The sequence below is a fragment of the Orbicella faveolata genome, unplaced genomic scaffold (assembly GCF_042242905.1).
Source record: "Orbicella faveolata isolate gen_17 unplaced genomic scaffold, um_ofav_v1 contig_14, whole genome shotgun sequence".
NCBI classification, from domain to species: Eukaryota; Metazoa; Cnidaria; class Anthozoa; order Scleractinia; family Merulinidae; genus Orbicella; species Orbicella faveolata.
In genome coordinates this window covers 3,318,204-3,458,869 of record NW_028301541.1, presented here as the reverse complement: position 1 = coordinate 3,458,869, position 140,666 = coordinate 3,318,204, and the positions used below count along the sequence as shown (strand labels likewise).

Genomic DNA, 140,666 nt, shown 5'->3' with positions numbered 1-140,666 from the left:
CCGGCGGTTGATTATGTTCATTTTTCCTCAAATAAAGCCACAAACCCAACCAAAAATTGGAATAATTTACACGCTAACGCTATTAGCAAGTACAAAAACTACATGGCAAAAGACTAGGTTGCGTCTGAAGTCATTCCCAGGAAAAACAATGTATAGTGTTAAATCTCACTAATAATTTTCTGTAACTAGTTCGACATACCTGGTTTTCTGCTCTGAAACATCCTTTTCACCAGCAAAAAGATCAAAGACCTCTTGTGAAGGAAGCCATTCTCCCAGTGCCTCTTCCACAAGTTCTGAATTTTTAAATAATAGAAATATTAACACTGATCTACCAACTATATAAGCAAAATACGACCACGGATTCACCTGTAGTGTTTTACGTGAGGTCTTACAGAGTTGATCTTAAAGCTAAATGCATTTGATCAATTTTAATTTAAAATAAATGTATGGAATCACATTGATTTCATTAAAAAAAGTCTTCCTACGAGTCTTCAAAGCTAACTAATTACAAAATTTTCGTAAGAACTATTACATTACGTAGATTGCATGTTTAAATTGTCCTGTTATCACAATCACAATTTCAAACAAGAAGTTAGAACCTAGTCTCCTTCGCAGCCGATGTTGTGCAACAATCCCAGTCCCCACGCAGCTGCTTCAAACCGACACACATTCCTTTCACATTGGTTACCATTTGCCATGGCCATTTGCCATTTGGACCAATCACCGCCTAGTTATTGCACACGCTGCATCAGTCACAGAGTATAGCAGCTTGCTGTCTTGATGTTTCCTTTCCCGTGAAAACCCTGAGCTGCCACTTGATTGGCAGATATTTTTGGCGCGAAAATCTTATAGGAAAGAAAGTGGGACTCATTGAAGAAAGAGATGTTTGCCGGTTTGAAGCAGCTGAGTGGGGGCGAGGGGCTTTGAGTGACATCGGCCCTAGAGGCTGCGAAGGAAACTATTAAAAACCCAGAGGTTATGACCTTCTGTCAAAACCTGTCCCCCATGAAAAGAAGAAAGTGGATTCCCAATTCCCTCTTTGAGACCTGTCTGCAGGGAATCATGGTACAGTGGAACCCCGCCTGACAGTCACCTCGTTAATACGGTCACCTGGTTATCATGGCCGCTTCTTTTGTCACGGCGAAACATCCATACATTTTCTTATAAAAAAATCCCTTTAATGTGGCCAGCCCATAGCCTGCGAACGCAGACGTATTTCCGGCTGTCACTTGGTACCGCGGAACAAAGTAACAGCCGGAAATACGTCTGGGTTCGCAGGCTAGCCACCCCGGTAACACGGCCAACGGCCACATTCTGAAACCCCAATCTGTATAATTCTATATAGTTATACCCCGTTCATACGGCTACTCAAACCAGTCATGTTCATCTTTCCATTGCTAATATTGTATGTAGTGGCTGAAGTTTCGATTTTTGAAAACTATATCTGTATTCCGGATGCTTATTAAAAAACAGTTGTTTAGAAGTGCAATTGTGATATATCTGTTAGCTTCTTTTAAGACGTTACCAAAGTTGGACCAGTCATGAAATTTGACCCTACCCCATTAAGACGGCCACCCCTTGGTACAGCCAAATATTATGGGCCCATTGGTGACTGTATTGACAGGGTTACACTGTAGTTGTATTCATCATCTTAGACTGGAAATTTGTTTGATGAATACAACTACCATGATTCCCTGCAGACACATCTCATAGAGGGAATGAGAAATTTATATAAAATAGTTTCAATGGATATGCACCTCTGAGACGGGACTTGCTACTGTAATTATGATCTTTCTCTTTAAGCAAAGTCTCCACTTCTGCTCTGTCAACTGTCGTCTTCTCATTATCCACCAGAAGGCTTCTAGTCTGCTCATCTGAAGCTTCCTTGTCGACAAAATTGAATCAAAAGTTAGACATTCAACCCGAGATGAACAAGGACTTTACATTGCTGTTTATAAAATTAGTAGTTTAAGAGAAGATCAAGGTAAGAGAGTAACGTCTACGGAAGAACTGTATAACATGTCTAAAAAGAACTTAAAAGGGATTACCAATATCAACAACAACCACAACAAAATAATGTTCTGAAACGCTTGAATAACTACTTAACTCTAGACCCGTGTTATCTATTTATCAATCAGGCAGTATCCAGCTGGAATCGCACTTTATTTGTCCGCAAGCACAAGCAATTGAAATGATGACACAATTTGGAAACATCGCAGTGTGAATTGGATACTTAGATATTACATATACGTATCCTTTTTACTAAAAAAATGAATTTCCCATCAGGCGCGTGCTTTGAAGGAATATGCGTAGGTCAGTGGGAGGTTCAAATAAAGAATTTTAAACACGATATATGTTGAGATGGATATATGCAATTCTTCATACTTCCAAGAACATATCTGCATTGAAAATGCTGGAAAATGTAAGCTTCTCGAACGCTCTCCTGACTTCAGATTGCATGCCCCAAAGTCTTCCTAGCAGCTTTCTCTTTTGCCTGAATTGTTCAGGCCTGGAACGTCCCACCTTTAAAAAGAAAAAAACACAACTATTAACAGTTAGAGTACATATATAAATACACAGTTAATCAAGTTTGCAAGGGTGCCTTGGCAGGCTTTCCTTTATAGGTTCATTCAGAGGTGCCACTATGGACAGGAAAAGTTCACCCAAGTAAACCAGTAGTGGTACTGCAAACACCGTCTGTTTACAAGTGTTCTAAAATGGATTGTGAGGTATGTTTGCAGGACATTTTGTAAATGCAGAATGTATTTTATGTTTATATTTATGATTTATCAGCCAACAGACCTCTCTCAACAAGCATTGCTTCAACCTTCCATCAGCATCTTCAGCCACAGTGCCAACACGAACAATCTTCACATTAGGGGATGAGACTTTCTTTATACAATCCAATAAGAAATTGTCTAAGGCAAAATTCTTATAAGTCACAACCTGTAAACAATCAATTGGCAAACCAAAACAAAAGTGAGCGGAAACTATTCAGAAATAATATTACACATATATACCTACTGTGATGTTTAGTGTTCTCTCTACTAATTTTGGTACACATCTAATCACCATAGCGACAAAACGTTAAACTCTTGAGAGTATAATATCCCTTCAGTGATTTGACTCTATATTCACCACTTATACCATACCATAAAAAATATAGCCAATCAAAAGACAGGAAAGCCATTGTATACTCGAAGATATTACACCCAAACTTCCTATCTTGCACTGCATTGATCATGCTAGCCACTTTACTTTCTATGACATGAAAGGCTAAAGGCCTGTGTGTACACCGAGAAATTAATACAAGTGACAAGGGGTCCACGGGAAAAGAGATTTACGGCTGTTCATTAATGTTAAAACAATAGGCCCTTTGCACAATCCGGTCACATGGCATGGAATTAATTATGCTGGGACGCAAGTTACACAGTGGGACTTCCAAAACAAAGGAACTCGTACCAGTCAAGCCCGACTTTCCTTTGTTTTGAAAATCCCACTGTGTAACTCACGTCCCAGCATAATTAATTCCGTACCATGTGACTGGATCATGCAAAGGGCCTATTTGGTTATTTTGAGCATCTACAAAGCACATTTTTTGTACACCCAACAAGTCAATATCTTACCAGAATGGGTCCATAATTCTGTGGTACATTCATGGACAAAAGAAGGTGAACTAAGGCCACACTCACAAACGATTTTCCAGTTCCTGGAGGGCCCTGAACAAAATAAAACCGCCAAACATAGCAAACCACTGTAAAAATCCATAAAGTACATTGCTAAAATACCATACAAGCCTCTGAATCAGTTCACTGACTTTGTTTCGACTGTACCTCACTGGCAGTCTTCCCATGGAATTTACAAGATCAACTGTTGAGAGACAGGCCAAGGAACACCTGGCAACAGGATCTTAGAAGTGACATAAAGACGATTGTGTACACCTGGATGCAACCGGAGAGGCTGGCTCAGGACAGGGGAGGTGGAGAGACATCGTTAGTGGCCTCAGTGTGCCGCCAGGAAGAGCAATGGGCACTCAGGAAAAAATACCTCAAAAGGAACTTAGTCTGTTCACTGGACAATATACAGCTTAAAACTACAACCTTTCAGAGAGGAAGCTACATCAGCCTTAGCTGGTTTTCATTCGGGTCCTCAGATATCCTGGTCGAATTGGAATTTGGAGCTGTTGGTTTTTGTGGAGGGAGGAAAAGCAGAGAACCTAGAAAAAAGCTCTCAGAGTAAAGCGAGAACCAACAACAAACTCAACCCACATATGGCACTGGGTTGGAATCGAACCTGGTCCACATTGGTGGGAGCCAAGAGCTCTCATCACCACTGTGGCATCCTTGCTCCCCTATGCTTGTATTGTATTGCACAATACTGAATGTAAACTTTTGGGATTTTACCTGAATCAACACAAGCTTGTTCTTTAATGCCAGCTCCACTGCAGCAAGCTGAGTCTCATCAAGCTTGGATTTACAACTGCTGTTTAGCCGTATTCTTTCGAAGTCCTTCAGGAGTGAGTAGTTAGAAGGCTCTCCTTTGTAACAAAGCAAAGAGTCTCTGTCAAAAATGATACCCCAATCAGGAGGGCTCTTGATTTCATTGATGTATTCTGCTGGCTCCATGTAATCTGGGTTTGGATAAACCAAGAATTCCTTGAATGGAACATGATCTGAAAACAAAACAAAACAAGGTGTAAAAAAAAAGTCTGCATACGAGCCAAGTCAGGCCCATCAGGCAGAGCTTATCCCGGTTTCCATAGCATGGAGTAACTAAGAGTATTTCTACTCCCCCTGGATGGGATACTGGTCCATCACAGGGTTGCCCCCAGCATTACATTTGCCAGTACCCATTTATACACCTGCTGTCTTTTGGTGGAGTTCATAAACAATTTTCTTTTCGACAGTTTATAGTATGGTGGAGTTGTATATTTAATACTTTATTGTCAGTAACTGTAAAGGTGTTCCTATGACTTACGCTGATCTAGAACTACACATACATGAATAAGAACCTCCCTGCGATCAAATGATCTTCCTTTGTTAGTAGTACCTTGAACAAAGTTTAAGACCTTTGGTGATCATGCATTTGCCTATGCTGGGCCAGTGGAACAAGCTTCCAAATCATATTCAGATGGTGCCAAACTTAAACTCTTTCAAAAGACGGCTTAAGACATTAATTTTTTTTTATTTTAAAAAGCGTATGACATTTAATGATAATTTAAAAATCTGATGTTAAATATCTGATGAAAATTCAGAGAGGAACAATGTTGGTTTATTCAAAATGCAACTTTTCATTTCTCCAATAAACAAGACCTAATCTAATTTAAAATAGTCACATCGAGTCACTGAATAGTGCATTCTTATTCACATCAATCCAATACACAATGTAATTGATTACTACAACGGAAAAGCGTTTCAACGCTAAGTATTGAAGGTAGAGATTGTTACTCGGCTGAAATTTATATCCTTCATTGGTGACCGAGTCATCTCAAAGACTGATGAAATTTACTGGTGGTTTCAGTAAGTGCTACAGAGACTGAGGCAGTAATTGCAAAGTTTCTTCTCCCACAAATTTATTAGTTTTACATGTAACTAATGCAGGAAAGTTTCGGCTGAATATGAACTTTTTGTTCTCCTCATAGAAGAGGAAATAAGCAAGCTGGTAAGGAGAAGCAATATGTTTCACTTCTTTATTTGAATCCTGGCAAACACACAATTATAGTTATAAAACAGCAGACAAAATTTCTCGAATCAAGCTAGGGGTGATTCCAGAAGATACCAAGTCACAGTGTAGCATTCTTTCCACTAAAAAAGGAATCACTGACGTTACCTGAAATTTATTATAGTTGCTATCCCCGGTCAAAACCAGAGTGTCATATCACTCAAAAAAAAAAGTGCAGATCTGAACTCGAGAATGGGGTTTATCACACTACCAATACTAGAACACACGAGTCTTACATGTTGTGTTCTACCACAAGAAAAACCACTCTACATTTGTGTGTGATCCTGTATGAAAAGTACCTCTCACCTAACATATAGTTGACGCTGATGCTAACTAATCTGTGCATGCGTTTCAAGCAAATTGCTTTCAATCTTACGATAATAGCACCACAAGAATAGCACGAGATTTGCGATAAAAAATATAGTTTTGCCACATTTTCTAATAAGCAACAGAAGTATAATTAACAATTACTCACCAAAGTGGAGGTAAATATCCACCACTTTCACTGACACTGAGGTGAATAATTATTGTTTTAGTATACACCACACAAGCTGAATAACTACCGCACCAAAGAGTAACTTAATTTGTTTAAGAGTAACTTTATTTGAAACAGGAAGCCATTTTGTTTTTCTTTGGGTGCTTGGAGGTGAATAGTATTTGGTTAATCACCTCCGAGCTAGCCAATCAGCGTGTGCGTAAAGTATCATTCACTTGTGTGGTATATACTAACACATTTTGCATAATGCACTCTGGTACCTACCCAACCATGCCCCCCTTTCTGCAAGGCTCAATGATTAATTATACAAACATTAAAGTTTACACCTTATGGCATTAGTACCTTAATGAACAGCAGCCTCCTAAACCATCCCAATAGTGCACTCTGCATTAAAAACTGTTAAAGTAATGATCTATATCCATTCATAAATTTAATATACAAGGGATAATTGAACCTTTGTGCTGTAAAACTTCCATGGCTGGAGCAAAGGCACGGTAGAAGGTTTGGCTCTCCACCATGAATGCTCTTTTATCTAGTAGAGATCACACAGTATAATGTTACAAAATTCATGTGACAATTTTGTACTGAAGATATATGCATTGTTCTGTTTGGAGTAAGAATTAAGTCTTAAGAATTAAGTTTTATCTTTGCAGTGTGAGATTCGCAAGGCAAATAGTGTAAGTGGTAGATTAAAATGTTTTATTGTATTGCATTGTATTGTATTGTATTGTACTGTATTGTGTTGTATTGTATTGTATTGTATTGTATTGTATTGTATCGTATTGTATCGTATCGTAAGTAGAGTAAGGATTACAGTGTAAGTGTCATATTGTAAGTAGAGTAAGTACAATGTAAGTAACTATGTGTTTTGCAATAAAATAATAAAATAAATAATAAAAAAAAAAGAATTAAGTGTTACTGGAAGCCTGAGTAGCTTACTAGACTGGCACGTAATGATTCCAACTTCCATAGCATGCCGGCAGAATCTAAGAATCTTACTACTCTGCCCTTCCCCTGGGGGAATCATGGTGGCCAGTGAGCTAAGGGTTAATGGCTGGACTCTGGATGAAGTGCTTTCAGCTGGTACCCTAGTTATTACGGCAGTATTTGTTTCTTACAGACAACAGAGCATGATACACTTCAGATAGGATCTACTAACATGCTAACACCATTAATTTATTACTAGACAGTGCTAAAATGCCCACAATGTATCTATTCCTGTCAGTAGCTACATTGCTAAAGAATAGGTGACTATACTTACTTCTGTGTGTAATCTCCTGCATCTTTGCAATAAACTCTGCTTCAGATATCTTATTTGCTTTGTCACAAAGACTGATCCTTACAATGCTAAAGTTCAAACATTAATGTGAGGTGAAGATGAAGTGTCTGATCAAGTTGTCATGAATCCAAATGAAAAATAATAATAATACATTTAACCTCACCAATTCAAACTCAGTCATTTCAAATCCCTGGTTATTTCAAACTCAGACCCTGTTTGCTGTTGTTTTCTCAGTCATTTACTCTCAGCTATTTCTTACTCAGTTATTTAAACTCTTTGCTATTTTGAAATGAACTGATTTTGTTTCCCTTGGCCTAAGTAAAACCAGCCTCAGTTATTTTGAACTCCACTGGCTGAGTGATGCAATGTAATTATAATTATATTAAAAAGAAAAACTATATATCAACATAGTGGCCCATAAAAAAACTCTAAGGCTAGGCTATACATAGGGGCCTACATGATTGTATGCAAATGAAACCTACCGCATTTATTTACATTTAACAATTCAAGAGGATAAATAGAAAACTATACAGAGCAAATTACTCTAAAAATTATTGCAAGAAAAGACGTTACTAAGATTGTAAGATAATAGTTTGACACTGACTATTTTTTGATGTTTTGTTCAAGACGTTTCAGCTGGTGCTTGAGCCTTCATCAGTTACTAAAGTTAGTACGTGTGATTCAAAAAACAGCACATCAAATGTGCGCTGAGGAAAATTCCGCGTGAAATTTCAAGAAAACGTGGCGGGAGATTTATGCACATGCCAAAGACTTGCAGACTTCTGGGATGGCAATGTGGTCATTTCCAGATTGTGGATCCTTTATTGACATCCAGGCTTCCAAGAAGAGTCGCTTGTGAAAGTTGGCCTTGTGTTCAACAACTCTGACACTTCCAAAATCCATTTTGTGGTTATTTTCGTGGACACAAGCGACTCTTCTTGGAAGCCTGGATGTCAATAAAGGACCTGCAATCTGGAAATGACCACATTGCCATCCCAGAAGTCTACAAGTCTTTGGCACATGTATACTGTAAGTCTCGTGCTACGTTTTCTTGGAACTTCACATGGAATTTTCCTCAGCGCGCGTTCAATGTGCCGTTTTTTGAATCAGATGTACTAACATAAGTATTTCAACTGATGAATGCTCATGCACCAGCTGAAACGTCTTGAACAAAACATAAAAAAAATAGTCAGTGTCAAACCATTATCTTACAATGTTAGCTCCTGACTACCGGTACCAATACTCTATTTCTAAATGTTACTAAGAGTTGAAAGATAAACATTATAATGGCATCAGACCAGGTGTGAACACTGGACTCTCTTCTAATCTTCCGATAAAAATGCCTTGCTATTAAGGCATAGTTAATCAAAAGGAATGGTTATGACGTCTGCCAAACATCAAAGGAGCCAACAACGATAGCCTGATTTATGTTGGAAGGTCCACGACTGTGCACAATCTTTTAATTAACAAAACTGACAAAAGTTCAAAGTAGCTGGCCTGAAACTACTGTAAAAAGATTTTAACACAATAAAAAGATTTTAATGCCGCAAAAAGATTTTAACATATCAATTTTACAGTAGTTTCAGGCCTCATTTGAACTTTTGCTACTGTTTTGCTACTTGAGATGCTACTGAAGGACAATATTCAACAATTATCTATAGTCCATTCTTTAATGTTTTGTGCTCATACCCTGGGCTCATACATGTACACTATGCATGAATTGATACATAGTTCTACCGAAACGCAGTCCAAAGTAAACTACTATAATAATTATTATGTTTTGTGGATAGCCAAAAAATGAACAAAAACATACTTGTAACAAAGAACTTTGTCGGGTTTCATGACCATTTCTCTCTGATACATGTAACTATGCTACGGGATTGTCCAAAAGACTTCTCATCTACAGCATACAGTTTTCAACTGACTTTTAAACACCCCCCTCCTCCTCCTCCCCCCTCCCTCCCCCCCAAAAAAGAAACACAATTTTAAAATTTTAAAAAACTAACTGAAAAATTATACTAAGAGAGAAAGGGGGCAAACAATAATAACCAACCATTGTTTAGCAATGTGCTTTTCCACCACAGCCCAAACAGGTTCTTGAAAAGATCCATCAATTGAGATACACAGGAGATCTCCAAAGAGTAGCCAATTGTCCAGCCTGGATGAGTTAAATTTCATTTAAGTAATAATCAAACTAAAGGATAAGCTTTAACATACTTTAAATCTGTAAATACTGTGTAACCAACAATCTTTTAACGCCTTAAAATGTTTTTGTTTTTAAGGTTCAAATACTGTACTAAGCAAGTTGAACATACAGTACATGTATTTTAAGGTCTGGTGACTGCAGCTTGAAAGTGACAATAACCATTGATGGAAGGGTTATCTCAAAATGTCTTCATGACTGTTTTCAGTACAGTATCTAAGCACACAGAACATTGAAAGCATTCAAGATTATATAGACAAAAAATAATGTCCATTTTGGACACCGTAGTTAAAATTCTGAAAATATGCATTGTGTAATATAATCTGTGAAGCAAAAATGTCTGATAATTCAAACACATATACATTGTATACCATCATGTGATGTGCACAAAAAGGACTCACTCCCAACATTGTCATACATAACTAAACAATGTATGTGCTTAAAGGTAAGGTACATGTAAAGTCTGCATACAAGCCACGACTGGCCCATCAGGCTGGATCTTATCACGGTTTCTGTAGCATGAAGCGACAAGAGGTATTTCTACTCCCCCCCTAGATGGGATGCAAGTCCATCACAGGGTTATCCCCAGCATTGAGATTGCCAGTACCCATCTATACACCTGGGTGGAGAGAGGCACTTTGAGTGTACGGTGTCTTGCCCAAGAACACAACACAAGGTCCCCAGCTAGGGCTCAAACTCAGATCGCACAATCCAGAGTCAAGCGCACTAAGCATGAGGCCACCACACCTCCACGAAATCTCTTATTGGTAGCCTAATGTATGCACAATTTAAGAATGACATACATGTAAGATACAGTGTAATTGAAGGGCCTGGGCTAACACTATAATTATACAATGTATGTCACATTTTTTTTTCATACTCAAAATTTTGGTCAAATTTGACATGTGTCCTTCAGTTTAGTTTGAAATTAACAAATTGCCTCAAGTTGCCTCTACCTTTTATTAGACAGCTGAAACAATGGAAAAAAAAAAAAAAAAAATATATATATATATATATATATATATATATATATATATATATATATATATATATATATATATATTAATATAACTAACTAGTATATATTTTATATTCTGTATAATATATATTCATACAAAAAAGTCATGTTACTATATAACTATATAACTATATATTAATAAACATAAATTTAATTATTTTTTTACTGGAAAGTTTCATTAACTACTTACTCCCACTCAATATTATTATCAGGCACTTCATATTTCAGTGAAAGCAACATCGTAGTTGGAGACTTTTCATGGCAAGTGGACACTCCTCCCAAAGAAATCCTGTTAATAAAAAATCATTAATACAAGATGGTTTGATGAAATAACATTTAAACTTCAAAACAAAAAGGAAACAAGTAGGGTACTACAATGGTCAAGCTCCCATAGGTACACTGTAGATGACAGAAAAACAGTTGCCAAGGATGGAAAAAGTGTCTGCTCCTAGGAGAAGCATCTGAACAGTTATATCTCATGAAACATGCGATAACTAATAAAGAGTTTAATACACTAGATGTATAAATGTCAGCAATAATATAATTACCATTTAATATTAACCTATAAAATCAAATTATAACCTGTACATCATCATCTCTCTAAAATCGCACTTGTTTCCAGGAGTAACAAAATCATGGATTCCCTTCCGTAGCTTGTAAAAGCACTCCTCTCTAAGAAGTCTGAAGTTAGTATTGAAGTATTCGTCTTCTGTTAAATACTTTCCCTGTTCTCTAATCACTGGCAAGTCATCTGTGGTCACCCCTAAAGAGAGTAAATAATACCCACATGGAACACTTCAGAACTCCTGTAAAAATGGTTATATTAAACAAAAATTATTGTAATGATCTTCTAGGGCTTTTCCAGAACTCTGTTGTCCTTGGATCTGATATCATTGACTGGCTAAATCCTAGGCAGAGATCTATAAGAAAGTACACTGTAACTGTCATTCACATCATTCTAAAGAACACAAAGACCAGAAGGGCTCACCCCACTCACATATGAACAACTTAGAAATAAGGTCTTCAAGACTAGAGGCTCATGTGATTCATGAAGTGACCAAAAGCATGACGCCACTCAGAACAATAATCCTCAGTACACCACACACAGTACTCCTAATCAGAGCTATAGCCCATTGCACATGAGTCCCTAGTATTCTGTGAGAATTGCTCCAACATTTCACCAGACAGAGTACAGTATACCCATTAACACAATGCTGGGGCACATCTAGACAGGTACTGCAAGAGTAGTGTCTTGCCCAAGAACACAAAAGAGTAACCAAGGTAGGGTTCAAACCCTGCCTAGCACTGCCCAACCCAAGGCTCTTACTAGCTTCATTGTTCTGTTCAAACTTACTTGGCTTGTGAATCTCATCTACAACTGGTATCAAGGGAAGATCCTTCCATTGCAGGGACTGAAGATCTTCTAAAGCTTCAGGCACGTTTAATGCAATGATTGATGACAACTTTGATAAAAAGCCAATGACTGACTGTCCATTTCTTTTTGCTGTTTGCAAATCATGCGATCCATTCACCAAGTTCAAAGAAACAACTTTTGCCAATGGTAACACTTTTGGACCAGAAGCAGGAACAGCACTAACCACATGTTCCAGAATACTCTGAACTACACTAAAAAGTAAGGTTTGATAGTTATAGTCTGTATACGAGCCAAGTGGCCCTGATCAGACCAGTGCTTATCTCCGGTTTCAGTAGCATGAAGCGACTGGGAATATTTCTACTCTGCCATGGATGGGATGATAGTCCATCAAAGGGTTACCCCCCTGCATTAAAGTGCAACTAACCCCCCAAATTTTTTTCACTTCTATAAATCTCCTTGTTTTTCTGATCACCGCTGTGAAAAAATTATCGTTGCAGCTATTTTTGTTAATTTTCTATGATTTTTGAAAGTTCCTAAAGTTGGCCATTTCTGCGCCCCATGGCTGAGCAATAGCGAAGAATGGGGTGAGTTGGCCTGTGACATCATTGAAGGACTAACAATGTTTTGCTTATGAGGAGAATGCGATAGTGTGATTCAAAATCGTTGCAGAATGCAAGGTAGATGTGTTGTTGGAGGGAGTAGCAGTGCAGCAAGCTCTGGAGAGAGCTATCCTCTTTCGTCAATGCCTCTGCATCGATGGCACTCGTCCAGAAACAAGAAAAAGATGAAAGAAGTGTATGCGTGCTGACTTGTGCAAAGTTGGACTGAAACAGGGAGCCATCGAGCAGTTCTTCAATCTTGGGTTTGCCGCTACTGTAAAAACCTAGATATTTTCATGGCCTGTGTATTATACATGTACTCTAGCTTCTCGTGCAAAGCTCAAATATATTGTCAGGGTAGATAAGATAGGAATTTGGGATAAGCTGAGAGCCATCTGACTACTCTATCAAAACGAGCCCCAGAGTCGCAGACCAAAACAATGGAAACTAGGTGAGATAAGTATACGGCAAATCAACTACATCGCATTTTTTGCCCTCGAAATAGAGAGTATTGTAATCAAATAGTCAACGACACGTACGTCCTACAATGAAGTGATTAAGATTAGTGAGGCTTCAAACTGCTGAACTAGCTATGTATTTTTGGATTTTATATACAACCACACGCAAGCTACACGCACGAGGTCAACAATGTGACTGAGTTTCTCAAAGGTCCTTTCGCATACACAATTGTTTTGTTCTTTGAGCAAAGAGATATATCTGTTTCAGTTAAAAACTTCAGACGAATCAAGCATTGGTAAGTATATATAAGGAAAGTAAAACAAACCATAAAGATTCGACTTTACGGACGGAGATTGTAGCGCTGAAAGGAGAATGTGCTTGTTTTCGACTGAAATGCAACACCCAGGTTATTAGCATACTAAAAAAGACTCTTAAAACAAAAGAACAGTGAAGAAGAAATGCATTCATTTATACCATACTAAACCTTTTGTCAAGATCTTGTCGAACGATTTTTGATTACTAGAACGAAATATGCAAATTTGTGTAACTCGCAATGTTTATGTGCGTACACAACTAATTCAGTAATTGACTTTGTATAAATACGGCCAGTCAGCAATAACGAAGCGAAAAAAGACGAATTTTTCCGCGAATATATTTGTGTTCATTGTCATTTTCATAACTTCTCAATAGTTGTAAGATAACTCTTCATCTATGGTTTTAACCTTTATAAGCCAAAAGGGCCGGCAAATTGTCAATCATGACTGGCAGTGTGGTGGGCTCGACTTGCAACCCGCACTTCGAAATCAAAAAAATACATATACATTGTAGCCGTGCTAATCATGACTAGACTGCGAATTGTATTGCTAGATGATATAGTTCTTTCATTTAAAAGTCTTGACCAAATATGTTTTCACAGCGCTCAAAACCCAGTCAAACATCTCTTGAGTGTTTTGAGCCATGTCCTCCAATGACGTCAGAAGACGCCTGTCCCAGATCCCACCATGCTCGGTCATGGGGCAAGAAATTACAACTTTAAATGCCTGTAGAATCGCAGGGATTTTATCAATCGAGATATTTTTTCACTGAAGTAATGTAGAAAACTAGTAGTTTTCATTAAAGGAAAAAAAAAATTGGGGGTTAGTTGCACTTTAAATTTGCAGGTACCCATTTATACACCTGGGTAGAGAGAGACACTGTGAGAGTATAGTGTCATGCCCAGGAACACAACACAGCATCCCCAGCTATGGCTCAAACCCAGATCACTCAATCCAGAGGTGAGTGCACTTACCGTGGGACCACCACACCTCCATAGTAAATATTATCAATTAATATAATTAATTATTTAATTTCTAATAATTATGAGCTTTTATTACCAGCTAAAATGGATATCTGACAAGTCATATGTCCTGCTACATAATAAAAATTAAAATTATTATTTCTAGCATTGTGATAAGTGTTAATTACCTGATATTACTTTCCTCAGTCATGTTCTCAACAAAGCCAGGAAGGAACAATGTGAAGAACACACTCTGTTGAAAACTTCTCACTATTTTACTGACTGTGTGAGACATTTGTTTCTGCTCACTAGAACAAATCTTGTCAAGGATTGAAAGAATCTGTAAGGCCATCTCTGGAGTGTATTTTTCTACTGAAAGTTCCAGGATGTAATCCCATACAGCATGGCACCTGGAAACACATTTATTAACAATATAAGTTAATTCATGGTCTACCATGTATGATTGTGTTGGGATGAACAAATAGGAAGTTTGGAAAAGTGTAAGAGTTCCTCGAGGCACACTCAGCCATCAGGGCATCTCTAGCTTCTAAAACATTTTCCAAACTTCCCAATTTAAGTGTTAACTCAATGATACACAGCTAAAAACCTGAATCAAATATAATATTGCCAATAGCAAACAGAAAAGCAACACTGACTGGTGGATGGTAACAGTTTCCGTCACTTTACCGCAGCTTTATACTTTACCATGTGACACTCGCACAAATGTTTTCTTAATTTAATCTGTCGTTACCAAAATTACCTTGACAGTTCAGTCACAGCAGCAGTTGAGCCCTCAGTCTCTACAGAGTTTAATAAAAGTTCCAAAAAAGAGTCCATTTCATTCTGATCAAGAGAGTAACACCTTATGACCAAAAAGACAAAAATTGTTAACTTAAACAAACTGATGACGATATTTATAGTACGTATATCATGTAACAGTTAACTATGCACTGAAAATTCTTAATTTTTTGAAAATTATGCCATTATCTGTCCAAAGGAAATACCTGTTTTGATAAGAATATAATTCCAGCATGGACAATCAGTGAATTGATCAATATACAATCAATAAAGTCAACCTTTGACATTGGGAATCAATGACCAATACAGGGACATACAGTGCAGCTACTGACGGGCGAATCGAGGCACTCGATAATTTATTTGTTTATTTCAAGTTCCTGTGGGAGGCTATTCATTTACTGTACAAAATCAACATAAAATCTTGGTAAGAATTTTATTCTTGCTATAGCCATGCAATCAGTAGAATAAAATTTTGCAACTTTAAGACAATGAATTTTCATCAAATTTCACCGATACTTTTGAAACTGTTTAGATTCATCTACATCTCTAATATCCTGTCCTTACTTGGACTATGGTACAATGACCTGACTTCCATAAAAACTAACGTTACATGTAGCTACACGAATCACTTACTTTATAACTTCTGGTTCAAATGCAACTGCCTCATTCCTCCTACACTTGGTAACTTCAACAATGTCTCCCACTTTCATGCAATAACCATCCTCAAATTCATTTTGGAGATCAACGACGTGTTCAGTGAGAGACAAATTGTCATCTTGTCTATTGCGACCTCTTGTTTTTATCAAGACTGACACCTTGAGCTCTGTGTTAGATTTCCGCACCACTGGGCCACAAAGCTTAATGTTTTGTTCAAATAAATCAATTAATGCTGGGCGTTCAGAACTCCAAAACTCAGAAAAACTGTCATCTGACTCTGATGACTCTGAGAATTCTTGGAGTTCATCAAAAAATTGATTTGTTGTACTGGCACCACTCTTCAGTGTAAAACCCTCCAATACCCTCTTGTGAATAAAATCTGACAAACATTTTTTACGGTATCTGTATGTAGGGTTTCCCTTGTGAAGTCTGTACGCATTGCCTTCCCAACCAGCTGGGACTGACACCTTTGTTAAGAATTCCTCACATTTACTCTTGAAATTACGACGTTCCAGCACATCCTTGCAAATAATTGACACTAAAGAATCAATGTTTCCATCCTCTTCGGTAGCCATCGTTAAAAAACGTTCGATACCATCAATATTTCAAGAATATAAATATGCATGCCCTCTATCTTGTCATCAGGGGAGGGGTACTATACTTTCTGCATTTTACAAGTTTCATCTCTTTCTCTGGTGAGAATTCTGAATGAATATAGCGTTATATTTAACGAATAGTTGAGCTAGCGCTCCTTTCCCTTGACAGAAACGAGAGGTTTGTCGTTTGCAAAGAGCAAAAAAATGCCTGTTGTCCAACTCCATCCATCCCCCTACCGGTCAGGAAAACTATCGTCTTTATGAGTTCATCTTTCCGGGAATCTGTAAAGCCAAAGGTCAGTTTCTTGGAATCACGTATCCAGCAGTCATTCGCTGGTTGGTTTCACGGAAAACGTATTTCGTTTCCTCGAACAATGCTGTCAAAACAAGCTGAACCGCAGCCTCAAGTCGTGATAACTTGTGCAGCCGCACAAACAGCCACATCGCCGCCATTTTGCAAGGTATATCTCCTTTACACTGGTGGTGAGCGGAAAAAAAAGCTTGCCTCGTCCTGAAACAGAGGTAAGTCTGTATGCTTCCGGGTGCAATCTGCAGTGCTGCTAATTTTGTGGTTTCTAAGGTAAATACAAGAGCTGAGGTAAACTCTGTTGATGGCTTAACGAATATACAGAACACTCACAGATGGCCATCTGTGTCATTCGTGTCCTTGCTCACAAGGAAGTCAGCTTAGCTACTGTTGTAAAGACCGTCTGCGTCGCCGGTAACGGGACGTGAACGGGCTTTCGTCCCGAAAATTCCGAGCTACGAGCCATTTTGGTCCGGATAATGTTTGTAATGCACTTGTTATTATCTAAAATCTTTCGAGTTGGCTGATGCCCTGTAATTTGTCCTTCTTCCGAGTCAATACCATCTGACAGCTCGACAATACCTTCAGTTGTTTGGTATAAAATACACATAACAGATAAATAAGACAGAAAAAAGATTGATTAAAAGTGTAGATCGTTTTCACTGTCACGCAATACAAAAAATAAAAAAAGAAAAAGCTAAGAAACTGTGATATTATAGAAGATAGCTTAATAAGACACTTCTCCAAGTTTTAGTCCTGTGAGTTTCCCCAAACTTTAGATATTCGTCGAAATGTTTCGCAGAAATTTACAGAACCCAGTATGAAAACGCCATCCGTGGTACACCAATATGGCGGCCGGAACATAGTGTAAATATCTGGAACTTACTTTGGTTATCTAGGCGATTGTTTATCAGTACTGAATAAACAAGCATTTACATAAGCACTTTTCCTAATACTCTAATTTCTGAAAAGGTGCAAAATCATGAGATAAGTATATACTTTTTCAACAAACTCGATCGTAGCCTTGTGCCACGCACCTTCATAACCCTGAAATTCAAAATGCTCTGGTTTCCAAACGAAGCACGCTATTTAGCTGTAAAATTATGAACAGATATAAATATACCGCCTCTTATGCCTGATGACGATAAAAACTTTGGTGGCTCTTAAGTTTTGGATTTTAAGAAGTGATGACGTCACGTGAAAACGGTCTATATAGATAAAGGTAACCAACCAAGGCTCCATACCGCGGTCGGGCGAGCCACCATAAATGAAGTTATGTCCTGATTTAGGACAGGTTAGGATGAACTCAATTGAAATGATAATACAATGAAATTCAAATGCGTACATTCAGCGAGTCGGAACAGTGTTCGTATTCTGATTCCATACAGAGGACGGTAGAGGGATATGGAAGGGGTTGTTATAAATGTGACAATACAATACAATGCAATGCAATACAAGTTTATTGTGTAAAACACTTAGCTATATGTGAGGTGTGACATGTGACATGCTGGCGATAAAATGATACACCAGCTAATTTGCAGATATTCCACTAAAATTAAAATTAAATGTAAATAATATAATATATGAGCAGAACTTTCAAAAAATATGTAAATAAGGATCATGAAATACGATCTCAAATAATTACACGTTTATGCTAAAAAGTAAAAACAATAATCATACGTACAATCAATGAGATAATGTGTTGTTCCATATTCATACCCAGCCCAACAGAAGAGATTGGAGTTTCCTGGGGGGTGGGAGGTTCTTTAAGATCAAAAATTTCAAAAAGAAATGTATAAAGCACAATAGGAATTTCCCGAGGGGTGGGGAGTCTTAGGAAAAATCCCTTCCGTGGGGGAGGTATGGATATTTTATGGAACTACACTATTATAATAATGTGACCTGTCTGGGTGGGTTTGGAAGGTAGATAGGAAGTAAGTTAGGTTAAGGCCTGGTTTCCTATAGCTGTCTGCGTGTGAACAGAAGGTAGTAAGTTGGTATGTAAGCATGAGAAGGCAGGTAGGTAGTTGGACAAGAAATTCTCTCACATAAATATTCTTTTAAAAAAAAAACTAATAATTCCACTGGTTAATTTTGCGGTAATTCATTTCTCGTTCTTTTACAGAGATGTCATATTCACGAAACGCCAGAAGAGGCAATAAATCTCGTTCTTTCAGCGGTGAAGAAGAGCGCATACCAATCCCCAAAGACAAAGTGGGACTTGTTATAGGAAGAAAAGGAAGCACCCTGCAGGAGATAAGGGATAGAACTGGTGTCCAGATATCCATAAAAAATAATCACGCCCACTTGAGAGGGACAACGAAACAATGCAACAACGCTAGAGAGCTAATTGAAGAAATCCTGAGTGTAAGTAAAAGAGTTCATAACTAGGAGTGTCCGTTTTCGACTCTGGGGACGTGACCAGGTTATTTACAGAACAGCAATTTGCACCTAAGATTATCAATCATCGATTGTAAAGTAAGAGACTGAAAAGATGATACGATACACAAAACATATTGTGATGGATCGAAGGCACTAGAAAACAAACTTGTTTTTATGTCCGTCTTACGATCTACTCACTTACGATTTATTTATTTATTTACTCGGAGAAGTCTACTCGACTCTATCAAATTGAAATGCGTTTCCTTGAGTACTTCTTAGGGCGCAGTAGAGTGCCATGCAAACAGACTTCCCTTTTAATAAACTGTTTATTGTAATATGCTAGGCTGAACGATAGCTTTTGTTGTCATTGTCGTTGTTTTACGTTATTCTTTTTGTTCATATTTTAATCGCATCCATTGGCGCTGATTCGATGAAGCAATTAATTGACCAGAGATGAGACCGGCCGAGCACACTCTGTAAGAATTTGGGTTTCATTTCTGCTAGGATCATAAGCATTTTTTTAGTGTGTGTTACTTTACAGAGTGCCCGTGAAGAAGGCAACTCAAGTCAAGGAAGGTTTAGGAAGCTGGACATGGTAATACCTGAAAGATTTATGGGTCAAGTTATTGGAAAAGGGCGTGAAAAACTGAGCAATATCGAAACTAATACTGGGGTGGCTCTGAAAGTCATCGATAACAACCTGTACATCAAAGGATCAGCTGAGAAAGAAAAGAAAGTCATACGAGAAATAAAGGCCATTGTGGTAAGGAGATGACTGAATAACTAGCTTAAGAGTTCGGAAATGTCCATTGCACTCCTAAGTGAGGAGAGCGTAATAGCCTTAAAAGAAGCAGTCCTAGTTAATTCTTCATAAGGTAAAATCCAAACCAAAAAAGAGTGTTACTTCGAAGTCAGTCTCACACAGTTTTGATTTTTATCTCGGAACATTAATTCGTTGATCGTTCTCGGTTTGGTAGACGTATTGTAGAGGAGTCAACATGTACGGCGACAGAAAGGTTTGCGGCACTAGTCTCGTAACTGCGGAGTCCCTGTTTTAGTCCTGTATCTCGATCCGGATCCCATTTGTTGAAGCATATTTTTCTCGCTAGTCTTCAGCTCTGCTCAATCACCGGTCATTTTGGATTTGTGTTTGAGCAAAACTCGTACAGGGAAATGACGTAATTACGGTGACATCATCGTTTTCGAAATGTTCCGTTTTCAGGATATTTTCCGCCAAGCCGGCGTTTTCAAATTCCTCCGGTTTGAAGAGCGTTTTCGAAAAGCTCCGTTTTCGTGACGGATTAGTGTGGACGGTAGGCCTAACCGTAGAAATAAAGCTGCGTTTTCCAATTTCTTCGGCGTAGTGTGGACCGGGCCTAAGTGGCATTCCTGGCTGATTTCGCCATTATCCCGATCTATATTTAACCAGATAGGTAGAGGCATTATGAATCTGGGAGTAACTGAGTTTCTAGCCTGAGAGCAGAAAACGAGGACAATGCATACCAAGCACTGTGTATACTATAATTAGCCTTATAATATAGATAGGACCCTGTGCACGCTTAGAAAAAGCGTGTTTTATTGTTTTTGGTCACATTACCTCTATATCATAGAGAAATGTAGAAATGTAGAAAACACTAGCCTGCGGCTCGTGTTTTCTACATTTCCCTCGTGTTCTCAAATGCCCGTCGTGTTTTATCACAGTCTAATAGACGGCTTAGACTTCTTTATTTGTTGAATAATTTCATCATCATTTTCTCTTGAAGAATGTTGCAATAAAACGTTCCCAGTTGGCTGTACCTGTTGCACGATTTGTTCATGTTGACGCGACTCAGTTAGAAGAGAACCACGAGTTTGAGCTGTCCGCAGCGCCCCAACTCAAAGCCGTCTCAGGAGAGAAGTGCTTCAAACTTAAACTATTAGAGCATCCCTTAAAAGAGGTGTGTCATTTAACTTGAATTTAGATTAACCAAAAAAAGCTCCGGATATGGTTTAGCTGTATTTAATAACCAGATTATGAGCTCGAGATTTCTATCGCGTGGTAGTTGATGAGGGCGCACCTCAAGTCAACTATCACGCATAGAAATCGAATAATCTAATTGTTTCAGTATAAATCGACTAGTCGTTTTAAACTTTATCTAAATCCTCTTGACAGACACGTAGGAACCACAAAGAAGCGGCCGCCGTACTATTCGCAAAAGAATAGATAGTGAATAGCTTAGCCAATCGGAGAACGGCATTCGTGATAGCTGATAGACTTCAATAAATATATATAGTATTCCAGTACTGCACTTTGATTCTGTATAACAGTTACTCACTTTGATTGAGCACTTCATCAACTGTATGTTTATAAGCACCGCTACTCAGTTTTCAGTACTGTCGCTCTCTCAGGTGTTTCTCTTTTCGTACACGCCCTGCGAGCTCTCTAATATAAATGTAACTTCGATCTTACTCGAATTTATTTTTCCATTGACTAAACATGGGTAGGTAAGAAGAGGCATGTCAAAGGTCCTTATAGAACCACAAAACGTTAATGATTGTATGATCAAAACCGCATCTCATACTTCAACAGGAAACACCTTTTACTTCAGTTGAGATAAAAAGCTTGGAAGAAAAGGTCCTTGAGGTTTTAAAACAAATCCGTAAAGAGAAGGACGAAGAGATGGTCAAAGTGGATATGTGGTGTCATTTCGGTCACGCCTACGTAACTAAGGTTGATGAAGGTGAGATGTTGTCTCACTTGTTTGCTTTTGAGAAAAGAAATAAGTTAATTCCCTCAAGGTGCCTTTCATACTAAACTTGGCTGAAGGCTTTGATAAGACCCCTAGCTATCAACTCACTTACAATGCTGCAAATTAACTGCGTTTTATTTCAGTTTTGAGAACAGGAGACGTTTTTTAATTCAGTATTCATGTCAGTAAATTTTGCAATCTCATATCTAAGCTATCAGTCAAAAAACGCAGTACTTTACAGCTGATAGTTAAAGTTTTGCAGAAATTTATACTTGCTCATCTCAGTCCAGACCCGCTTTTGGAAAGGGGAAGAGGCACCGCGCTCATTCGCCAGCTTCCTTCTCTTAATGTTAAGTAAACAGCTTTTATTGTGCTTTTTTCTTCTATTGTAGACGAAGAGAGGGAAACATTTACTCTGAACGATATCAAAGAGAAAATTGAGTTTGGGGATGGCAAAAGCTGGAATCCATTCTTCAAGGCAGGCGTTGAGAGAATAAAAGTTGAACAAATCGAAAAGTATCTTACATCTTGTGCAGCTAAGGAAGACATAAGATACGACTTCACATTCTTCACTCCTTCGTTTAGAGACGCCCGTGTTAAGGTATTTTACAATTGTTGTCGTTTGTTTTAATATTATTATCTTGATTATTGTTACAATAACCAACCTATTTACAATATTTTCATTACATAAAACAGCAACATTACTTTCAATACTACATACAATATGAACCTTACTTACGAGTTGACAATATCACGTGTTATTTAGCATTCCATAACATGACTAATGCTGTAGCACTAATTCAACTTACAATTCTAACGTAACTTAGAATAGTAACGTTAATCACTGATTACGCATTTCTTTGCAATATCGTAAGTTTAGTTACAATGATACTAACATAACTTACGAAACTAACACGACTATGTTATAGTTACATGTACAGTGGACAGCGTTATCCACCTTTCGAACAACCCAGGCCAGCTGCACACTACCTATGGCGCGTGCGTCTTTAATACTCTAAAATATTTTCGCTTTGGTGCTGAGCATCTGAAATTTTGGTTTTCTCTTTGCAAAATGATACGTTGCTCTGTTGTTACCTCATAGGCATGGCTAACCGAGGAACATTCTCAAGACGAAGGCGCTAAGGCATCCTCCTTGGCATTTTCTCGCAACGCGCCTATTCCTGTTAAGAACATTTTGACCCGAGTGGTGTCTGATGAGCATGCGCAGACCGAAAATACGTTGAACACGCCGTGCTTCCATATCTGCTCTCAGTTTCATCACAGAATGAAAGTCGACATTTTGATACCCTCCAAAGAACTTGATTGCCGTTTATCAATACGAACAGGTAAGTGACACTACCGGGAGAAAACTTGAGCAAAGTCATTGCTAATTAAGTCCATTGTTCTTTGCCATGTTCTTTCATTACTGTAAATCCTCGAATTAGCACCGCCCCTCGCCCTCTTATCGGCCAAAATTTGAAATAAGCGCCCTTCCTCGATTAAGGGCCCCCCTCTTCTCCTGTTTGACATGACAGATTATGCCAGTTTAATCCTTAATTTTCAACTCTAAACTGGCCAATGATAAGCTTGAATAGGTTGAAAGTTCTAATCGTAGTTGCCTATTAGTGCCACAGTTAATGTTTTTTTTTTCTTTAGGTCCAAATGTTCTCAAGACACCAGAAGCTGAAGAAGAAAGCAAAATTCTAGAAACTTACCTGATGGGAATGAAGATTGAAGAAGGTCAGCTGGTGTTGCCACCAGTCTCCGAGCGTCCTGAAGGGTTTGACCTGTTTTATCAGCGCCGCAGTCTGAGAAAAACTTACCAGTATGAAATAGATGGAGAACAGTTCAGTCTTACTGTCTGTAAAGATCAAGCAAACAACGTGGATATCGACGAGACTGATGTGAAAAGTTTCGATGAAACACCTTTAATGGTATAATTTATAATAAGGCCAAATTAGGAGGTAGCGTAGCCGAGTGGCTAGGAAGCTGGACTTGAAATACGGAGTCGTGAGTGCAAGTCTCTCTCGAGCTCTGAGGTCAAGCTTTGGTTGTTTTATGGTAGACCCGTGTCAACTAGCTTCAACTCCTCGCCCCTCGCTTGCAAATAGCCATCTGGTTGGCCTTCTCTGTGCCAGTTAGGATATTAACCCCGTTTTGTTTAATTTGTAATACTCGTTCAAATTTCTGATGTTTGAATGTCAGTCAGCCAGCCAGCCAGCTGGTCAGTGCGTCACTCAGTCAGTCAGTCAGTCAGTCAGTCAGTCAGCCTGCCAGTCAATCAGTAAGATTTCTTTCAGTCAATCAATCAGGCAGTTAATCAACTGTCAAGTCAATATGACCTCAGCGTCCGCCTGACCAATGACCGTCTGTCCCTTCGTCCGTCAGTCGTACAGTTAGTCAGTCATGTCGTTCTCGATGTGTCCGAATTAATTATATCTATTTTTTCTTTGTCATTCCTTGTAACAGACGGATGTACACCTCCACTGTGAGGAATGGGACCGGCTGCTTGAAGAAGGAGACTGGGAACCACAGCAGATCACGGCCAAGCTACCTACGTTCTTACAGTTTCTACGACAAGTTCAGAGAAATGTGGCCCCACAAGCAATGGCGGGTGGCGAGTGATTCAAGCAAAGAACAAGTTCTCCAGTTATGAACACAGAAAAGAGGCAGATGTGATTGCATCTGTATGATAGAAACCAGATATGAACCCCAGCACCTTTTTAGATTATTGCAGAATTACAAAAGACCTGAACTTTGACAATAAAAATTGTGTAGAAAGAGTATCGGAGCTATAAAGACATAACCCGTCTAGATTAGTTCAGACTATCTGTGAGTTAATGCTACTACTGTATTAAGTTCTTTTTAACGTTATTATTTAAATAAAGTGTGTAAATGAATAAAAGTGTGTGTATGAAGAGCTTTGTTTATGTATACCTCAATATACCGTGTTTATGAATATATTGAGATCCCTCTCACATTTAAATTAGTAGGGCGAGACATCACAGGAACTTACAGGCTTGCATTTACATGCCTGCAGGAGCATACTGTGCAAGAGGTTCTTCCAGGGTAGGGTGGGGAGAAACGAACGCCTAAAAAGTGCGCCTTCATAACATAACAGTTTAAGAGGCGTTTATTTTATTTTATTTTATTTTTTTTTGCCAGGAATTGTTTTTCTTCCAGCACGCGAACGATGCGAACGCGCGAGAGAGAGTGCGGAGCCCAGGCGCCACCCCTTTGTGTTTGGGCTTTTTCAAATCCCTGCGGTTAATACTTTTGCCAGCGATCCCAAACGAATTCAAAACTAAATAGAGGGTCCGTGGAAAGACTACGCATCCTATTAATCTACCGGAATCGATACGCTATACATTTTCCTATTCATCTGAGTTGCAAGAGGTATCAGAGTTCTCTTTCAAACTGGCAAGAAACACTGTTCATTTTACAAAATTAATTGTCAATAACAGGACAGACACATTAAAAACTCACATCAGTTTGTTTTTTTTACGATAACAAGTCAGATTGTCCGCCCTCGCTCGTTGACGCATCGCATAAATTATCAATTCATTTGTCTGTCCGCTTATTGGAAATAAAAATTAGCCAATGAGCGCGCGAGAATTTCTGCAGTTACTGTAAGGGTACGAGAGAAAATCGCGGAAGACTGGTAACGATGTTGTTGTGTGATGGTCATAGATAGACCGGAAGTGGTTCCGCTTTGAGAGCGTATTTTTATAAAAGCGTTTGAACTTTAAACAGCTGATATTCCATGATGGCTGTTGCTGATACATAAAAGATTTCTGAAAGTAAATATCAAGTTAAGTCATGGAAGGAAGGGACCACAATCGAAAGAAGCCGGCGAATGGCGCTAAACCAAGGTAAATATTGAGCTGCATAGTTAAAATTTAGCTGCGGTTCAATTAAGCTAAGTTATGTTCGTCAAAAGATTCGAAATCAGATGAATTTCGTTTATAATTTCATTATATTAGTAGATAAACAACTTGCTTCCTCTTTATATATCGAGTTAACTGTTCCTGCTTCAGTACTTTAACTTAAATCAGTTGTATTCGTTATATTTCCGTATTACATAGGCATTTAAATATTGTTGATATTCAGAAAGAAAGAAAGTTGAATAAATTAAAGTGAAAATCAGCCGCTGACAGAAATGCAATAGTGTCTCATACTAATGAAACTAGTTTTAATTTTCTGGAACATTTTGATCAACACTTTGCTTGATATAAATCTGAGGAAAAAAAATGCACAGGTCATGAGATCGGTAAAGACTGCAATGTATACCAATCGGTCACGCAACTCTTGCTATTGATGTCACGAAGTTAAGTTGAAATAATTATTTCACAAGATTAGCGTATAATAATTTCTTATACGTATATGCCAACTGTTCGGAATTCTGGCAAGAATCTCTTGCTGTGTCCTGTGTGGTATAAACCAGCAGTGAAATACATACGGCAATAAGTGAGAACCAAACAGGATGAGAATTAAGAAATACAAGTAAAATTTAGAGTTTTACCGAGAGCGTAGGAATTAAAAGAAAAAGAAATAATCTCAAGGAAGTCACTCTCAAGTTATTTTTAGATGTGGCATTCAATTCTCCCGCGGATAATGTTACCAAGCGCGTTGCTTGGGCTCACCACAAGTGTAATATTCGCGTCACAGGATTGGCTAATTCTAGATCTGAAGCGGGGAGCGATCTAAAAGTAAGTTGAGAAGGATAACCTCCCGGACGAAGAGAGTATAAAGGCCTTAATGCTAAGGCTATCTCCGGCGGACTCCCATATAAGAAGGACGACGGTGCTCGTCGTTCCTTTTAGGGGCTAAAAAAGCAGTTTTGTTGCCTCTTAGGGTGTTCAGCCTCAAAAGGTCCACAGCTGGAGCTTTTGCGATACCTTTTAGGGTATTAAGCCAAAAAATATCACAGGCGATAATGTGTTACGGAAGAATAGGCACCTCTCAAGGGAGAAAAAAGCTTAAGCCACGCCCACAAAACGGGCTCTTGGTACCTCTTAGGGGCTCTTTTCAAAATTTCCGCCGAGCACCCCCGTCCTTTTATATGAGAGTTCCACGGAGATAGCCTTGGGAATAAGGCCTTTATATTCTCTTATAGAACCGCATATGGTGACCGCAGAAGGAACTACAAAGAAGAAACCAGTGAGTTTGTGGCTGTTCCTGCAAACGCCATGGGCTTTGTAATCGGTAAGAAAGGAAATACAATTAAAGATATACAAGAGACGTCAGGTACAAGGATTACCAAGACTGACAACAATGCTACTCCGAGTGGATTTCATGTCCTTGGTAATGAGGGTCAACGAGCACAAGCCAGAGAACTAATCAATCAAAAGGTGGTACGTGACTGTTTAAAAGAAACGTTAATGAAATATATTGTGGTAAATGAGCAGAGATATGGTTAATGCCATAACTCAGAGTCAATTTTAGTTCATTCTCCAGATTAGTGTTCCACAAATAATCCACCCTCTGGGTGTATTTCACTTTGTATACGACCAATCAATCAATCAATCGATCGATCGATCGATCAATCAATCAATCAATCAATCAACCAGTCATTCAGTCAGTCTGTCTGTCTGTCACGCAGTCACTCAGTCAGTCGGTCGGTCAGTCGTTCGGTCGGTTGGTTGCTCGGTCAATCAATCTGTTGGTCAGTCAGTCAGTCAGACAGGCATTCAGTTAATTAGGCAGTCAGTTATATTTTACATTATTTAAAACTGGATCATTGGATAATGCAATTCAAGAGCTTTCAATGGCTTAGCCATCATGGTATATGAGCAATTAAACCATGCTCTAGAAATATGGCAAGCGTACGCCTTATTCTTGGGGAGTTTTTCTTTTATTTTGGTTTTCTATACGCGCCTCGTTGGCTATCTATCATCTCATATCCAACAAGCGCGTGTGGCATAATTGTTCAATATTTTACGTTCCTTCCAATTCAAGGCGAAGAAGCCAACTGTGAATCATACAAGCCTGCACGCCTGCCCCGATCAACTTGTAAAAATTCCAGACCAATTCAAGAAGTACGTAAGAGGTCCGGGGGGAGACAATCTTCGAAACGTGAGTACTCTAACCGGGGCAGAAGTCAGTCAAAGGCAAGATCATCAGCTGTATGTGAGAGGGGAAAAGAAAAAAGTGCAACATGCCGAGTATCTGCTAAGAACCAAAGTGGTAAGTGTTACACATGAATCGCCTACCTTAGGAAAATTCAAGAGACTTGGGTAAATGTCTGTTCCAATGTTTTGTGTAAGCCACCTTCAAGAAAACAACCTATCCAATGAAATAAGTAAGTGAAATAAATTTCGCGGCTGCGAAGCAACTTGAACACGTTTCTATAATTAATACAAGGGCTATATATGTAACTGTATATCACGTTAGCTCCTCCTTGTTTCTATTGTTTCCCTTTCTTAGAAACATTAACCTGGTTATATTACTAATCCAAGCAGAGACCCGGTACAGCTTGTGATCTCTCTAGGTCAAACCAAAGTTGCTGAAAATCACGGTGCGCGTAATAAGTCTTTTTAGTCTTCAAATTAAGTGGGGCTATATTTCGGTCAGCAAGCTCCAAACCGAACGTGCAATTATTTTTCCCCTGTCCATTTCCCTGCAAACCAAGGCCATACCGAGTTAGTTTAGAGTCCCTGGGACTGGCAAATATCGCCCAAGTTCCTGGAAATCAAGCCAAAGTTGCTCTAAATCACGGTGCGCGTAAGTCGGTCTTGGCTACTTTTTCAGTCTTCAAAGTAAGTAGGGCTATATTTCGGCCAGCAAGCTCCAAACCGAGCGTGCAATTATTTTTCCCCTGTCCATTTCTCTGCAAATCAAGGCAATCACGAGTTAGTTTAGAGTCCCTGGGACTGGGAAATATTGCCCAAGGTGCTGGAAAGATTAGACTGTCAGCTTGAACCTTTGATCTGCGATAGTGAAGTGGGGACGCTGATGATTTAAATATCAGCAAGCGAGCACTATGATTTTGTGTTTGTACACAGCCAATTGAGTGCATTATCTGTTTTTACAAAGATTATCGATAAAACTACAATGTAACGACCAGACGACAGTTTTGTTTAGCACATTCAGTCTAAATTTTGGCCACAACGCTTGCAAGATCGCGTTCGCGATACTAGGGCTTTCTATACTTCAAGAGAAAGTAACTGCGTGGGCAATCAAATTGCAAGCCTACCACAAGAATTTTTAATTGGAAGCTAGCTCAGCTGCCGGTTGTTCAGAAATATCAAAAGCAAACTCCTTGTTTTCTTTTTCCAAGGCCGCAGCAAGAGTCAGGCCAAACAGGATTTGTGTCTTTATTGACGAGCGACACCTTCCGCCTAGATGCGAACTTAAACTTGTGTCTTTGAATGAAAGGGAGCGTATGATACTGCCTGGAGCACAGTCACAGTATCGTTTGAAACCTGTTGACGAATACGAATCCCAGGTTTGTATAAATGAGGAACTTTAAAGGAGCTCAGTCTTAACCTTTTCTATATTTGTATGAATAATCAGTTGAAGTCCCTCCACCCGTTATCGAAGAGATAATTTGAAAGTCTATATGACCAAACTTATATACATGGGTTTTTGACCAAGTGTGAGGTCAAGATGGCTGGATATTGGCCAAGTTCTTTTTTTGCGTGTTTATGGACCGAGACGGAGTCGAGGTCCATAAACGCGCAAAAAAAGAACGAGGGCAATATCCAGCCATCTTGCATCTCGACCGAACAAGCTTGGTCAATTAAGGATTCATTATATGGCTTTCGGGGAAATTTTTCTTGCGGGACATGGCAGGTAGTCCCGAGGGGACAATATAGTTCCATCTTGCCCGCTCAGATAGCCAATCACAGCACAGGATTTGATTCACCTTGTCCGCTCATGGAGCTGGCCATATAATAAAGACTAATATATTCGACCAACCAATTTGCAGGGAGCGTGCGCACTAAATCACACAGTAAGAGATTACGATGCCAGCCTGACTGCAAGTGTCTTATCTTCTCTGCGTAATATTAAACTGGAATCTGATGTGACATGTCAAGCCGACATGTGGAGCCATCTCGGAAAACTCATCATCCGGGACCCTGATGAAGGTATGACGTAATAATTACTCGGTAAGTTGAGGTCTAAAATAAAGTAGAAGTCGCATTAAGTAATGTGAAATGAGAACAGAGGAATAAGACCGTCTTCTGTTTTGCTTTTCGAATTGTTAAATCGGTTCAATATAGGCAAAACACACTTTTCACGGCCGTGAAAACAAGATTGCATTTCATGAACCATCCTTTTCTTGGATGTATTTTTATAAACACACAGTACCTTGGAGCCATAAAATGTTTTTAAAGCAGTTATTTGTGGTATTTTAATAGTGGGCTTCCTGCGAAGTAGCTCTCTAGCTAAGTGGAGTTTCTTCATCGCCGGATTCCTAGACATTGGAAAGAGCCTGGCATTTTTGAGCTAATATGATAGATCCCTAGAGTCCTCAACCTCTTTAGTTTTTGGCTGCGACAGTTGTATAATTATAAACACGCCGGAGAGCTAATGCACATGCCTAAATACATCAAAACGTAGCTACTAGTACCTTTCAACTTGAAGCTGGTAAAGGACATTGTTAAGTGCAGTAGCGTGTGTGTGAATCTGACCCTAAGCATATTAGCCCCGGATAAATGTGTCTTGATCAACTTCATGATCAAGTTGATAAATAGCTGTTTCACTGTATTGTACCCTGACAACGCAGCCCAACGTATTTCTTTAGATCAATAACTGTGATTAAAATATCCACAGTCGACGTTGATGAGACATGGAGCATTACTGAAGCATCGAACAAGTTACAAGCAACTCCCCAGAGAAGAAGTGATTGGCTTGTTGCATTTAAGGAAGGCGTGGAACTTGAAGACAAGGTGGTGTATGACACATTTGGAGAACAGAATGAAGAAGATTTTATCGCCAGATATGATTTAAGTTTGTTGACTCCACGAAGTCAGCCAATGAGATGCAAGGTGAGCTTTTTAGATGAGCGGTTTCTTTTTCGAATTCCTTCTTCGTGGTATCTGCATCATAAGCTGATGTTTCGACCAAATTGCTCCTTCAATCTCCGCACCCAGTGTAAGACTTTTGCGTAGTTGGTGCTTGGAATAAAAATATATATGTAGCGCGTACTATTCCTTGAGTCGTAGATAGGGTTTTCTTTCCATGCTTTTCTTTTCACGCTTTTCCTTTTATTCCCATTCCCCGTGGAAGATTGTTGACCTCTTCTAAAACAGTGAAATACATGACCATTTTATGGAACTTATGTTCCGCTCAGGTACATCCGGGATATTGCCTTCTTTCCTATTACTAACCAATATTCAATCTTTATTCTTGGCTGCTATAATTACTTGAGCCTCCCTTGGATGATTGAGCAAATGAACAGAGCTCTTTATTAACTTAGCATGGAAAAGTGTAAAAAAACAATCAATGAGCAATCGACAAATTCTAAAGCTTACTGAAAGTTCCACTTTCCAACGAGCTTTAAAGTAAGTGGCCCCAATATTTATTAGTAATTTGTACACCTTTGCATCGTTTTTCTAGGTTTGGGTGGCAAATAAAGACGTTAACAAGAAATTAGAGGAAATACCAATCCCTTTTCGTGACCTGAAGAACATTGTGGAAGAGCTGCGCTTTGAGGATGAACCAACAAGAGCAAGATGCCGAGGATGGCTAGTTTTACACTCCAAAAAATTTCTTCAGGCCAACATTATATTTCCTGGATCTGACATCGATTGTAGATTAAGCATACGAGCACGATCAGGTAATATAGTTGCCCAACTGTTTCCATCGATTCGCATGGCTGTTTCGGGGCGTGTTTCACTTCCATGTTGTATTCCGTGCATGAGAGTGACATTCCCTGGCATGGGTTCAATCGGGGGAGGGGGGAGGATCCCATGTGAAAATGTCGGGAGTGGTCGTCGTATCGCTTAAGGAGATAGTTTCCTGATTGTTCAGTATTCCCTCTCTGCACTAAAATCTACTGGGTTTTCTTCAAATTCTATACCGTGAAGGGACATTTTACAGGAACACGTAGTAACGACAAAATCGTGTACTGTTCACACGAGGTCACATGCATCAGGCCCGAGAGCCTGCTCCTTGTGACTTGTCTCTTTGTAGCCTGTTCCAGGGGCTCATGAATTCAGAGGAAGAGTGGAGCCGTTTAAGTTCTGATGTTGTGTGAAATGTAACATAAAATAGTACATTTTGGTTCTTTAGATAATGCCATTGAGGACAAAAGCGGCGTACACGAAAAAGAAGCAACAAATCTCTTATCACAATATCTTTCCAAGTTAACATTCACCGATGCCGGTGGTCTACGTCTCCCAGAAGCGGAGACGTTACCCCAGGGATTCCTACTCAATCACTGGAGATGTTCCCGTCGGACTCTATACACTCCTCGCCCGGGATTTACCATGATTGTCTCTAAGGAACGATCCTGGAACTGTGATGTCAGAGAAGAGGACAGTAGAGAGACGGTAAGAAACTATTTTTTTTTAGTTTAAATCGTATTTTTTTTCCTCCTCTTGACGATATGAATACAGTATTGCTAGAAATAAGTGCGGTGAGGAAAGTGGAAAGGGCGAAATATAGTAAACTAATCAGGGGCGCAGCTAGGAAAAATTATGAGACAATGTTCATGGCTGAATTCCGACGCTCTTCTTTGGTATTTAATTTAGGTTATTTATGATGACTCAAACAACAAAAAGGAAAAAATGACTAGGCAAATGCCCCGGGTTGTCTGTTACCAACTACGGCCGTTCTAACTATATGCTCTTTAATTAAATACACATAGGCATTAATTTTAGCTAGGATAAAAAGAAAACTAGACAGTATAAGAGAGGAAAGTGGAAACATATAGAGTGGAATCCCGACTTTTCGAACCTCCAAGGGAAACGAAAATTGTTTCAAAAAATTAGAGAGTTCGAGGAATCGGGGGTAAAATTAAAGTGTTTGCCCGAGGAGAGGGAATGACTTTTGGTTCAAGTTATCGGGAGGTTCGAAAAATTGAGGGTTTGAGAAATCGGGATTCCACTGTAGTAAATAAATAGATTAATTTAGACGTACTAATATTGAGCAAAATAAGGCTGGTAAAAGTGCTCTTTTTATATACGTAAATCGTAAATTAAACTACATGCACTTTCAAAAAGAACAGCAGCTTTAGTTAATCACATTTTACTATTTTGTGCTCAGACGGATATCCACTTGCATTGCGAAAAATGGGACCAAGCTCTCAGTGAAGAGGACTGGGAACCGGAAGCGATCGTAGCTGAATTGGCTGAATTTCTACAGTTTATGCGTCAAGTACAAGAGTTCGTTTCTTCTCACTGCCACAGAGGGGCAGAAAATGCTTAAAGGTGCTCAGTCAATGTATTTTGAGTTATTTTGGCCACGTACAAAATTACCTTTACATTGAAGGAAACCTGAAAATATTAGTTTATTAAGGTAGAAATACACCAAAGAGATAATGATAAACAATAAAGGAACAAGGATGGTTAAGGATGGGGAAGATTAACACGGATTAGAAACGACGAACTTGAAAAATTTAGGCTAAACTTTTCAAGATGTGAAAACCGTGACGTAGCTCCTTTACCCTGACGAGCAATAACCATGGATAAAAAGATGATTGCTTCATGAATGATTGGAAAGAAAGAAATATACTGACTGAAAAATAAAAACGAAACAATTTCTGGCCAGCCGAAGTTATGCAACCAAATCAAGTAAGCTGGAGGGCGAGATATGGTCGAGATCAACTTTCTTACCCCTTGTCCTCTCTTGAAACAAATTTAATTCTGTTTGTATCAGCTTTGTACTTGTCATTAGCTGTAGGTTCTAGCTGTCGACTTGGTTATTCCTACTTATTTATCCAGTTGAACCAATCGGATATTTACGCCTTCCTCCAACGAGATTTAAAGATTTAAATAAGAAAGCAAACATTTGTACCTGCATGGCTGCGTATGTCTTTTTAATGATTCCTTGGCTGTTAGAAGCATGATTAAGCTAATTCAGGATTTGGATGAATTTAAGTCAGTGTTATAGGTTTGAGATCGACTTGTCTCAAAGACCTCAAAACATTAACAAAACCAACAACGGAAAACGATTTGTAACCAGGATCGTCTTTTAATCTGGATCGAAGTTAATCACTTTGAACAACCCGGCCGTGGCTAACAAACGTTACCCCTTCTTTTGTTTTTGTTTTTGTTTTTTTTTTTTGTAAACTGACCTGTTAAAGAGCTGAAAGCTCAACAGCTGATCGATTCCACGATGACCTGACCTCTTTTCCACTCGCGTTTATAGTAGGATGTAAAGTCCATTGTAAGAATGGCCGAAAATGGCACCATTCGGTAGCCACCAAGAGAAAATAAGGGAACTCAAAGCTAGGTTCCTAGTACGGGCCTTGAGATATGTTAACTTTGTTTACTTTATTTATAGACAGGCTTGCGAAAGGAAGATTGTTTTCCGACCAACCTCACTCTGATGCTGTGTGTGAAAGCAAAGTAATGGCTCATCGCCGGAAGAGGAGGGGGGGGGGGATAATTTTTTAGGTATTCTTTTAGCGAAAATTGAGTGGAAATTCCAGACTCACTGGAGGGCATATAGGATTTTAACACAAGAATTGATTGCCAAATGGTTACCGATTCAGTCCCTTCATTTTCTTCTGGCAACCATTTACAGTTAAGAGAAAATGTTTAATTATGAAAACAAGAAGCCTAAGCCGTGTTTTACACTGCGATAAAACACGACGGGCATTTGAGAACACAAAAGAAATGTAGCAAACACGAGCCGCAGGCGAGTGTCGTCTATTTTTTTGAGTTGAAGATTGAACAACCCCAATCAGAAGAGTTGCTTGATGAAGGAAACTGGGAACCGGAGCAGATCGCGGCCAAGCTACCGACGTTCTCAAAGTTTCTACGACAAGTTCAGAGAAATGTGGCCCCACAGGCAATGGCTGGTGGCGAGTGAGGTCGAGTGATTTAAACAAGAAATAACTTCAGTTATGAACACAAAAAGTACACAGATATGATCGCTTCTTATTTCTTTTGCTTAGTTCGTCGTTCGTTACGCGAACGAAAACCGGGAGAAAAAAAATGGCTACGGTCACACTCACCCGGGGGGTGACTCCCATGTACAAGGGCGGGGGTGCACGTCGGAAATTTTTTCAATCTTAAGCGGTGCTCATTCTTAAACAACACATATCCTAATAGGTACCGCAAAAGCAACCTCGTTCCCAGGGTCTCTCATCTTACCGCTCACTGGAGGCGCTAAGATGAGAGACCCTGGGAACGAGGTTGCCGCAAAAGCTCCCGCCGTGGACCTTTCGAGGCTGAACACAATAAGAAGTACCAAAATCCCTTTTGCAAACCCTTAAAAGGTACAACAAGCACCCTTGTTCTTTTGATATGGGATTTCCCCCCCCCCCCCCCCCGGGTTCATGGCACTATTGTATTAAACGCTTTTTCAACGTTGTTATTTAAATGAGGTTTGTGAAAAAGAAAACTGAAAAGTGTATGTATGAAGAGCTTTGTATTTGTATACCTCCACTTACCGTGTTTATGAATTTATTGAGATCCCTCTCACAATTAAATTAGTAGGGCGATACATTAGAGGAGCTCACAGAGTTTGTTTTACATACAACATTCCTGCAATAGCATACTATGCAAGGCAATCTTCAAGGGTAGGGTGGGGAGAAGCGAACGCCCAAAAAGAGAGCCATCACAAGAACTGCACAATAATTAGTCATAATCATATCGTCTCTTGTATCATGGGGATTATGGGAAAAGATGCCAGCCATTCTCTTCCACTTTAAACGCGCCCTCTTTGCAGTGTTTTTCACTCTCTCCAAGCGCCTAGGAAGTACTGAGGCTAGCGAGAGAACCGTGCAAGAACCGGCTCGCAGACTAAGTTTAAGTTACTACGTTGATATATGAGAGTAGTATATCGAAGTCTACCGCACTCTGACATTAGAAACCTTCAGATTGGCCTACGAGTACGAGTACGAAATTCACATTTTAAACCAGTGAGCCCTCGCTCTTCATGTTGGTTTTGGGCAGAAAAAGTAGGTCATGGGATGAGATGGGCATGAGACGTGATATAAATGTAGAGCCGCTAGCCGGCAAATTACAATAGACTTCTCGGACTCAATCTCGTACTCGTATTGAAATCTTATGTCCCTTACGCTATAGCTATATTGTCCTCTCTTTGCCGCTCCCTCTTAATCTACCGGAGTTGGTAGGCTATATCTTCTTAGTCATCTGAGTCGCATGGGGTATCAGACTTACCTTCTTTCCAAACTGGCAAGAGAAAGCCGCGGAAGACTGGTAACGATGTTGTTGTGTGATGGTCAAAACAAGGCTGGAAGTAGTTCCGCTTTGATAACTTATTTTTCTTCCTCGCGTATGTATACAAACGTTTGAACTTTAAGCAACTGATATTCCTTGTTGCTGACAGATGGTAGGTTTCTCAAAGAAATATCAAGGTAAGCCATGAAAGGAAGAGATCACAATCGAAAGAAGTCGACGAATGGCGCTAAAACAAGGTAAATATTAAGCGACATAATTAAAATGTACACCTACGGTTATCAAGTTAAGCTAAGTTATGTTCGTCAGAAGATTTTAAATAAGATGAATGTTGTTTATATTTTCATTATGTTATTAGATCAGCAACTTGTATCCTCTTTATATATCGAGTTAACTGTTCCTGATTCTACTTTAACTTAAATCAGTTGTATTCGTTGTATTTCCTGTTGATATTCAGGAAGAAAGAAAGTTGAATGAACATGAATGAATTAACGAAATATTAAAGTGAAAATCAGCCGCTGAGAGAAGTACAGTAATGTCTAATACTATTGAAAATGGTTTTCATTTTCTGGAACATTTTGATCAACACTTTGCTTGATAAATCGGAGGGAAAAAAGTGCACAGGTCAGATTGGTAAACACTGCAGTAAATGGATTTGTCACGCAATTCTTGCTATCGATGTCACGAAGTTAAGTTGGTATAGTTGTTCAACCTGATAAACGTATATTTCTTAAGTATATGCCAGTTGCTCGGAATTCTAGCAAGAACCTCTTCTTGCTGTGTCCTCTGTGTTATTAATCAGCTCTTAATACACGTGGCAATAACTGAGACCAAGAGAAGCGATAAGTAATATATCAATATCTAGAGTTTTACCGAGAGAGTAGGAATTAAAGAAAAAGAAATCATCTCAAGGAAGTCACTCAAGTTATTTTTAGATATAGTATCCAGTTCTCCCGCGGATAATGTTACCAAGCGTGTTACAGGGATGTTTTCATGGGGGAAAACCGCTTTGGCTCACATTCGCTCACAGGATTGGCTAATTTTAGATCCACTGGGGATTAATTTCTGAAGAGGGGAGCGATCTAAAAGAAAGTCGAGAGGGATAACCATTGGAATTAGGCCTTTATATTCTCTTGCTTCGTACTGATTGTAGGATCCCATATGAAGACCTAAGAAGGAACTGGAAAGATGAAAGCCGTGAGTTTGTAGCTGTTCCTGCAAACGCCATGGGTTTTGTAATCGGCAAGAAAGGAAATACAATTAAAGATATTCAAGAGAAGACAGGTACAAGGATCTCCCAGACTGATAACAAGGCCACTCAGAGTGGATTTCATGTTTGGGGTAATGAAGGTCAACGAGCACAAACCAGAGAACTGATCAATCAAAAAGTGGTACGTGATGGGTAAGAAACGTTAATGAAATATATTGTGGTAAATTAGTGAGCAGAGTTTATAGTTAATGCCATTTTAGTTCATTCTTCAGTGTTGTGTTCTACGAATATTACAGATCTTCTAAATCATGCACATTCAAGATGATTGGATACTTTGAATTCAAAAGTAGTTGTTCTTACGACGACCAATCAATCAATCAGTCAGTCAGTCGTTCGGTCCGTCGTTCGTCTGGTCAATCAGTCAGTCAAGCAGTCAGTTTATCTGTCCATCTGTTTGTGTGGCTGTCGGTTGTTCATCAGTCAGCTAGACTAATTGCATGGCTATCAGTTCGTCTTTTAGTTAGTCCTGCAGTACGTCGGTCTGTTAGTCAGTCGGCTGGTCGGTCAGACAGTCAGTCTATTTGTCTGTCGACGTGTGTCTCTCTGACAGTAAAATATCTTTTGCTCACACTGAACTCAATTTGCTGCATGTTTGTCTGTCTGCCGTCTGTCCGTCTATCTGTCTCGTCAGAAAGTCTCGCAGTAAAAAAAAACTGGATCATTGAATAATGCAATTCATGAGAGTTTTCATTGGCTTAGCTATCATGGTAGATGGTCAATTAAACCATTCACTGCAAATATGGTAAGCAAGCGCGTAATTTTTGGGGGCGTTTTTGTTTTATTTTAGTTTCTATATTTGAGGGGGGGGGGGGGCGTTTTTAATAAAACGAATATTCCAATTGCATTAGTTGAATATATAAACAATAGCCTCCATTTGGCGTAGAAATATGCTCACATATTTAGTCCGCGGACACATCTGTTCCGAGAAGTGAAAACTGTGAGCTTTTCAGGAACAGATAATGTCCATTGACAAATCTCCGAGCATAATTTTGCCCCAAATGGAGGTTATTGTGTTTATTATCCTTCAAATACTTTTTGCAACACGCGCAGTTTTAAAAATTGGGGAATATCACTCGGATATTCCCCAGTTTTAGCTGGGGAATATTCAGTCACGTGACGCATTTAAGCCAATCGCGCCCAAGCCAACGAGGGGCATATCTAACAAGCGCGAGTGAAATAATTGTTAAGTATTTTTGCATTCTTTCCACTTTCTAAGGCGAATATGCCAACTGAGAATTATAGAAGACTGCACGCCTCTCCCGGGCAACTTGTAAATATTCCAAACCAGTTCAAGAAATACGTAAGAGGTCCGGGGGGAGACAATCTTCGAAACGTGAGCACTCTAACTGGAGCAGAAGTGAGTCAACTGGAAAATTATGAGCTGTATGTGACAGGAGAAAAGAAAAAAGTGCAACATGCCGAGTATCTGCTTAGAACCAGAGCGGTAAGTTGTACATAAGCATTGCCTACCTTAGGAAAAGTAAAGAGTCTTAAGTAAATGTCTGTTCTAATGTTTTGTTTAAGCCCCCTCAGGATAACGACCTTTCTAATGAAGTAAGTTAGTAAGGAAGTAAATATTGTCGCAGCTGCGAAGCAACTTGAACACGTTTATGTAATACAAAGGCTTTTACATGTAACTGCGTATCAATAAGTTTGTTCCACCTTGTTCCTATTGCTTTCCTTTCTTAGAAACATTCTCCCTGGTTATCGGTATATCACTAATCCAAGCAGACACCCATTACAGCTTGTCAGTGATTTCTTTATACTGCCGGCTTGAGGCTTGATCGGCGATAGTCGATGAAGTGCAGGATCCTTATGAGTCAGCTATCAGCCAATACAAAACGAAAAAGAGCAATTCGTGTTTTTACGAGACCAAACGAGTGCATAATCTGTTTTTACAAAGATTATCGATAAAACTACAATATAACGGCCAGACGACAGTTTTGTTTAACACATTCAGTGTAAATTTTGGCCACAACGCTGGCAAGATCGCGTTCACGCCTCTAGGGCCTTCCATACTTCAAGAGAAAGTAACTGCATAGGCAATCAAATTGCAAGCTTACCACAAGAATTTTTAATTGGAAGCTAGCTCGGCTGCCGGTTGTTCATAAATGTCAAGAGCAAACTCCTTGTTTTTTTTCCAAGGCTGCAGCGAGAGTCAGGCCAAACAGGATTTGTGTTTTTATTGACGAGCGACACCTTCCGCATGGATGCGAACTTAAACTTGTGCCTTTGAATGAAAGTGAGCGTATGATACTGCCTGGAGCACAGTCACAGTATCGTTTGAAACCTGTTGACGAATACGAATCACAGGTTTGTATAAATTAGGAACTTTAAAGAGGAGCTCAGTCTTCTATGCTTGTATGAATAATCAGTAGAAGTCCCTTCCTCCATCATCAAAGAGATAATTCGAAAGTCAGTATATGACCCAAACTATCTAGACTAAGATTCGACCAATCAATTTGCAGGGAGCGTGCGCACTAAATCCCTCAGTAAGAGATTACGATGCCAGCCTGACTCGAAGTGTTTTGTCTTCTCTGCGTTGTTTTAAATTGGAAACTGATGTGACATGTGGAGCTGACATGTGGAGCCATTTTGGAAAAGTCATCATCCGGGATCCTGATGAAGGTGAGACGTAATTACTTCAGTTGATAAATTGAGGTTTTAAATACAGTAGAGGTCCCATAAAGTTATGTAAAATGGCAGGAGAGGAATAAGACAGTTTACTGTTTCTCTTTTGGAATTGTTTAATCCGTTCCAGTATAAGCAAAACACACATTTCACAGTCGTGAAAACAGAGCATTTGATGAACTAACCCTTTCTTGCATGTATTTGAATGAACACGCAGTAACTTGGAGCAGTTATTTATGTTATTTTAATTGTGGGCTTCCTGCAAAGTTGCTTCTTAGCTAATCGGAGTTTGACACTCTAAATAAAGAATTACCATACCTTATTACCTTATATTAGGGCATTGTTTCTTTATGACAGAGCAGAACAACAGGCAGTCTGATCAGCACAATCAATACCTGGCCATACTTTTTTCTTTTTGTTGCTTCAGCGCCGGATCCCTAAACATTTGATTGAGCCTGGCATTTTTGAGCTAAAATGATAGATCCCTAGAGAACCCATTTAATTTTTGGGTAAGACAGTTATATAATTATAATCATACCGGAGAACTAATGCACATGCCTAAATATGAACTCTTAGTACTTACGTATACCACACAAGTGAATAGTGCTTTCCGCTTATTCTGATTGCATTGGCTAGCTGGGAGGTGAATAGCAATTATTATTTACCTCCATTTCGGTAAATAACTGTTAATTACCTACCAGTACCTATCGACTTGAAGCTGATAAAGGTACATTATTTACTTGCCGTAGCGAGTTTGAATCTGACGCTAAGTGTGTTAGCCTGGGACAAATTTGCCTTCATGAAATTCATGATCAAGTTGATAGATAGCTGTTTCACTGAATTGCACCTTGGGGACGCAGCTCAAATGTTTCTTAGAAAGTAGTAACTGTGCTTGACATATCAACAGCCGACATTAATGAGACATGGAGCATTACTGAAGCAGTTGACAAGTTACAAGCAACTCCCCAAAAAAGCAATGAGTGGCTCGTTGCATTTAAAGAAGGAGTGGAACTTGAAGACAAGGTGGTGTATGATACATTTGGTGAACAGAATGAAGAAGATTTCATCGCCAGATATGATTTAAGTTTTTTGACTCCAAGAAGTCAATCAATAAGATGCAAGGTGAGCTTTTTAGATTTGCGGTTTCTGTTTCTAATTTCCTTCTTCGTTGCATCTGTGTCAAAAGCTGATGCTTCCACCAAATTGTTCTTCAGTCTATGCACCTACTCAACTGTCCGCTCGTCTCCGGAGCGAGCGATCTGGGTTCGAGCCCTGGCCGGGGACATTGTGTTGTGATCTTGGGCAAGACACTTTACTCTCACAGTGCCTCTCTCTACTCAGGTGTGTAAATGGGTACCGGCGAATTTCATGCTGGAGGTAACCCTGCGATGGACTAGCATCCCATCTAAGTGGGAGTAGAAATACTTCTACTCGCTTCATGCTACAGAAACCGGAATAAGCTCCAGCCTGATGGGCCACTTGGCTCGTATGCAGACTTTATCTACCTATATGCCCCAGTGTTGTATGACTTGTGCAGTCACGGTGCTGGCAAAAATATCTTGCGTTTTATTCTTTGAGTCTTAGATATGCTTTTCTTTTCATCCCCGTTTCTCGTGGAAGATTGTTGTTTGTTGTACATACTGACCTCTTCTAAAACAGTGAAATACGTGAGCATTTTATAGAACCAATGTTCCGTTCACGCGCATAAGAATAGAGATGTTATCTCCTGCAAAGCCTAGTTAGCATATTGCAGCTCTCGGTTAAAAACACTTTCTTATTACACAGTGAAAATTCAAACGTACAACCATCGAACATTTGCGACTGAAGATGACATAGGAATGTCGAAACATGTTTTGTAACATGAAATATGTTGTTTTTGAAAACTTTCTCATTACTAAGCAACCTTTAAGGTATTTTCTCAATTTTAGTTCTTTTATTTTTACTGTCTGTGTTATACCTGCAAACTAGCTGGTGAGTTTTCTCACAAACGTTAAGTGTATATACACAATAAACTTGACTTGACTTGGCTTGACTTATTCGTAGTTGTTATTTTTACTTGAACATCGCTCAGATCTTTGTATTTTTACTGAGACTGAATGAAGAGAGCTATCTATCAATTTCAGCATTTTTTTTTGAGATTCAAGGCTAATTATGTCTGACCTGGTACAAGAACCTTCGTATTTAGTAGACAACGTCCTCCCAAGTGAGTCGTTCTAATATCTGTCATCAATAACTTGCACATCTCTGCTTGACTATTTCAGGTTTGGGTGGCAAAGGAGGGCATTAAGAAGACACTAGAGGAAATACCAATCCCTTTTCGAGACCTGAAGAATGTTGTGGAAGAACTGCGCTTTGAGGATGAACCAACAAGACTGAGATGCCGAGGGTGGCTAGTTTTAAAATCCAAACAATTCCTTCAGGCCAACATTATATTCCCTGGATCTGACGTCGATTGTAGATTAAGCCTACGAGCACGTTCAGGTAACATAGTTCTCCGAGCTGTTTTCAACGACTCCCATGTATGTTTGGCTGCGCGTTTCACTACCATGCTTCTTTGGTACATGAGAATGAGATTCCCTGGGTTCGATCGGGGGAGGAGTAGGGATACCATGTGAAAATAAGGTCGGGGGTGCTCGTCGTATCGTTTATGTGTGTGTAAATCAAGGATTTTGGCCTCACTTAGGGTGTTGCGGACAAAACCACCACTACTTTAAGCCATCTAAGTATCTTGCAGTGCACTCGCAGAAATAATGATAGAAAAGGCTGTCATTTCCGTTTCAAGTTGTATCTTTTGGGAGTCCAATAAAGCTCCAAACGGCACGTCCAGATTAGACTCCTTTAGGGGTTTAATTCAAATTTTTCGATGAGCATCTCCAACATTTTTATATGGGAGTCTCTCCCCGGACCCCTGGGGATGGTTTCCTGATTGATCAGTATTCCCTCTCTGCACTAAAATCTATTTTTTTAAAATTCTATACCGCGAAGGGACATGTTGCAAGGACATGTAGAAACGACAAAAGACTGTTCAAACAAAAGTACATGTATTAGGTCCGAGGTGTTTCTCCTTGCAGAATGTCTCTTCGTTCCAGGCGCTCAGCCAGAATGAGTAGAGAATGAGTAGAGCCGTTTAAAATCTGATGTTGCGTGAAATGTAAAATAAAATATAATTATGTACATTTTGGTTCTTTAGATAATATCATTGACGACAAAAGCGGCGTACACGAAAAAGAAGCAACAAATCTCTTATCACAATATCTTTCCAAGTTAACATTCACCGATGCCGATGGTCTATGCCTCCCAAACGAGACGTTACCCCAGGGATTCCTATTCAACCACCGGAGGTGTTCCCGTCGGACGCTATACACTCCCCGCCTGGGATTTACCATGATTGTCTCTAAGGAACAATCCTGGTCCTGTGATGCCAGAGAAGAGGATAGTAGAGAGACGGTAAGAACTATTTTTTAAGCTTAATTCGTAAATTAAACGACATACACGTTCAAAAACTGAACTGCAACTTTCTCAATCCCACTTCACTATTTTTTATTTAGACGGATATCCACCTGCATTGCGAAAAATGGGACCAAGCTCTCATTGAAGAGGACTGGGAACCGGAAATGATCGTAGCCGAATTGCCTGAATTTCTACAGTTTATGCGTCAAGTACAAGAGTTCGTTTCTTCCCACTGCCACAGAGGGGCAGAAAATGCTTAACGGTGTTCAGTCAACGTATTTTGAGTTAGTATATACCACACAAGTGACGAGTGCTTTTCGCGCGCTCTGATTGGTTTACTCGGAGGTGATTAGCAAGTACTATTAACCTCCGAGCAGCAGGCGATTTTAAAAGAGATTTTAAAATTTCCGACCGCTTGTCACACATAAAACAACGTTTTGGTCCGCTAATTATTCAGCTTGTGTGGTATATACTAAAACAATTATTCACCTCAGTGTCGGTGAAAGTGATGAATATTTACCTCCACTTCGGTGAATAATTGTTAATTATTTTAGCCACTTACACTACCTTTAAGTTGAAGGAAACCTGTAATTGTACAGTTTGCTAAGAAAGAAATACACCAAAGAGATAATAATGAACAATAACGGAACAAGGATGGTTAAGGATGGAAAAGATTGACACGGATTACAAACGACGAACTTGAAAAATTTAGGCTAAACTTTTCAAGATGTGCAAACCGTGACGTAGTTCCTTTAACCTTATGAGCAGTAATCACAGATAAAATGATGTTTGCCTGATGAAATATTGGAATGAAAGTAATATACTAACTGAACGATAAAAACAAAACAACTATGTTTGCTTGTTGTTACCGTGGTCCCATTGTGCTATCTTGCAAAATCAATTCCGGCTCCATACTGACTACCTCTGACATTTAATTCTTGTGGAGTTATGAGAAGCTGCATGGTAGAACATCAACCAAGTATCCCTTATACTCAGTTTATGATTATCCGTGTGTATTCTCATTACATATCTCCCGACAAAGCATCAATGTTGTAAGAATAAGGTTCTAAATTCTGATATTGTTTCATGTAATATAATTAGCGTGCTGAAGTTACGCTAAATGAATGTTCCCTGTTTAGTTACCGGGAAACTTGACTTCGCACTTTTTAAAGAAGCTTGGAAATTGACCAGTTTCGCTATCGATTTAAACCCGGGTTTATTAAATTGACTTAAAGATGACCAAACCTCTCGTCTCGATGGCAGCCGAAGTTGCCACTGTAAAAATTCTGTTATTAACTTCATCGGAAGAGGTGTAATCTGCATTTGATGTAATAATAAACGTTTTGTTTCAGAATCCGTCTTTCGTCACTTTTTAAATGAAAAAGGTGGACACTTTGAGCAATATTCCGACACAAGTATCAGATTTCTCAGTTAAGGAAATCATTAATTTAATTTTAAAAACGCAGCATTATTACTTGAAGTCTCTCGCAAGGTCGTCAGGAAAAGTAAACTTAAACAGATTACTGTCATTTGCCCAGGAATGGAAAACTGAGGTTGGTTTACATTTTGCTAATGGTATATTTAGCTGAACACTCAGTATGTTGGGATATACTGAGAACTTTAGGGTTTTGTATGCTATAAACCGAACATAAGGTGTTGACAATTTCAGTTCCACCTTTGCGTTTGCAGTTTGCGATGAATTCAATTCCCTGAATTTATCAAAGCAACAAGACTAAGCTGTATCAAAATTACCGTACAAGGCGAAACAATTATTTTAAGACCAAGGAGAAATAACCTTGAACGTGCATTTTCCATGATTTTTCTTTCAATTGCTTATTACTTAGTTGTAACCGAATATTTGATCGAAGTGGCCACCACGAAAAAGCAGCACATGTCCACTGTTGTTCGATTGAATGGGAGTACATGTCCTTTCATAGTGACCCCAGGTTCCGGAGGGGCTGGGAGACCCTTTGCATTAGCTATATATTTAGGTATGTGGGGCACCAAAAAATATGGTTTCTAGACTGTTTTGATCTCAATAGGGAATGGTTAATTTGTTCACCATGGTAAGCAAATAGGCATATTGTGTAAAAATAATTTTTTTTATCACTGTTATTATGGGTTTCTTGAAAAGTGTAATTGAAAATCATGTCGAGAATTTGAAGTCCTTTTAAATGTTTTCGCAAGCCGAAGCATTCCGGGCAGAAGGTTTTTGGGACGTTTCAACAGTTTGTTTGACCAAGACCTTTCAGTGGACTACTTCCCTTCCCCACTGACCCCACCTCAAATGTCAACCGGATTTCCAGTCGGGTATAGATCAGTTTGAAAAAGGCCGACGAGTCCTTTTCAGTTTTCGCAATATCCCCCACCGAGAGTCTGTTGACAGTCTTATGAAAACAAAATGGGATTGAAAAAAAAAAGATTTTGCTAGAATTTCTACATATTAACAAGCTACAATGAGAATGGCAAGAATAATAACGAACAGTCGAGTTGAATTTAGTTTTGAATCTTTCAAAGTCACAAGATGCATGACTAGTTTAAATGTTCTTAAATAGGAAAAAATAATTAGTTCTTTTGTTAAAATAAGAAAGGTCACTTTAGACAGGTACCTTAAACTTGATTGTGGGAGTTTATTCTATCGACTTTCAAGACTAACTTGAATCGCTTGTTTCCTGGTCTTTTATCTTCAGAAAAAAAAGAAACATGATTACCATGGTCGTTATCATGTGTGAGTTATTTTGGCCTCTTACAAAATTTCTTTTCAATTGAAGGAAACCTGAAAATAGTACATTACTAAGATAGAAAAACACCAAAGAAATAAAATAAACCATTTATATAAAGAAACAGCAATGGTTGAGGATGGACAAGATCAACACGGATTACAAATGACGAAATTGAAAATTTTAGGCTAAACTTCTCAAGATGCGCGATCCGCGACGTGGCTTCTAAATCTCTGAACATTCCTTGCTGCAGGCGGTCACAGAAACAGGATACTAAGCCTTTTGTTGCATTCAAGGATTAAAAAGCGAAGGACCAAATCAAAGTATATGTTATCGCGTGTGAAATATAAATACGGATTACAAGTGATAGCGCTTTCTCTTCATTGCCCCTGTTTTAACATTTGCCAATAATTATGGAAAGCCAAAAGTTAATAAGCAGGAAATTTGAGGCATAATTGATTCATATTAAAACAGGGGAAACATCATGGTTGTGGATAAGTGACCTGGTCTTCATTAGCGTAGATTTCGGCGATGTGGTCTTCCTGTTATTTCTTAGGTTTATTTCACAATCGAGGGCGTATTTTTGTCACTGTCGTCATTTCTTTTCGTCTGTTTTACATCTAAGAGTTTAGTATGGGAATAAGTGCCACTGTCTCGATTCCTTGCGTGTTTGAGAATAAGCCCTTTGTCAAAGGAAAAAAAATGCTTTCTTGGTGTTTTAAAAATAAAAAGATTTCATCCATTAATAAGTAGACAAGAGTGTTTTACTGGAATATACACCACTCGTAAAATTCACACAAGACCACATCCGGGACTCGAGTGGCGTATTCCCCATATCCTCACTAGTGAAGATATTGATGACGTCATTCCTCACTTTTTCAGCGTTGTTTGTGCAAACAGTCAGTTTGTTTGTATACTAAAAAGAAAATCACAGTGTCTTGAAGATATGGATTTTATTTTCTTGCGTTTAAAACAATATTTTTCCACTCGATAAATAAAATTCGTATCTTCGCGCCGCCGTGTAATATCCTCTACTTCCCTTTAACGTTGAAATTAGCGGAAAACGATATTAAACTTGTTGAGAATACAAGTGCAGAAAGCTTCATGGAGATGCGGTGACAAGGTTTGGTTTGTTGGGACCTGAAACTTCCAAATTCAAAGGGCGGGAGAGCTCCCCTGTAAAAATGGGGGAACTCGTTGGAAATTTTCAAAAGGATCCATTAAAGGTATCATGCAGAATACCGTTGGGCGAGATGAATGGGCGTGGCTCCGATATATGCCCACCCGCAGGAAGAAGCAATCCTAAAACAACAAATTAAGATGTCTCAAAGCAGTTTCTAGCACTTTCTAAGACTTAGATTTTCGAAAATTTGATTGTAGTAGATTCTGCACATTGGGTTCACTGCCACCTTAAATTTTCGAAGACTTAGAAAGTGCTGGAAACTGTTTTGAGCCACCTTAACTGACACTGAGAGTTTCTAATAGTTATTAACACTCGCTTAAACGCAAATGAAAAAATTTCAAATAACGTCCAGTTCAGTAGCACCTAGTTCCTGTCACTTTTCGACTCAAGGTTGCGCGATAATTCCAGCGGCCGCCGCTTTAGATTCTGTGTGGCCTATCAACAAATTTTATCCCCTGAAATTAAAGCTACGTCCTAACATGTACGAGCATTCCGTCATTTTTATAGGCGAGACGTCCACCGTAAGAAAAAACTGAGACATATGGTAAAATTCAGTCTATATATTTGTTAATACAGTAGCTTAGCATGTATTAAGTTCTCATTTATTGAAGAAAATAGTTTTAGAAGTCCTCGGGTCTGTTGGTTAGCACTATCTTAGAAATCCAGACTTTTTTGGCAAATCTGATAGAGAAAGAATGGAAGGGTCAATTAGCAGATAACTCGCTGCGGATGGTAATTTTCCCCAATTTGTCAATTTTGGCTTAAGTTGTCACGAGGTTAACATATTTTAGCAAAAGCTAATAACATAACCATATCGAGTTCGAGATTAAAGCTCGTTGTATCGCAGCCACGCTTTTGTTTTGGATAAATTCAAGTCACGTGCCTACTTTTACCAATTTCGCGTTCTTCATAAGTCTAGCAATCAAGAGGATCACATAATAATTTTATCATCCATAAGTTTGTTTTTCAAGTCCAATATAGTTTGGATAGCAAACGTAATGAGGTAATTAGCACAGGTCTTCAAAAGGTCTTGTAGCAAATACCTATTCTGTAATTTTATGGGTAAATATGAGGAGTTATTGACCTCAGGCGTTAAACATCTCGTCTTGTCATTTAACTCTAGCTGCTAACGTAATTTTTCGCAAATCTGATATATGTACACACCGGGCAATGCAGATAACGTTCTGTGTTCGTTGATTTTTCCAATTTGTCTCGTTTGGCTTAAGTGGTCAGAAAAGGTTAACATATTTTAGCAAAAGTCGATAACTTCATTTTCAATTTAGGACTTTTAGTACTCCTATTCTTGGATATGAGGCATTCCACCTTGACATCAAAGTTACTAGGTTTGTTTCTTAACTGTCTTCTTCAGTGTTAAGTCCAAGCATTTCGTGCAGAAACAGAGAAGATTTTTATATCGTATCATCTTCTTAGTTAAAAGGTCAATTTAATTTGAGTAGCAAACCCTGTGAACTAATTAGAACAGGGTCTTGTAGCAGACATATGTCAGTTATAAAGCTATTTTGCTGTTATCCAGACGTTTAAATTGAAATAATATCCAAATGGCCTTTGGTTAGTTTCTTGGACTAAGTCACGATTTAAGAGTTTTTAAGTACGCTTTTAAATCGATACCTAACGTTTGGCCTTAGTTGTTAGAGACAGCTTGCGACAGAGTTCCTGCCCAAAAATATTACCATATATTACGTTGCAAAGCTGACAAAAATAAATGAAAAAAATCGTTTTAAGTCAGGGTAAGGGCAGCCGGTCAAAAAGAATGTAATATCAATTACACAGTTTCAACACGCTGCGTTCCAACTGAATATGTGGGAAACGAGCCAACTGACTACATTTTTAAGTCAGTATGGTATTTAGCCATTGGAAAGACATGAATTTGACTTAATTTGATCACTTAATAAATACGGCACCGATTTGACACAAATTGGTAGGTGTACTAATTCGGCGACTAGCTCTTTCACATTTGAAAGACTGGTTTCGTCTCGGTTGCTCCCCTTTTAATGGAGTTTAATTAATTGTTTCTCGAGATGCCATTTTGAGTGAAGTGGGTGAAAAACCGTCTGGTTTTTAATTCAGGTAGAGATCCTTCCAGCATTCTTTGCTGTCACTCTTTTGAAACGCTCTTACAGTATAGTACTAAGCAACTATAACATAACCAGTGTTGCATACAGAATTACAACTGGCTTACCAGATTTGTACTGAATAGCTTACACCAATTTTTTTTTTTTATCAAAAGACAAGTGTGTTTGAGTGAAATTGAAACTGGTCAACTCAGGCTTCTCCCAAGTTTGAAAACTTGTAGACTGAAACCGTTTGAGAACTCCGATCGCCAAGTTTTCGTTACCTTGAATTGCTATGTCGTTTAATCTCTATCTCTCCAGTAAATTAGCTAAATGGCTCTTTTTCTACCATGTTCGTGTTCTCGCTAATGGCTACCAAAGAATGCACCATTTTAAATATTGGCGACTTGATTTTTAACAAGATAAGACGTTGACGAATACTTCCAAGGTATCCTCTGAGATGTGATTTTGCTGTTGACACACTGACAATGTATGCTTCATCCTGAACCTTGCTTTGTAGAGTAACTGTTGTTAAGTATTTTTAACAAGTTTATAAAATTATTAGTAACATAGAGCTGTTAACATGGCATGATAATTGACTGTTATAGAGAAAGCAAGGGCATGACACTTCATCCATTCATCACAGCAAGACATCTACCGCATTTATCGTGATCAGAAAGATTTTGTTATCGAAAGTTTCATCTTTCCTTAGTTTTCTGATAAAGATCATTCCTTAACTTCCAATGGAACCCACAAATAACCACCCAAGCCTGATTTGACTTGAAGAGTGGGTTACTAGGGGCACACATCGGTCCGCAACCTAGAGGTGGCAAACCTGTAGTACCTATCCAAGAAGGAGTTTCAAGATTACGTTGGACTTTTATCAATCATAAAGGTAAACTTGCAAGATTATCCATGTTATTCTAAGTAATCTGTTTGGATGTCACAATCTTCACGCCACAAGAGGTAAACAGTAATCATGCTGTTTTGATTATGTAATGTTGTTAATTAATTCCGGTACCGGTAAAGGAGTTTTTAAGATTCTGGTCCTTTTGGGAACGCGTAGACAACATCGCTAACCTGTATTAATTGTTAAACATGCAATGTTCTCAATTCGGGGACTTGAAGTTGTAGCTTAAGGCAAACTCAGCGTGTGGTGCTGTTAATTATCAGGCAACCCTTTAGAGAGCATCAATTGACTTTTTGCTCAACAGATGAAACATTAACGTGTAACCATTTAAAATGAAAGCTGCTGAATAGTATTTTCAGGTAGCTGTGATTGTTATTTAATTATTGTAAAAACGTAAAATTTTAATATTTTTCCACAATTTGAACTTGGGCGTTCTTAGTAGTGAAAAGGGCGCTGTCTTTCTCGCTTATCAGGTTATCATGATCAAATCCATGTCCGAGGCAAGCCGCCGGCGAATACTTTCCTTTGTTTTTTCGCCAAAAAGTGATCAATTCAAATTTGATTTAAACCATATAAATTTGAATATCTGTTTTAGTTTACCGTCTATCTTAGTTAATTTTGAACGTAGATACGCGAAACCGCTTCACAGATTAGCGCACAAGTGTGTGCCACCCATCTATAACAGGACTCACTACATATGAGGAAGACTACCTACATATGAAATTAATGGCTGCTGATTTCCAGTATTATACCAGTCCTCGTCAATAAAGTTAGTAAAGTAAAATGTTTGTTATGCATGATATTATTATTTATTTATCAGTCATCCGTGCATTAACCGTTAATTGGAAGGTAAATATGGGCGTTTTAGTTGCCAACTTCATTAAGTTGTCGAATGCATAATCCTTTTCAGAAGTTTGTTTTGTTTGTAGCGAAGATGCGGTGCAAGCTTATCAGTTGGAATAATTAGCTTGAATTTCTGATAACAAAGTCACGAGCTTATAACAGATATATTTTTTCGGATGGTGCAAACTTCTTGGAAAAAATACACAGAGCCGTCGGTACAGGAGAGTAGGTGAGCGTTGATTTATATTCTGGAAACATTAACAAAATTCCACGAAAAAAAAAAGACTTTTGAAAAAGTATTGTATCTAATGACAGTAATATATTGTATGGAATTCGTTTGGAATGTCGCTAGAACCAAGATTTGACTTCATCTGTACATTTAATGGAACAGAATTCACCGTGTCCAGGGGAAGTCTAGTACTAACACTAATTATATTTGAAGTTGTCCTAATTGCTGTTGACATAGGAGTTTTGATTCCCAGATGACTTCAGTGTTTTGAACATTCCAACGGACAAGCTAACAGCACATTATCCTCCAACAGATTTATGTAATATGTAACAAATGTTCCAATTTTCTAACCAGGAACCGAACTCCTCGTTAATTATAATTTGATTAATAATTGCAAAAGGGTATATATACTTAAGGATGAGTAGCTGAACAATTTTAAAATTTACTTATCACTTATTTGTAACTCAATCACAAGCTAAACTTGCTTGGAACTTTAAATACGTGCTCGTGAACAATAAGATAAGATGAAATTGAATGCAAAAAAAGATGATAAGTGAACAGAGCAATCAATGGCTTAAGACGTTTTCGCCATAATTACTATTGTTCTCAAGATGTTAGCTTTTATTCTGTTGAATGTAGCAAGGGGCTCATTCAAATCTTGTCAAGATCGAAGCCCTTCTCCAAAAAGTCAAGTACAAAGCAATAATGAAGGGAAGGATCGAGTAGTACTCTGCAACTTTGTGGAGAGGTTTACTATCAATAGATAGATCTTATAAACCAGACCAGTAGAGGTCCCTTACAACAGGTAAGATTAGAAATATGAAGGTCGGTTGTGGTTTCGAAAGACACCACATTCCGTTCATGGTATCGAAATGTTTCCTATTTAAATCTCTATACGTTCTTCTGCTAGGCCCTTCAAAGAGCGATGATATTTGTGCTATGCAAACTGTGTGGTCATTCACGGATATTAGCCTTGCATGCTGAGTTTCAAAGTCAGATCTGTGGCGGATTATAAATTTACCCTTGTTTTCCACTGAGGTGACATGAAGTCAAGAGCTCCATCGATCGGTTAAGTTCAACACTTTGATCACTAGCTTAGCTTGGAAAATTGCAAGTTGAGAAGAACGACTACATTCAACAATTCACACTTTTCCGCCTCTATTTGGTTCGATACAGGCTTTATTTGTTCTATTCTATTTACATATATTCTGCTAGACTAAGACAATTACATCTGTCTTTAAATTTTGGGGTCAACAGCACATAAATCCTGTTTGAAAGTTCAGAGAAAATCTACATGTTGTCTTAAGCTGAGGTGGTCTCTCCCGGCACAGGAAATAGGTTAATTGTTGCTATTAACTTTAATTAACACCGCACAAGTCGTGTCCTAACTTATCTCCCCATTCACGATGTGCTGTAAGGTTATGAGGACATCTAATTTATTAGCCATATTTCATAAAGTTACATTAACGTAACTACTTTGAAGCGATAGAAAGTAATCATTGAGCGAAGGTTTGCACTTGTTATTCGGCTAGAACTTGTTAAAAAATGTTTCTGTTGTGAGATTTCGATAGCGCGGCTAACAGACTTTGAAAAAATTGTGTGTCACGGTTCATCAGCTTATAACCTTCAGTGAGATTGTATGTTTTAGATATCAAGGTTTAGACACTGGATATATAGACCGGCAACCTGTGAAGTACTCTTCAGCAGATAAGTTGTTGTTATAGACTTCATCCTAGTTCTTCAAAGTTTTTACACTTGAGGACAAGTGTTCAATAGTTGTTTTTCGCGCCTCTTAACTCGGATAAACCTATTATCGATCCTATTAGTTTGTTTGTTTTGCAATATAAGCAATGTTTATGTCGATGTTCTGTTTACGAATGAAGTTTCCACACATGTTTTTTTATTTAAATTCATGGCCATATGTCTCGGCTGCATATAATATTTGGACTTGGTACTTTCAAGGTAACAGTTTCTAATAAATTTAATTAGAATTGAACAAAATAACTCGGGTCAAAAGTTACATACTAATATACAGATATAATACTCAGATATAAATATATTTTGCAAATGTGTGGCAATAAAAAATGGCATCACTTTGATGATACTAACATAGCCCCCTTAAATTGAGCGAAACGCTAGCTGTGTACGTCAGGATGGTCTCATCAAGTAAAGCTCTTATCAGATAATCGCAATAAGACGAAACAAGTATCCAAAATACGCGAGAAATTTCTTACGAAGAAAAGGTACAAGGATTGAAGTGATTGTGCTCTCGGTAAGAATTCCCAAGTTTGTAAATCGCTGAACAAGAGCATTCCGCCATAGTACGTTTAAACAAGAAGACAATTTCCCACAGATTTACACGTGGTAAGTCATTCTAATTCTTTACTTGTTTAGTCCAGCATAAAAGTGGCAATCCTGTAATAACAGTAGTATCTTTTCTTGCTCCCCCTGTTAAGCTCCATGAGGTATTCCAAACGTTTTTCCCTTAAACATACAGCTATCCGACAATCACTCGAGCTGGGAATTTAACCGTGCGAACTACTTCGTTAAAGACAAAGTTAACGAAACTTGCAAACAAATCTTGGAAAACATGCCAAGATCATCTGGTATTTTATAACGAGTCATAGCACTTGCTTGTTTTAAACTTTACATTATGAAAAACAAAGCGAAGATTGCTGGAAATCGCAGGATAATTTGATGGTAATTGTTTGTTAGAGAAAACCCAACACGGTAAAGAGAAAGAAACTCTAATTTTCAAATTACTAAAAACGAGTGTCTCTCTTAGAAAGCAGAAATGTGTTAATTAAGCGACATCAGTCTATTGCAAAGGGTACCCGAGGGAGTAAAATTCTTTTCGATTGGGCTTAAAATATCAATTGTCACAACGTAAATGTACTTTAAATTTTTGTTAGCACCTAGATGATGGGAAATGACTGCGCATTTATTTGGTTAGGGTGCGTTTGTTAGTTCAGCCCTTCTTATAAGCAATTTGATTTCACACGTTTCTCTTCACATCATCACGGCAACGACATTCAGATGTGCCAAGCTGTTTGGAATATCAGCAAATCAAAAATATCGAAAAGTGATCTCACCAGATGCCCAGGAGTGTTTCTGATAAGAGTTATCTACAGTCGGTATCTCCTCAAAGAAAAAAAAACTCTGCTTGATTGGACTGCTACGATATAATAGTGACCTCAATTCAGACCTTCGGGGCGGCCAATCCAATACTCTTTCTTCTCGCTTTCTCTTCACCCCATCCTTGATTAAGAGCCTGTTCACAGCCTAACATAAAGGAGGCTACATGTATCTGCACACAGATAGTCTAAACTAATTTGTTTACTTAATAAATATCAATCTAGCCTTTTAAATTCGATTAACGAAGCAACTTTAGTTTAAAGGCTCAGGGATACGAACATAACAAAACTTTTGTATCCTAATCAAAAGAGTGAGCGCACAGGATTAACGAATTCCCGCAACAGGGTTGCCCGAGCAGACAAGATGAGGTTGTCTTGCCGCTCGGTATTGCCCGCTTGTAAAGTATAACTAGGTGGTGTTCTGTTTGCCATATAATAAATCCCTTATTAACCAAGTTTGTTCGACCACGTTCAAAGCTGCATATTGGCCTCGTTCTCTGTTTTTTTCCCGTACTTATGTACCTCGACTTCGTTTCCGTCCGTTCACACGCAAAAAAGAACTTGGCCAATATCCAGCCATCTTCAGTGACCCCTCGCTTAGTGAATTACCTATATGGTGTAATTTTGAGCCGTAATCTTTAGTCGGTGTATTCAATCGATAAACAGGTTAACAATTACATATCTTTGTAAATGAAATTTTCAAGAGAGGATTATCGTCGTGTATTTGCTAAAAGCAGGTAAATTCTGGTGGCTGACGGTTAATTTCTTGAATCTGACGTCATCATGACATCTTGTTGCATCCAAGATGGCAGACATTTTGATATGAATACAGTATTGAATCAGAGCAATTCGACCTCCGGTAGTCTTATTAAATAATTATGTTAATTACAAAAAAGCCATCGTCAACTTTTTCTTTAGTGATGATTCAGCTCTAGAAAGAGAAAATTTATGGACTGCGTTTTGTTTTGGCAACCAAGATATGACAACGTTTCTTTACATTGTAGAATAAGTCAAATATGACGGTGTTCTTGGGAGCATTCCAATCACCAGCTTTCTTTAATTTTGTTAGTGTTTGTAATTCCAAGGTCAAGTCAACTTTTTTTCTGTTTTCTATTATTTACCCGTTATTAACTCCATACAAATGAAGTTTGTGGATTTAGAAACTGAAATCCTATTTTCCCAGAATGCCTAACGCTAGCGGCTTCTAGGTAACCTGGCAATGTTTTCAACTTGATGACGTAATTCCTGTACGTATCACGCTTCCAGCAGCGCTATTTCTGTTTCCTGTTTTAACGGTTATCATTTGAAACCACAGCGTGTGAAGTTAATATACATCGATAAACGTGAACAAAATTGGCGTCAAGTTAAATTTTTATCGGTGTTTTGTGGACGAAACAATAAAATATTCCCTTGAAAGCCGACACCGAACAGTATGAATATACAAAGTCAATACTTATTGTATTGAGCTATTATTTTCTTGTTGTTTTTCCTGTCGGCAAACTGTATAGTAGATTACAGTCTAAAACCTGTTTTCAGTCCATTCAACGAGATAAAAGAAAAAAGAAAAATCATAAATTATTAAGAAAATACAGTGCCGTTTTTCCTAGTGAATGAAGCGCCTGCCTTTTAACTCGGTTGGAGATTTCAGCCTAAATTTTGAAGTTAATATTCACGTTTCACTACTCTTTTGAAAGCTTTCATTTTTGCCGACACCAACATTCTGTTGACAATTCCATGGCCTTAATTGAATTGAACACCTCTTGACATTGGAGAGTAAATGAAAGCAATGATTACTGCAATGGAAAATTTCATTCAAAAATATTCTTCCATTAAATTGATCTAATTGATGTGGGTGCGGATAATACAAAGTCAAAGAAGTTAGAAAACTTGAAGCAGATGTTTCGTGAGTATGATTTTCTTTACAAGTGGAAAAGAAAAAAGTGTTGTTGGTCGGAGCTTTTTGTCCTGCAGGCGTTTACAAACTTTAAACTAGTATCTCGATTTAAACAAAGACTCTGTTGGAGGTTAGTCAGTGATTACAATATATATTTACATAAAACAAGAAACCTTGTTCGCTTAATTTAGAGCTGAAAACGCAAGGGATAACAACCACTTTGTCTTTGAATTGCTGAAGGTGCAAGGCATCAACTTTTATTGCATGCATGATCGGTGAGTTGATAACTTTATTTTTTTACTCTAATGGTAATGAACCAAAGAGTGTTCTCTACTATTTAGGAATGTTAAATTCTACTAGGAGACCAATAACGAAAGAGAAAGGAAAGGGAGATATCAGGCATAGGTGATGAGTTAGTTGAAGACCCCTTGACCATGCAATAAGAAACCCAATCCGTGAGTATTTTTCTGAACCACCGAAAGACTTTTTCACTTTTATTAAAACAGTAGGAACTGCATGAGGCAAAATGTTCATTTTATGAGATCATCCCAGGCGGTGTGAAAGAGCTGTGAGATTCAGTGCAATTTGTGACAAGAGACAGCTGTTTGTTTCATTACTCTCACGAGTAATCAACACCTAATTTCTCCCAACAATATCTATACGTTGTCAAACAGACAGGTAATGAGAATAAGGAAAATCGTTAACCAGTTGAATTAACCTTGATGCAACACCAAATTCTCAAGTTGATATCTTAAATATCATTGATCATGAGTAAGGAGAATTGAATTTTTGAGATTGGGAACTCGCAGGATACATACAAGTCGGGTGCACACACATCACTGCTTCAGTGGAGCACCGGGTTTTAAAATAAAATCATGATTCGGCTAATTTCCTTGTTAAACTCCAACATGGCCAAAAATTACTCTGCCTCTCAGAAGCAATTAGCCTGAATTGAACCTCAGAAACCAAATAACTTTCGCACAAAAATATTTTTCTGAGAGCTTTTATTTAATTTAAGTATTAAAAGCATTTTACTTATTTCAACAAAACACTGAACAATGGCATGCATGATCTCATAATTCTGTTGGTCAGCAAGGTTTGCATTGCACGAGATGGAGAGAGCATTGCAGTATAAATGTTTATCATAAAAAGACTCCTTCTTGGCAGGCGGTCAACAAATCCCCACTGTGGCTTTCGGAAAAACGCACTAAAAGTAATTATTTACCAGCTTTTTGTAGCCTAAAGCCATTATCCGTCCTTGCCAATTGTCGGATGCTTTGAATTTTTAAGGCAAGCTTCTATAGTGTAGATAACAGCATTTTTAGAAACTTGTTTCTATGGGTCTTTGCTTGAATGACCCAAATTGCAATAGTTTTTTTCGTTCACCTCTTCGTTTACAATCAAAAAAGTTATAAACAGATGTCATATTGAACTGAAAGCTGTTGTTTACTTTTCTAAATGTTATACTGTTTAGTGTATCAGTTCGCAAACTTGGGTGCTAAAGCCATCACATTATTACTTTAATCATTACGCTAAAAACGTCACCCAACGCGAAAGCCTTTCTCTGCTACGTTTTGTCAGCCACTCTGTTCTGATCAAGTTACACTGCAAACACATTAGGAAAAAAAAACAAACAACAATAACAAAAAAATGAAACCCTCGCATATATACTGACTCCTTATACTAACCTCGACAAAGGCTCGTGACAAGAGAAATGCATTGAATTTAGATTAGTTCTTAGTTGTCTTCGATCATCAACTGAGATTGACAACATCTACTTGTAGCCAATAAAACATCTTTTGTTTGCAACCAGTATCGTAGAGTGAGTCTATGCCAAAACGTTTAAAGATCAGTTCAATTCTTATTTTGGTACCGTGTAACAAAACGGTAGTCAAGCTGAGAAAAAAGAGCCAGAAGATAATGCATTTGCAGGCGAAGACCAAACTGAAAATACACCTTGTTATAGCCTTTAATCTCCCCGAGAGAGAGAACGTCGTGAAGTTATGACTTTTCACTCTGTTGATGAATCCTTAGTGTGTGACCATTCAAATGAAAGCTATTGAGCAGTACTTTCATGTGGTTCTGCTAATTATACTGTACAGGGAGGTTTTAAATTTTAATGATTCCTTCAATGAAACCCTAATGTGTGATCATTCAAGTGAAAACAACTGAGAAGTACTATCATTTTGGTGCTAACTGCTCTTGGATACTGGGTACTTCCTGAGGAAGAAGTGTCTGCAGTGCTTCCTTACAACCATGAAAATCAAAATCAATAACATATAGTATTAACTCTCTATCATCAAACAAGGGATATCTTTAGTGGAGCTGACGTCAAACGCACGTAACTAATTGCAACATTTGACGAAGGTCATTTAATTTTGATTTTAATCAACAAAATAATAAAAAAAAGAGGATTCATGCGTCAACTCCCACGTTACTGTCTGCCGAACTCAATAAGGATCTAATCAATTATTTACTAAAGTTCAAATTTTCGTCTATAGCTAGCTGGCACAAATATTATACATCCTCTGGTAATGTTCAGTAAAGCGGAACAACCTCTTTGGTCATATTTTGGTTCAGTTTTATGCAGAGTTGCTGCTGATAGAGACAAATAATAGAATTGTAAGGAAATGTCCTAAAATCAGCAGGAAAGCAATGAGGTATTATAATCCCATGAGAGATACACTATCTTTATAACAAGCCTCGACCTTAAGTGTTAAAAAAAAAAATTCAGATTGAGGTTATTGTTAGGAGAGTTTGGAAAAAATTAGAAGCAATTTTTTGTTAGCAATCGTACATGTCGGAAATGAAAATCTGAGCAAGAAAGTCGTTCAAAGTTCACGAATCAATTAATTCTAGAGTGACACAACTGGTTTGAGAGAGAGATCAATCTTTATTTATGAGGTTTAATTAAAATCTCCTACGGTCCTTAAATTATACGAAATTCTTACGTCGCAAGACAAAACTCAAAGAGAGTTGTGCGTTGCCGGAGGAATAAACAAACAAAGTTATCAAATGCACACTTCAATCTGTTAGGATGTTTGGAAAAGACTTCTCACAACGTCGAATATGTTATTGGTGAGGTATACAAAGAAACAGTTGGTAGAGCTCAGAGGCCAAGACGAAATCAATGTTTGCTCATACCTTGTTTTGTCTGCAGATGACAATGTTTTCTATAGCAGGAATATAAAGTGTTATATAGTCAGTGGGTTTTTCGCATAAAAACTCGAAACCTTTGGAACAAGGCCAAGCTAAGGGTTTGTTACAGAAGTTGTTAATTACAGTTATCATTTTCTTTTATTTTTTTTGAAATTCGCAAGTGGCTTCGACATTTACATATCACGGCTTTCCGAATTGTGCATAAAGGCAAACATGTCTACCACAATGTCATTATGCCGAGAAATCAGTTTAAAAAGTTCCTTTAATTACAGGTAACCAATGCTGGGAGGGCTACCAATAGAAACTGTTCTGTGGCAAGAACTGGCAGAAAAGCGACATCCCACTTAATAACACCGTACAACTTCACAAGAATACGACTCTTCAAATTACTGCCATAATTTCACGGGTCATCTCTGCTGGCCAAAGCCTACAGCTTTTTGACCACAAGAGCATAAACTACAGCAAATGGAGTGATACTGAGTTCTTCAAACGACGAGCGCTACAGCCGTCAGTGTGATGGACAAGAATGACACTGGCCCGGTCTCACCGACCGAGAGTGGTAACTTTATCGAACCTGCGCCAATGCGATGGACTCTTCGTTTGATATTTATCATCGTTTTTATTGTAGGAGTTATCGGCAACTCTGTGGTCTGTGTGGCAGTCATTCGACGCAAACGAATGCGGACAAGCAATAACATTTTCACGTTCAATCTCGCTCTTTGCGATTTGCTCAACGTCCTGATCTTCCTTCCGACGCAAATGGCCGCTTTTGAGAATGATCACAATTGGGCGACAGGAGACTTTATGTGCCATTTTACTTATATCCTTGTTCCACTGTGCTTATCTGCATCCATCGGCACGCTTCTGGCAATAACAAGCGATAGATACAGAGCCATCGCTTTTCCCATGAAACCACGACTAAGCGGCAAAAAGGTCAAGATCATTTTGGCAATCATCTGGATCACTTCCCTATTAATCTGCTTTCCCCTGATTTTTGTCGCTGGGGAGCAAAGACCTGCACCCGGGAAAGTTTACTGTGACGAGGAATGGCCAAAACCTATATACGCCAAGATTTATTGGAATTTTATTTTTGTGATCCAATATGTTCTGCCTCTGGCAATCATAGTGGTTTTAGCTGTACTAATCGCGGTTAAGATTCGACAGAACAATGCCATGCAAATGCTTCCGAAGAGTTCTCAAGTCATTGCGGCTGCCGTCCGGCAAAGGATGAAACAGACGTCAAAAATAACCAACATGCTTATCGCTCTTGTAATACTGTACGCAGTTTGTATGCTTCCACAACACATTGTTTTCTTATGGTTTACCTATGGCAACTTGAAGGGGTCGAAGTACTTCATATATGTTCTTCGATTTGGAAACGTTTTTCCAATGGCGAATAGCGCGCTGAATCCCATCGCATACGGAACGCTAAATAAAGAGTTTAAGAAAGTGTTTAAAAGTTTCTTTAACTGCGAGTGTCATAAAACGGACATGGATGTTTACAAATCTTCTCCTAATGCAATCAATAGAATTCGAACAGGGAAGTTCAGATTAGCAGTTTATAAACGTGCCAACGATTCAGAGAACTCTAGTTCCGAGACTGAAAAAAGGCGTCGGAAGTCGAGCCCTGATGATGTCGCTTCTCCAGTGAAAAGGAAGACAATGCCTAAGTGGAAGAATAATGACGATCAAGAAGTGAAAGATCGAACAGCTGTTCCCAATGGCTACTCAACACTGTCTAAAAACAATACAAAGTCTAGTACGCTTTCGTACGGCTCGTCAAAATGTAACGGTGAGGACGAACAGCGAAATATTACCCATATTCCTACAAAAGCGGATTATTCTCGTTTTCAGCAGCCACCTGAACACCCTCGCGAGGAAGAAGAAGAGCAATTATTGTTAAATAACGGGATGAGCTCTGAATATGACGGAGATGAAAGTGCTTCTTTTTCAGATGAACATGCGGAGCTAAAGACACAAGCACAAAACCAAAAGACTTTAAACGAGACTACAGCACACCGCGATGCTAATATATATGGTAAAGAGCTTGACTCGAACAAACTGCATTCAAAAGAGAATTTAAAAACTCAGTTGTTGACAAAGGATGATTTTGAAAATGACTCCTTCATGAATTGCTGGGTTGAGGTGAACAAAATAGACAAAAAACTGCTTTCTTACTTAAGTTCTTTAAAGGAAACAGATCTCTAGAGTATCTTCGCAAAGGAAATTTGTTCAGTTTTTACCAGATAGTACCTTCGCTAATTAAAATGCAGTTTCGCTCTCGTGGTGGAAACTAATAACAAGTTTAGCCTTGTGTAAACACGGTCCACCAAATCTACGTTTTTATTGACTGAAAAATCTAAAGGGTCACTTTAAAATTTTAAATAAACTTTTTTATATTCAAGCTCAAAACAAAGAAAGCCGAATGACAGGCACGCGAAAGGAAAAGTTGCTCTGTTTAATAGTTTGGATTAATTATAACGAACAATACAACTGAAGTCAAAAAAGGGAATATATAGACGGAATCTGTCGCGGTTTATTGGCATAGTCAGTGCTTTACTCGCCTGTCTAGTCTCGAATTATTCCACAATTCGGAATGATTTCAAGGAACAGCAGTTTCATTTCCTTGATGTTGGTCAAAACATGTTTATGTGTAAGCTATAATTAAGTTATTATTTCGCGTAAGTGACCAAGCGAGATGTTATGAAACCGCGTTGGAACAATAAGCTGTAGTGCAAACAACTATCCAACTTGCAATATATTTCACGGTTGGGTAAAGCGTTAACAAGAAATAAATTAGGTTGTTGACCGCACTAATGGGCGGTCTAACAACACCATATTACACAGTCAGAAATGAAATATCACTCATAGAAAATGTTCTTAACAGAATATACATCCTCAATACTACATTTGTATAACGTTGACGAATGCTTAATTTTGTTACGACATGTAACAATACAGATCAATCTCTCCAACTAAACTCTTTTCGACAAACATACCATGTCGACAAGATTATCACTTGAGCATAAAACACCCTGTTTTAATATCCTAGTTATTTCTGGCATTATTTTTGCTAGCAATTAAGTCATTTATTCCTTTGTCCTTTGACAATTGCCCGAAAGCGATCGAAGCGGCTGCTAAATGTTTTTCAAATGGTTTCTTTGGAGCAATCAAAATTGTTGTGGCATGAAAAGCAATCAGGTGCCATTTTTTTTAAGTCACGCTTGAGGCCGAGAAAAGCGGCCAAAACTGTTTTAGTTTAAAATAATATAGTGTATGATCTTGATCAGCTGTCAGCAAGTTTGGCTGCCATGTTACCTCAGTCGTTAAGCAGGCTTATTTCATTTCAATAGATTCCTTACGAAGCAAAGTGTGACTACAGTGTGGCCTGGCCTACAATCAGGTCCTCTCGTTATAGAAATGAATTTACCGAGAAGAACAGTTATCTAATTCAAAGAAAACCTTCATGCACCACTAAACGCCGTGCTGTTTACATAGTTGGAAAATAAGACATTGCTCGGCCAAAAAATTCAAACAAGTTCAGTCGTATAACTGCCAGAAAGTCGGCAAACATCCAGGTTGTCTTGACTAATACTCTTAGATCGTGGGTTCGGTTTGTATTGTGTTTGGTGAAAAATTATCCCCGACAAACGTAATTAACTTAGAGAGGATAAATTTCTTCTGTTATTAAGCTTATTCAGCTAAATGAGAAATACATCAGCCGTAATTAGGATAAACAAACAACTTGATCAGGAAGGAAGTTTTTCTTCCTCTGTTGTTTTAGTGCAAGGGATTAATTCCTTTCGAAACCTCGGTCCCAGTAACAGCGGCAAGCCTGGGCAAGAGAAAGGGATTCGCAAATTTGAGGCTCACGTCTGCGCAACTTGAGGGCCCGTCCACATTACGCCGGAGAAATTTGAAAACGCAGCTTTATTTCTACGGTTAGGCCTACCGTTCACACTAATCCGTCATGAAAACGGTGCTATTTGAAACGCTCTTCAAACCGGGGGAATTTGAAAAAGCCGGCTTTGCGTTTAGGGTGCACGGAAACATTCTGAAAACGAAGCTTTTCGAAAACGATGACGTCACGATAAACATTTGATTTCCCTGTCTGGGTTTTCCTCAACCACAAATCCAAAATGAACGGTGATTGTTGCGTTTTCAAATTTCTCCGGGGTAGTGTGGACGGAAAACATTCTAAACGTTTAAGAGTGAATACGCCGTCTTTGAATAGAAGACAAATAGCAGTTGAATCGAGACATAATCACAATAATTGCATGCAAGAGAAGTCTGGTAATCTCAGTATTCCGCGTCAGGTGGAGACTGTATTCTAGCGAAGAAAAAATTCGTGTGAAGTACTTCTTTACTTACCCTGCCAGCAGAGTCTCCTTCGATCTTTAGGAAGACTGCTCGCAGGGTATTGTTTATCAGCACTTCAAAGGTGAGAAAATAACTTTTTTATAAAATAAATGTCCAATTCTTTCATTCTATACAAACTTTTAAATAAATATTGATTTATACAGTCACAGAGAGAAAGCTCAGAATACAAATCTAATATAAACATAGCGGTAAATGTGTTACTCTTCGAGTGAAAGAGCCAAGGTAATTTCACTGTTTAAGTATTATTTGACTTGCTCGTATTTACATGATCTTTTTAGCCTGGGGTACTCTGTAAATCTTTGGGTAGGGGTGTGCCGCTGTTCCAGACCTTAGCACCAAAATCCCCTACCCTATCCCACCGAGTAGCTATTTTCCATGGAGAAAATTTATCAGTATCGTAGTCCAACATACACGAACTAAACCAATGTCTTACAAAGTCACTTCGAGTTTCAATTTCTATTATAGAACCCCGGGTAAAGGGCCCCGTATATACTAAATTATACATTGGTCACTTTACCGACCGTAAATTATACCCCATTCTAGACCTGTCTGATTTCTATACCCTATCCCAGACAACACTCCCTGAAAACCATAACCCAGCTTATACAGCGGCACATACCCATAGAGCGTATCAGCCGAGGTCTTTCACAAAAACCTATGGTGACAGGACATTTAGTGTATGTCCACCAAGATTATGGAACAATCTGTCAGGGATGGCGCTATCTAAATATAGTTATTAGTACAGTATATATATTGTTATAGGGGAGTACCCGCCGGGGGCATTTTAGCAGCATGAACACTCTCTCAAAACATAAAACACGTGCTGTTTTGTTTAGTCCGACAACAACAACAACAACAACAGTTGTGTGGTTTAGTTAACTTCGACGGTTGGCTGTGGATCGCCTTCTCCCTACGGGGAGTTTATTACCCGTGGGATTACTTCCCGTGGGGCTGAGATTTCCCGACAGCTTGGTCTTTATATTTGGTCTCAAGCTTCCACGACGCATGCCCCGCGAGCTAGTTCTACCGCTGATGTCCAGGGTGTCCGTGGGCGTGCGACGTAGGCTTTCTGGAATGAAGACAAGACGACGTTGCTTTTAAATTCAAGTGGTACGTGTTAACTGAGCAACAATCTCTGGACCAAATTTTTGTGCATTTTTTACAATAAATCAAGAGTGACCTGACGATAATAAAAATTGAAATTACAAAAGTAAAAGCAAACAAGAAATACATACACTCTTGATAAAGCTGTTTTCAGAAAGGTTGTCATGAAAAGAGCACGCGACCATGCCAAAAGGTATTATGTTGAAAAGGTAAAGTCTGCATACGAGCTAAGTGGCCCATTAGGCTGGAGCTTACCTCCACTTTCTGTAGCATGAAGCGACTAGGAGTATTTATTTCTACTCCCCCCTGGATGAAATGCTAGTCCATCGCAAGGTCACCCTAGTATGAAATTTGCCGGTTCCATTTATACACCTGGGCAGAGAGTGTGTCTTGTCCAATAACACAACGTAATATATGTCCCCAGCCAGGACTCGAAGCCGGACCGCTCGATCCGGAGTCGAGCGCACCAAGCATGAGGCCACCGCGCTCCCTCACGAAAGGTATTATGGGTAATGGCAAATCACCATTGCTTGATCGAAGTTCACGATGTTTCATAAAGAAGGAACGACAAACCACAATGCACACTGTCGTTACTTCTCTATCTAAGCTACTGATACCCCCGTCAAGTTCCAGGAAACAGCAGTAGACTAACGTTACCCCAAATACTTTTCGGCATACTGCGTACACTTTTACGCTATTATAGGATAACCTTAATTTCTTCGAAACAGCTACATACAATGTGGCAGACATTCCATGTATCAGTCAAAGCTTCGACAAAGTTAAGCTGCACGCGCCTACCTAAAAAGTCTGTTGTTAATACATCCTCGTCCCGAAGAAGAGGCGTGTATAGTGGAAAGTCGCGACCTTCACAGTTCTCTGAAAGAATAATTAAAACACTGTAACTGCTTTGAAAAGTATCGAAATTAAATTTGTATATTCACCTCCTTATCTCGAACTCCCCGCTATCTCGAACGCAAATAATTTTCCCTTGGATAAACTTACTATCGAAGTCGCCGACACCTGGAACTACAGTAAAATTAAATCCCGAGTGTAAGCACCAACATTTTTTGAAGTCTGGTAAAATACTTTTTTGTATTTTGAGATAATTATTGGCAATTTAGGCTAAGTAGGTTCCTATTTTAGGTTCTTAATTTCTATGAAGGAGATTTAGTTGTTGATTACCAGAGAAAAAAAACAAACTAAGGTTTCGTCCTTAAATATATGGTATATTTATTCACAACCATAATCTCACGGTCACACTCCTTGGGTAATTTGACGGTAACCGGCCACATAAGAACCTGCTTGATCTTGCATGGCTAAACAGGTTCTTATATTTTTGACTATTAAAATGGCAAATTTCTTCCAACAGTTTCTTAAACCAATAGGTTCTTACCCCAGGGGTTTTACTGTATTTTCCGTTATTGCTTGTTTACATTAACTAAATGTACAACAACTTTCCTACTTTCTACTAGCACGAGGATGAAGGTTTCTCTCTCGTTGAGGAATTCGCTGGCGTTTGATGTCTGATGGTCCGTGAGATTTTTTACAGCACCCTGAAGATCCGACAGGTCAATAACCGCTACGGGAAGGAAATAATAAAATTATAAAATGGTCAAGAGTGAGTGACTTTTTGAAATTCTAGATATCATCAAGCAAAAAAACAGTGATTTCGTTTCGATTTGATCGAGTATCTTCTCGCAATATTAGTTATTGTCGTTGTCGATCAAGTATTATTTAAAACTGGATCATTGGATAATGCAATTCGAGAGTTTTCATTGGCTTAGCCATCATAGGTTATGAGCCATTATGCAATGCTCTACAAATATGCCAAGCGTACGCATGATTTTTTGGGGCGTATTTATTTTTATTTTAGTCTAGTTTGCTATATTTTGGGGGCGATTTTGATAAAACAGTTACTATTCCACTCTCGCTTTTTGGATATAAGATGGTTATAACCAACTTGGTGTTAAGCGCCTCGTTGGCTGTCTACATTCTCATATCCAACGCGCACTCGTGGAATAATTGTAACGAGAGTTTTCTAAGGGATGCATATATTGTGTTTTGATTAAAATCTAAATTCTTACAGCCCACCTAACGAGTTTTATTTTGCCATAGTAGGGCGGGTGACTTTAGAAAGATCTCTTTACAAAGAACCTCTCGTCCCCATGTACCTTTCTCTATTTTCGAATTTTCCATATAAAAACTCAAAATAAAATCTAACATGGCGTTGGTTACGGGGACCTCTTGGCAACCTCGTCACCAGGGTCTTCTCCACTTTTCAAAATGTCCGACGAGCCGCCATTTTGAACATCGTAGGGAGAAGACCCTGGTTTTGAGACTGGCCTCTTGGTTACCTGGCCACCTGGTTGATATTACCTGGCCGAGCGGCTCATGTTTCGAAGACCTTTCTTGAGGGTATCAATGGACATAACCATTAGCCGTAAAAGCCACTACCCCATTGAGACCCTCGTCTTTGGATAGCGTTTAAGTAAGTCTGCTTTTCTTGGTGAAAACCTGATGCCAACATGAACATAAAAAAATTATCCGTTTTTGCACAGTTGGGTCGAAAGTCGGATGGGTCCTAAACTTAGCCCATACGTACCATTCTCAGCACAGTTACATCGCCTTTTAATGTCTTCTAGCAGGTGAAGAGTGCGACAGTTTGGGTTGAAAAGTGCCTCTTCGCGATCTAGATGACAAAAAAGAAACCATCTAGCAACGTAATATAACGTTTTCTTTTCATTCTCGGCTCTCTCGCAGAAAGACTCCGAAATGAACGAATAGTTCTTGACAAGGTAGAGCCTCTGCACTAGTGCACTACTACCACAGTGAACGCATGCTGCCTGCTCAAGAAACAAGATTCCCGCGAGTTGAAACTGTAGGACTGTTTAAGTTCTTGATCTGGGATTGTACTCTTGTTTCCTGATTATGCGGGGATTAAAAATTCTACGGTGGTATTTACCACGTTCGCTGATCGGATTTCTTAACATGGATTATTCACGCAGATGACCTCGGTCAGGAAATTTACAATCCGGCCCATTTGCACCTCAGTTCTTACATAGACTCTCTCTCTCTATATATATATATCAGAGTAATGCGAATAGACTGTATTCACGGTATTGGGCTGGAACTAGCTTGGAACTGAGGCTAATGCGGGGAGTGTTTTTTAAATCTACATCTAAATGACATTAATCTCTTTTTAATGATATTCCCCTACACGAGCCTTCACTGCAAGATAGTTCCAGTCCAGTACTGAGAATACGAATATGTCCTATTGGGAAACATTGGGTATAACTCAGAGTCAGTTACTTTCGGAACAAGACGCTTTTCACTGTCATGTACGATAAATGGGGTGCTCTTTTGTGACGGTTTGTTTTCCTTACGTTTTATTAATCCATGATTTAGACTTTTTATTTTCTTCCGGATACCCTCGCATGACCTAGACATATAAGGAGACGGTGATGACAACTAAATCTTCTCTTTATATGCTGTGGAATGTGTGTGCTGAAGATACCGGCATGCCTTAATTACATGTTCCCCTATAATGCAAGGATATGACCATCAGATGGGATCGTCAGAAACACCAATGTTTCTGCCATCTGACACTCAGTACTGAACTACACAGAAACTGTGAATTCAACCTGGTTTACCAAAATATTGCCTTGAAGATTGTCGCCCAGCTAAGTCAACTGAGTTGTAACGAGTTGTAGCTCGACCGACCCAGGAGTACCTAAACAAAATCTTACGTACACTTTATTTTTGCAAAATAATAACCAACAAGAACAGACGATGATCGCTTGGCAACAAACAGCATCCCTGACATGAAGAAACTGCTCGAGAGATTTCACTTTTAAGTCGTCACACGCAAGGGTTTCAATCGCAAACGTAAAAGTTATACTGAAGGAGGCTGGTTCTCGCTGCCCTTTAAACAAAGCATATTACCGAATGGTGAAGGCATTCCACTGAGGACGATTTAATTCAAGACTGTAAGCAGGTTTTTACTGAGCGAGGATATAAATTTCAGCGGTATTAGTAGTTAAAACCTTCCTTATTCTGTCTCCCCTAACCCTATGGACTTGCACTCAAAGAAGCTCCGAAACTACCGCGAAAACGCCAAACAAGTTTGAGTTTGCGGGTGGACGAAGAATTTCTTGCCGCCAAAGGACAGTCTAAGGGAATTATTTATGCAAGTGTCATAATTGATTCGAGTTATAATTGATTCGTTTGTACAAGGTCGCTATCCGCCATATCTATGGCTTATGATGATTCAACGAATCCCTCCTGGCTTCTTTTTGTTTAACGCCATAATTGAGTCGGATTAATACCGGACGTCCAGTTAAAGAATTCAAACAGTCTAAAGGCTAGGTTGGTTTGAAGGAAACAAAATGACTCCCAAACGTGTCTTTAGTCTCAAGTGTAAACCACTATGACTGCTGAGTTTGATGTCTTCAGAACTGAAATCGGTGCATGATTCGAGCTCTTAAATTTGAGAAGCAGATGCCAAAGTAAAAGGTCTTGACGAAGGGAATTAAACCTACCTCCATATTTAACAGTAATAAACATTTCTTTTCCAGTTGCTCAAGCAACTCAATGCTCACGGATTCTGTCTGCTTTCCAAACCAGCCTGTTTTGCTCATGGGCTGCTCGGGGTTAGGAAAGAATGCGCAAGTTGACAAATGCTAATTAATGCTTTTTACAAAAATACGGCTTTTATACTAATAACCAATGTAAACAAATCATACTACCGAGTTTGACGTTGATCGATTCGGTGAACACGTACAGCAAAGAGACAATGATCTAAACAGACCGTTTTAACTCATTATGGAAATATTAATCGTTGCAAAAACGGAGTGATAAAAGTGTGCATAATAATTCTTCTGAATTATTTAGTCTGACGAATGCTGGTGAATTTTGGCTCTCGTCTTGAAAGATCTTATTGGTTACAAGAGGTGCGAAAAACCTTTCAATGCACGCATCGCAGATCCAGTTACTTTTCGACACCCACCTTTGGGCAGGATTGGTTATTTTCGATCAAGCTGATTTATTGTAAGTAAACAATGGTTCTCTGTCACCCTCTAAATTGACCTTAGTGAAATGTACCAAAGTACATCCTCTAGACCTTTCTTATCAAATATATATTCGGCACTCACACTTGGAACTAAACAAATTTAAGTTATAAATGATGTATGTTTTGGCGTTTATTCTTTTTCTTGTTAGTCAAAGCACACGCTCTTTCTAACCAAAGCAGGTGCACTTTTTATTTTAATACTGCACTTTCCAACAAAAGCGCGCGTTTTTTTCTCACCAAAGCACGCGCTCAAAGCACGCCCTGTTAATCATCAAATTAGGCGCTCTTACTGACAAAACAACTCCATCTTTCCACGCCAGAGATATTTGAAAAACGGAAAACATTTGATGCAATTTCAGAATGAAAACGCCATTTTCAAATTTATCCGCTTAATTCCTACGAGAACACGTGCTCTTTCTAAACGAAGCATGACCTTTTTAACCAAAGCTAGTGCTCTATTTTACTAAAGCACGCGCTCTTTCTAATCAAAGCACGCGTGCATGCAATTCCTAAAGCAAGAGCCATTCTAACCCAAACAAGGTCAAAGAAACACTGTCAAAGCAAAGGCGGCACCGCCTATCTGACCACAACCATGGATTGCACGATCCATTCCTGCGCACGTGAAGTTTCGTACCAGTTATAACTCAGAACGTAGTAACAAGGTTGGTGTCGGTTTTTACGCAGTGTATTATTCCGACGCCCTGCGTCCCGTGATGCGAACGTACGAGTGCCCATTTACACAGCTAACAAGGTCAAGGTCAACTTTATTTAGGCAGGGTGGCCCAATCAGCACTTGGCTGGTATCAAAAGGGGCCCTGCGTAAATTAAGACTACATTAAATTTCTATACATAGAGATTAACGTTTACAATTATAAAAAATTAAAAATAAAAGCTACTCTCTAAAATAAAGTCTGAGAAGATTTTTAAAAATGGGGAGCGATGTTGCTTCTTTTATTGTAGTGGGTAAATTATTAAAATGAAGCGCACCAGAGTATCTGAAAGTCCTTTTCCCTAGCGTTAACTTGGGTTTCGGCAAGTGCATGTCGTTCCTTGTCCTCGTGTTGTAAGAATGAACGTTGCAATTTCTAATAAAATAATCCGACAAATATGGAGGAGCTAAATTATTTAAACATTTAAAAACTAAAATGCATTTGTGGGCTTTTCTTTGGGTTTCCAAATCCACCCACCCTAACATTTTAAAAGATCCTTCGGTTGTTGCCCTCCTTTGTATAATGCGTGCTGCTCTGTTTTGCAGACGTTGCAAGCTGTTACTGCAACCGATTGACAGCCCATCCCATACCGTGTTAGTGTAATCAAAAATCGGCTGAACTAAACAATTATACACGCATTTAGCAGCTTTTAGAGTAAGGTAGGGTCGTATGCGTGACAGCAGGCCGAGACGTTTTCTTACTCTCTTACAAATCAATTCTACATGTTCGTTCCATGAAAGATTCTCATCTAGTGTTACCCCTAAATAACAGAAGCTTGATACTCTGTCAATGTTTTTCCCGTGAAGCTCTATTTTATAGTCTGGACAGTGTTCTAGTTTTTGCCTAGTTCCAAACAGCATCCATTTAGTTTTACTCTGATTGAGTATCAGCCTGTTGCTTACTAACCATTTCTCAACATTGGTAAGATCGTTTTGAAGAACCTGCTTGATGATATCTGGACAGGAATCAGAGAAATATATAACAGTATCGTCGGCATACATGCCTATTTGTGACTTCAGTAGACTTTGCGGGAGATCATTGATGTATATCACAAATAGTATCGGGCCCAGTATGGATCCTTGGGGAACCCCATAACTAATAGTTAAGCTCGATGATTCGTCTTGGTTGTATTTGACCTTCTGGGATCGAGCTGTAAGGTAGTCTTCGAACCATTTCAAACTTTTCCCTCTAATTCCATAATGTTCTAGTTTGTGGAGCAGGCAGAGGTGGTCAACGAGATCGAACGCTTTTTTTAGGTCTATAAAAATAGACCCGGTAATCATCTGTTTATCCATTTGTTCTAAAATGTGATCAACGAAGTGTACAGTGGCTGTTTCAGTGGAGTGTTTCTTACGGAATCCTGATTGATGCACTGACAAGGAATGGTTTCTGATTAGAAATGCTACAAGCTGTGATTGAATTGCTCGTTCCATTACTTTAGAAATCAACGGAAGGACTGAAATCGGACGATAATTATTTGGGTCGCTCTTATCGCCCGATTTGTATATTGGAGTTACCTTCGCAGTTTTCCATTCAGATGGTATCATACAGGTAGAAATTGTTAAATTTATGAGGTAGGCGACTGGTCTAGATATTTCATTTGCTGCATCTTTCAGTAATCGAGCAGGAATTCCATCGAGGCCAGTAGCTTTAGTTGACTTCATTTTGAGCAATTCTTTTTATTTCATCGTACATCTCCTACTGGGGGTATTGGTCTTCATGACCACAAACATTTTACCGAAAAACAGGGCAACTTTAAGACAGACACACAATTCATCAGTACAGTAAACTTTTTCAGGCAGCTAATGAGCTCTGTGGATCAACATGTTAAAATAGTCTTCTTTAAATTTTTTCTTCCGTGTTAAGGCAGAGATGACAGGCAATATGGGTGCAGGTTTACCTGCTACTGTGGTCTATAACATTATTTCACTTCAACTCACTCTTGGGTGACCAATACAATCTATATATTTACACACAATTATCACTCTTGTCTACGTTCTTTTAGCTATATTGTCAACATAAAAATTCTCGTTTCTCGTCTACAAAAATTTATTATATTAGTTGGTAGCATAACTTATTTAATTAACCATAATATCGGTAGTTAGTTTACTGGGATTGTTTGGGTGAGGGGGGGGGGGGGGGGGGAGGGAGTCGTATTCTGTGATTGTTCGGGTGAGGGGGGAAGGCTATTGTCACTAACTGACGTTTCGACAACCTGAAAGGAAGTCATCATCACGTGTTTTTCCAGTTAAAGTAAGTCAACTTAATTCTGAGTTTAAAAATAAGACTGTTGATGAAATTCAAATGATGTCTACCGAGCAGTATTTTCATTACATACTGTTTATTATGCTGTATAAGGTGGTTCTTTCTAATCTTGAAGTCCCTTGTGTGTGACCATTCAAGCTGTTGAGCAGTTCTTTCATGTGGCCCTGTTCATCATGCTATGCAAGGTGGTTCTAACTTTTCAGTCGGTGGATTAAACCCTTGTGTGTGACCATTCAAATGAAAGCTATTGAGCAGTACTTTCATGTGGTACTGTTTATGATGCTATGCAAGGTGGTTCTAACTTTTAAGTCTGTGGCTGAAACCCCTATTGTATGAAGGTGTTGAGCAGTAACTACATTTGATGCCGTTTATGATACAACAAGAGAGTAAACTAGTCTTAATGTGGATGGAAATGTTTAACTCTGTTATGTTAAACCATTCAAGTTTCTCAAAGCTATCAAGCAGTAGCTTCATGTTGAACTGTTTTCCATGGCGTAAACTATATGTAGTGTATGAACTTGCAAAGATCGGACAAAGAGTGGCAGACCGAGTATTTCTATGCTGATAAATCTAAGATCCTAAAAAAGAGATTCTATACACTGCTGCATTCTTCTGCACTGCTGCATTCTTCCGCTAACTGTAACAAACAACACCTGAAATATGACTTATTCACAAAAACTACATAATAAAGTGTATTCTCCTGTTTTAAATCACTGTTGTGTCCCTTGCTCTAGTAAGAACTTCTCGAACTCTTCATCAATCTCGTCATCATATTCTGGATCATCTTCAAGGTAATAATCACCAGCTTCAGAATGACTGAAAAAAATATCAATGAAATAATAATGAGTCAAGGGTCAAAGTGGGTTTCAATTGAGAGTCAAATGTAATCAGGCAATTACTCTGGCTTTGGTTTTAGTTTTATTGCGGTTTGCGATTGGCTGAGTAGTCTAATTGGTAAGTAATTGGGTTGATTTTGGTTTTACGACACTCAATTGAAAATTACTCTAAAACAAGGTAATTATCTCCATAACCCCTCTGTCCTGGTTTTTGTTTTGTTTCGAGAGTTTCTATATGTTCCTCACAACAAACATTTCTAAAATTTCAACACAAAGACAAAGAACCACTCCCCGGATGTACCATTGAGATATCTTATTTACTTATTTTTATTACCAATTATTTATTTCTATTATTTAAGCAATAGACTGCTGGCAATCTGTTTTAAACTCAGCAAGGATTATGAGCCGAGACGCTTCAGCCTAAAGAGCGAGGTACGCCTCATTTCCTACGCGGCCATACCACTCTTTTACGTTCGCGATGGCTGAACACTCATCTAAGTGACCCTAAGAGAAAAGACCGACAGCCAGCAGTTTATATATACCTTTAACACAAAAAAGTGTCAAGTCTGAACAATACCGTGAACATAAACATGACTCGTAATCACGGGACGCTACACATTGCATTCCCATTCTGATTGACTTAATTCTAATTTTGGTTTGGAGTCCATGTTCTTTGATGCTAACACAGCAGTTGCCCATCTATCGTGATCTAAATCATACTGCAATCTGAGTTGACGGCTAGCCAGTGACCTTACGCATTTTCAGGGACAAAACACGAGAATTCAAAACCGTTGGGTATCTATAGCAGAGCTGGAGTGCAAGTAGAAATTCCTTCTCGTAAATATTCTTCCTCTAAGATTCTGGAAAATACATGTAGATCTTACATACTATTAGATGAAATAACCTAAGATACAGCAAAGGGAAAACTTCTTGTTCAAGCCCTGCATACACAAAGTCCTGTAACAATTTTCGCTTGGCACAAAATGTATCAAATGGTGCAGGGAAATTCCTAGAAAACAAGGACAAACTACTCGAGTGTGACCAGGGAAACATTGTGCAAGTTCACTGAGCGATAGACTGGTAAGCTCCTCCTCCTTGAAAAACACATCCTTTGTCAAAATGTTACGCTGTATTTTTGTATTGTTTAAAATAATACACGAAGGTACATACCCATAATCTTCTTCATTATAATTCTCTGCAAAGTAGTACTGGTAAGTATCATGTATAAGAGCTCCTTCCTCCCCATCATCTTCATAGTAGTCACTCCATTGTTCTATGAAGTGGAGAAGCTCAGAGGTAAATCCTTTAATTCCTTCTGGCAAGCAGACTAGGCAGCCTCTTGTGATGATCAGAGTGTGAAGAGGAATGGAGGGGAAAGTACATGTAGTTTCAGGAGTTGAGGAGTTCCTAATTATTGTTTTTTTCGCAGACTTTCCGCTTTTCACACCCTTCCCTTTTAACTGTAGCTCCCAGACTTTATATAAAATAATGAAAAGTTGACATCTTTGTGGCTTAGTTGTTGAAATAGAACATACATGACTGTGTGTACATGTAAGCTACACCTGCAATATTCTACCCAAGTCTTAAAAACAAAGGTGCAGCTTCATAGGAGCTTAACATTTAATAGTACAATCGGCTATCTTAGGTTTATAATAAGGGTTTGCCTTACCTGGGTTTGTAACTGGGGTTAAGTCGTCATCCAAGGATAGTTGATCCTAAATTGATACAGGAACAAATTCAATGTTTATTACTGTAAGTGCTAAAACAGCTTAATAAAGAGTTCTACATGTAGATCTAACAAAAAAAAAAAACAGTTAAAACCTATCATAGTAAACGACTTGTACCCAGGATTATCAGTAGTTAAGCTAGTGTGCTCCTCAGGCTGAGGGTAAATCAAAAAAAAAAAAAAATGAAATCAAATAAGGCTAAATATACAAGTAATGCCATATAATCTTTACTTAACATACCATGGCTAGACTATAATCAGAGATGTAGTTTTCATCATTTGCCGGGTGAAGCAACAATGCCCCAGCACTTCCTTCAGTCCCACTGAAACCCCAGTTTGTGGATCGTAGTTCAAGAACTTGAGAAAGTAAAGTCTTGACACTACAGAGAGATCAATAAAATACAAGCAGGCAAATGAATCACTGTGATTAATTACTCTAACCAATAACATGTGATGAAACTGTTGTACCAAAATTCAGGTACCATTAAAATGCAATAAATACATGTACAGTGACACTGAATGTGAATTCACATATTAAACATGTTGCCACCTGACAGCATTAAATTGTGGAGGTGCGGTGGCCTCATGACTAGTGCGCTCATCTCTGGATTGAGCGGTCCGGGTTTGACCCCTGGCCGGGGACACTGGGCAAGACACTTTACTCTCACAGTACCTCTCTCTACCCTGGTGTATAAATGGGTACCGGCGAACTTAATGCTGGGGGTAACACTGCGATGGACTAGCATCCCATCCAGGGGGGAGTAGAAATACTCCTGATCGCTTCATGCGACTGAAACTGGGATAAGCTCTGGCCTGATGGGCCACTTGGCTTGTATGCAGACTTTACCTTTACCACCACAGCATTAAATTTGTCAGTACCCATTTGCAGTATACAACTGGGAGGAAAGAGGCACTGTGAGAGTAAAGTATCTTTGGCAAGAACATAACACAATGACTCCTGCCAGGGCTAAAGCAAAGACCACCATATCTGGAGTTCTGCCGGCTAACCATTAGGCCACCATTCTTCCTACAGGTGTACATATTTACTGTATATTAAACATTATATTTGACCTACCAGTCAACTAAACTTGAAACCTGAGATCAAAATAATAAGTACCATGAGGCAATTAACTCATAGAACTTTGCAGAGTGAGTGTTCTGAATACTGGATCTTGATAAGGGTGAGCTTCATAGACATGCATCTATGTAAAATTATGAGCTGTATAATGTACATGTACCTGTCCGACAACTTGGATTCCTTCTGCAGTTGTTCCACATCAGAGAAAACTTTATCAACTTTTTCTTTCCTCTCCTTGTCCTCCACCATAAAAATGGGGTCATCCAGAAGATAACCTGTCATCTAGGCACAAGTCAGTTAAATAAAAAATTCATTAGCAAGAAATAATTTTATTATTATAAATCATTGAAGTGCTACATGGAACACTGTGCTGCAGCATTAGAGTGAAGGCCAGAGGAGTGGACAGAGTTTCCACTAGTTTTGATGGTTAAGGGTCCCTGGGACCCCCAGTTTCAAAGAGTTGGAGCTTCTTTTTGCTTTTCAGGGATCCTTCGCCTATTTAGTAACAATTTTTGGAACTTTTTTCCTGCATCCCAAGGATGCACTTTGCCAAGAAACTGTGCATCCTTTTCATCTTTTGTGCATATAAGATGAACACCTGTGCATTAATGGAAACTCTGGTGGAGGAGAACTTTTGAGTGGCATTCATTATCTGAATCTTATTCTGTCTGGGTTAACATACACTGTACCTTTAACATATTCCCAATGCATTTAAGACAGTCCTCTGAGTGGTTTTGTAAAAGGGTTTTTAACATTTCCAACAATCCTCTGTGAAATACTTTTAAAGGTTGACTCTCACCTAAGGGCTGCAAATGAACAATCAAAAAAGTACATGAAATTTACTTGAAACTGTTAGCATCATGGTGTACGAGCCTGTAAACAAGGTAAAGTCTGAAAGAGATCTGTGTGCTTACCCTGTAGTTACAAAAGAGCTCAGCTTCAAACATTGCAAACCCAAGCAATCGTGGTAAGGTTTCAGGATTTTGAAGAGATGCCTCTCTGTTTAAATGTTCATCTCTACACCTGGAAAGGTACATGTAAAGTTTTGTGGTTAACCCTCTAAATCACACAAACTTCAGAACATGCATGTTGACATACTTACTGTCTTGTTAGAAAAAAGAGAAAGCCTGGTTTCACTAGTTAGCGAACAAGCATAATCATAAATATTATTAATCAACCTACGCATAAATTATTAATCAACCTACGCAGACACAGTACTTTAAAAGGTGTTGTTGAGTATCACCTTTTGATAAGGATTTTTCAGCCAAAATGATGCTAATTATCAATATCGTAGTGCACTTGTGTATTTTAGCTTACAGTGCTTATGCTGCACTAATGAAAATCAGCCTTAAGAGAAAAAAAAATGCACTGATGACAAGAAATGTGCATGATGATTCCAGATTTAAAACTACATTTAATTGTCCAGTTGTCAACACATTCATGTCACATTTTTTGAAAATTGCCTTCAACTTAGTTACAAATGATGTAATTTACATGTACTTAATTGCCATAATTCCTTTTTTCCATATTACTCCATTTTAGCCCACATTTAGGGATTTCCAAGATGTTCAGGAAATGGGGATAATACTTACCGTGACATATATAACCTATATTCAGCATATTGCCAATCTGTATTTTGATCAAAGAACGCATTTTTCAAGTACCTATTCATCAATACACTCCTGAACTTTTCTTTATTCTTTAGTACAATACTATTTTCCATGGATAACAAGTTGCACAGTCTGGCCGCCATATATTGGAAGTTAGGTTCTGTTATTGACTGAAAGAAAAGTTTTCAACAACAAATTAATTTTATAATATTGACGCTACAACAAAGACAAAATCGATTAGCTATCTAATTACTACAAAGTACGACCTTTCAGTAACATTTTCAATTTGCATTGTTACTTCCCCAGCTCTGGCCCCAGTTGTTTGCCAAGATTAAGATCATCCAGGATTAGCGTGAAGTTTGATTACAGCAGTGAATTTTTGTAGACATTTTTTTGTGCCCTCCAGTTTTTACATCCCAAGCATAAACTCCAGAAAAGCGTTAGCAGTGAAAAATGCCTTTTTTACGCATAAAACAGAAATAAACCCCTTGGTCTTGTTTTAATTCTGGACTAGCTTTAATAATAAAATGACTGTTAAACAACCCAGCCCTGAAAGTTTAATCACCCTAAGTTTATATTAAGAAACTACATGTTGCTCATGAATTCACAGGTTCAATGAACAGTCAAACCCCTCCTTACTACAAATTAGATTGAGAAATCAGAAGGTGCCTATGGCATCTGGAATTCATTACAAACGATAAAAAATAATAATTTTCAAAAAATAAAGATAAAGATACTTACATATTCAAAGATAACATCCACAACTTCCTTCAAGGAAGTCAGCGTACTTAACCATTTCGTCAACATCTCTACCAAAGTGTCAACATAATAATGTAACTCGCCAGGGCTCTGTGTTAAGCCAAACAGAACATCCTTTACGCAGTTCATCAGTTCATTTTCAGGTGTGTTACTCTTCTGACGAAGTAGTGGAGGTCGGTCATTTTGTTCTGGGACTGGAGCTGGAACAAATTCAGGAGCGTTGACTACAGATACCAGATTATAGGTGCCTTTAGGAACAAACTCAACTGCATGAGGTGATAACTTGGAAACAGCTCGGGCTGGAGTTTCAGGTGTTAAAGTTTCTTCATGTTTTACTGTCTCATCAGGTTTGTCAACATGACTTTCCTTAATATTTTTATTACCACTTGAAGCATTGTCCTCTTGATTTTCTGTAAGTTCCTTTATTCCTCTGCTTGTGCCAATTGATTGCGTCAAAGCAACCTTCTCACTTTCATCTGATTCACTTTGCTTGCTGTTTGCTGCTTCCTCAGCAGGTTTCTCCTCAGAAGCTTGGCTTACCTTAGGGTCTTCAGTTGCTACTGGTAAAGGTGGTTTCTCTATTCAGGATGAAAATAAAAGTAACCATTCTTTTTAGCCAATCAAAATCTGGATTTTGTAATGTGGACAATTCAAGGCTGTGGTCTAAGAAAAACTATGAGGAGCCCAAAGGTTCCTAACCATGAAATCCTGGGTGCCCAGCACTTAAGCTTATAAATATGACAAAAGTATTTACTAAGTTTTTCCAGACACCTAAAGGCAAAAGTTAATCACCTGTGGCACTTGGGCACTTCTAGGGCACAGCTCTGCAATCCAAGTACTAGAATGTGTTTACCCTTACAGAATCTTTGGTGATCTTATAGCTGTATAAGATCTTAAAATACCTTTCAAGGGTTTATACAAGAACTTTGACAGATCTGCAAAGATTCTTTAATGAAAGTCTTTGCAATCCGGACCCTCCAATACCTTCAAAGATCTTGGGAAGATCTTAGGAAAAAAAATTGACAATGCTTGAAGATCCTTTACTGATCTTGCCAAGCAACATTGAGGATCTTCAAACACCTATCAAGATACTCAATAATCCTTGAAGATCCTTAAAAGACTTTCACCAGGGCTGAACATGGCTTTTGTGCTCACATGTATGCTCTCACTGTTTCTCATTACCGGTAATCACTTACACCTCACTGTTTTCCCTCTTTGGGAAGAATAACTCCATTATAAGAAGGGGAATTTGTTGTGATGTTATTTTGGGGAACTAGGAGAACTGTACATAAAGGACAATGATATGCAGGGGAGTTTATTCAAAAGATTCTCCCATTCCTGGAGATAATCACAAAAGATAAAATATTGCTTCAGCCTTTTCACAATCCCCCTATTAGGTTCAGGATGTCATCCCCAAGAAAGCTGGTGAAATGTACATAACTGAAGAACTATATAGATTACATGACTGTCATGACATGGCCATAATATTTTAAAAGAGTTATTTTCTCTCACAGAAAAACAATATATTTTGCAATTTTACACTTGAATCGGTTTCTTCACAGTACTTGTTCATGTCTCAGTTAACTTTAAAGTGCCTATGAAGTAAAAAATAATTGCTGCTTATTTGAAAGGTTTTTCAAAGTTAAGAAGAATGACGTTTTCCTTTTTGGAATATCTTTTTTCATTCTAGAGATATTTATGTTTTTGTATTATGCAAATGAGGAAAGTGATGACGTCATAGGTGGTTCCACTTGAACAGTAAAACACTGAATCAAGAATGTCTCTAGAAATATTGGAGCAGTGTTCTTCAAACTTGACACCAGAAATGTGCATCGCAAAAGAACAGAATGACACTTTCTGTGTTGTTGCCATGGCAACACTTTTGGCTCCAGTCTCTTTCTGTGAAAAACCAAATATGCCAATTTGCAACCCTTCGAAAAGGGACAGAGGGTCTTGCTCAGAACACACATGATTCCTATATTGTCTTAACTCTCCCCATCAAATCGTTGGGAGTGGATGATCGTTGTTTAAGAAAAAATCTGGTAATGTTAGTTTTAATTAAAACAGGACCAGCAGCATAACTGTTGTCATGGCGACGGCATGACGGGTGTCATTTTGTTTCTTTTGTGATGTACATTTCTGGGGCCAAGTTTCAAGAACACTGCTTTAATATTTCTAGAGATATTCTTGATTGAGTGTTGAACTGTTTTAGTGGAACCACCTATGACGTCATCACTTACAATACAAAAACGTGAATATCTCTAAAACAAAAAAAGATATTCCAAAAAGGAAAACGCCATTCTTCTTTACTTTGAAAAGCCTTTCAAATCAGCAGCAATTATTTTTTACTTCATAGGCACTTTAAATAATATTACATTCTGACAAAATACTCTTTTTCGTACAGAATTTATTTAAATTTGCTTCTGTGTGATATGTGCAAGTTAAGGGATCGTATAAACATGCATTATAAAATTCCATCAAACACACGCTGAAAACATGTTCAGTACTGTTCACTACATATACACGTGTGTACAAGAATTTCTAATTAACATCGACACTTTACTTAAAGTAAAGTGTCGATGTGACTTTGTTAAAAGCTATGCAAGCGCCTAACTTTTACACAACAGTTAACGAAATGCCAAAATTAACCATCATTGCTAAAAGAAGCGCAATTTCTCACCTTTTTCACTTTCCTTTGAGTCGGAAGAGGTTTCTTGTTGAACGCCATCTTGTGTGGTCGAAATCTCCCGTTTCTCGCCAGGTCGCCGGAGCTTGCCTTCATATTCGTCAGCTTTTATTCCTGATTTTTTAGGCATCTTATCAGTCGGAAGATTCTCTAAAAGCCTAACCTGCTTGGAATTACGATACCATTTTGGTACACTCGACGTCAACTGAAAGCTTTGTGAAGTTCCCAAACAAGGTGCTTTAGCGGCCAGGCCTTGTATTAACCCTGCAACAACCAGAGGTAGCGTAGGACTTGGGCCGGGCGGAATGGGCAAGACAAGTACAGAACCTCCATTATCCGGTCACCAACGGGCTTCAAAAATATGGCCGTGTTAACGGGGTGGCCGCATTAAAGGGGTCTTATAAGAAAAAGACTGACTGAGCTTTTGTTCGGGCCAGAATAAAGTGACCGTAATAATGAGGTGGCCTGGCTGCAAGGCGGGCTCCCACTGTATGTAGCCATGGTTTGGCGTTTGCTTGATTCTGCAAAATGTTAAAATCTCCTGTTTAGTGCTCCATCGATACAGTTATCGATATGATCCATTGCTCCCATTCATACCCCAGGGCCACCAAGGCAGTTATTTCGTCCAATAAGCAGCAAGGTGAAACTTGAATTGTTTAAGAGGTGTCCTCTGTAATTTTCAACTATGGCCATTTGGACCAAAAAAAATCAAATTCCTCAAACTTTCTCAGATGAATGGTCTAGATAAGTGATTCACAAAAATATAACTTTCAGTTCAATTCGATTCGTAATTTAGCGCTGGGGCCACCATCTTGGTGTTGCCCCTCTGAGAGGGCTTTTAGCGGCCATTTTAGGGCACATTTTTAACAATTTGCCATACAAAGAAATCGATCTAACTCCGGGTAAAAACCCTTTATTCGAGACAAGCAAATGTTTCTTGTTACATTGAGAGGCTGTTTTGGCAATTTGATCATCACCTGATTTTTCTACAGAATTTTAAATTTCTTCCCTTTCGGACTACTCATGAAGCGCCATAAAAAAGGCGAAGTTTAAAGGAAAATATCGCCAAAAGTACATCACTTGAGATCCCAAAACTACCCACCACTTAAAGAGCAATGTCTCACCTGTGAAAACATGCAATAAAATTTTGGAACAGTTAAAACGGTAAAATGTTAGAAGAAGAAGTTTAAGCTGTGTTTTTGTCAACAAAGACCGCTGTCCTAATTAGCATAATAACGTGAAAATAACGATGCACAGAGAAAACAATGATATATTCCACTTATCTCGCGACATGTCGACAACTGGATGTTCCACGATGCCTCATGTTATATTTCCAGTATGTTTTAGCCACATTTTCGGTGATTAGTGTACGAAATCACTCTCAGACATCGCCACGGTTAAGCAGATTTCAACTCCCCGAAGCCCGCTTCATAACATCTATCAATATTATTTGTCTTTCGCCTCATAAGCCGCCGTTTACAAGAAGTTTAACAATTTGCTGACATCCTAACTGACCCAGAAGTCTGTTAGCAGCCTTTAAAATCTTCCTTTTAATCGAGGATTCTCATCAAGAACTCGTTTAAGCTCAGTTCTGTTTTGATCTGTTATGCACCAGCCATTATTCCCCAGATTGCGTTACATTTGACAAATGCGCATTCCAACGGGTAGGGGTAGGGTGGGTAGGAAGTAAAAATGTAACCGACATTAAAGCCATTTTACGCATTTCTGTGAAAAGAAAAGAAAAAAGAAAACGATAGACAGTATCAGGTCAAAAGATTATGATCTGTGTATCTTGATCAGCTTTATCAATTCATCAGTGAGGCCCTATTAGGGGTTTTCGGGATACTGGATATTTGGGTAAAACGTTATAATTAATAGGATGCAAGAAATTTAGGGGAAATATTAATGGGGTAGAGCATGTTTAGATCAGATAAAACAGGATATTAACTGAGTAGGAAATCGTTGAGCTGGATTTAACAGGATACAAGATATTTAGGACAAAAATTAACAGGATAAGGGATACACCGACACCCCACCCCCCCCCCACCCTCCCCCTCTCCCACTATGGGGCCTCAACAATGGTCAGTTATTTAGGATAAAATAAATGTATGTCAACCGCTATAAGCATTTATTCTGGACTCTTAGTACTTATATCACGGTGGAATATGAAAGTTTTGTATCAGATTTTAGGGGTTTTAAGGTTAGGTAACGCAGCTCCTTGTTAGTAATTTCGAAGCCCACACTTGTTACACTGAATAGATAGATAAAGACGGGGCTGGAGAAATAAACAGAGAATGAAATGTGTCCCGAATTCTGTACCGTTTAACACGAATTTCTTACATGGCAACCTTTGTGTCTGCAAAGAGATCGAGGCACAACATTTCACACTATATTTGTAAACAACTATCTTAATCTCATTGACAGCCATTAGTTTTTGACGAGAATTTTCATTTATTACAAATAGAATACGGATAGAACTCCAATAAAAAGCCTCTTCCTTGTGCCTTTTTTGTTCAGCATTATACCTGTGTCTTTCGCTGCCCGAAATGCCATCAAATGGTGAGAAAGGCAACAGACTGACAAGCAGTGCGCAAGAAAAGTTTTTCCCGGGTCAGGAAACGGCCATAAAAGTCGAAGCAATTACTGTAGCACAAAAGATGAGGCGCTCAAAAGATGAGGCCAGAATTAGGCGGTTCACCTGTGATGAGTTCCTGACTCCTTGCCACGTTTAATCCTTCCTCTCGCGAATGGCTTCAAAGCTTAGAAACAGACAGGAGAAGGTCCCCCAAGAAGACACAACAACCGCTGAGAATCAAGCTGCAGATATTTTTGACAAGTGTCAGTTAACTCATCCAATTGCTTATGACTCATTCAACTTGTGTGCCTTAAACGCATCTACAATGTCTTTAAAAAGCTAAGCGTCAACATTAGTGCCTCGCTTGATAGATGCGGGTATTTTAAAGCGCCCTGCATAGGGTTGAAAACTAGTCTTGTGCAGACATGCAGCTGTGCTCCATCACAGAACTGAACGACATTAGCGGCTGTGGGGTGCCTCAGGCTCATAACGAATGGTGCCTACAAAATACAAACGTGTTTCCGCCAGATTAAGAAAACGTGAAAAAGTAGATCTTAGCCAGGGTTATTAGAATCCACAAAGAAAACTGGGGGTAGTCATTAATTTTTCCGAGATAATTAGCTACTGCTGACGGTAGCATTTTTCTGAAAAAAAAGTAAAGATATTTCTTCACAGATTCTCCTAAGGTTCGCCTTTACATGCAGAAAACTAAACATATTAAAAAACATCTTTAAACTACTTGGTAATTGGTAACATTAAACCACTTTTGATATGTATTTAATAACAGAATCGTCGCAACAGCACTCCTCTGGCTTAGCCAAAATACAGTCTACATAACTTTTCCTCGCAGCCAAAAACTAATGCATTGTCGAATAGGCTTGCCACTTCCAATTCATACCATAAAATGTAGCTGTAATCACCCCTTTGTTAAAAGTTAAATGAGTTGTTTCATCCTTTCGAAAACTTTGTCGATGTCCGTTACTTTTTTTCCTGTTACTTTCCAAGTAAGTTAAACATTGACGTCTCTCGCAGTTGTTTTGCGCGCGCATTATACCATCTACAGTTGAATTTCAGTATGATTTTTTCTACGGATACGATAAAAGGTAGTTTTTCAGCTAGGAGCCGCTCACAGTTAGTGCTTAGCGATATGCTGCTTTTCTGGTAATCCCGGTTTTAGTACAGGCTCGTAATTTTAGTGCGAAATTTGTTTCGGCCACAACAGAATTTTTTTTAAGTCGCACGCTTGGTAGGGTAGTTAACTACGTCACTAGTTCCAACCCAAGCGCGCGCCTGGCGTTTAAACCATGCCTAAAAAAGAAGGTACCGTCCTTAACTACCCTTCAGTAATTTTCTGAACATTTTCTTTTCTAATGGAAAAGTGACACGGCTAAGAAAATGTAAGAAGTTTCAATAAAACGTCGCTTATCATTACTTCCTGCGCACTATTCGTCAGCCTGTTGTCTTTTGCAAAATTTGATGGCACTTTCGGCAGCGAAAGACACAACTGTCCCGCTTTATCTGATCTAAACATGCTCTACCGCATTAATTTTTCCTCTAAATTTCTTGCATCCTGTTAATTTTTTACCCAAATATCCAGTCTCCTGAAAACCCCTAATAGAGCCTCACTGATGAACTGATAAAGCTGATCAAGATACACAGATCATAATCTTTTGACCTGATACTGTCTATCGTTGTCTTTTTTTTCTATTTTTTTTTTTTTTAACACACGACCCCCCCCCCCCCCCCCGAACCCTACCCTGCAAAAATAACCTAGAAAATACCTGCAAGCAGAAGCTCATGTTCAAATCATTCTGGGAAAGCCAGTAACTAGTTTAGCCACAGAAATGCGTAAAATGGCTTTAATGCCGGTTACATTTTTACTTCCTACCCACCCTACCCCTACCCGTTGGAATGCGCATTTGTCAAATGTAACGCAATCTGGGGAATAATGGCTGGTGCATAACAGATCAAAACAGAACTGAGCTTAAACGAGTTCTTGATGAGAATCCTCGATTAAAAGGAAGATTTTAAAGGCTGCTAACAGACTTCTGGGTCAGTTAGGAGGTCAGCAAATTGTTAAACTTCTTGTAAACGGCGGCTTATGAGGCGAAAGACAAATAATATTGATAGATGTTATGAAGCGGGCTTCGGAGAGTTGAAATCTGCTTAACCGTGGCGATGTCTGAGAGTGATTTCGTACACTAATCACCGAAAATGTGGCTAAAACATACTGGAAATATAACATGAGGCATCGTGGAACATCCAGTTGTCGACATGTCGCGAGATAAGTGGAATATATCATTGTTTTCTCTGTGCATCGTTATTTTCACGTTATTATGCTAATTAGGACAGCGGTCTTTGTTGACAAAAACACAGCTTAAACTTCTTCTTCTAACATTTTACCGTTTTAACTGCCCCAAAATTTTATTGCATGTTTTCACAGGTGAGACATTGCTCTTTAAGTGGTGGGTAGTTTTGGGATCTCAAGTGATGTACTTTTGGCGATATTTTCCTTTAAACTTCGCCTTTTTTATGGCGCTTCATGAGTAGTCCGAAAGGGAAGAAATTTAAAATTCTGTAGAAAAATCAGGTGATGATCAAATTGCCAAAACAGCCTCTCAATGTAACAAGAAACATTTGCTTGTCTCGAATAAAGGGTTTTTACCCGGAGTTAGATCGATTTCTTTGTATGGCAAATTGTTAAAAATGTGCCCTAAAATGGCCGCTGAAAGCCCTCTCAGAGGGGCAAAACCAAGATGGTGGCCCCAGCGCTAAAATACGAATCGAATTGAACTGAAAGTTATATTTTTGTGAATCACTTATCTAGACCATTCATCTGAGAAAGTTTGAGGAATTTGATTTTTTTTGGTCCAAATGGCCATAGTTGAAAATTAAGGAGGGCACCTCTTAATTACGTGCGTTTTCCCACCCGTTCCGTGGGTACGCGTATATCATGGTTTTTTTTTTTTTTTTCTTGCTCATGCAGCGGAATGCTTCTTGTCTCCGCGGCGAAGCTTAAAAAAGACTGCCACCCGTACAGAATTTAGTTCGTTAACTAAGCATTTTTTTTTTTAATTTTACATTTTTTTTTTTTTCTTTTATATCCGTGAGTTGTAGTCTTGGTGTTACACGATGAGTAACATCATAAACTGCGGGCAAAATACTCAAGCAGGACATGACCTTTGCAATGATTTGCTAGATTTAGACAAGTCTTGATCAAGTACTTTGGCTAGCAAGAGCAATTAGGGGCACAAGTACAGGTCTAAACCTAGCTGGTTAGGGCAAACTGTTCGCTGAACTGATGAATTGGTATCTGGTCACTTGGCTCCAAGGTTAGCCGATCGCTCCAAGTCAGTTCGCTCCAAATTGCACATAGATTATTCCTCGTTCTTTCATCCACTGCCAAGCCAAACTCGGTTTGCCGAGGTACCAAACTCGGCCTGTGTGGAGCGCTCTCACTTTTGGTTGGAACGGACTGACTTGGAGCGATCCAACCACGGAGCGAAATGACCGTGATTCGATGTATTAAGAGCTTCCGATCCTTGATCATCAAGTTGACATCCTCACGATCTTATCAAAAAAATATCCCAGCGAGTTCTCCGAAAACTGTCACAGCGGCTTTAATGGCGCAAAGAGCGTATTTAAATGTCGCGTTGCTTTGCAACTTAGAAGAGGAAGCATCAAGAGGAAAATCGCTGGGACTACATGGCATCGTCGATCCCTCTGCAAGGGGTCGTTAGGAAGCCGCAAGATACATAAAGTAAAAAAAAATAATAATAAGAGCAAGGTACAAAAAGGATTTTTGCTTCTTCAAAAACCTTTCCGAACAGCACATTGAAAAAAGGCACCCTGAAGTTTTCATACTTTTAGAGAAACTGGACTACCAGCCGCTGCTTGGGAAAGGAGCCCGCACCTTACCCTCTCGGGAAGGAACGTAGGTCGTACTTGAGACTGAGAGCGGTGGAAATCGAGCCTGATTCTTAGCTAGTACCAATCTCTTTGACTTTGTACCACTTTTGCTGTAGTTAGATAACGAGTAGACAAACAAAAATGTAACACTCATGTGTTACACTCAGATTTATTCACATTTAAATTGAACATGTTTCGAACCTTTAACACGCAATTATTTTCCCTTTAGGCGGCTACCCTAGTTTGTACGTTTACATCCAGTATTCCAACAGTGAACCATTCATTGTTTCCACGGAAACAATTTGTCCGTCATCATCGAAACGGGTCACGTGAATAGCTTCTTCGTGGACGACGTCATATTCGGGGCTTCTTGCTTTCTTCAAGGGAGCAAACACGCAGGTTTTCGTGGTAGCAGCTTCTGACCTTGATGGTGCAGATGTCAAGTTCAAATCAGTTTCTAACGAGGAGCTGAATCCTACAGGGACGAGAATGGCAAACTGAGTTTAATTTAGATCCTTAATCTCCCTTCGTTTAATTATCGAAGATAATAAAAAAAGTCATAAGATCTAACTAAACGACAATGGAAAAGAAGTAGGTAAACCCCACAGTCGAACTTAAAATTCGATTCAGGGTAATTGTGAGGACCTCAAAAAAACAAAAAAACAAAAAAAAAAAAACTAAAAAACAAAAACAAAAATAAGTAGCATTTCGTTTACTTTACAAACTTGTCCATTGTTAAACTGCTGGTAGCCAGTCTTTTTTCTTAGGGTCACTTATATGAGTTTTTAGCCATCGCGAACGCCAAAGGGCGGTATAGCCGAGTAGGGAATGAGGCGCGCCGCGTCCATGTCGCGCCCATTCCCCTTTAAACTAAAGCGTCTTGCTTCATCATGAATTTCGAGAGAAAAACAAACTCTCAACAGTCTAGGCATTGTATTCCTATCAATGCACCACCATGACTTCCCTTTTGACAGTTATCTTTTCTTCTAATGAGTTTTGTTTCGCTTAATCTCCTTGACATTCGATATTATTGTAAAGATAGCATAGTGCTCCTTTAAAGACGAATAAAACTATCTGGCCTAACATGCATTTGACTCCTACAGTAATAGCAATGGAACTGGGTCGTACTGCCAAATTCAGTTTTGTATATTTTGCCGAGATCAGGTGTAGTGAAACGCCCGACTTATGAGACACAAAAGTATACAGACAACGCCGGTCAAAAGAAAGGGGGAGGAGAAGTTGAGGAAGTCTCGCCCAGTCCATCACGGTTAGGCTACCTGAAGGTTACCCTGTAAAATCACTAACTTTACTGTGAACCTCTCATAACGCCCTGAAAGCTGTTATACAACGGAGGAGGAATGGAAAATGGCACCATACCAACTGTCTGTTCCTCTGTTCACTCCCGGAGAGAACGGGATGTTAAATTCACCATTGTTGTTAATATCAGGTAGGTCTTCAATTCTCACCGTTTTCCATGGATACATTCGTACCTTGTTCTGAAAGGAAAAGACGTCTATGATCAATAGAAAAGCAGAAAAATTGACGTTAGCTTGATAATATCACGATTAATTGATTGACCCGGTTTGTGATCACGTAGACGATGAACATCAAATTTCTCCTCCAAATATCATAACATTTTGATCACGCAGATGACGATAACAAGAAAACTTTTATCATTAGTTGCTTACGCGATCGATGTACCAAGAATAAAAAAAAAAAATCTACTGCTTCACTTTTAAAAAAGCGCCCAACCTTTCTCCGAAGGGGCACCCCCCATAGATAAACAGACCCCCTGGATAACTCTCCCTAATTTCAGGCTATAGAAGTATACAAATGGGTTATGTGGGAAAAGGATATACTTTATTACCTACTGTAGGCATGTAGGCATGTGCATGAGTCGTATTTCTAAAAAAAAACTGGGCGTAAGAATGGGCTACCTCTTCTATCAAAAATTGCATATAAAAGGTAAGGATCTCGAGCTCGTGACGCCTCCCCCGCCGTATAAAACTTTGCTGGCCTCCCCCAAGCGTATCAAATCTGACAAAATAAACAATTAAGGATACATGCTGAGTAAACGAGAAAACTCGGTCAGCTGAAGAACAAATTAATCGGAAAAAATTTCAAGGTAAAAGTAATGGAGATGCTTGTTGGAAATTGTGATAAAAAAATCTAACAACTTTCAGGGTTTTTTTAATTAGTTCTATTTTGCTCAGAAAATTTGCTACTGTACTTTATGAATTTGCAACCTACGAGGTTATTAAATAAAAGAATTGACAAATCGAAATGAAACACGCTACGCGATACTAGAACATCAATTTTAACCTCTAAAAGGAAGGACCACGATCCATGTAAATGACATATAGCTCACCCGCGGTATATTAAATTCAGTGAAGATGTGGGATAGATATCAAACGGTTTCTCACCTTAGTTTCCTTGTAAGTCCTCAAAGCTTTCGTTCATCTTCCATGTCCAATCTCCGTTCTCTAAGACTCTGCCAGTGATAAACGCACACAACACACGACAGAAAAACTGCATGAAGACAAACTGGCAGCAACACACCAAGCGTACTACCAGAGAGACTCGCTGAAGCCATCGATGATTTGACTTCTAACTTTGTTGGCGGGGTCGACCGGCTCGAGTTCATTCCATTCGAAACTTCGTTAGTTTTAGAATGCTTGTGTGTAAATGTGGCCAGTGGTGTAGAATTTAGCAACAATTCAGGAGCGCAAATTGAGCCTGTTCGGTTTTGAGGCATTGAAGATGACTTCAGTGCATAATTTCAACTGCTGAGATACGCCATGAGTTAACAAGTAACAGCACTTATATTATAACAAAGGAACTCAACGTAACCAGTCTTATTAGAGAGGTTAAGCATGACGTTTACGGCAAACGGCAACCGGCAAAAATGAAACTTTTGTCGTCTCTCTTCAGCTGTGTGTAGAGTAGAGTGAAATTATTTGTATTTACAATGAATAGTAAGAGACGTTATTCCATTTTTGTGTGTTTTATTTACGGATTAGAAGAAAAGAACTCAAAATCTGAAGTTATCTTTGCCGTTTGCCGTCTGCCGTTAACGTCATGCTTAACCTCTCTATTAACAATACTCAAAAATGCTTACGTGCATGCTTATTGCACAGAATTTCAACTATCCTATTCAAAACGTCTTTATGTTGTCCTTTTAAACCCGTAAGAATGCATACGGAATTGTTTTCAGAACAGTATGCAAGATTATTCATAAGAAAAGCATGAAAAAATGACACTGAAAACAATTCAAGCTAAATTGATCTGAAATATAAAGGGCGATTTCAAGTTCAAGTTCAAGTATGGTCTGAAACTGGCTCCATCGCAGTAAACCTCAGTAATAAGGCACAAACACTTGCTTTTGCCATCGCGTTCTCTAAAAGATAATCTTTGCGTTTTATATAATCAAAGACCCCGTCCACACTAGGCAGGGAAAATTTGAAAACACATCTTTATTTCTACGGTTACGCCTAATCGTCCACGCTAATCCGTCACGAAAACGGAACTTTTCGAAAACGTTCTTCGAACCGGAGGAATTTGAAAACGCCGGCTTTGCGTTTTAGTATGGACGAAAACGTTTTGAAAACGGAATTTCTCGAAAACGATGACGTTACGATAATCACGTGATGTCCCTGCCCGAGTCTCCCTCAAACACAAATCCAAAATGACCGGTGATTGTTGCGTGTTCAAATTTCGTCAGCGTAGTGTGGTGAGGAAACATTTGATGCAATTTCAGAGTGAAAACGCCCTTCTCAAATTTCACCGGCGTAGTGTGGACCGAACCTAAACTGGAGGGGTTAAGACTAGGTGCCAGTTGTCGGGGATTCCTTGAAGGGAGGTGTGCTCTCGAGAACACTCTTACTAAGTATTCTCCTTGGAGCAAATCACGTTAATTAATTTATATTTTACAAAAAAGGAATTGAATGACGAAAAGGAAACTGGAGGGAATAAATATCAAACTCGAGAGAAAAACCGTGACGTAAATCGCGAACGATTTATACTTTGTGGGTGATTTGCTGACCTGTAGAACATAACATTAACTAGACTGCGAGCAGTCACTTTGCCTAGCGTGCAACGAACAAGACAAACTAAACGACTGCGAAGTAAAAGACGAACGATCGAGCGGCGAATTTTAACTTTCCCAATCGCGCAGAGGATTTCAGGAACAAAAACAGACTGCTCGTAATCTAAAATATTACCAACAAATGGTGGCGAGAAACAGCGATCAACAACTTGAAGCCGATACTTATCGTGCACTTGAAGACGAAATGAAAAAAGAAACTATACGCGCGCAAAGCCAAACACAAACTGAACAAATGGCTTCTTTATAAGCGTGAAAATCATGAAAGTTTTTCTTCGCATGCGAAAAGTCGTCAATGAAGATTCATCTAAGTTTTGTTTACAAATAGCTGACATGAAGACACTTGTGGCAGAAAAAATGACACAGAAGGTGGTTGTGTCTTGGTGTACCGGTACACAGAGGGAATAACCATTGTACTCCTTTCTTTACGAACCTTTGTTTAGCTGTTGAACATTGTTGGGTCTTTTGTATCGGTTCTTGTGAACCGGTAACCGAGGACAGAACCCAGAAGGTAGTTAACTATGTACAGTTGTCAATAATATGTAATTATATATTTTCACCTTGGGTGCTGCGAATGTCTTACAAACAAACCATAAAAAACAACAGTGATCAGAAAGCTACATACATAATTGAATATCTAGTTTATAAAGTGATTCAAATATGCAACTGAGGCAATTACGGCACCTTTTATTTTCGTTCAAAAAAGCATTTCAACTTCCTACTTCTCTTCTATAAATGGCACACCACTTTACATCTATGTACATTATTTTATTATCCGGCTCAGAATGGGCCAATTATTTGTTATTCCCGAGGTTTGTAAAATGTGTCCATGTTCCTAGAGATGTGCGTTAACCGGGGCCATAGTAATCAATGATATATGCAGAACCATCTGCAGGACCAACAACCTGGACAACAGATCTGATAGAAAAATGCATAAGATGTTTATTACTTTAAGCAACTTTACGTAGAGGTATGTGAAGTCTACCTTCAAGCCTAGTAGCCCATCAGGCTTGCACTTACACGGGTAGATCCAGGATTTTTCTTAGGAGGGGTGCACCACTAAGGAATGGCGTAACTGACTGGCGAGGTAAACAAATTTTAAAAGCGAATAAGAAGAAGTAGGCTTCATCTCAGGGGGGGGGGGGGTGGTGGTTATGAGCACCCTCTGCACCCTCCCCCTAGATCCGCCCCTGACTTATCTCTGGTTTCTGAGGCATAAAGTGACTAGGAGTATTTCTACTCCCCCCTGGATATGATGCTGGTCTACTAGTGTACCCATTTACAAACCTGAGTGGAAACTGTGAGAACTAAGGATGTTGCCCAAGAAGACAATATAATAACACAGTGATCCCAGCAATTGAGTTGTAATGTGTTATCAAATAAACATGCTTACTTAGTCTTTGAGGAGGAGCAAGAAGATGAATAGTTCAAAGTTTGTGTAAGCTGGCAAATGGTCCTTCAAAAAATACAGGTTTCACAAAATTTAAATCCAATTTTAGTAGCCTTGTCCTCTCAATTGTTTTTCTGAATGCTTTCTTGGGATTCCTTTTGCGAGGGGTAAGAAAGTTACGTTTTACCCTCTTGCAAAGTCTCAAATTTGCCATTCACCACTCCAACATACATGTATCATTCCTAATGTGACAACAAGATAACTTAATACATACCATACTGTATTACGTATTCTGTGTTATTGTGCAATTAGATAATGACGAGAGGCATTAAGTACAGTGTTTTATGTACAACTAAATTTCACCTGTGTTGCAAACATCTACAAGTTGAATAAACGGCACGCAATGCACGCAGAAGCGATAACGTTTAAAAATTGTTCCTAGAAGATTGGAACATGAGCAGACAAACTGATTCTTAAACTTTTGGGTTAGAAATTTTAGGGGTTTACATTACATTACATTTAGGGTGGTCCATTGGTGATCCTACAAACTGCAAAGGAAAGCCGCAAAGTACAAGTTTCTCTCTCTGAAATCGACACCTTATTATCTTTAAAGGTATTTGGCAACGCTAATTACCTCACAGAAAATTAATTTGTGAAGTATATATCAAATAATGCATATTTGAACTGCGGTTGTAGATGAAAGCGAAGAATGATCATCGCAGTAAATTATCCAATCTAAGCAACTGGAAAGAAGAAGCCTGAAAAAATCAGGGCTTCAACGGGACTCGAACCCGTGACCTCCGCGATACCGGTGCGATGCTCTACCAACTGAGCTATGAAGCCACACATTGGGAGCGAGGTCAGTTAATTGAGTTCATATCTTCCCGTGAGGAGTGAAATGATGTGAAGTATATATGAAATAATTCATATTTGAACTGCGGTTGTAGATGAAAGTGAAGAATGATCATCGCAGTAAATTTTCCAATTTAAGCAATTTAAGCAATTTACTGCGATGATCATTCTTCACTTTCATCTACAACCGCAGTTCAAATATGAATTATTTCATATATACTTCACATCATTTCACTCCTCAGGGGAATATATGAACTCAATTAATTGACCTCGCTCCCAATGTGTGGCTTCATAGCTCAGTTGGTAGCGCATCGCACAGGTATCGCGGAGGTCACGGGTTCGAATCCCGTTGAAGCCCTGATTTTTTTCAGGCTTCTTCTTTCCTATTGCTTAAATTGGAAAATTTACTGCGATGATCATTCTTCACTTTCAGAAAATTAGTTTGTTGTTAACCGTATACTTGTCGTCAATGAACATTCGTATTGTCTTTACCCTGACAAAACGATTATCGACCACTCTTTCGTTGACAGAAAATATAAAACAGCACATTTCCAAAACTTCATAAAAAACTAAAAACTGCAAATCATGAATCGTACCCTGACTTCATTATCACCACTGTAAACTGTATATTTCAGTGCTCATACAATGCTCATTCAATTCACTTCAAGACTGGCAAAAGTACAACTGCGCTACCAGTCCGTAAGTTTTATGTAGACCCTTCAACTATCGCGTGTGCGACTTGCTTGTCTATCTAAATTTGTATGTATGGACGATATGTTCTTATTACGAGTTTGCCAGGGAGCGCAAATTTATCCGACACTGTATAAACCAAAATCAACCCCCAAATCTTCGTTTAAAAGCTGAAATTAAAAGCACTCCGCTGATCTTACAAACAGCAAAGGAAAGCCGCAAAGGAATGTTACTCTCCCTGAAATCGACACCTTATTATCTTTAAAAATATTTGGCAACACTAATCACCTCACCGGAAATTAATTAGTCGTTTTAACTGTATACTTGTCATATCGATTAAAAGCAGTCTGCTGATCCTACAAACAGCAAAGGAAAGCCGCAAAGCCTTCACCTATCGCCTGTGCGACTTACATGTACTTGTCTATCTAAACTTGTATGTATGGAGGATATGTTCTTACTATGAGTTAACCCGTGAACGCAAATTTATCCGATACTGTTTAAACCAAAATCCACCCCTAAATCTTCTTTTAAAAGCTACAATTAAAAGCACTCCGCTAAACCTACAAACAGCAAAGGAAACTCGCAAAGGAACTCCCAGAGTGCATTTCGCTTCCACAGAGGAATAAATTGTGCGCGACATAAGCGCACGGATATAAGCGCGACAAACTATGCGAAATCACTATCCAAAGGAATGCATGCACGCCAGCATAAAGCGATGATGTCACACAACACGTCATCGCATAAAAATGAAGAAGAATCCCAACGTACAAAACTTTAATAGTCCTGTAGGGAAAAACCAAAACAATAAAAAAAAACACTTGAGATCTATACAATTGAAATGAAGAAAAAGAAACTATATTTATTAACTGTGATTTGATTATTCTAATAACTAAGGTTTTTGATAAACAATTAAGAATAAAAGGCAGCGATATTAAAGAATGACGTTTCGACAGCTTCATGCCATCATTCTCAAATTCAAATAAAAATCAAAAAACCAACATTAACACTCAATCTGACTCCATTAAAGCAAAACTTTTTATTTGATAGTTCAAGCGCACCATGCTTGGTATTTTTATTCATCAATTATTTTTTTCTCTTAATGATATGCACTGAGACCTTCACACGTACATTAACTATATAATGAACTCACATAACGTATTTTATTTGAATTTGAGAATGATGGCATGGAGCCGTCGAAATATCATTCATAAATATCGCTGCTTTTTTTTCCTGATTTGATTATTATTTATTATTATTGCTAACCCCTCATTCTGAAGAGTGATAAGCATCATAATTCACCATACAATGAGCACTTTCACTTATATTAAAACTACATGTACAGTGTAATAGCACTCATAAACAATGAGGAGTGCTTATCATATTAGGACGCACCTATTACAAGGAACTCTCCAAGCTCTCATATGCATCCAAAACTCAATAGATGCACATTAAGCATTAACCAATTTTCTATAAAATAAATTTAGACTGAGTAGAAGCTAAGATAAGGGCCATGCAGCCAAACAGATTCACAGATTTAAAAACAAGAACAATTGCCTACTAAAAATACAATACATTGCTTTGTTGTTAGCTACCCTATTGCAGGGTATCCCAAATGACATCTGTCAATCCCAAACATTCTGAGGAATACTGATAGAGAAAGAGCTGTTTTGTATGAGTGACCATTATGACCAAATGACAATGTTCATTGAACTGATACAAGTAATTATTATTACTTTACATTACAGAAGTTACATGTACTAGATTATAGCATCTCAAACTACACTGAAAAAGAATTATGTTAACTTATAAATACTTTAGCCTACTTTTTTGGACATAATTATAACAGAATGATGTTATGGTACCTTCTACCTGATATATTTTGTAGACCTAGCTACAGATGTTGAGACCAAGGGTTCAAGTTTGATTTGTGTACCAATAACAGTATGTTATTGGGAATGGCACTTTTCTGCGATTCTCAACATCTCTTTCCTGTAGGTTCAACTAACCACAGATATTATATAGTTTGTAAATTTTGGGGCAACCAGTGGCAAAAATGCTCAACACAATTAATTAAACTAGAGTGGCAAGCCATCCAGTTCAGTTTGAATTATTTGTTTCAGTTGTTTGTTCAGCCCCACTATCCCTTGTCCTGTAAACCCTGCCAAGGGTAAATAAAAGTTATTTTTATTTATTATTTATTTATCCAGGGAGAGATACATTATGCATAGATGGTCTACTTCAGTACCTAAAATCAGTCTCCTCTTGTGCATATAATTTACAATATTTTGTGAAGTTCCACATAAAAAGTTGTTGCAATATAACAAACTTACATGTAGCGACAAGATACATTTTGATAACATTCAGTGATATTCCTTCCATGCTTATCAACAGCTGCAGCATCACATTTAACTATGAATAAGGAAAGTAAATTAACACTACAATCCAATGTGATAAAACAATCTGGTCAATTAGAATGTTCTGCAAGCTGAGTCATATTGAAGGAAACTTTGCTCTCAGGGTATCACAAACACAGCACAATGCAGCTCTTGAAAACCGACATTTTTCCTTTTTTCCCCTTGTTTACTGATCACAATTTACCATAGTGACTCAATCAAGTGCTAATAATTTGGTAGCTGCTCAATAAACAGTCAAATAAACAGTAACTCATTTGTGTAAACATCACTAAGGTGTCAAAGTCAGTTTGACACATGTATATTAAAATTACAGACGTTACACATTGCATTCCCATTCTGATTGACTTAATTCTAATTTTGGTTTTGAGTCCATGTTCTTTGATGCTACCACAGCAGTTGCCCATCTATCATAATCTAAATCATACTGCAATCTGAATTGACGGCTAGCCAGTTTCATTATGCATTCTCCGGGACAAAACACGAGAATTCAAAACCGTTGGGTATCTATAGCAGAGCTGGAGTGCAAGTAGAAATTCCCTCTTGTAAATATTCTTCCTCTAAGATTCTGGAAAATACATTTAGGTCTTACATACTACTAGATGAAATAACCTAAGATAAAGCAAAGGGAAAACTTCTTGTTCAAGCCCTGCATACGCAAAGTCCTGTAACAATTTTTGCTTCACACAAAATGTATCAAATGGTGCATGGAAATTACTAGAAAACACAGACAAACTACTTGAGTGTGACCAGGGAAACATTGAGCAAGTTCAGCGAGCAATAGACTGGTAAGCTCCTCCTCCTTGGAAAACACATCCTTTGTCAAAATGTTACGCTGTATCTTTGTATTGTTTAAAATGATACACAAAGGTACATACCCATAATCTTCTTCATTATAATTCTCTGCAAAGTAGTACTAGTAAGTATCATGTATAAGACCTGTTTCCTCCCCATCATCTTCATAGTAGTCGCTCCATTGTTCTATGAAGTCGAAAAGCTCAGAGGTAAATCCTTTAATTCCTTGTGGCAAGCAGACTAGGCAGCCCCTTGTGATGATCAGAGAGTGTGAAGAGGAATGGAGGGGAAAGTACATGTAGTTGCAGGAATTTAGAAGTTCCTGTTTATAATTATTGTGCTTTTCTCAGACTATCTGCTTTTCACGCCCTTCCCTTTTAACCGTAGCTTCCAGACTTTATATAAAATAATGAAAAGTTGACATCTTTGTGGCTCAGTTGTTGAAATAGAACCTACATGTGTGTACGTGTAAGCTACACCTGCAATATTCTACCCAAGTCTTAAAAACTAAGGTGCAGCTTCATAGGAGCTTAACATTTAATAGTAAGTAGGTAAGTAAGTAAGTAGGTAAGTAAGTAAGTAAGTAAGTAAGTAAGTAAGTAAGTAAGTAAGTAAGTAAGTAAGTAAGTAAGTAAGTAAGTAAGTAAGTAAGTAAGTAAGTAAGTAAGTAAGTAAGTAAGTAAGTAAGTAAGTAAGTAAGTAAGTAAGTAAGTAAGTAAGTAAGTAAGTAAGTAAGTAAGTAAGTAAGTAAGTAAGTAAGTAAGTAAGTAAGTAAGTAAGTAAGTAAGTAAGTAAGTAAGTAAGTAAGTAAGTAAGTAAGTAAGTAAGTAAGTAAGTAAGTAAGTAAGTAAGTAAGTAACTTTATTTAACCAGGGTAGCCCATTCAGCAACGAGGCTGGTATCCATAGGGGCCCTGGGTAATAAAGATATGTACAATCTGTAACATCTAAAAAAATTAAGTACAATTTAGAAATTCAAAATTAGAGTAGAAATAATAAAAACTTTAAAAAACACTTAAAAGGCTAAAATGTACAAACATAATAAAATGTTTATAGATTTCCAAAGGATAAAAATTACAAATAAAAATGCTTAATTATCAAACTTTTAAAATTACTCAAGGAGGGGGCACTCTTAATACAAGCGGATAACGAGTTAAAACCTGCATACCTAAAAGTTCTCTTTCCCATATTGTATTTTGGCTTTAGTGGGTGTAGGTCATTACTTCTGAGAGTTGCATGATTATGATAAGCCCTATTCCTTGTAAAAAAAATGATAAGATATTTTAATAGTACAATCAGCTATCTTAGGTTTATGATAAGGGTTTGCCTTACCTGGGTTTGTAACTGGGGTTAAGTCATCATCCAAAGACAGTTCATCCTAAAAAGATACAGGAACAAATTCAACGTTTATTACTGTAAGTGCTAAAACAGCTTAATAAAAAGTTCTAGATCTAATAAAAAAAAAAAAACAGTTAAAACCTATCATAGTAAACGACTTGTACCCAGGATTATCAGTAGTTAAGCTAGTGTGCTCCTCAGGCTGAGGGTAAATCCAAAAAAAAATGTTTGTCTGTGATGTCCTGACAACCTGAGCTGAAATCATCTTCAGAGTTATTAAGAGTCTCAAGATGACTTCTGCTCAGGTTATTGAAACATCAATAATCAACAACAGTTCTTTTGACAACTACACTCAATAAGATCATGATCACTCTTCACAAACTATGAAATCAAATAAGCCTAAAAATACATGCAATGCTGTATAATCTTTACTATACATACCATGGCTAGACTATAATCAGAGATGTAGTTTTCATCATTTGCCGGGTGAAGCAAGAATGCCCCAGCACTTCCTTCAGTCCCACTGAAACCCCAGTTTGTGGATCGTAGATAAAGAACTTGAGAAAGTAAAGTCTTGACACTACAGAGAAATTAATAAAATATAAGTAGGCAAATGAATCACTGTGATTAATTAGTCTAACCAATAACATGTGATAAAACTGTTGTACCAAAATTCAGGTACCACTAAAATGCAATAAATACATGTACAGTGACACTAAATGTGAATTCACATATTAAACATTTTGCCACCTGACAGCATTAAATTGTGGAGGTGCGGTGGCCTCATGACTAGTACGCTCACCTCCGGATTGAGCGGTCCGGGTTTGACCCCTGGCCAGGGACATTGGGCAAGACACTTTACTCTCACATTACCTCTCTCTACCCTGGTGTATAAATGGGTCAGCGAACTTAATGCTGGGGGTAACACTGCGATGGACTAGCATCCCATCCAGGGGGGAGTAGAAATACTCCTGGTCACTTCATGCAAGTGAAACTGGGATAAGCTCTGGCCTGATGGGCCACTTGGCTTGTATGCAGACTTTACCTTTACCACCACAGCATTAAATTTGCCAGTACCCATTTGCAGTATACAACTGGGAGGAAAGAGGCACTGTGAGAGTAAAGTATCTTTGGCAAGAACATAACACAATGACTCCTGCCAGGGCTAAAGCAAAGACCACCACATCTGGAGTCCTGCAGGCTAACCATTAGGCCACCATTCTTCCTACAGGTGTACATATTTACCGTACATTAAACGTTATATTTGACCTACAAGTCAACTAAACTTGAAACCTAAGATCAAAATAATAAGTACCATGAGGCAATTAACTCATAGAACTTTGCAGAGTGAGTGTTCTGAATACTGGATCTTGATAAGGGTGAGCTTCATAGACATGCATCTATGTAAAAAATTATGAGCTGTATAATGTACATGTACCTGTCTGACAACTTGGATTCCTTCTGCAGTTGTTCCACATCAGAGAAAACTTTATCAACTTTTTCTTTCCTCTCCTTGTCCTCCACCATAAAAATGGGGTCATCCAGAAGATAACCTGTCATCTAGGCACAAGTCAGTTAAATAAAATATTCATTAGCAAGAAATAATTTTATTATTATAAACCATTGAAGTGCTACATGGAACACTGTGCTGCAGCATTAGAGTGAAGGCCAGAGGAGTGGACAGAGTTTCCACTACATGTAGTTTTGATGGTTAAGGGTCCCTGGGACCCCCAGTTTCAAAGAGTTGGAGCTTCTTTTTGCTTTTCAGGGGTCCTTCGCCTATTTACTAACAATTTTTGGAACTTTTTTCCTGCATCCCAAGGATGCACTTTGCCAAGAAACTGTGCATCCTTTTCATCTTTTGTGCGTATAAGATGAACACCTGGTGGAGGAGAACTTTTGAGTGGCATTCATTATCTGAATCTTATTCTGTCTGGGTTAACATACCTTTAACATATTCCCAATGCATTTAAGACAGTCCTCTGAGTGATTTTGTAAAAGAGTTTTTAACATTTCCAACAATCCTCTGTGAAATACTTTTAAAGGTTGACTCTCACCTAAGGGCTGCAAATGAACAATCAAAAAAGTACATAAAATTTAATTGAAACTGTTAGCATCATGGTGTACGAGCCTGTAAGCAAGGTAAAGTCTGAAAGAGATCTGTGTGCTTACCCTGTAGTTACAAAAGAGCTCAGCCTCAAACATTGCAAACCCAAGCAATCGTGTTAAGGTTTCAGGATTTTGAAGAGATGCCTCTCTGTTTAAATGTTCATCTCTGCACCTGGAAAGGTACATGTAAAGTTTTGTGGTTAACCCTCTAAATCACACAAACTTCAGAACATGCATGTTGACATACTTACTGTCTTGTTAGAAAAAAGAGAAAGCCTGGTTTCACTAGTTAGCGAACAAGCATAATCATAAATATTATTAATGAACCTATGCATAAATTATTAATCAACCTACGCAGACACAGTACTTTAAAAGGTGTTGTTAAGTATCACCTTTTGATAAGGATTTTTCAGCCAAAATGGTGCTAATTATCAATATCGTAGTGCAGTTGTGTATTTTAGCTTACAGTGCTTATGTCGCACTAATGAAAATCAGCCTTAAGAGAAAAAAAAATGCACTGATGAAAAGAAATGTGCATGATGATTCCAGATTTAAAGCTACATTTAATTGTCCAGTTGTCAACACATTCATGTCACATTTTTTGAAAATTGCCCTCAACTTAGTTACAAATGATGTAATTTACTTAATTGCCATAATTCCTTTTTTCCATATTACTCCATTTTAGCCCACATTTAGGGATTTCCAAGATGTTCAGGAAATGGGGATAATAGTTACCGTGACATGTATAACCTATATTCAGCATATTGCCAATCCGTATTTTGATCAAAGAACACATTTTTCAAGTACCTATTCATCAATACACTCCTGAACTTTTCATTATTCTTTAGTACAATACTATTTTCCATGGATAACAAGTTGCACAGTCTGGCTGTCATATATTGGAAGTTAGGTTCTGTTATTGACTGAAAGAAAAGTTTTCAACAACAAATTAATTTTATAATATCGATGCTACAACAAAAACAAACTTGATTAGCTATCTAATTACTACAAAGTACGACCTTTCAGTAACATTTTCAATTTGCATTGTTACTTCCCCAGCTCTGGGCCCAGTTGTTTGCCAAGATTAAGCTCATCCAGGATTAGCGTGAAGTTTGATTACAGCAGTGAATTTTTGTAGACATTTTTTTGTGCCCTCCAGTTTTTACATCCCAAACATAAACTCCAGAAAAGCGTTAGCAGTGAAAAATGCCTTTTTTACGCATAAAACAGAAATAAATCCCTTGGTCTTGTTTTAATTCTGGACTAGCTTTAATAATAAAATGACTGTTAAACAACCCAGCCCTGAAAGTTTAATCACCTTTATAAGAAACTACATGTTGCTCATGAATTTGCAGGTTCAATGAACAGTCAAACCCCTCCTTACTGCAAATTAGATTTAGAAATCAGAAGGTGCCTATGGCATCTGGAATTCATTACAAAAGATAAAAAATAATAATTTTCAAAAAATAAAGATAAAGATACTTACATATTCAAAGATAACATCCACAACTTCCTTCAAGGAAGTCAGCGTTCTTAACCATTTCTTCAACATCTCTACCAAAGTGTCAACATAATAATGTAATTCACCAGGGTTCTGTGTTAAGCCAAACAGAACATCCTTTACGCAGTTCATCAGTTCATTTTCAGGCGTGTTACTCTTCTGACGAAGTAGTGGAGGTCGGTCATTTTGTTCTGGGACTGGAGCTGGAACAAATTCAGGAGCGTTGACTACAGATATCAGATTATAGGTGCCTTTAGGAACAAACTCAACTGCATGAGGTGATAACTTGGAAACAGCTTGGGCTGGAGTTTCAGGTGTTAAAGTTTCTTCATGTTTTACTGTCTCATCAGGTTTGTCAACATGTTGGTCGGCATGTTTACTGAGAAAAGGCTAACAACATCTTATAGAACTTGTTAACAAATTGTAATTAGGACCGCGCGTCTATTCATAAAAAACACAATTGCTATTCGTATTCAAATTACATTTGACTTCACTTTGGAAACAATAGAGTGAAAATTTCAGTTTTCTTTTCAAATTCTATTGACTAGTGAAAAGGTGAGATTTGTTTTGCAAGAGTAAACTTCAGTTTTCTTTTCAAATTCTATTGACTAGTGAAAAGGTGAGATTTTTTTGCAAGACGGTAATTGCCTTTAATTTCCTTTTCCATACCGCACGCTTTGTCGGAGTAAGCTATTCCACGCGCGCGCACTCATGAACTATACTAGTTTTAATCTCATTTCAAAATATATGTTGCCATTACCTATGTCAGAAATACAATCTTTAAAAACTCTCGATTCCTCTCTTTAGTATTCGCGAATCCGTATTCGTAACTTATCTTTCGTGTACGTTTCAACAGTGAAAGTGATAACTTGTTCGTTTCAACAGTGAAAGTGATAACGTGTTCGTTTCAAAACCTTCATTCTGTGCATACGCACGTTTAGGTTGACGTTTTTTGAGTTAGATTGTAGCCGTTTTACTTCTGGGCGAAACCATTCACGTTCTGGGCGAAACTCGTTATGGGCGAAACCATTCACGTTCTGGGCGAAACGATGTGGGCGAAACTCGTTATGGGCGAAACTTGCTATAACCATACATGTACTTACTCGAACTGGCGAGCTTTTGTCATTCATTTCCATGCACTTATTTCCAGGTATCTCGCTGGCGATGCCAGTGACAGTGACTCTGGAGAAGACAGTGCAGATGACGACAATGATGAGCCAGAAGAGAACTCAAGAGAATGTGAAAGTCGAGAGGACGAGAAGTTTGATGAATCCAAGTACCGGAAAAAGGTTGATGTTCTTAAAGCAAAGTTTACGGAGCGCTTCCGAATTTTAAAGAAAACGAATCCAGATATCCTTCCATTGTATTCAAATCCAAAACAGAAACCAGAGGAACAACAGCCGGAGCAGCCCAAGGATGCAGCCGAATTTACATGTAAAGAACCTGGATGCGGAAAAATCTGTTCATCGTCTGCAGGGTTAAAGAATCACGCCAGAAAGCATCGTCGTGGTGGTCGGCAAACAACTGCAGTGCATTAATTTCATGCTGTTCCTCAAGAACCCAATCTTTCTTCGTAAGTCCCTGTTAATACAACTGCAAATATACTGACAAACTGAACAAGCAAAAAGCAGCAACTTGTGGTGACACAGCTAAAACCACCATTCAATGGCCGCTCTATTTCGTGCTTTTTCGGACAGAGCTGAAAAACGACTGCGCATGCTCATTCGCGCGCGCCGAGAAACTGGGAAAGACAACATAAAACCATAGCAACGTATACATAAAATGGCGGCATTTTTGAAAAATTTAAGAGCGCTGAGAGTTTTCGCTTGGGCTAAGGTGTAAGTAAAAAGGTTAAGCTTGAAACTTTCCTTTAAGACCGGTCGATATTAGTTCTAAAACATATCTCCTGAACACCACACTTCCATCCTTGAACACTCATCGAAATTTTGCCGCGAAGTCGGAGTTCGTGCCGCGAAAATGCGGCTCGTGTTGCAGATTATGTTAATGAGTTTGATGTTCACGGAAACTTCCGGTGAGCGGACCTGTTGGTACCACAGAAAAACCAGAAAAGGTGAGGTATGCAAAGGGAAAATGCGGAGGTTCAATGCTGCAATAGCAAGGTATGTCGGTGGCACTACAAACAGCTGGGCATGTACTCGACACTGGACCAGAATAAACCGCGAAGCACATGGTTTTTGTGCACGTCCACTTCCTGTACACTCAACTGATATTTCAGCCAACATACCAGCGAGGTTTTATGAAATGTTTGACCGCATCGGACGCACTACGAGTGGTTACCGTCCTGGTGTGCGATGGTGTTCCAGTTGTAGGAAAAATGCAGACCAATTGTTTAAAGATGAACAAGATTACAGCCCTCCTCGAAAGGTATGGTTACTGGGAGGTTACAATAAGAACGCCCTTTAAAATGAGTGGCACATATTTCCGAGTTTCTTGTGACATGCAAATGTAAAACCGGTACAAATAAGTTCCTTTTGATGATTTCAGAGAAAAAGTACTGATGTGACATTCCATCACACCTCACCCATGCCAAAACAGGTACTTCTCATAATTTTGTATCATATTTGATGCCAGCTATGTAAAATCAGTTCGAAATAACAAACCTCTCGTTGCATTCCTCCTAGAAGTCACCGGAGGAAATGGATTTGTTGCTCAGAAAGGAGACAAAAAAGTGCTGCACCTGGCAAACACAGCTTCATGTGGCAACACAACAGCTCGCAGAGATAAAAGGTGTTTTTACTGTTTTGAAGCTGCTTGAACTAAAATTTAGCATCATAACAAAAACTCTATACTTCTCACAAAAATATTTTAATTCTTGTCATGGTTGATTTTTCTACATGTATTACAGAGTCAACAATTGAAAAGAAGTTGGAAGCATTTCGAAAGGCCCTGTACAGACATCAAATAACCACCCCAGACCAGAAAATTTACAATCCAGAGGCAATGAAACAGTTTACAGACAAAAATAGCCCTGGACTCTTTGAGGACATCCTTAACTGTTTAAGTGGAAGAAAAAGCTTGTCCAACAGAAGGAGAGAGATGCAAGAGCAGAGAGTGGTGTCCCTTCTCCACATAATGGCCTATTTTAGGTAACAAACTTTAAATGAAGTGAGCTACCTGTAAGAAAATTGTTTTTCATTCATTGTTCATAGAGGTTGTAACAATGGAAGCAAATTACTTTTACCTACATAACAGGTCACAAAAAACATCTGCAAAAGGACAGTGGCTTATACGCAGCTAGTTGTGGCATGTCCTTGCAAGGCCTATCTGCTGGTCAGATTTTAGGATACAGCACCACGCCTAGGAATGTGCAGCAGTTAAAAGCAGACCTTGCTAAAGATCATGCCAACTACATATCACAACAGTTGCAGAGAGTAAATGAGGTCAGTCTGGAAATAAATAAGCAATTCTAATCAACAAATGGCTTCATGCACACCACCAAAAAATATTATTGAAAAAAAAAGCCATTTTGGCTAATTAATTTTCTTTCTTGTCTTTGTCTGGAATATATTAAAATTAATAGAGCAGTTTTCAATTGAGTGTGGAAAGTAATCAGACAATATTAATTTGGTTTTGGTTTCGCGTTTACTACGGTTTGAAATCAACTGAGTACAGTAATGTAGTCTAATAATAATAGACTACATTACTGAAGTCAGCCACTGTCAAACCATCGTTTGGCTCTGATTTAAGTCACTCAATTGAAAACCACTCTATTAACTACTTAATTATGGTTTTTACACTCTGTCTTTCCCATCAGCTGACATGCTTCGTGTCTTAATGGTTGATGACTTCCACAACATTCACTCATTTCATACACCAGCACAACTTGCTAGGACAAATGTGGTACACATGGCATCCTGTATAGCAGATGTGCATCCCACAGTCAGTGCAGTACCCCGCCCATCATCATCCTTACACAGACAAGTAGTGATCAATGTAAATGGCCAACAGAAGACCTGCCTTGGCGGAATACATGTCCCATCTGTCCTGGAAATACTAACAAATGACTTAATGAATATGCAAAACCAGTTTTTGGACCAGCTACCACAAAATATGCAAAGCATTGACCCAGGGAGACTACAGGCAGCACTGCAAGAACTAAGGCTAGTATAATTTATAATGTTTATAAACAGCAGCCTGTTTGTGAATATAAAGTGACCTGTTATAAATATCAAAAGAGTGAATATCACCAGCGTTCAGCAATTTTAATAAACCAAAAATTATTGGAAATCGGCATTTCAAGAATAACAATAGTTATAGAAATGCCAGCAACAATAACATTTTATTTGTTATTCAGGGTGTACTCAGATCCAACGACACAAGACCTCGAGACACTGGAGACATGTAAGTTGATTGATGAGTTCAAACAAGATCTAAAAAGCATGGACAACTACAAAACAACCCTAGAACGTGTACTTAATAAATACCCTGAACTTCAGCTGTACAGCAAGAAGTATGTTCTGCCACTGCCAGCTGATTGGCCAGGATGGTACTATCCCAAAAAGCTAATAGCAAGTGGATGGAATCCCAGCATTGGAATAATACCAGAGCAAGGGCCATTTCATGTGTGCCTCAATGCCTATGAAGATGTTGTTTCAAATTTCAAATTTTTTTTTGATAAACTGTTTTCAAGTGTCTTTGGAGGCACTTTGGCATCTAAACCAAACCCTTTAAGAAATCACTATGTGTGACTGCTGCATTAGTGGGTTGGCAACTTGTACGAGCAAAAGTTCTGGAAAAGTTTGCAAACTGCAAGCAACATGAATTTGTGACAATTTTGCACTTACTTGAACATGTTGTGCCTCTCATCTTTTAGCAGTACAATATTTTCAGAAGTGGCAATCTAAAGCTATATGAGATGGTCATGGCACAGTTGACAATTATTTTCATCTGCTGGAGAAGGAAGCATTATAACAAATCAACCTTGTCATTTTTGAGTGACTGTGCATATCAGTGTAAATATCTTCCGGCATACTGGTCTAAAAAGGCCAGTATTCTCAAGTTGATGACTGAAAAAAGGTAGAAGTCTGGCATTCTGTTCTAAGAAGAAACACTGAAAAGTTTGAAGATGCAAAAAGCATTGAAGATACTACTAAATCACTAGTATCATCAGGGTTTCTTAGCGAATTTGTCCAGTCCTTTGTTCCACAGTAACACCGTGGTCAGCAGAGTGAATCCAACTTGTGGCTTGTTGCAGGGAAAAGTGCAGAATTTCTTCTTGATCTGTTTAAGAGCATTTCACAGAACTGCCACAAATCATAACAGGTAACAATCCTGAAAATAAAAAAAAGTCATAAAATTAATAAATACAGAAGTCTAAACCATGTATTATACCATCATAAAACAATACGAGAATTTGATGATGCAAGAAAAATTGAAAAACACGAGCTGCAAGCAAGCATTTTCCACATTTCTAAAGTATTGTCAAATTCCTGAGGTGTGTTAAGACAGTTAAAGTAAAACGCGTGGTTTAGGCTTCTTTATATGATTCTTAGATATGTAGGATAAGGATATGCAGACATAGATATAAAATGTACCAAACAATAGAATGAATATTAAAATAAACAAACATAATTAATGAATACTGATAACATCTCTGACTTAAAAAATGGAGAAAAAAAAAAAATTACCAAAATTACAAATACCATGTTTTCCTCATAATAAATGTACATGTACTACTGACATGTACATAATTTAATTTTTCAACATTTTTGATATTTGACTCAGGTTGAACGCCCAGTTGCAAATAATGGAAGACCAAAAGGGAAGCCACAGTACCATCTCCCAACGTTTGAAACCGCAGTAGACACCAAGTGTTTTCCACTAAGTTATAATCTCGATGATGTAGAGCCAGGCCAACAACCTCACCCAGATATTTGTGATTTTCCAACTTGCACAAGAGAAACAGAAGCAATGCCTGTACTTTTATTGCACTTTTGTTTAGCAAAATGTTCTTTTCAGAAAATGTTCAAATTCCTCTGCTCAACAGTCCACTGAGCCAGACATGGGTGTACCAGCTAATTGTGCAAGGGATTTTAGTGGGTAACAGCATCTATGACTCAGTGACACAAAACATTCCTCAAACATTTGGTGTTTTACAAGCTCTACAGTCATCCACTGTACTAAACAATGTAATTGGTGGCACCACTGTAGGACCTGAAATGCCTGTTAGCATTATCCCTGAAGCAAGTCCCGCAGCTAATTTACCTTTTCACTGGAGAACTGCTTTAACGCACGGCAAAACAACATCTATTTTTATTTTAAATTCCAATACTGTCGTCTTCATTCCAACCACACAAGGTGTTTTCCTCTTAGACAGCCACTTACATGGGAACAGTGGAGCCCATGTAGCTTTTGCAGAATGGCAGTACTCCTTCGAATTACTTTCTTGGTTCAAGCAAGTCAACAATTTTCAGTTCACTCTTGGTACAGTCACTAATGTTAGGTTTCACTAACACCTCACTAAACATTTCCCAGCTTTTTAGCATTTTTAGCATATATTTTCCTAGCTTCCTAAATTCCACCATTTAAACTACTTTTTAACCCATTAACTCCTGAAGCTTTTTGTCAAAAAAGCATTTTTTGGACATTTTGGACATTTTCACGCTGGATATGAGCCAAATTAGCTGCAACCTACTCAAATAGCAGTTGCAACAGGACAGCATGCCTTTCTTTCCCCCAGCATCGAGTTTTACGACATTTTGGCCAGGGCATACGCAGAAATCAAAGAGAAAGTGTGGTTTACATCGTTTTTATTTTATTCATTTTTTTTCTTACTAAATTGACGGGGAGATAAATAAGGAAAAGGCATCTGTAGAAATGTACACCATACTGAATTTGAACTCCGACTACTGTCTCCAGAAAGTAAGCCTTTATAGACTCGTTATTAGCGAAATATAAGCTTAAATCAGCAAAGTCAAGGTGAGCCCATGAGAGCAGATATTTTTTTACCTTTCCAAATTCTCTGTTCAATTTCACAAGTAAGAATACTCAGCGTTCCATTAATTTTTCTGTCATATCTCCAGGAATGTTGAGTGGCAGGGTAAATACATAAATATTTCAACATGAAGAAGGGAATCATTTACTTTACAGTTTGTTCCCGTGAGGTCCAAAAGCATGCAACGAGTGCTCAAGTACAAATGTAAGCTGATGTGCTCAAATGCGAGCTTACGTGGCAGGTTTATCCTTGCGGGTCGGTTACATCTATATATAATTATTTGTAAAGAGCAAACACATTTGAATAGATGTATTGACAGCAAGGGAGTTGAAATTTACACTTTTTTAACCTGTAAGTGGTATCCAAAATAAACTTAACAAGCGTAAAGCGGTCACTACTCACCATGGCGCTGCGACCGATGTCTGCTAGAATTTGCTGTGTTTAGACCGTCAATATAGCCAGAAATATGTTCAGGATATCAGGAACATCTGCTTGAGTGAAATGACATTGAAAGTTCCATCTTCTCCATTTTTCTCGGATGATATTAGTCCAAAAAATTAACATCGAATGGCGCCAAAACTTTGCATTGATCAAACGATCGAAAATGCCACCACTCGTCGACTCACCCGCCAAAACCCTACGCATGCGCAGTCGTTTTTCAGCTCTGTCGCTTTTTCGTGCTTCTGAGCGCGTCCAATCCCCGCAGTAAGTCAGCGGTCAACGTTCTGCGCACGCGTCATTAAAAAAAGTCCTCAGCCAATCAGCGGTTTTTGAGACCTGTCCCTTTCAATGCGCTTGAATTTTCCGAGCCGGGCTCTTCCTAATTTGCATAATCCGTAATCGGCCCGTGGGCATTACGGCTGCATAATGACCGCTCAGATTTCGCTCTTAGCCAATCAGAGCGCGCGTTATATCGGCCACAAGTCAAAGCCATATAATAAATCACGATTACTGGAGGCTAATTTGAGAACGATTGGACAGTGATCAGAATAAGGCGTCAAATGCTGTATTTGAAATCCTAGCACTGTGTTTTGAAGTGAGTGAGTGAGTGAGTGAGTGAGTGAGTGAGTGAGTGAGTGAGTGAGCGAGCGAGTGAGTGGGTAAGTAAGTAACTTTATTTAACCAGGGTAGCCCATTCAGCAACGAGGCTGGTATCCATAGGGGCCCTGGGGAATAAAGATATGTACAATCTATAACATCTAAAAAAATTAAGTACAATTTAGAAATTCAAAATTAGAGTAGAAATAATAAAAACTTTAAAAAACACTTAGAAGGCTAAAATGTACAAATATGATAAAATGTTTATAGATTTCCAAAGGATAAAAATTACAAACAAAAATGCTTATTATTATCAAACTTTTAAAATTACTCAAGGAGGGGGCTCTCTTAATACAAGCGGGTAACGCGTTAAAACCTGCATACTTAAAAGTTCTCTTTCCCATATTGTATTTTGGCTTTGGTGGGTGCAGGTCGTTACTTCTGAGAGTTGCATGATTATGATAAGCCCTATTCCTTGTAAAAAAAATGATAAGATATTTTAATAGTACAATCAGCTATCTTAGGTTTATGATAAGGGTTTGCCTTACCTGGGTTTGTAACTGGGGTTAAGTCATCATCCAAAGACAGTTCATCCTAAAAAGATACAGGAACAAATTCAACGTTTATTACTGTAAGTGCTAAAACAGCTTAATAAAGAGTTCTAGATCTACTGATCAAAAAAAAAACAGTTAAAACCTATCATAGTAAACAACTTGTACCCAGGATTATCAGTAGTTAAGCTAGTGTTCTCCTCAGGCTGAGGGTTTCTCAGTGATGTCCTGACAACCTGAGCTGAAATCATCTTCAGAGTTATTAAGAGACTGAAGATGACTTCTGCTCAGGTTATTGAAACATCAAATGAATAATCAACAACAGTTCTTTTGACAACTACACTCAACAAGATGCTCACTCTTCACAAACTATGAAATCAAATAAGCCTAAATATACATGTAATGCCGTATAATCTTTACTTAACATACCATGGCTAGACTATAGTCAGAGATGTAGTTTTCATCATTTGCCAGGTGAAGCGAGTATGCCCCAGCACTTCCTTCAGTCCCAATGAAACACCAGTTTGTGGATCGTAGATAAAGAACTTGAGAAAGTAAAGTCTTGACACTACAGAGAAATCAATAAAATATAAGTAGGCAAATGAATCACTGTGATTAATTAGTCTGACCAATAACATATGTGATGAAACTATTGTACCAAAATTCAGGTACCATTAAAATGCAATAAATACATATACAGTGACAATGAATGTGAATTCACATATTAAACATTTTGCCACCTGACAGCATTAAATTGTGGAGGTGCGGTGGCTTCATGGCTAGTGTGCTCATCTCCGGATTGAGCGGTCCAGGTTCGAGCCCTGGCCAAAGACATTGGGCAAGACACTTTACTCTCACAGTACCTCTCTCTACCCAAGTGTATAAATGGGTACCGGCGAACTTCATGCTGGCGGTAACCCTGCGATGGACTGGCATCCCATCAAGGGAGGAGTAGAAATGCTCCTGTAGTCGCTTCATGCTACGGAAACTGGGATAAGCTCCGGCTTGATGGGCCACTTGGCTCGTATACAGACTTTACCTTTACCACCACAGCATTAAATTTGCCAAAACCCACTTGCAGTATACAATTGGAAGGAAAGAGGCACTGTGAGAGTAAAGTATCTTTGGCAAGAACATAACACAATGACTCCTGCCAGGGCTAAAGCAAAGACCACCATATCTGGAGTCCTGCACGCTAACCATTAGACCACCATGCTTCCTACAGGTGTACATATTTACCGTACATTAAAAGTTATATTTGACCTACAAGTCAACTAAACTTGAAACCTAAGATCAAAATAACAAGTACCATGAGGCAATTAACTCATAGAGCTTTGCAGAGTGTGAGTATTCTGAATACTGGACCTTGATAAGGGTGAGCCTCATAGACATGCATATATGTAAAAATTGTGAGCTGTATAATGTACATGTACCGGTCTGACAACTTGGATTCCTTCTGCAGTTGTTCCACATCAGAGAAAACTTTGTCAACTTTTTCTTTCCTCTCCTTGTCCCCCACCATAAACGCAGGGTCATCCAGAAGATAACCTGTCATCTAGGCACAAGTCAGTTAAAGAAATAAATCATCAGCAAGAAATAGTTTATTACAAACCATTGAAGTGCTACATGGAACACTGTGCTGCAGCATTAGAGTGAAGGCCAGAGGAGTGGACAGAGTTTCCACTAGTTTTGATAGTTATGGGTCCCTGAGAACCCCAGTTCCAAAGAGTTGGGGGTTCTTTTTGCTTTAAGGGGTCCTTCGCCTATTTACTAACAATTTTCTGAACTTTTTTCCTGCATCCCTGGCAAGGATACACTTTGCCAAGAAACTGTGCATCCTTTTCATTTTTTGTGTGTATAAGATGAACACCAGTGTGTTAATGGGAACTGACTGGTGGAGGAGATCAGGTCAACCCAAAGTAACATTACATCTACATGTACATGGATTGGAGGAGAATGATAGACGAAAGGTGTGCAGCTGGCTGGCAGTCATTGGCAACTGTCTGAGTTTTAGCTGGAAATTGAAGAAGACAGAAGGAGAATGTCAAAGCCTTATCTGTCTTATGGCATGGAGAGATATCTAGGTTTAGATATTGGTATTGGCAATGAAGGAAGAGCCACAAGTTAGATTCCCCTGCGAAATAAATTCCCAGTAGTCTGGGAATTCCTAGGAATTCCTAGGAATTCTTAGGAATTCCAAGTTATTCCAAGACATGCAAATTATGCTTTATCCAAGACCTTGGAATTTCTGGGAATATTTGGGAATAGTGGAAGTATGACTGGGAATTATTGGGAATTCCTAGGAATTCCAAGTTATTCCAAGCCATGCAAATTATGCTTAATCCAAGACCTTGGAATTTCTGGGAATATTTGGGAATAGTGAAAAGTATGACTGGGAATTTTTGGGAACAGCTAAAACACATGAAATATTGTGTTTGAAATTTCTATCAATTTCCCAAAATGTCAAAATTAAAGATGAACTCAGTGCATGAATCAGTTTCTGTGAATTAGTAAAAATCAACAGGATCATTTCCCTGGAGTTCCATACCTTTTTATTGTTGTCAAGCTCCAAGGTAATTATTTCCAAACAAATGTTACTACATTAATTCCAGTTTAAGTCTGACAACTCAACATAAAACTATAGCACTCATAAAATTGCTTTTTAGATCCAACCTGATTTGTTAGTGTATATGTGCCCGTATGGACCCTTAAATCAAACACCCAGAGTTTAACTGATAGAAAAATGGATACTCTCAGATCTGATAAATAGATTAGGCAAAAAGTTCCTGTCAGCATAAATGTATATATATTATTTACAATTTCAATAAAACCAAAAGTATATATATGCATGTATATATTTAATATAATTGTAGATTCACACACATACCCATCACAGCCCACTGTTGAACAATTTTTGACTTGATCCTTTATGACTTTAGGAAAAAGAGGAAGACATCTCTCACAGATGTCAGAAATGAAAAGCTCACAGTTTCCACACACTTGCTGTAAATTTGCAAAACTGTACTGTGACATTCTCTGGACAAATTACCCGTAGTTTCATTAAAACAAGGATATCTTTAGCAGCCTCTCATTGTCATACAATGTCTTGAAATTAAGGCCAGAATAGCCATACAGGCATATTCTTTGGCAGAAAATGTTCTTTTCTTGTGAACAATTAGTTTCACTTTCATCAGGGGAGTCCAGTGAATGGCCGTCAGTGTCAGAGTTCTCAATTTCTTCAGAGGAGTCAGAACTAGAAACTTCAACATCATTATCTGAATCACTGTCTGTGGACAAATCTGAGTTGTTGTGTGTATTACATCAATTGGTATTTCTGTGGTCTTTTCAGGTACAGTGTATAGGCAACTCAATTTCATCAAATGCTTCTGTGAAGCTTCAATTCTTGCATAAAGGTTGACTCCATAGTCCATCAAAGTCATCCACAACATTTCTGTCTACAGCCATCTCACTCAGGCGAGCCGAAAACTCTGAGGTGTTCTGTTCATGGTGCTGGAAATGATCTCCAGGAAAAAGTGATGCAAGAGAGGGAGATGACATCAACTGGTCGAATCTCGTAGATTTTGGTATGGGTATAGTGGGATCATCAATATGTTTCTTGTATTTCCTTGTCCTCGCGGTCACTTTAATTCATGACACAACAAAATCAAAAGAATAAAAAAGATTATGAGTCAGTGGGAAACAAATAAATAACTGACATAAATAAATGACAAATAAAAAAAACCCTACATCTTGATGTATTGAAAAGACTATAGATCTCATATAATGTTAATCCTTATAAATAATTCAAAGGAAAAAATGATAAGCATTGCAAATTTCTACTTGCTGCATCGTGCTGACTGGGTGTTGAAACACGTGGGCTCTCAAAATAGATTTGGTGGACTTACAACAAGCTTAAGCTTATTTTGCAGAATTTATCTCGTTTTCTCAGGTCGATCTGAAACCTTTTAGGTGAATTTCGGCTTTTGGGGTTTTTAAAGAGCACACAATGCATTGCTTAGTTTGATTTATTTAGAATTATAGCTTATCATAACAGAAAATCCCTATAAAATTGGATTCCTTACCTTCGCAGTGAACTTGATTTAAGTGCCTCACGATCCTTTGTTATCTTGAAAACCGTCGGGAACAGATCAACTAGTTAAAGTACGTTCCAGTTTCCTCGATTTCTTCGTAAAAAGTTTGTGTAGTTTTTTCCTTTTGAAGCAAGACCCATCTTTCAAAAGACCACCAACACAGCGTGGAAAGGGAAGCAGAGTTACTATCGAAAGCGACTGGTCTGGCAACCTTGTTGCCAGTCTCTCTCTCCTTCTTCTCCAGTTTCCATTCTCTCCTCAACTGATCAACTGAACCAATCACAGCACGCGAATTTTCACGTGACTATCCTCGTGACTGAGCGTGACAAAGATCGCGTTAGTCATTCGCTTTTGGCGCCCATCTTTGAATTTAGCGTTAACGGTGCGTATTAGTAGATTTCACTTCCAAAATTATATCAAAATGGTTTTTTCTGCGGTCCTGTGACTAGAAGAAAACAACGTGAGTGTCATTAATAAGAAACATGTTATTCTTGGCGAAGATTTGGAGCTAAAAGAAAGTCTTACTGTGGATGTTTCAACAGGGAAAAATTCAAAGGGCAGATTAGCTGTATACAAAATTATTTGGTGAGTAATCAAATTCAAGTAACCCTATATTATACAAAGTAACTTCTTTTATTTAGACAAAAGCTTTTGAATGAACTTTGTCATCACGAATCATACACGAGTGGGTCACTCAGTCATGGCATGAAATGAATTCTGGCTAAAGCAAGGTTGAAACAATTTAGGTTGCCCAGAGGGCATGCCTAAACAATTTGATTTGCGAATAACAAGTCGTTTCTCTCGCCACACTTGTTCAAACGAAACAAATATAGCAGTTCTCGCTGATCCTAGTCAAAGTTCTTGACAAAAACTCCAACGAGGCAGCCACAGTCTGCGTGAGTTTGATATGTCTCCTGTGTGTTTCAGCCTGACTGTATGGCAATCCGTGTTGATCTTCAATTTTGTCCATCCGTATATTCTTTTGCGTTTACTCTATTATTTCAATGTTCCTTTAATGTTTTAAGTGTCTTTTTTAATATTTCTAATGTCTAAATTTGGCTAAAAACCGTGATATATATCCTCCAATTCGAGAGTTGTTGATACACTTATAGAAGAAGGAAAACCTTGATTTAGTCTACTGTAAGCTCAAGATTTATGTAACATATTTATCAATAGTATACAAGCACCTTCACAATGATCAAGTCTTCTCTTTTAACATTTCAACCAGCTTACAGTCAGGCCTTAATTAGCTGCATGTATTAAACTGTGAGCACATAAATATTTGGATCTTAGTCTTACAGTACCTCATATATATCGTAGTGTAATGTATTTTTTTAAATTTTGTTTTAGGTGTCATACAACAAAGATGAAGATGAAGAGGCTAGCTGCAGAATCAACAGAAATAACTGAACAGCAGCTAAGTTTGCCCAAACTCAGCCTTTTTTTAATTTCAAGGAATGTCTCAGTTTTGTTCTTATCATTGATTCCTTACAATCATGAAAATCCAGATATGTTCCACACAATAACAATAATTTAAGGTAAAATCTTGTGTATGGAAAATTGTTGGATTTGTAAACTAAAAAAGTAAATTATCTGAAAAAGTTCTCTTTTTATCAAACATGTAAAAGTTTGACCTTCATATCTGTTTTCAGTTTTACTTTTGATTCTTGATGTAATGAAAAAGAAACAGGATGATTATTCTTATGTTTAAATTCATGAGAGCCAATGTAATAAACCATTCATTTAAAACCTGTTTGATGTGATATCAGTGACTTAATTTGTTATTTTAATGCTAGGCATTTATCATCAAAATTTTGTCTGGCCTACAAATGATACAAAATTCCCAGTTTTTCTCAGATTTTCCCAAAAATTCCAACCTATTCTCAAAAAATCCTACAAATTCCAAGTTATTCTCAGAAATTCCTAGGAATTTTTGGGAATTTTAAGGAATTTTCAAGGTGAGTATATTTCAGTTGGAACTCCTAGGAATTCCTAGGAATTCCAAGTCAGCTCTATGTAAACTTGGAATTCCTTGGAATTCCTAGGAATTCCGAGTCCGAATTACCGTGAAAATTCACACCTTAGATTCCTAGGAATTCCTAGGAATTCTTAGGAATTCCTAGGAATTTTTTCCTAGGAATTCTTAGGAAATTCCTAGGAATTCCTAGGAATTCTTAAAGTCATCTCACAAGGGTTAACCCATTACTTACTATTCCATTTATTTAATAACTTAAGCTAGAAAAAGTAAATAATGTTTTTCAAGTTCATGGAGTGAAAAAAGAAATAAAACTACTAACATTGAAAAAGTAGACTAATCAAAACAAATTAAAACCTGAGCACTTATTGGCAAATTGTCAACTTTTGAGTGGCATTCATTATCTGAATCTTATTCTGTCTGGGTTAACATACCTTTAACATATTCCCAATGCATTTAAGACAGTCCTCTGAGTGGTTTTGTAAAAGAGTTTTTAACATTTCTAACAATCCTCTGTGAAATACCTCTAAAGGTTGACTCTCACCTAAGGGCTGCAAATGAACAATCATAAATTAAAGTACATAAATTGAAACTGTTAGCATCATGGTGTACAAGCCTGTGAACAAGGTAAAGTCTGAAAGAGATCTGTGTGCTTACCCTGTAGTTACAAAAGAGCTCAGCCTCAAACATTGCAAACCCAAGCAATCGTGGTAAGGTTTCAGGATTTTGAAGAGATGCCTCTCTGTTTAAATGTTCATCTCTGCATCTGAAAAGATACATGTAAACGGTATATGGTTTAACATCTCAAACATACAAACTTCAGAACATGCATGTTGACATACTTACTGCCTTGTTAGAGAAAAGAGAAAGCCTGGTTTCACTAGTGAACAAGCATAATCAAAAATTATTTTATCAACCTCTGCATAAATTATTAACTAAAGCAACCTATGCAGACACAGTAGGGTGTTGCTAAGTAGCACGTTTTGATAAGTGGGCTATGGGTCAATAGCCCATGAGGCAAAGCTGACTAGGCTATTGACCCATGGCCCTTGAGGGTGAAGGGTCTAGTTGTTTTATCACTGTATTATAGCGTAGCCAATTAAAATGCAGGATTTGCATAAGTCCACTAGTTGGGCGAAACTAATTATCAATATCGTAGTGCACCTGTGTATTTTAGCTTACAGAGCTTATGCTGCACTAATGAAAATCAGCCTCACTTAAGAGAAAAAATGCACTGATCACAATAAATGTGCATGAAAATTGCCTTCAACTTAGTTATATGTACAAATGATGTAATTTACTTAATTGTCATAATTCCTTTTTTTTTCCAGATTACTTCATGTTAGCCCACATTTATGGATTTTTAAGACTTTCAGGGAATGGGGATAACAGTTACTGTTACATGTATAAGTCTGCATACAAGCCAAGTGGCCCACCAGGCCGGAGCTTATCCCAGTTTCCTTAGCATGAAGCAACTAGGAGTATTTCTACTCCCACCTGGATAGTCCATCACAAGGTTACCTCCAGCATTAAATTCACTGGTACCCATTTATACACCTGGATGGAGAAAGGCACTGTGAGAGTAGTGTCTTGCCCAAGGACACAACACAATGTCCCCGGCCAGGGCTTGAACCCGAACCGCTCGATCCGGAGACAAGCGCACTAACCATGAGGCCACCACACCTCCACGACTGTTACATGTATACATGTAACCTATTCAGCACATTGCCAATCTGTATTTTGATCAAAGAACACATTTTTCAAGTACCTATTCATCAATACACTCTGGAACTTTTCATTATTCTTTAGTACAATACTATTTTCCATGGATAACAAGTTGCACAGTCTGGCCGCCATATATTGGAAGTTAGGTTCTGTTATTGACTGAAAGAAAAGTTTTCAACAACAAATTAATTTTATAATATTGACGCCACAGCAATTGACAGACAAAATTGATTGGCTATCTAATTACTACAAAGTATAACCTTTCAATACCATTTGCGATTTGCATTCATTTGTTACTTGCCCAGCTCTGGGCTCATTTGTGCAAACCAAGATTAAGCTTATCCAGGATTAGAGTGAAGTTTGATTACAGCTGTTTTCAGAACTTATCAGTGAATTTTTTGGGATATTTTTTTGTGCCCTCCAGTTTATATATCCAAAGCACGAACTCCAGAAGAGTATTAGCAGTGAAAATGTTTTTTTTTTTTTTCTGTATAAAACAGAAATAAACCCCTTGATCTTGTTTTAATCCTGGATTAGCATTAATACAATGGCTTTTGAACAACCCAGCCCGGAAAGTTTAATCACCTTAAGAAACTACATGTAGAAACCACATGTCGCTTATGAATTTGCAGGTTCAAATTGAACAGTCAAGCCCCTCCTTGCGGCAAATTAGATTTAGAAATCAGAAGGTGCCTAGGGCATCTGGAATTCATTACAAAAGACAAAAAATAATGCTTTACACAAAATAAAGATAAAGATACTTACATATTCAAAGATAGCATCCACAACTTCCTGCAAGGACGTCAAAGTACTCAACCATTTTTTCAACATCTCTACCAAAGTATCAACATAATAATGTAACTCGCCAGGGCTCTGTGTTAAGCCAAACAGAACATCCCTAACACAGTTCATCAGTTCATTTTCAGGCGTGTTACTCTTCTGACGAAGTAGTGGAGGTTGGTTGTTTTGTTCTGGAACTGGAGCTCGAACAAATTCAGGGGCATTGACTGCAGATACCAGATTATAGGTGACTTTAGGAACAAACTCAACTGCATGAGGTGATAACTTGGAAACAGCTTGGCCTGGAGGTTCAGGTGTTAGAGCTTCTTCATGTTTTACTGTCTCATCAGGTTTGTCAACATGACTTTCCTTAATATTTTTATTACCACTTGACACATTGTCCTCATGATGTTCTGTAAGTTCCCTTGTTCCTTCGCTTGTGGCAATTGATTGCGTCAAAACGGCCTTCTCACTTTCATCTGATTCGCTTTGCTTGCTGTTTGCTGCTTCCTCAGCAAGTTTCTCCTCAGAAGCTGGACTCACCTTAGTGTCTTCATTTGCTACTGGTAAGGGTGGTTTCTCTATTCAGGATGAAAATAAAAGTAACCATTCTTTTTAGCCAATCAAAACCTGGATTTTGTAATCTGGACAATCCAAGGCTGTGGTCTAAGAAAAACTATACAAGACTAAAGGTTCCTAACCATAAAATCCTGGGTGCCCACACTTAAGCTTATACAGTGTATGAGAAAGTAATTTACTAAGTTTTTCCCATTGCCCAAAGGCAAAAGTTAGTCACCGGTGACACTTGGCAGTTTCTAGAGCACAGCTCTACAATCCAAGTTCTAGAATGTGTAAACCTGTACAGAATCTTTGGGGATCTTAAAGATGTATAAGATCTTGAAATACCTTCTAAAGTTTCTCAAAGATAAGGATCTTTCACATGGTCCGAAATTACACCATGTGGTGACTGAATTTTTTTTTCAGTCACCAGATGGAAAAATGTGGTAGCCAAAAAGTGTCAATAAAATTTTTCCTTCACAGTGAAACACAAAAACACAAAGTTTTTCAAGAAGTTTCTTCACATGAAAATATTCCTACTCCTGAACAATTGTAAGAGTCAGATTCCATGTGTAAAGGTATTAATTAAAAATATCGTGTAGCTTACAATGTAGTTGAAATAGAGTTTTCATCAAATAGAAAGCTTTCTTAATTTGGAGACTGAACACAACATCATTTTCTTCTTACACGCCATCAGTACAAAGCCTTCCAGAAGCCATGCACGAAGCAAGCGGCCAAAAGCATGTGTTTCTGCCACACGCCCACCGTATGGCTGGCAGTTGAAACTGCTGAAAACATGGCAGCACTAACTTTCGATTACAGTGCATGGATTATAATTGTTTTGGGCCAGGTCATTTAACAGTAATCTAACCTTCATTTTTGATCCAAATTATTTTCTATGGAAGATAAAAACTTTGAAGAGACAAGGGGTAAGTTTCTTGTTTGAAACCAAACACAAAGTTTTTGGATTTAAAACGAAACCAATTCCTTGAACGCTGGTTCAAGACGCTAAAAGTTAGTCACCTAATGGCAACTAGCCTCAAAATTCTGGTCGCCAACACTCAATTTTTTGGTGACCAGCTGGTCGCAATTTTGGACCCTGTTTCAGGGGTTCATACAATAACTTCGAAAGATCTGCAAAGATTCTTTCATGAAAGATCATGTAAAGATCTTTGCAAGGATCCTCCCATATCTTAGCAAGATCTTAGAGAAAAATCATTGAGGATGCTTGAAGATCCCTACAGATTTTGGTAGAGATCATTGACAAGCTCCTGGCTAGAGTTGTAAAGTAGGATCCTTTTAAGGTGGCTCCATAGGGTAATCATTTATGGCGTTCCACGTGCAAGTGTTATGTTTTGAATGCTGTTTTTGCATTCATTTTCAGTGCAGAGTGCACTATTGGGATGGTTATGGGGGTTGCCTGCCGCTAAGGAACTAAGGCGCTATGGCGCTATGGCACTATGGCCCTGTGGCGCTAAGGTGTTAACCTTAATGTTTGTTTAATTAATTAATTTCAATTAATTAATTAGTCTAGAGGCAAGGAAGTAATGGGAGTAGGGTGGGAAAGGTACATGTGTACTCTACGTAAAACACATTCCATCGCCGTCACTTAACTTTGAACATCGCAAAGCTATATATTTGTTTCAGGTAACCCCTTGCTCTCCTTGTGGTACCATTCTCCTTAGAACAAAACTAATTTGCCCTAAATGCATGCGTAGATTAGTTAGGGTTCATGGCTTCTATATTAGGTGAAGGATACATTGCATACGGAATCACGCACAAATGTTGAGTGGTTTTCCTTATGGTAGAGCTCAACATGTAAGACGCATGCGTTCTAGCATTGTTAGTGTTATACACTATCTTTACACGCAGTATTTTATATATCGTGTCATGTGACCAAGGACGGCAGTTATTTTTCAGGTAGCGCCAGTTGTCCCTTTTTATTGCAAAAGTGAAACATTACTGTGGCTGCGTAGCTTTTAGAATTACAAACAGGTCGGTTCAACAGATATCATCTGCTGTTTTCAATCTATAATAGTGTGCTTGTCAGAGTTCAAATATATTGCTTCTCCTTAGCGACTTGTTTATTTCTTGCCTTAATTGTGTCTGTAAGAGACCAAAAAGTTCTCAAGTTAGTGGCGTTAATACTCCGCAAAATTGTGAATTTGTAACAAAAGAAACCAGGAAAATGCTCAAATATTGCTGCAGACGCCGTGGCACCTAATGAAAGCGCAAATTAATTTAATCAGTCTTTGAGGAGACTCATTCATATCGGCCAAGTAGCGCTGTTTATCTTCAATACTTTTCGTTGAAAAGCTTCTCAGCCATCAATATCGTTGTGTGTTAATTTTGAATTGTTTTATTGTTAACAACAAAGGTGGCAACAGAAAAAGAAAGTGGTATTTCGTGACTATCTGATAATTAAATTAGTTCTTGTTCATCGGTAAAAATTTGCATTTTTAGTAAAACATCGTCTCTGTTCCGTTTCTTCATCACTTCATCAGAGATTTAACTTTCTTTCATTTATCTCCAAAAAACAAGGACATCTTCCGTATGTTTTGGAGAAAACAGGGGTTTCATATTACATGACTTTGCGAGGAAAACAAAAGTATCAAGTTACAAAGTTGGCGTGAAGAGCTAAATTGTCACATTTGCTGCTTCAGTGTATTGTTGAATTTAAAATGAACGAAAATCAACTTAAAGCACCAGTAGTAATTAATTTGTGCATAATGTTTGGACCTTGAATGAAAATACAACCTTGAAACATACACACTGCAAAGGGGAAAAGCCGTAGCAGACTACCAAGGTAGACACAAACCGGAAGTGAACCGAGTAGGGGTGAGTACTTATGGGACTACTGTAGCAGAGCTATCAATTGCGCTCTGCACTATCTGAGATTGTCTCACTAGTTACACCTAGTCCTCTCAAACTGGGCTTTAGTCTTGAATTATAAAGACCCAAACAAATTTTTTTTTTGCTGTTTTTATGGCTTTATTTGTGATTTTCTTGAATTTCCTTCGGTGAAATCTTCCAAAACTTTCACAGTAAATCGCATTAATTTTAGCGGAATACAAATTTTAAACAGGAAAAAAGTAGGGTTTGTAAAGGTAGTTTTTTCGGTTTTTGCAAATTTATGTCTTTTACCGCTGCATAAAAACTGGTCTTATAGTTTTCCCTAAAAAGCGAGCTCCAACTAAAATAAAATATTTACTAACAGTCTGCCAAATTTTACGGAATTTTACCAAACGAAACGCGAGAAAATTCACTGTCAGTTTTGCTTTTTGTGCCCGTGTTGACCTCATAAAATATCGAAAAACACTGACGTTTTCCCTTGAGCATGCGCAGATTACTTGAGCTTTCGTCCTTGGCGCGCGTGTGATCGTTAAACTATAGGGAGCCACCTTAAGATGCTTAAAAATCTTGGCAAGGAATGTTGAGGATCTTTAAACACCTATAGAGATACTAAAGGATCCTTGATGATCCTTAAAAAATTTTCACCAAGGCTGAGCATGGCTTTTGTGCTCTCATGTATGCTCTCACTGTTTCTCATTAATCATTTACACCTCACTGTTTTCCCTCTTAGGGAACAATAACTCCATCATAAGAAGAGAATTTGTTGGAATGTTATTTTGGGGGATTAAGGGAACTGTTTGTAAAGGACAATGATATCCAGGGGACTTTATTCAAAAGATTCTCCTATTGCTGGAGAAAATCACAAAAAGGTTGCTTCACCCCGCCGTTCCCAATCTCCCTATTAGGTTCAGGATGTCATCACCAGGAAAGCTGGTGAAATGGGTGATGGACAAAACATAGCACTCAGATGAGTGGTATGTTAAGAAGCTGCGATTATATACTTACAATGCACAGAGGATGGTTTTCTTTTCGTTCTGCATCACCCTCAGCCGCCATTTTGAATAACTACACTGAACAAAACAACTGCTATACACAAAAAGCGTAGACTCAATTTAAATCATATATTTTATGGACAACTCAACCTTGCTCCCATGTGATTCAGTAGCTCAGTCTTTCTCGAACAGACGAAATGATCTTCAGGATGTTACTCATGATTTGTTTTGCTTGTTTTGTACCGAAAATTATGGCACAGAAGCAGCTAGTCTTCTGGGTTTTTTTTTCCTGAGTGTATCTAAATGAAATAGAAATGGGAATGAGGATAAAGCTACGGGACAGCAAGAAATTCCAATGACTATGCTACAAAAATTCAGAGTGGAGTGGAAGCAGTAGTATTCTTGGCTGGCCTGGACTATAATTATGTGGAAATTTTTGTGGTTTTGCGAGACTCAGTTCAAAGTGGCGGCTGAAGGCGATGTGGAACGAAAAGAAAAGCATCCTCTGTGCAGTGTAAGTATATAATCGCAGCTTCTTAACATACCATTCATCTGAAATAGTATTTTTTAGGGGTAGTCCATTTTAGGGTAGTCAATTTGGGTAGTCCATTACGGTAGTCCATGGACTAGGGGTCAGTGTTTTGTCCATCACCGGTGAAATGTGCATAATTGAAGAATTATATAAATTACACGACTGCCATGACATGGCCCTAATATTAAAAATGATTTATTCTTTCTTACAGATAAACAATATCTGTTGTAATTACGTTCGACGAAGTGGAACGCAAACCTAATTTTGACCCTTGGCTTTTCAGAGTTGGTCTCTTGTGCACGGTTCTAGGCCGAAAAAAACCACATTCCTGTAAGGACACCAAAATGGCCACCCCGCTTGATTTTTGCAGGGGCATGTCACGGCCAGTAAACTGGTACCATTTAATGCCAAGACATGTGATAAGACATGTGGCGAACATGTGAGTATGTGAACAGGCCATGTGAGCTCGTCTTTCCAATGGATCTTTTTTTGACTTCTTTCCATTCAGTCGCCGTACACCTCGCTATTATGTGCTCTCAGCATTAGATTTTGGTGAATTTAAACGCTTCGACGACAGCATTTATCTCGATCTTAGCGAATTGTCCTTGTTTATTAACACGACTTGGCTTTGGAATGATAACCGTGGGAACAGCTACATTTTGATTGCATTTGTTGATTAGTTCCAGTCGCGAGAGATAGTTGAGTCTTTATCCGGTCGAAATTTTATTGTTTGGAATCGGTGGAAAAGAACTCAGAAGGCAAGATCCATAAGACTACTTTATTCATCAGGGTAAATACTCGAATTAGTCCCGAAACGAGCACATGACTGCAAATGCTAGCTTAGAATAATGTACGTAATTTAAATATTCTATGAAACTTGAGAGACTACAGAAACTGGCAGCGTCACGCAACGTATCAACAATTCGTGACATCTTCACTAGCACGGACTTTGACACTATGCATATCTGACTGTAAAACCTCGGTTGCTGCTGAAAAATGTTGATTTTAGCAATAGACAAAGGTTGAAAGTCAGCTAGTGAAATCATTTACTTACGATATATAATTAACCGCGCGGCCATGGGCCGAGCGCGGTTCATGGTTTACCCGTGGTTTTTTTTTCGTCTTGTATGCGACCAGAGCCAAGCTTTCACTCGGCCAAATTTTGAGTCACGCAACCTGTGATGTTTACTCGCCAAAAGCTGTTGAAACATTAATAAATCTCATCTCCGATACTGACTTTCGCGGGAAAAAAATTAAAAACCCAGCGTTCGTCAAAAATTATATTTTTTCAGCAGAAATTTCGCTCGGAACATATACATATTTATATTCGTTTGAATCATCGATGAAATGCCCTTTTTCGGATATTTTTTCCTTCGGGGTCAACAAAAACCTCCGATTACAAAATCAAGCCGAACCCACACGTTGCAAAAAAATCTCTTCGAAACCCTGATTTCGAAGCGATATATCACTTAAGCGTTAATAGCTACCACACATTGGCAGGCGGTAAATCTTTCCTTAACAATCCAGCTTTATCGTGTTAAAATTTCATAGAAATCGAACAAAACCAGAATTAATTAGAATTTTTTGTGACCTCACTCCATAGACTTGACCTAACAAAGGAAGCCATGGTCGCCCATAGCAACCGAAAAACACGAAGATAACAAAGCTGACGTTTCGGCCAAAAAACTCCAGAATTATCGGCTGAGAGCTTAAACTTGAATGGGAACATCTTTTTCGAACTTTTTTCAACTGATTTAGACGAAAGACTGGCCTCGGCGGACTACAAAAAAGACCAAGAGAAAAAACAGAACAAGACAGCAGAAAAAGCCGATAACATTAATTCATCGCGTGGCTTTCGGCACGAAAACGAAAATACAGCTTACTTCTGGATAAATTCAGTCTTAGAAGCCAGTAACTGGTCCCAAATTACTTTCTGTATCCTTACAAATGTCTTGACTTGTATCTCCGAAAGATTTGGCCGCAATTTTTGAGCAAATAAACATTTCGTCGACGGTGACCGCCATTAAGTTGGCTTGCATACTAAATTAGCTAACTTGACAAAATTCTCCCGTGGGGGGGATATGACGAAAAGAGCTGAAAGATGGCCTATAATTGGCTAATGATGAGATCATCCCACTGTCCAAATTTGGTGAGAATCGAAAGTAACGCCAATTTTCTGTCACGTTTTCAATCTGTGGTCACTGGAGTGACCAAAATCGATACATCGGTCAGGATAGAGTTTTATTATTAAATTATATGACTTGTGTGACTACTTTACTAGCCCTTTACTCGTGGAAAACACCAATTAAATTTAATCATGACTTTTAAGAAAGAAAGCTGTTGTTAATAGTGTTATTATCGTGTCATTTATATCGTTCATGCCCATACATATCCCGAAGAAAGTTCTACAAAGATTAAGACCATTAGGTCATCGGAGATTTGTCAATGGCTACCACTGATGGTGCAATAATACAGTTTGTGTTGATCAAGTGATGTGATGTCTACAGTAAGAAAAGAATCATCAATGACTACTTTGGAATGTGCACTCCGTTCCGACGGTAGTGCTAAGCAAACAGTTAAATTTTAAAAGCGCGGTTATAAGATCTAACAGATCTTCTTGTTATATATTAAAGTGAGAGCGTCGAACGCAATCTCATAATCTCTGATTACTGCTAGTTTTACACTTGGATCGGTTACTTGATCATGTCTCAGTAAACTTTAGATGATATTGCACTCTGAAAAAATACTCTTTTTCATACAGAATTTATTCAAATTTGTTTCTGCGTGGCATGTGCAAGTTAAGAGTTCGTCTAAACATACAATATAAAATTCCATCAAACAGACGCTGAAAACATGCATGTTCAGTACTGTTTAGTACACGTGTGTACAAGAATTTCTATTAAACGTTATCAACGCTAAGTTAAGTGTCGATGTGACTTCATTAGAAGCTATGCAAGCTACTCATTTCGCGCCTAACCTTTACACGACAGTTGTAGAAATGCCAAAATTAGCTATCACTGCTAAAAGAAGCGCAATTTCTCACCTATTTCACTTTCTTTTGAGGCGGAAGAGGATTCCAGGTGAACGCCATCCTGTGTGGTCGAACTCTCTCGACTCTTGCCAGGTCGCAGGAGCCTGCCTTCATAATCGTCAGCTTTTATTCCTGATTTTTTAGGCATCTTATCAATCGGAAGATTCTCAAAAAGCCGAACCTACTTGGATTATGATACCATTTTGGTAGACTCAGCGTCAACTGCAAGCTTTCTGAAGTTCCCAAACAAGGTGCTTGGCGGTCAGGCCTTGTGTATTAACCCTGGAACAAATAGAGATAGCGTAGGACTTGGGTCGGGCGGAAAGGGCAAGACAAGTACAGAACCCCCTTTATCCGGTCACCAACGGGCCACAAAAATATGGCCGTGTTAACGGGGTGGCCGCATTAAAGGGGTTCTTATAAGAAAAAGACTGACTGAGCCTTTGTCCGGGCCAGAATAAAGTGGCCGTAATAATGAGGTGGCCTGGCTGTAAGGCGGACTTCCACTGTATGTAGACATGGTTTGGCGTTTGCTTGGTTCTGCAAAATGCTAAAATCTCCTGTTTAGTGTTCCATCGATACAGTTGTCGATATGATCCATTGCTCCCATTTATACCCCCAGGGCCACCAAGGCAGTTATATTTTGTCCAATAAGCGGCAAGGTGAAAATTGAATTGTTTAATTACGTGCGTTTCCCCACCCGTTCCGTGGGTACGCGTATCAGGTTTTTTTTTTCTTGCTCATGCAGCGGAATGCTTCTGGTCTCCGCGGCGAAGCTTAAAAAAGACTGCCAACGGTACAGAATTTGGTACGTTAAATAAGCGGTTTTTTTTTTTGTTTTTTTGTTTTTTTTTTTGCATTTTTTTTTTCTTTTATATCCGTGAGTTGTAGTCCTGGTGTTACACGATGAGTAACATCATAAACTGGCAAAATACTCAAGCAGGATATGACCTTTGTAATGATTTGCTAGATTTAGACAAGTCATGATCAAGTATAGTACTATGGCTAGCCAGAGCAATTAGGGGAACAAGTACAGGTCTAAACCTAGCTGGTTAGGGCAAACTGTTCGCTGAACTGATGAATTGGTATCTGGTCACTTCGCTCCAAGGTTAGCCGATCGCTCCAAGTCAGTTCGCTCCAAAGTGCATATAGATTATTCCTCGTTCTTTCATCCACTGCCAAGCCAAACTCGGTTTGCCAAGGTAGCGAACTCGGCCTGTGTGGAGCGATCTCACTTTTGGTTGGAGCGAACTTACTTGGAGCGATCCAACCATGGAGCGAAATGACCGTCATTCGATGTATTAAGAGCTTCCGATCCTTGTCATCCTCACGATCTAATCAAAAAAATATCCCAGCGAATTCTCCGAAAACTGTCACAGCGGCTTTAATGGCGTAAAGAGCGTATTTAAATGTCGCGTTGCTTTGCAACTTAGAAGAGGAAGCTTCAAGATGAAAATCGCTGGGACTACATCGCATAGTCGATCCCTGTGGAAGTGGGCCTTGGGAAGCCGCAAGATAAATAAAGTAAAACTGAAAAAAATAATAAGAGCAAGGTACAAAAAGGATTTTTGTTTCTTCAAAAAACCTTTCCGGTGGAAATAGAGCCTAATTTTTAGCTAGTGCCAATCTCTTTGACTTTGCACCACCCATGAGGACCCGCAGACGACTTTTTTTTTGCACACCACATGACGCCGCAGTTGCTAAGAACGCTAGGTTTTTTAGCAATTATCATTAAACGTCCCACTGCGAAAAGCAATTATTTTTTTCACCATTCTGGCTAATGATCTGTTCCTGAGTAATTCGATAAGGTGTGACATTTTTTAATAAGATGAAGGTGGCATCTCGGGGTACCGAGTAATTTGACAAGCGATTAAAATGAAACACGCCAGAGATTGGCGATATTTTCTCAGCTCGCGAGTCCTCCACAAAATCGCGCGTGACCTGCAACTCTCGCGATGACCATAACAAAGAGAGGTCCATTTAAGGAAGATGGGAGAAAATCAAACGCTAAAACTAACGGGTGTCAACAGATCACGGAACTTAAATGGCGCCGGAAGAATTATGCTGAAGAATGAATGCGTAGAGTAAAAGTATTTATTAACCATATCTAAAAAACACGGTCGGTGAAAATACAGCAGACTACTTATTGTAAAGTAATGCTAGACACCCAAATCATTACTATATATCCCAGATGAATGTTGTATTGTTGATAACGTATTACAATGTTTTGAAATATTTTCACATTGGTTCCGCCGTGGCTCGAGTCGCACCCCATGGCCACCTACTTCTTTTTCTTTTCTTTCGGTTTACATTTTAGTTGTCGCCTATTTGATTTACAAATTAAACAAACACAGTAAACAGAGCAATTAATCCCAACAAGCCTTGGTCATAGTTCCTCTCACTAAGTTCTTATATAGGTAACCATTATATTCATTTATAAAACTTAGTCAGTTCGTTAGCAACCTCACTAATCGATGGCCTTTTTGAGGCATCCACTGCAGTAGTGCTAGTGATTAGTTTCCAAAACGTTGGAAGAAATCTCCTCCCGCGAACGGCTGCTTCAAGCATTTTGCCAAAAGGAAACATGTCACTTTGCGTACTTTCCTTTTTGCCCGGAAACTCTAAACTAACTCCTAAAGGCCTTGGCTTGCAGAAAAATGGACACAGGTAAAACGATCGCACGCTCGGTTTCCAGCTTTTAGGCTGAAATATAGCCCCACCTCATTTTAAGACTAAAACACTAGCCGAGACCACCTTACCCTCATCGTGCTTTTGACCAACTTTGGCTCTATTTCCCGGAACTTGAAGCATATTTTCCAGTCTCTAAGACTCTAAACTATATCCTGATGGCCTTGGTTTGCAGAGAAATGGACACAGGTAAAACAATGACACGCTCGGTTTCCAGCTTCTAGGCCGAAATATAGCCCCCACTTCATTTTAATATTGAAAAAGTAGCCAAGACCGCCTTACGCGCGTCGTGATTTTGACCAACTTTGCCTCGATTTCCCGGAACTTAGGGGATATTTTCCAGTCCCGGGGACTCTAAACTAACTCCTGGTGGCCTTGGTTTGCACACAAATGGACACAGGTAAAAAGATTGCACGCTGAATTTCCAGCTTCTAGGCCGAAACATAGCCCCACGTCATTTTAAGACTGAAAGAGTAACCGAGACCGCCTTACGCGCATCGTGATTTTGGCCAACTTTGGCTCGATTTCCCGGAGCTTGGGGGATATTTTCCAGTCCCGGGGACTCTAAACTAACTCCTGGTGGCCTTGGTTTGCAGAGAAAAGGACACAGGTAAATTGATCGCACGCTCGGTTTCCAGGTTTTAGGCCGAAATATAGCCCCACTTCATTTTCAGACTGAAAGAGTAGCCGAGACCGCCTTACGCGCACCCTGATTTTGACCAACTTTAACTCGATTTTCCGAAACTTGGGGTATATTTTCCAGTCCCGGGGACTCTAAACTAACTCCTGGTTGCCTTGGTTTCCAGAGAAATTGACACAGGTAAAAAGATTAGACGCTGAATTTCCAGCTTCTAGGCCGAAATATAGCCCCACTTCATTTTAAGACTGAAAGAGTAGCCCAAACCGCCTTACGCGCGTCGTGATTTTGACCATCTTTGGCTCGATTTCCCGGAACTTGTGGGATATTTTCCAGTCCCGGGGACTCTAAACTAACTCCTGATGGCCTTGGTTTGCAAAAAAATCGACACAGGTAAAACGATCGCACGCTCGGTGTCCAGCTTCTAGGCCGAAATATAGCCCCCACTTCATTTTAAGGCTGAAAGAGTAGCCGAGACCGCCTTACGCGCATCGTGATTTTGACCAACTTTGGCTCGATTTCCCGGAGCTTGGGGGATATTTTCCAGTCCCAGGGACTCCAAACTAACTTCTTGTTGCCTTGGTTTGGAGACAAAAGGACACAGGGAAAACGATCGCACGCTCGGTTTCCAGGTTTTAGGCCGAAATATAGCCCCCACTTCATTTTAAGACTGAAAGAGTAGCCGAGACCACCTTACACACCGTGATTTTGATCAACTTTGGCTCGATTTCCCGGAACTTGGGAGATATTTGCCAGTTCCGTGACCTCTAAACTAACTCCTGGTTGCCTTGGTTTGAAGAGAAATGGACACAGGTAAAACGATCGCACGCTCGGTTTCCAGGTTCTAGACCGAAATATAGCTCCCACTTCATTTTAGGACTGAAAGACTAGCCGAGACCGCCTTACCCGCATGGTGATTTTAACCAACTTTGAATCGATTTCCCGGAACTTGGGGGATATTTTCCAGTCCCACGGAATCTAAACGAACTCCTGAATGCCTTGGTTTGTGGAGAAATGGACACAGGTAAAACGATCGCACGCTCGGTTTCAAGCTTTTAGACCTAAATATAGTCCCACTTCATTTTAAGACTGAAAGAGGAGCCGAGACACCCTTACGCGCATCGTGATTTTGATCAACTTTGGCTCGATTTCCCGGAACTTGGGAGTTATTTTCCAGGCCCGGGGACTCTAAAGCAACTTCTGATAGCCTTGGTTTTTAGAGAAAAGGACACAGGTAAAACGATCCCACGCTCGGTTTCCAGCTTTTAGGCCGAAATATAGCCCCACTTCATTTTAAGACTGAAAGAATAGCAGAGACCGCCTTACGCGCATCGTGGTTTCGACCAACTTTGGCTCGATTTCCCGGAACTTGGGGGATATTTTCCAGTCCCGGGGACTCTAAACTAACTCCTGGTGGCGTTGGCTTGAAGATAAATGGACACAGGTAAAACGATCCGACGCTCGGTTTTCAGTTTCTAGAACGAAATATACCCTCACTTCATTTTAAAACTAAAAGAGTAGCCGATACCGCATTACGCGTATCGTGATTTTGACCAAGTTTGGCTGGATTTCCCGGAACTTCGGGGATATTTTCCAGTCCCCGGGACTCTAACCTAACTCCTGATGGCCTTCGTTTGCAGAGAAAGGACAAAGGTAAAACGATCGCGGGTTTCGAGCTTTTAGGCCAAAATGACCACCTTTGGCTCGATATCCCGGACCTTGGGGGATATTTTCCAGTCCTAGGGACTCTAAACTAACTCCTGATGGCCTTGGTTTTCAAAGAAGAGGACACAGGTAGAACGATCGCACGCTCGGTTTCTAGCTTTTAGGCCGAAATATAGGCCCACTTCAATTTAAGACCTGTGTCCATTTCTCTGGAAACCAAGGCAACCAGGAGTTAGTTTAGAGTCCGCAAGACTGGAAAATATCCTCCAAATTCCAGGAAATCAAGCCAAAGGTAGTCAAAATCACGATGCGCGTAAGGCGGTCTCGGTTACACTTTGAGTCTTAAAATGAAGTGGGGCTATATTTCGGCCTAAAAGATCGAAACCGAGCGTGCGATCGTCTTACCTGTGTCCATTTCTCTGCAAACCAAGGCCATGAAGAGTTAGTTTAGAGTCCCCGGGAGTGGAAAATATCCCCTAAGTTTCGGAAAATCCAGCCAAAGTTGGTCAAAATCACGATGCGCGTAAGGTGGTCTCGGCTACTCTTTCAGTCTTAAAATGAAGTGGGGCTATATTTCGGCCTAAAATCTCGAAACCGAGCGTGCGATCGTTTTACCTGTGTCCATTGCTCTGGAAAACAAGGCCACCAGGAGTTAGTTTAGAGTCCCCGGGACTGGAAAATACCCCCCAAGTTCGGGGAAATCGAGCTAAAGTTGGTCAAAATCACGATGGGCGTAGAGCGGTCTCCGCTACTCTTTCAGTCTTAAAATGAAGTGGGGCTATATTTTTGCCTAAAAGCTGGAAACCGAGCGTGCGATCGTTTTACCTGTGTCCTTTTCTCTGCAAACCAAGGCCACCAGGAGTTAGTTTAGAGTCCTCGGGACTGGAAAATATCCCCCAAGTTCCGGGAAATCCAGCCAAAATTGGTCAAAATCACGATGCGCGTAAGGCGGTCTCGGTTACTCTTTCAGTCTCAAAATGAAGTGGGGCTATATTTCGGCCTAAAAGCTCGAAACCGAGCGTACGATCTTTTTACCTGTGTCCTTTTCTCTGCAAACCAAGGCCATCAGGGGTTAGTTTAGAGTTGTCAGGACTGGAAAATATCCCCCAATTTCAGGGAAATCGAGCCAAAGTCGGTCAAAATCACGATGCCCGTAAGGCGGTCTCGGCTACTCCGTTGCTGTAGTTAGATAACGAGGAAACAAACAAAACTGTAACTCTCATGTGTTGCACTCAGTTTTATTCAAATTTAAATTGAACATATTTCTAGCCTTCAACACGCAATTATTTCCACAAGAGGCGGCTACCTTAGTTTGTACGTTTACACCCAGTATTCCAACAGTGAACCATTCATTGTTTCCACGGAAACAATTTGTCCGTCATCATCGAAATGGGTCAGGTGAATAGCTTCTTCGTGGACGACGTCATATTCGGGGCCACTTGCCTTCTTCAAGGGAGCAAACACGCAGGTTTTCGCGGTAGCAGCTTCTGACCTTGATGGTGCAGATGTCAAGTTCAAATCAGCTTCTAACGAGCCGCTGAATCCTATAAGGACGAGAATGGCACAGCGAGTTTTATTGCTGAATAAAACGTTTAATTATCGAAGGTAACAAAAACTTTATAGACCCGTTATAAGGTCTAACTAAATGATATTAAGAAAAGTAGGTGCCCAAGACCCTAAGAGCCAATTCTTCAACTAGTGAACCCCAGTCGAACTTAAAATACAATTCAGGGCGATTGTGGGGACCTCAAATAAAAGTGAAAAACAAAAACAAAATAAGAAGCATTTCGTTTATATTACAAAATTTTCCATTGTTAAACTGCTGGCAATCAGTCTTTCCTCTTAGCTAGGGTCACTTACATGAGTTTTTAGCCCTCGATCGGGAACACAAAAGGGTGGTATGGCCGGGTAGGGACCGGAATTGAATCAGGCGTGCCGCGCAAATGTCTCGTCCCATTCCCTTTTAGGCTAACACACATTTAACTTCTGCAGTAATAGCAATGGAACTGGGTCGTACTGCCAAATTCAGTGTTGTATATATTTGCCGAGATCAGGTATCGATAAATCAGTTCCCAGCCGTTCAAACACAACCATCTGCCGACTCAAGCCAGTCAAAAACAGGGGAGAGGAGAAATCGAGGAAGTAAAAGATGAATCTCGCCCAGTCCATCACGGTTAGGCTACCTGATAGCTCCCCTGTAAAATCACTAACTTTACTGTGAATGGGGATCCTTCTCAAGTTGGGCCTCTCATAACGCGCTGAAAGTTGTTCCACAGCGGAGGAGGGAGGGAAAATGGTACCATAGCAACTGTCTGTTCCTCTGTTCACTCCCGGAGAGAACGGGATGTTAAATTCACCATTGTTGTTAATATCAGGTAGGTCTTCTATTCTCACTGTTTTCCATGGATACATTCGTACCTTGTTCTGAAAGGAAAAGACGTCTACGATCAATAGAAAAGCAGAAAAATTGACGTTAGCTTGATAATATCACGATTAATTGATTGACCCTGTTTGTGATTACCTAGACGATGAACATCAAATTTCTCCTCCAAATATCATAACATTTTGATCACGCTAGATGACGATAACAAGAACTTTTTTCATTAGTTGTTTAGGCGATCGACGTACCAAAAGTGAAAAGAAAAAATCGACTGCTTCACTTTTAAAAAAGCGCCCGACCTTCACCCGAAAGGCCACTCCCTCAGTAGCTGAACAGACCCCCTGGATAACCCTGTCTAATTTCAGGCTAGAGGTATACAAATGGTTTATGTGGAAAAAGGATATACTTTATTACCTACTGTAGGCATGTACATGGGTCGTATTTCTACAAAACTGGGTATAAGAATGGGCTACCTCTTCTATTAAAAATTACATAATATAAAAGGTAAGGATTTCGAGCTCGTGACGGAGCCTCCCCCGCCGTATAAAACTTGGTTAGCCTCCCCCTCAACTTTTCAGGACTACAAGCGTATCAAATCTGACAAAATACACAATTAAGGATATATACCGAGTAAATGAGAAACCTCGGTCAGCTGAAGAACAATCGGTAAAAATTTCAAGGTAAAAGTGAGGCGGATGCTTGTTGAAAATTGTGATAGGAAAATCTAATCACGCTACTTAATTTCGGTTTTTTTTTAATTAGTTCAATTTTGTTCAGAAAATTTGCTACTTTTTGAATTTGCAACCTACGAGGATATTAGATTCAAAACTTGGACAAATTGAAATGAAGCACGCTACACGATACTAGAACATCAATTTTAACCTCTAAAAGGAAGGACCACGATCCATGTGAATGACATATAGCTCACCCGCGGAATATTAAATTCAGTGAAGATGTGGGATAGATATCAAACGCTTTCTCACCTTAGTTTGCTTGTAAGTCTTCAAAGCACAACCACCGTCAAAATCATCAATAATTTTTCTCCGCTTTCGTTCATCTTCCATGTCCAATCTCCGTTCTCTAAGACTCTGCCAGTGATAAACGCACACAACACACGACAGAAAAACTGCAAGAAGACAAACTGGCAGCAACACACCAAGCGTACTACCAGAGAGACTCGCTGAAGCCATCGATGATTTGACTTCTAACTTTGTTGGCGGGGTCGGCCGGCTTGAGTCCATTCCATTTGAGACTTCGTCAGTTTTAGAATGCTTGTGTGTAAATGTGGCTAGTGGTGTAGAATTTAGCAACAATTCAGGAGCGCAAATTGAGGTTGTTCGGTTTTGAGGCATTGAAGATGACTTCAGTGCCTACTTTCAACTGCTGAGATACGCCATGAGTTAACAAGCGGCAGCAGTTAACAACGGAACTCAACGTAACGAATCTTATTAACATAACTCAAAAATGCTTACGTGCATGCTTATTGCACATAATTTCAACTATCCTATTCAAAACTTCTTTATGTTGTCCTTTTAAACTCGTAAGAATGCATACGCAATTGTTCTCAGAACAGTATGCAAGATTATTCATAAGAAAAGTATGAAAAAAATGACACTGAAAACAATACAAGCTAAATTGATCTGAAATATGAAGGGCGATTCCAAGTTCAAGTTCAAGTGTGGTCTGAGACTAGATCCCTCGCAGTAAACCTCAGTAATAAGGCACAAACACTTGCTTTTGCTATCGCGTTCTCTAAAAAATAATCTTTTTTATATATATAACAAGTAGGCCCCGTCCATACTATGCCTGGAAAATTTGAAAACACATCTTTATTTCCACGGTTAGACCTACCGTCCACATTAATCCGTCATGAAAACGGAGCTTTTCGGAAACGCTCTTCAAACCGGAGCCGAATTTGAAAACGCCGGCTTTGCGCTTTAGTGTGGACGGAAAACATTTTTAAAACGGAGCTTCTCGAAAATGATGACGTCACGATAATCACGTGATTTCTCTGCCCGAGTCTTCCTCAAACACAAATCCAAGATGACCGATCATCGTTGCGCGTTCAAATTTTTTTGGCGTAGTGTGGTCAGAAAACATTTGATGCAATTTCAGAGTGAAAACGCCCTTTTCAAATTTATCGCATGTTGTGTGGACGGGGCCTAAACGGGAAGGGTTAAGTCTAGGTGCCATTTGTCGAGGATGCCTTGAAGGGAGGTGTGTGCTCGAGAGCTCTGTTATTATGTATTCTCCTTGGACACAACCCGGATAATCACGTTGAGCAAATCACGTTAATTTCTGACAATATTTACATTTTACACAAAAAAGGATTGAATGAACGAATAACAATCAAACTCTAGAGAAACAATGTGAACGATTTATATTTTGCGGGTGATTTGCTGACCTGTGGAACATAACTCTAGAGAAAAACCGCGAACGATTTATATTTTTGTGGGTGATTTGCTGATCTGTGTAACATAACTCTACAGAAAAACCGCGAACGATTTATATTTTTGAGGGTGATTTGCTGACCTGTGAATCATAACTCTAGAAAAAAACCGCGAACGATTTATATTTTTGTGGGTGATTTGCTGACCTGTGAATTATAACTCTAGAAAAAAGCCGCGAACGCTTTATATTTTTGTGGGTGATTTGCTGACCTGTGAATCATAACTCTAGAAAAAAACCGCGAACGATTTATATTTTTGTGGGTGATTTGCTGACCTGTGAATCATAACTCTAGAAAAAAACCGCGAACGATTTATATTTTGTGGGTGATTTGCTGAACATAACATTAACTAGACTGCGAGCAGTCTCTTTATCTAGCGTGCAACGAACAAGACAAACTAAACGACTGCGAAGTAAAAGACGAACGATCGAGCGGCGAATTTTAACTTTCCCAATCGCGCAGAGGATTTCAGGAACAAAAACAGACTGCTCGTAATCTAAAATATTACCAACAAATAGTGGCGCGAAAAAATGATCAACAATTTGAAGCCGATACTTATCGTGCACTTAAAGACGAAATGAAAAAAAGAAACTATACGCGCGCAAAGCCAATCACAAACTAACCACATGGCTTCTTTAAAAACGTGAAAATCGTAACAGTATAGTATGCAGAAGTTTTTCTTCACATGCGAAAAGTCGTCAATGAAGATTCATCTAAGTTTTGTTTACAAAAAGCCGACACGAAACACTTCTTAGAGTAAATGACACAGACGGTAGTTAACCATGTACGATTGTCAATAATATGTAATCATAAATTTTCACCTTGGGTGCTGCAAATGTCTTCCAAATAAACCATGAAAAACAGTAGTAACCAAAAAGCTACATACATAATTGAATATCTAGTTTATAAAGTGATTCAGATGCTTAAACCTACGATATGTAACCAATTACGCCACCTGCGTTTTTTTTCCTTCAAAAAAGCATTTCATCTTCCTACTTCTCTTCTATAAATGGCACACTACTTTACATCTATGTACATTATTTTATAATCTCAGAATGGGCGAATTATTTGTTATTCTCTAGGTTTATAAAATGTGTCCATGTTCCTAGAGATATGCGTTAACCGGGGGCCGTAGTAATCAATGATATACGCAGAGCCATCTGCGGGACCAACAACCTGTACAAGAGATCAGATAGAAAAATGCGTAAGATGATTGTTACTTTTCGCAGTTTTAGGTAAGGTAAGCTAAAGACTGCATTCGAGTCTAGTGGCCCATCAGGCTCGCGTTTATCTCTTTTTCCGAGGCATAAAGTGACTAGGAGTATTTCTACCCTCCCCTGAATGGGATTCTAGTTCACTGAAGGGCTACCCCCTAGCATTAAATTCCCCCCTACCTATTTATAAACCAGGTTGGAAACTGTGAGAATAAAATGTTTTACCCAAAAACACAATTGCAACACAGTGATTCAAGCAATGGAGTTGCAATGTGCTATCAAATAAATACGCTTGCTTAGTCTTTGAGCAGGAGCAAGAAAATGAATAGCTCAAAGTTCGTGCAGGTAGGTACCATTCAGGGTTGGCAAATGGTTGTTCAAAACAATACAGTTTCACAAAATTTAAATCCAATTTCAGGAGTCTTGTCCTATCAGTTGTTTTTCTGAATGCTTTCTTGGGATCTTGATTTCTTTTGTTAGGGGTAAGAGAGTTAAGTTTTACCATCTTGCAAATGACAACAAGATAACTTAATACATACCACAGTGTACTACATATTCTGTGTTATTGTGCAATTAAATAATGATAAGAGACATTAAGTACAGTGTATTATGTACAACTAAATGTCACCTGTGTTGCAATCAATATAACATCTACTAATTGAAAAATGAAGAAGAATCCCAGAGTACAAAACTTTAGTAGTCCTGTAGGGAAAAACAAAAACAATAAAAAATCACTTAAGATCTATTCAGCTGAAATGATAAAAAAGAAAATAAATTTATTAACTATGATTTGATTATCATTTATCCTTATTACTAAGCCCTAATTCTGAAGAGTGACAAGCATCATAATTCACCTTATAATGAGCGCTTTCACTTCTAATTTATTAAAACTATGGTGTAATGGCACTCATAGACAATAACGATATGAAGAATGCTTATCATATTAGGGTG

At 38.7% G+C, this 140,666-nt stretch overlaps 11 protein-coding genes and 4 long non-coding RNA genes across 26 annotated transcripts in view; 6 read left to right on the top strand and 9 right to left on the bottom strand.

Moving 5' to 3' along the window:
• The window catches only part of LOC110069366 (NFX1-type zinc finger-containing protein 1-like), a 27,321-nt gene extending 10,541 nt beyond the window's left edge, over positions 1-16,780 (bottom strand). The window contains exons 1-15 of the mRNA XM_089287245.1: positions 15,858-16,780; positions 15,187-15,288; positions 14,615-14,836; positions 12,072-12,343; positions 11,300-11,480; positions 10,908-11,006; positions 9,550-9,654; positions 7,479-7,564; positions 6,672-6,749; positions 4,404-4,672; positions 3,627-3,719; positions 2,803-2,946; positions 2,386-2,523; positions 1,758-1,884; positions 200-293 (exon numbers count right to left, since the gene is read on the bottom strand). Of these exons, the coding sequence (XP_089143371.1) occupies positions 200-293; positions 1,758-1,884; positions 2,386-2,523; positions 2,803-2,946; positions 3,627-3,719; positions 4,404-4,672; positions 6,672-6,749; positions 7,479-7,564; positions 9,550-9,654; positions 10,908-11,006; positions 11,300-11,480; positions 12,072-12,343; positions 14,615-14,836; positions 15,187-15,288; positions 15,858-16,456 (2,609 nt within the window). The 5' untranslated portion in view covers positions 16,457-16,780. The remainder of the gene's footprint in view (positions 1-199; positions 294-1,757; positions 1,885-2,385; positions 2,524-2,802; positions 2,947-3,626; positions 3,720-4,403; positions 4,673-6,671; positions 6,750-7,478; positions 7,565-9,549; positions 9,655-10,907; positions 11,007-11,299; positions 11,481-12,071; positions 12,344-14,614; positions 14,837-15,186; positions 15,289-15,857) is intronic.
• Positions 16,781-16,847: 67 nt separating this feature from the next.
• Positions 16,848-24,815, top strand: LOC149113660 (uncharacterized). Its single transcript, XM_089287301.1, has 9 exons — positions 16,848-16,999; positions 18,910-19,151; positions 19,708-19,929; positions 20,930-21,103; positions 21,736-21,886; positions 22,288-22,496; positions 22,998-23,241; positions 23,552-23,829; positions 24,365-24,815. The coding sequence occupies exons 2-9, from the start codon at positions 18,912-18,914 to the stop codon at positions 24,518-24,520; spliced, it is 1,674 nt and encodes a 557-aa protein (XP_089143427.1). The 5' UTR covers positions 16,848-16,999; positions 18,910-18,911; the 3' UTR covers positions 24,521-24,815.
• Positions 24,816-25,551: 736 nt separating this feature from the next.
• On the top strand, positions 25,552-35,433 carry LOC149113659 (uncharacterized). Its single transcript, XM_089287294.1, has 10 exons — positions 25,552-25,767; positions 27,012-27,249; positions 27,854-28,081; positions 29,175-29,342; positions 29,826-29,985; positions 30,674-30,888; positions 31,460-31,679; positions 32,135-32,394; positions 33,110-33,273; positions 34,349-35,433. Exons 1-9 carry the CDS (start codon positions 25,715-25,717, stop codon positions 33,269-33,271), a joined length of 1,704 nt encoding a protein of 567 aa, XP_089143420.1. The 5' UTR covers positions 25,552-25,714; the 3' UTR covers positions 33,272-33,273; positions 34,349-35,433.
• Positions 35,434-36,206: 773 nt separating this feature from the next.
• Positions 36,207-44,918, top strand: LOC110069399 (uncharacterized). 3 transcript variants are annotated; one of them, XM_089287295.1, is made up of 9 exons: positions 36,208-36,452; positions 37,367-37,604; positions 38,700-38,927; positions 39,629-39,796; positions 39,952-40,111; positions 41,022-41,236; positions 42,376-42,595; positions 43,305-43,561; positions 43,663-44,918. In XM_089287295.1, the coding sequence occupies exons 1-9, from the start codon at positions 36,400-36,402 to the stop codon at positions 43,822-43,824; spliced, it is 1,701 nt and encodes a 566-aa protein (XP_089143421.1). In that variant the 5' UTR covers positions 36,208-36,399; the 3' UTR covers positions 43,825-44,918. The 3 variants fall into 3 exon arrangements, with proteins under 3 accessions (XP_089143423.1, XP_089143421.1, XP_089143424.1); XM_089287297.1 differs by lacking the exon at positions 39,629-39,796 and having other exon boundaries at positions 36,207-36,452; XM_089287298.1 differs by lacking the exon at positions 36,208-36,452 and having other exon boundaries at positions 37,487-37,615.
• A 14,921-nt stretch (positions 44,919-59,839) lies between these two features.
• LOC110069393 (uncharacterized protein CXorf65 homolog) lies at positions 59,840-69,884 on the bottom strand. 2 transcript variants are annotated; one of them, XM_089287330.1, is made up of 5 exons: positions 69,731-69,882; positions 67,795-67,881; positions 66,655-66,771; positions 65,991-66,068; positions 59,840-65,157 (listed from the first exon to the last, which is right to left on the bottom strand). In XM_089287330.1, the coding sequence occupies exons 1-5, from the start codon at positions 69,753-69,755 to the stop codon at positions 64,964-64,966; spliced, it is 501 nt and encodes a 166-aa protein (XP_089143456.1). In that variant the 5' UTR covers positions 69,756-69,882; the 3' UTR covers positions 59,840-64,963. The 2 variants fall into 2 exon arrangements, with proteins under 2 accessions (XP_089143456.1, XP_089143457.1); XM_089287331.1 differs by lacking the exon at positions 67,795-67,881 and having other exon boundaries at positions 69,731-69,884.
• On the top strand, positions 60,225-62,567 carry LOC110069355 (QRFP-like peptide receptor). The gene has a single exon (XM_020776866.2). The coding sequence runs from the start codon at positions 60,225-60,227 to the stop codon at positions 61,914-61,916; it is 1,692 nt and encodes a 563-aa protein (XP_020632525.2). The 3' UTR covers positions 61,917-62,567.
• Positions 69,885-72,957: 3,073 nt separating the features above from the next.
• LOC149113658 (polyadenylate-binding protein-interacting protein 1-like) lies at positions 72,958-83,563 on the bottom strand. 2 transcript variants are annotated; one of them, XM_089287282.1, is made up of 10 exons: positions 81,925-83,563; positions 79,227-79,822; positions 78,540-78,655; positions 77,790-77,898; positions 77,565-77,681; positions 77,036-77,157; positions 76,039-76,177; positions 75,741-75,786; positions 75,242-75,344; positions 72,958-74,051 (listed from the first exon to the last, which is right to left on the bottom strand). In XM_089287282.1, the coding sequence occupies exons 1-10, from the start codon at positions 82,058-82,060 to the stop codon at positions 73,946-73,948; spliced, it is 1,590 nt and encodes a 529-aa protein (XP_089143408.1). In that variant the 5' UTR covers positions 82,061-83,563; the 3' UTR covers positions 72,958-73,945. The 2 variants fall into 2 exon arrangements, with proteins under 2 accessions (XP_089143408.1, XP_089143407.1); XM_089287281.1 differs by lacking the exon at positions 72,958-74,051 and having other exon boundaries at positions 74,221-75,344.
• On the bottom strand, positions 75,263-128,995 carry LOC110069411 (uncharacterized). 5 transcript variants are annotated; one of them, XM_089287264.1, is made up of 19 exons: positions 128,695-128,995; positions 120,702-121,297; positions 119,980-120,095; positions 118,869-118,977; positions 118,646-118,762; positions 113,579-113,700; positions 112,575-112,713; positions 112,143-112,188; positions 111,979-112,068; positions 103,587-103,804; positions 102,908-103,023; positions 102,164-102,272; positions 101,939-102,055; positions 101,430-101,551; positions 100,433-100,571; positions 99,986-100,031; positions 98,738-98,840; positions 97,779-97,857; positions 93,184-96,231 (listed from the first exon to the last, which is right to left on the bottom strand). In XM_089287264.1, the coding sequence occupies exons 1-17, from the start codon at positions 128,828-128,830 to the stop codon at positions 98,776-98,778; spliced, it is 2,403 nt and encodes an 800-aa protein (XP_089143390.1). In that variant the 5' UTR covers positions 128,831-128,995; the 3' UTR covers positions 93,184-96,231; positions 97,779-97,857; positions 98,738-98,775. The 5 variants fall into 5 exon arrangements, with proteins under 5 accessions (XP_089143392.1, XP_089143390.1, XP_089143389.1 ...); XM_089287266.1 differs by lacking the exons at positions 93,184-96,231; positions 97,779-97,857; positions 98,738-98,840 and adding exons at positions 75,263-75,344; positions 99,822-99,911; XM_089287263.1 differs by having other exon boundaries at positions 93,184-97,857.
• On the bottom strand, positions 88,568-93,054 carry LOC149113657 (uncharacterized). 3 transcript variants are annotated; one of them, XR_016206530.1, is made up of 4 exons: positions 90,838-93,054; positions 90,352-90,451; positions 89,792-89,910; positions 88,568-88,889 (listed from the first exon to the last, which is right to left on the bottom strand). It is a non-coding gene; the product is annotated as an uncharacterized LOC149113657 (long non-coding RNA). The 3 variants fall into 3 exon arrangements; XR_016206529.1 differs by lacking the exon at positions 90,838-93,054 and having other exon boundaries at positions 89,881-89,910; positions 90,352-90,825; XR_016206528.1 differs by lacking the exons at positions 90,352-90,451; positions 90,838-93,054 and having other exon boundaries at positions 89,881-90,344.
• Positions 105,297-106,811, top strand: LOC149113656 (uncharacterized). 2 transcript variants are annotated; one of them, XM_089287320.1, is made up of 4 exons: positions 105,297-105,986; positions 106,107-106,157; positions 106,244-106,349; positions 106,468-106,811. In XM_089287320.1, exons 1-4 carry the CDS (start codon positions 105,579-105,581, stop codon positions 106,710-106,712), a joined length of 810 nt encoding a protein of 269 aa, XP_089143446.1. In that variant the 5' UTR covers positions 105,297-105,578; the 3' UTR covers positions 106,713-106,811. The 2 variants fall into 2 exon arrangements, with proteins under 2 accessions (XP_089143446.1, XP_089143447.1); XM_089287321.1 differs by having other exon boundaries at positions 105,818-105,986; positions 106,247-106,349.
• Positions 107,806-111,227, bottom strand: LOC149113655 (uncharacterized). The gene is made up of 2 exons (XR_016206534.1): positions 110,959-111,227; positions 107,806-108,893 (listed from the first exon to the last, which is right to left on the bottom strand). It is a non-coding gene; the product is annotated as an uncharacterized LOC149113655 (long non-coding RNA).
• LOC149113654 (uncharacterized) lies at positions 114,681-116,367 on the bottom strand. Its single transcript, XR_016206538.1, has 2 exons — positions 116,228-116,367; positions 114,681-115,786 (listed from the first exon to the last, which is right to left on the bottom strand). It is a non-coding gene; the product is annotated as an uncharacterized LOC149113654 (long non-coding RNA).
• LOC149113653 (uncharacterized) lies at positions 116,275-117,989 on the top strand. Its single transcript, XR_016206533.1, has 2 exons — positions 116,275-116,821; positions 117,587-117,989. It is a non-coding gene; the product is annotated as an uncharacterized LOC149113653 (long non-coding RNA).
• A 5,896-nt stretch (positions 128,996-134,891) lies between the features above and the next one.
• Positions 134,892-139,123, bottom strand: LOC110069380 (uncharacterized). Its single transcript, XM_020776900.2, has 3 exons — positions 137,036-139,123; positions 135,856-136,096; positions 134,892-135,216 (listed from the first exon to the last, which is right to left on the bottom strand). The coding sequence occupies exons 1-3, from the start codon at positions 137,402-137,404 to the stop codon at positions 134,993-134,995; spliced, it is 834 nt and encodes a 277-aa protein (XP_020632559.2). The 5' UTR covers positions 137,405-139,123; the 3' UTR covers positions 134,892-134,992.
• A 154-nt stretch (positions 139,124-139,277) lies between these two features.
• LOC110069381 (TM2 domain-containing protein 1-like) overlaps positions 139,278-140,666 on the bottom strand; it is a 4,040-nt gene continuing 2,651 nt past the window's right edge. Inside the window, exons 5-6 of the mRNA XM_089287328.1 lie at positions 140,344-140,417; positions 139,278-139,677 (exon numbers count right to left, since the gene is read on the bottom strand). Coding sequence (XP_089143454.1) covers positions 139,573-139,677; positions 140,344-140,417 — 179 coding nt within the window. The 3' untranslated portion in view covers positions 139,278-139,572. The remainder of the gene's footprint in view (positions 139,678-140,343; positions 140,418-140,666) is intronic.

What these genes read in the sequence shown, in the direction of transcription:
- LOC110069380 (XM_020776900.2), bottom strand. Translation starts at nt 137,404, where the DNA reads ATGCCTCAAAACCGAACAACCTCAATTTGCGCTCCTGAATTGTTGCTA. An exon ending in AGACTTACAAGCAAACTAAG is followed by an intron (nt 136,097 to 137,035) that starts GTGAGAAAGCGT and finishes TTTTCCTTTCAG; the next exon opens with AACAAGGTACGAATGTATCC. An exon ending in TTTTACAGGGGAGCTATCAG is followed by an intron (nt 135,217 to 135,855) that starts GTAGCCTAACCG and finishes TCGTCCTTATAG; the next exon opens with GATTCAGCGGCTCGTTAGAA.
- LOC149113656 (XM_089287320.1), top strand. Translation starts at nt 105,579, where the DNA reads ATGCGGCTCGTGTTGCAGATTATGTTAATGAGTTTGATGTTCACGGAA. An exon ending in ATTACAGCCCTCCTCGAAAG is followed by an intron (nt 105,987 to 106,106) that starts GTATGGTTACTG and finishes TGATGATTTCAG; the next exon opens with AGAAAAAGTACTGATGTGAC. An exon ending in ACAGCTCGCAGAGATAAAAG is followed by an intron (nt 106,350 to 106,467) that starts GTGTTTTTACTG and finishes CATGTATTACAG; the next exon opens with AGTCAACAATTGAAAAGAAG.
- LOC110069393 (XM_089287330.1), bottom strand. Translation starts at nt 69,755, where the DNA reads ATGTTTATTACTGTTAAATATGGAG. An exon ending in CATCCTCGTGCTAGTAGAAA is followed by an intron (nt 66,069 to 66,654) that starts GTAGGAAAGTTG and finishes TTATTCTTTCAG; the next exon opens with AGAACTGTGAAGGTCGCGAC. An exon ending in ATTAACAACAGACTTTTTAG is followed by an intron (nt 65,158 to 65,990) that starts GTAGGCGCGTGC and finishes TCTTCATTCCAG; the next exon opens with AAAGCCTACGTCGCACGCCC.
- LOC149113660 (XM_089287301.1), top strand. Translation starts at nt 18,912, where the DNA reads ATGTCATATTCACGAAACGCCAGAAGAGGCAATAAATCTCGTTCTTTC. An exon ending in GAGAAATAAAGGCCATTGTG is followed by an intron (nt 19,930 to 20,929) that starts GTAAGGAGATGA and finishes TTTCTCTTGAAG; the next exon opens with AATGTTGCAATAAAACGTTC. An exon ending in TAGAGCATCCCTTAAAAGAG is followed by an intron (nt 21,104 to 21,735) that starts GTGTGTCATTTA and finishes ATACTTCAACAG; the next exon opens with GAAACACCTTTTACTTCAGT.
- LOC110069399 (XM_089287295.1), top strand. Translation starts at nt 36,400, where the DNA reads ATGAAAGGAAGAGATCACAATCGAAAGAAGTCGACGAATGGCGCTAAA. An exon ending in GTCAATCAATAAGATGCAAG is followed by an intron (nt 41,237 to 42,375) that starts GTGAGCTTTTTA and finishes TGACTATTTCAG; the next exon opens with GTTTGGGTGGCAAAGGAGGG. An exon ending in AAGCCTACGAGCACGTTCAG is followed by an intron (nt 42,596 to 43,304) that starts GTAACATAGTTC and finishes TTGGTTCTTTAG; the next exon opens with ATAATATCATTGACGACAAA.
- LOC110069355 (XM_020776866.2), top strand. Translation starts at nt 60,225, where the DNA reads ATGGACAAGAATGACACTGGCCCGGTCTCACCGACCGAGAGTGGTAAC.
- LOC110069411 (XM_089287263.1), bottom strand. Translation starts at nt 128,830, where the DNA reads ATGCCTAAAAAATCAGGAATAAAAGCTGACGATTATGAAGGCAGGCTC. An exon ending in AACCCCAGTTACAAACCCAG is followed by an intron (nt 112,069 to 112,142) that starts GTAAGGCAAACC and finishes TTTTTTTACAAG; the next exon opens with GAATAGGGCTTATCATAATC. An exon ending in TGGATGTTATCTTTGAATAT is followed by an intron (nt 103,024 to 103,586) that starts GTAAGTATCTTT and finishes CTTTTCTTTCAG; the next exon opens with TCAATAACAGAACCTAACTT.
- LOC149113658 (XM_089287281.1), bottom strand. Translation starts at nt 82,060, where the DNA reads ATGCCTAAAAAATCAGGAATAAAAGCTGACGAATATGAAGGCAAGCTC. An exon ending in CTCAAAGGAAAGTGAAAAAG is followed by an intron (nt 79,823 to 81,924) that starts GTGAGAAATTGC and finishes CATCCTGAATAG; the next exon opens with AGAAACCACCTTTACCAGTA. An exon ending in AGCTCTTTTGTAACTACAGG is followed by an intron (nt 77,682 to 77,789) that starts GTAAGCACACAG and finishes GTTCATTTGCAG; the next exon opens with CCCTTAGGTGAGAGTCAACC.
- LOC149113659 (XM_089287294.1), top strand. Translation starts at nt 25,715, where the DNA reads ATGGAAGGAAGGGACCACAATCGAAAGAAGCCGGCGAATGGCGCTAAA. An exon ending in TTGACGAATACGAATCCCAG is followed by an intron (nt 29,343 to 29,825) that starts GTTTGTATAAAT and finishes ACCAATTTGCAG; the next exon opens with GGAGCGTGCGCACTAAATCA. An exon ending in AAGAGGACAGTAGAGAGACG is followed by an intron (nt 32,395 to 33,109) that starts GTAAGAAACTAT and finishes TTTTGTGCTCAG; the next exon opens with ACGGATATCCACTTGCATTG.